This window comes from Anguilla rostrata, chromosome 18, assembly GCF_018555375.3.
Source record: "Anguilla rostrata isolate EN2019 chromosome 18, ASM1855537v3, whole genome shotgun sequence".
Taxonomy (NCBI): domain Eukaryota; kingdom Metazoa; phylum Chordata; class Actinopteri; order Anguilliformes; family Anguillidae; genus Anguilla; species Anguilla rostrata.
In genome coordinates, this window is record NC_057950.1 from 25409905 (window position 1) to 25533121 (window position 123217).

At 46.0% G+C, this 123217-nt stretch overlaps 2 protein-coding genes across 10 annotated transcripts; both read right to left on the reverse strand.

Annotated features, from left to right (window-relative positions):
* Nucleotides 1–10619: 10619 nt before the first annotated feature.
* pdlim1 (PDZ and LIM domain 1 (elfin)) lies at nucleotides 10620–28984 on the reverse strand. Of its 2 annotated transcripts, none has more exons than XM_064317546.1 (7): nucleotides 28850–28984; nucleotides 24053–24204; nucleotides 19608–19692; nucleotides 15957–16150; nucleotides 13215–13354; nucleotides 12222–12339; nucleotides 10620–11636 (listed from the first exon to the last, which is right to left on the reverse strand). In XM_064317546.1, exons 1-7 carry the CDS (start codon nucleotides 28850–28852, stop codon nucleotides 11450–11452), a joined length of 879 nt encoding a protein of 292 aa, XP_064173616.1. In that variant the 5' UTR covers nucleotides 28853–28984; the 3' UTR covers nucleotides 10620–11449. The 2 variants fall into 2 exon arrangements, with proteins under 2 accessions (XP_064173616.1, XP_064173615.1); XM_064317545.1 differs by lacking the exon at nucleotides 28850–28984 and adding an exon at nucleotides 28475–28773.
* Nucleotides 28985–30857: 1873 nt separating this feature from the next.
* On the reverse strand, nucleotides 30858–118213 carry LOC135244882 (sorbin and SH3 domain-containing protein 1). 8 transcript variants are annotated; one of them, XM_064317536.1, is made up of 28 exons: nucleotides 118097–118213; nucleotides 87352–87394; nucleotides 85635–85721; nucleotides 84003–84128; nucleotides 82595–82627; nucleotides 82373–82470; nucleotides 80378–80522; nucleotides 75151–75326; nucleotides 73457–73517; nucleotides 72871–72945; nucleotides 71409–71447; nucleotides 70712–70832; nucleotides 68814–68928; nucleotides 66174–66257; nucleotides 58599–58648; nucleotides 52630–52805; nucleotides 48092–49519; nucleotides 44799–44881; nucleotides 44143–44310; nucleotides 43275–43321; nucleotides 42410–42524; nucleotides 41918–42043; nucleotides 41349–41543; nucleotides 40524–41060; nucleotides 39518–39616; nucleotides 38336–38520; nucleotides 37243–37349; nucleotides 30858–36338 (listed from the first exon to the last, which is right to left on the reverse strand). In XM_064317536.1, the coding sequence occupies exons 3-28, from the start codon at nucleotides 85666–85668 to the stop codon at nucleotides 36271–36273; spliced, it is 4491 nt and encodes a 1496-aa protein (XP_064173606.1). In that variant the 5' UTR covers nucleotides 85669–85721; nucleotides 87352–87394; nucleotides 118097–118213; the 3' UTR covers nucleotides 30858–36270. The 8 variants fall into 8 exon arrangements, with proteins under 8 accessions (XP_064173606.1, XP_064173610.1, XP_064173607.1 ...); XM_064317540.1 differs by having other exon boundaries at nucleotides 38336–38388; nucleotides 118097–118212; XM_064317537.1 differs by lacking the exon at nucleotides 118097–118213 and adding an exon at nucleotides 116922–117104.
* Nucleotides 118214–123217: the final 5004 nt, after the last annotated feature.

Here is a 123217-nt window from a genome sequence, read left to right on the forward strand (position 1 = left end):
TGTGTGTGTGTGTGCATGTGCATGTGTGTGTGTGCGTATGCATGTGTGTGTGTGTGTGTGTGTGTGTGTGTTTGCATGTATGTGTGTGTGTGTGTGTTTTGTACCATTTGGTCTGTGGAATGTGAAACAGCAGGAGAGAGATGCAGCAGCTTGGCTGTGAGGAGACGGAGCTTTAGTGACCATAGGGGAACCTGCGCTATCGGACACTGATCTGCCTTGTTTCTCAGGGCATCTCCTTTGAGGAGCACCCTCTCAGTGGAAGGTTCCAGACCACAGCTATCCTCCACAGTCATTCTTCTAGATTAATTTGTATGGGTTCAGTGCAGCAGTCTGCCAAATGACTTATGTTAATAGATCCCTTAAAACTTCTGGTTGGTACACCCTGGGTACCTTGAGCATATTCCTACACATGTGGGAATTCCCTGTTGTAATGTGCTCTGGAACATTTGTGGCTTTCCATCCCACTGACCATGTGTGCCTGTATCTATGTGTCTGGGGCTGATCTTTCACAGGAATACCCAAATTCAATTAATTGTACACAAGTGATATCTTTAAACTGCTTATTGGCCGGTCTGACAAATTACTACCATAATAAAATCTAGGCTTAGTTTGGTATTCATTTAAAATAAACTTTGTTCAATTATTTTTAGGCTAATTTAGATTCTGAGAAGTTAATAGTAGAGTTGCACCAGGACCCGTCCATCTAGAGGGTTTGGTTACACTTCATCATTGATCTAAAATGCAGTCTAGTATAGCAGCAATTATTTTATTTTTCTTTTCTTTTTTATATTGACCCTCAATGGTTGTAATTTTCTGTGCTCGAAATACTTGATAATAATAAATATTCACATTACATAACGTTAAAAACTAATGAATTCACAAATCTAATTACTTATACGAAATATAGGACTATACTGTTCTATGTCTGAGGAAAATGCCGCTACTCCAGAACATATGGCTGCATAACCTCAGGTGCTCTATGTGTATGCAAATTTATACCACGGACATAGGATTAAATAAGATTGGTCACAACATATTTAATAATCTTATTGTATGGTCAGGAAATAAATATTGCAATTTCAGTTTTAATAATCTATTTCTTATTCCTTCTCAGTTTTATATTCATAAATATTAGGTAAGCTATATTTTAACAGTATAAATGTGAAAATAAAGTCTGACCATGAAACAACATTTAAGTGAAAGGATTCTGTCACAGGAAACTCGAAACCATGCGTCGCATTGAGGAGAGATACTGTAATAACTTCCACCAGCAGCTGCCTACTGATTTCTGACGAAATGCAACAGGTTTAGTTTGGATTTATGGCTTCATTTGCGATTATAAACGAAGCAAACATTTTAGCACTGTTTCAGAAATAATTACATTTTATATTTTGCACCCGTCTCTGTAACATAGTGGCACTGAAGAAACAGCAAAACGAGACAATTGTGCTTTCTAGAGCACCGGGAAAAGATGGCGCTTGTTTTAAGATTCATGTCGTGCTGTTTTTTAAATATAAAATGTGTGCAAGAAAAAAAATAGCTCGCTATTATTGATAATTATTTTAAAAGTGAACCTCGTAGCCTACGCCTGTGTAAACATCGCCAAAAGAGCGCACGCTGGGAAGGTGAAATGCGTGGATGAAACGTTGTCAATGGGTAACGAAGTAGAGTTTTTTTTGGTAGGTCTATATATGATTGTGTCCTATTTTTGACGTTGAGCATCTGCTTGAGACAGCAATAAAATACCAAACACGACATATGCTAGAGAGGCTGGTTTGTTTTTAAGGTCTGGAGTGGTGTGCGCTACTGCCGCGCGTCTTGGTATACAGATATTTTATGATTGGATAGGTATATTGGGACGAGCAGCTGTTCCTTGTGGGGAGCATACAACATTTCGCTGAGCATATGTCATGAGAAATCACTGTTTCTTTTCAATAGAACACATACGTTCGCTTTGAAGGGAAATGGATAGCTCTTTACTAAGGCCCAATGAGAAAAACAGGTGCTATGTGGTGATGCGCAAGGTAGCTTTTGACGCAGGGAGCCATCACCTAGTATGTGAGGGAAATGCACCGTTTGTGTTGCTCAAACAAAAGATCCTTTTTTCCCCTCGTTCAATAAAAAGCCTTGTGTATGTACCGATTGTCCAAATTCCCCGTGCGCCCTAAAATCTCCAAACAGACGACATTAGGCGACATAATGTTGCCAAAAGCCTGACGCGCGTGTTATTTTAATTATGAATAGAGCCAGACACATCATTTTGCAATCATCATAGTCGGGTTTTACCTACCTTATCTTTGATTAAAGAAAGTCACGCTAAAACATCACTAAAGGACCATGTCCGTGATTACAAAACCTATCGTCTGCACTCAAACTAAATATGTATTCTGGGAACCACCTGATAACCATATGCTTTCAATAAAATGGACAAATATACCAGTGAGATAGGACATGTTGCCTTGCTGTTATAAAAGGCACAAAATAATCCAAAGTAAACTGAATATTGCGGCTTTACAAATACCCAGTTGATACTAAATCCATATTCGGGAACCCAGGGCAGGTGTGTGTTTGAACCGGTCAGTGTTGCTCCTTGATTTTTATCAGTGTCATGTGTAATATCCTGCTTGTTATGCAAAGTATGGGCAAACATAGGAGACCAGTTGCTGTGGTAGTCGTAGATATCGGAAAAGAGTTCGTCTGAAAGTGATTTAACAATATTTAACAATAAACGTGTCCAGCTCAAGAGCAGGTGATACCTGCCCCAGGGCTCGTGATTAATACTTCCTCTACTACTTCACTTTACAATCTGTTGTAATTATTTATTAAACGAAATCTATTTATTATTATTTTAGCAAACAGAAGTACCAGGTGGGGCTTTATTTTTGTCTTCAGCTTTTGTTTGAAGGACGTTTGAAGTGGCCAATCTAAGTCTGAAAACTCGCTGACCAGATTGTTACCATCCATTTGTTCCAAACTGGCAAGCAATCTATTGAGTTTGTCCTCTTGTTCAGACCCGTAAAAAGGCTGCACCCAAGGAAGAAAGGGGAAACTTCACACAGAAAGAAAAAAGCAACTTTAAAAACATTTAATTGCAACCCAGATGCCATATGTACACCACTTGTAAAACCTTAAACAATGTGTTCTTTCTGAAGAAACAGAATGTGCGCTCTTGGAGACGTGTGCGCTTTTGGAGAGGTGTGCGCATAGTGACCAGGATGACCCTAGACACACTTCAAGGAAGAAGTAATTCCATTTTAATGTGCTATAGAGCTTCTTTTTATTGACCAGGCATTGTGCCCCTGTACATTTGCTTTTCACGGCAGTGTACACCAATTACAGCTGAATAACGGAACAGACTCGAGCCAAAAGTGTGTTTTCATTGTGCACGCTGGGTCACGCATATTAATAATGTTATTGCTGTTGGTCACGTAAATTAATTAAGGTATTGATGTTGCGTTTCACCATTCAACCCGGTTGTAGTTTGAAGCGCTGGCCTTTCGCAGGAACTCAGTCAGAAAAGAAAACAAATACAATGGATATTATGTAGCAAGTTACTTATTTTGAATGCATTCGGTCCAATATTCATGCGTTCATATTTTGCTCAGGTGTATGCGATTTTCTCAAGCCAAAGACGGACTCTTTTGTCATCTAATGATCAGAAGTGAACAAAACTGAGAGTCAAAATGTATTTATAAAACCTAATAATGATTGAGATTGAATGTTGGTTTGTTGCAGTTATCAACCCATGTATACAAGGCAGTAATAATCTACATTATTTTGATGTAGATGTGGTATTTTTGTATTGTATTATTTATTTATTTATTTATTTATTTTTACAACATGCGCCTCGTGTTGCATGTAAATCGCTGAAAATCACAAAATGTTAACTACTGGAAAATTAAAAATAAATAAATAAATAAATAAACCCCACAAGTTAATAATCAATTGCAATAATATTATATACGTTACTCGATTTTAAATTGACCTGAAGGGAAGTATTATAGAATTGCAGTGCTTGATTTACTGTTATAATGTATTATATTTCATTTCAATCGCATACTCATGTTACAGCTAAAAACAAAAATGAAAAAGCCGTGGAGTATTTCACACTTCATTAAATGCATAATTTAGAATTCAATCCATCACATAAATGCAGGAACGTTTGAACTTTTACAGACTGTCTAAAGAAATAATCTGCAAATGTTTTAATTGTATGAGAAAATACTTTTCTTTCCCAACATATTTTTATAAATTCCAAGGAAATTGTATTGATTTTATTCAGGCTCGGCATCTTCCCACTGCCCCTTTGGAAGCGGCCCAATCCCACCGTTGCAATTAGATGTGCCTACGTATGTCACGTTATCCAAAAAATCGTTCATATTGCTAATGTTCAGCAGCTATCAACATGGTGAACTTACCAGTTGCATCTTGATTTAATTGGCAACTTCACTTAATTCTCTCACGAGCAAATTTCTGAACTTCCTTGTTACTCTTCGTATAACCCGGCGTTTTGTAACATCATTGCATCCGTCTTCATCAATTAAAGTTGTTAGAAAAAGGGTGTTTCAGTTCTACTATAATATTTTCTTAATTTTACAGATTTCTCATTTGGCTTGTCGCTTCGTATGTTTCTGAATTCTTTTGTTCCCCCACAACTGGCTCATTTTTTGGCAAGGTGTCCACACCAGCAATTAAGACCAAACTGACTTCACTTGGCGGTCTTTAATTGATTCATTTAAAAATTTAACTTCTTTCTACATTAATAATTTCTCATATCGCACATTGCAATAATGATTAACTGTCTTGGGCCGTGTATACTTCATAGTGCGCATAGCGATTTCTAAAATAACATGGCTTTAATATTATTTAGTGTCTAATTAAGAACAAGTAGTTGTTGCAATTCAGAGGTTGCAATAATTGTTGGAAAGAAAACTAGTGTACACAGTGTACTCCAGTGTCAGACGTTCCCAAACTCCAGGTATCCGATCAAGACCCGTATCTATCCAATACATGTATACATTTATATTAAACAAATCATCATGTTATTGCATTCGAAGGTAAACAATGTATGTACTGCATAAGACGATTGTGCATTTCCTAAAATAAATACATGAATCTATAATTAGGAATTTACTTTCTCTAATATTTAATTGTCTTTTCTGGTCAGGATATTACTATTTTTATTTCTATATTATTAAAAAGTTAATGTAAGTAAGAAAATCTTACTTATATTAAATTTAGCGAAGTGAAGAGAACTGGATAATAAAGGCATCAGTCAGGACTAAATGCATTCCAGTGCATCATTACACATTTAATGAACAAACCAACTGCACTGTAAAATGTCCACATACAGATTTGACAGATATTGTTTTTGCACCATACTTGAGAGATATCATATGTACATAATTATGTTTTTATTTTACAGTCCTTTCATTAAAGTTTTCACATTTTACACCAAATATATATCATAAGTACTCCAAAAATAACAATTAATATCTTTATGCCAGGTCGTATGTACATGTCCTCTTAACAGGAATCTACATTTTACTGGTCTGATGTTCACTATTCCTTTATGATGATAACCTCACAGTGCATCCAATCAAGAGGGCAGAGCTTCAAAAACCTGAGCAGGAAAGACATCGGCCACACCAGTTCTGCCGATTCTGTCAAATGTGAATAATTCATTTCCTTTTCTTTTGGTTGGTTTCGTTTTGGTGGGGGCCAAATGGGGGAGTCTTAGACCAAACATGAGGAAGTTGGGTTTTTGGGATCCCCTCAACAGTCATGAGATCCTAAAAGACCCATTAACCCCCTGTCCTCAAACCCACGTGTAATGCTAGCAATCACATAAGCCCCCAGACAACCCACTTACATACGGAATGGTTCCGTCTTACTGCGTTTCTCAACAGTCTTCTGGGTGCTCTTGCACATTGAGTCATGTGAGTAATTTTGGTCAGCAACTGTTGCTTCGTGACAAGAAGGTCCTGGGTTGAAATCCTGACTGTGGAGTTTTTATGTTCTCACAATGTCCACATAGTTTTCCTCCCAAAGTCTAGGCTAAGTGGAGACTTTAAATTGCCTGTGAGTATGAGCGTGTGAGTGAATGGTGCATATGCCCTGTGATGGACTGGTGACCTGTCCTGACCAGTCCAGGGTGTATTTTTGCCAGTTTTCCCAGCAACCCTGACTAGGAATAAACGGGTTAGAAAATGGATGGATGGATATTCCAAACTGATTGATCAAAGGGAGCACCTTTTGAGGTGTGTGCGTGTGTGTGTGTGTGTGTGTGTGTGTGTGTGTGTGCGCGCGTGCGTGTGTGCATGTGTGCGGGCAAGTTCCAAACTGACCAATCAGTTACAAACACCAGTTTCATTTCTGGAACTCCTATATGCACTGCTGTTAAACTTATAAATCTATTTGACTGGAGGGTTCAGTTCTCTGAAGATTTATCAGATCCCTCTACAGCCATCAATACTCCTGAACCTCCATCTTGGGAAACAGTGCAAACTGCTTTATAAAGCCCACAGGTAAACTGAGTGTGCAGGGTGCCTATACAAGGCAACAGAGGCCATGCAAACTCCCCTTCCATCTCTATGCCTCTCACTATTGAGAGAGAATACTTTGTCCTCTGGTTTGTCCTTCCATCCTACCATCGGGAGTTAATTAGCTTAATTAATTATGACAATGGTGGTGTCACCATGTTCAGAAACAGTGCAATATGGCACAGGGAAGCTTGTGTTATCTGTGCAAGACAGGACATATGTCGGCAGCGTATTTGACTAAGTTTAAGTTGCAACTCTCAACCCCATTTTAGATAAATGTGTGAAGTGGAGAATGACAGAAGCTGCTTCAAATGATGGGATGGACCATTTAAAAGTAATAGAAGAAGGACAGACACAGACAGGGTAGGAACTTGTTAGAAACCAGACATTTTCAGACTAACCTTTCCCACTTTGTGACATCGAGGCACTTAACAGAGCCTTTGACTCTTTGTAATTGAGTTTCTAATGAGGATGGTTCTGTGCCCCGCGGACAGGTTCTCTTTAGTGTTTCGCCAGATAGGATTTTGGTGTAAAAAAATTCATGTGTCAGCAATGTTTGAAAGCCAGTTAAATCTGTTACACAGACTGGAGTCCATTTGTGGGAGGCGCAGCCAAACTGAGTGCCTTTTTAACCATGATGTGTGTCATGTTAAATAGTTGTTAAACATTTTTTTATTTATTCATCGATTTATTTATTTATTTATCATAGCCTACCTAGACTAGATTAACGCTTAATGTTGTGCTATATTTATGAAATGTTTACCTTAATTATCAAACATCAGATACGAGAGAATAGGCTGTGTTTGTTGTATTACTAATGTCCCCGTGTAAGTCCTTCAATGCATCTCTTCAGCGTGTATGGAGTATCTCAATAAAGCTGAGCGTCCCTGTCATGCTACGTTGTCAGTGTTCTTATAAAGTACAAACCTACTTGCAGTACTGCATTGAGGGTTTTCTTAAGACCTTTTCTTGTGTTTCCCAGGCCTTGGGGTTCCTCGCAGTTGTTGAACCGTCGCTCTTTTGTTGAACTTGGGCGAACAGGGTAATTAGCGCTAGAGGAAATCTCCTCCGTGCCCAAAACTAAGTTTCTGATTGGTCACTTCTCAGGCGCAGATGATCTCGGCAAGCTCCGAGCAGGCAGATAAGATAAAAAAAAGGAAATAAATAGAAAGTGTGCACATCAATTCCGCATTGTCTATTTCTCCTATAAACTGGACACGGAGAGTCGCGTGCCAGACGCGCGGTCTGTTACTGCAGCGTAGTCCATAAATTGCGGTAATAAACCAAAGGAGACACTTTTTATATTCAGTCAAGTTTTACAAGCACATCAATCAGAGGTAAGTCTTGATATGCTCCATTGTTAACAAGAAGAATACTTATCTGTACAGAAAGGTGGCTGACATGGAAAAAATAGGAAAGTTTTTTGTTATACATTTTTTTAAATTAATTGGTTTATATAACATTTGAATTCGTCAATATTGAGATGGTTCATGTAAACTGGAATTATGGTTTTTGTAGGCATACGATTACTACAAAAAGTAAAAACTAACGGCGCGTAATGTCTGTGAAATTGCCTATGTGTGCGCCAAAATAAATCTTGTTAATTCCATGCAGCCTATTTCATGAATGAATGTAGGCTATACCCATGTTTGAGTAAAATAAACATGAATTCCCGCACACTGTGACTTCACTGTTGATTAAATTTCTTTCATGTTGCAGGATGTCACCCACGAGTAATTACTGCTCTGGCTCGAAGCGGATGGCACGTGCGTCCAAAGAGAGAACATCGTGCTTGAACTCTTCAATCCATCCTTCTACTGCCAACGCAATTACCTCTTTGCAAAGCGACCAAAAAAGGTCAGGAGCTGAACTTGAAAAGGGAGGCACGGCTTTGACACGCAGTTTGGCGTCCCACGGCAAAAGGCGCAAACAAAAGCGGAAACTATCCAAAGCCAAATTGGGGTTTTTGTTAACTAAACAAAAGGTAAACCGCAGAACGAAGGCCAACGACAGGGAGAGGAACCGCATGCACAACCTTAACTCCGCCATGGATGCCCTAAGAAGTGTGCTCCCGTCATTCCCCGACGACGCAAAACTGACAAAAATTGAAACGTTAAGATTTGCTCATAATTACATCTGGGCTTTGACCGAAACATTGAGGATGGCTGACCATTTGAGTCACATTCAGACGCATCAGGAAACTAAGACATATTTTCAAGCGCCTGGATCCTGCATGTTGGAACGTGGAAGTCCAGCAAGTATGTATTCTTCCGAATGGGATCCAGGCGCATATTCGCCGTTCTCGCAAGATGCGGGCGGACACTCAACGGACAGTTCTGGGGAAGAATTTCCGTGCCGCTCAAATTATGGTTGGAGCCCTGGGGCGGGATTGGGTCTATCGCACTTTCCTCTGGATGAATCCAGAGTTTTCACTATCCCCTCGTGTTTTTAATATTTTCACAATCTATGACACAATAGCCTCCATAAACCGTTATTTTAGATCACCACTTGGAACACGAAGCAATATGTCTAGTAATGTCTAGTATTATTTTGTATAATAAATTGCTGAAACTTGAGATTCAATTGTTTTTAATAAGTATTCTTTATAAATACATTTTTTTATATTGTGTGTGAAATTTATTTTATATTTTTTCCATTTTGTTTTGCGAGTGAAATGTGAGTATAGCCTATAATGATTGCTCAATTTTAGGTTAAGATGTCGCGTTAGACTTGACTACTTTGCATGGTAGTCATGGTGTCAGGTGGTTAATGCTGCAGTGAAATAACGTATGTTGTGTCCATCGTCTTCTTACGAAATAAAAAATGCTTTGTATTAAAACCGTTGTATTTGATGCTTCAAATCAGTATGCGCCGATATACTGTTCATGAAGCGGATCTCGTTTCAAACTGCTGAGTTTCTGAATTTTTAGCATCTGCGAACAGTATTGATTATTCTACAAATGAGCTATAAAGTGTTCTGAATAATACATGTTTTGTTGCATACAGGATACACAATGACACCTGATCCAAATACTATAAATTGTAGCTACTAGACTGCAGCACCGCATTCGGGTTGATTGAAAGATGGACAGTGGAAACCCCAGTTAACCTATGTTAACTAAAAAGGATAACTCGACTTGTAGCCCAGGGATGGCTGTGGTAGCTGCCTCTGGGTTAATGCAAGCGATATTAGCTCGTTGGGTTGATACAGCACTAGAATCGGGGGACAGCTAGCTAATTAAATAACAAGTTCTTTATTTGAGTTATTTCGTTTTTTAGTTTAGATTTAGTTTTCTGAGAACATATTATTTTCACCATAGCTAGGCTAGCCAAGCTAACATAATCCTTTTAGTTGCGATAGTTGCTAGACAAACCATTGCTAGACAACTAGCCAGGTAGCTAGTGGAACACTGGGGTGCACTGAAAGTAGAGGGGTGAGACCGGCGGTAGGTGAAATTTAAAAAAAGGGGGGGGGCAGATGGGGCAGTAGAACAGAGGGGCAGTATAGACAGAGCAGGAGAGAGGCGATAGTAGTTGGGAAAGAGGGGCAGTTCTTGTGGATATGGTGGTTGAGGTTGGTTCATGATGATGCTGCTATCTGACGAAAATTCATTATAGATACAGGAACAGGAAGAAACTGAAATCACACGCGAGCTACAAAGGCACACACACTACAGAGCACACAACAGATTCATTTTAAATGACCGTCCCCTCACCGACAGTAACTCATAAGAACATCCCATCACTCATCCAACTGGCAGCGAAGCGCATCACACTTCCAGTAAGCCTGGCTGTTCTGTCACAGAGAAAGAGTTACATCCTTTCACAGGGGCACACCAGACACATTTTCCAAACCAGAGGGGAAAAAGTCAACCTCAAATCAAAGCACAACACAACAGCAGTGATTTTAAGTGCCATAAGGAATAAGTGGGTATAGATAATGGATGGATGGATGAATTGATGGATGGATGGATAAAAAGCATAATCCAAGGCCATACTGTTGGCGATCCACACGCAGTTCCTGGATTTTCACCGACTGAAGGAACCAGTTGGTATACCAATAAAAGAAAGCAAATGTTTTGGTTTAAAAAAAGATTTATTTGATTGTATGTTTGCAATATGGACAGCACTTTGAAAGAAGGCAGTATTGTTCTGTATAGAAGATAACTGTGCCAAAGCAGATATCTGACCTCGCAGGCTGAATCGCTCTCAGATATTTCACAAGACCCGGGCTTCCTGCTCTCAAAAGTCAGAATCACCGTCAGTTTTTTAACTAAAGGCAAAACTTCACTTAAGCTACTAATGGCAGACAGACTGTTCCATGTGCTACAGTAGAGAAATGTATGTAAGCAGAGATAAACAAACCTGCCCACACTCGCCGGCTGTCCCTGAAACAGTCACCGGACCGGAGCAGTCAGGTTTACTCGCGAAATCCAAAAAAAAAAAAACATTCTGGGCGTCAGAAAACCTACAGCGTCCATTTTGTGTCTTTGTATCGCCACTCGTTGAAAGTTTTGCTCCATTTACTGGAATGTAACTCATAACTCAAATAATACAAAACTCGTAACTAACCGGACAGGTTCGAAACCCCAATGAGACTAAAACCACATTGCTGTTTTACTAAATGGAGTGGGGGGGCGGGGGGGGGGGGGGCTGTGGCTCCTGAAAATGGCACATTGAGGGGACAGGTTTTTGGCAGTAAACCCAGCGGTGTTCAGGGGGGTGAAACGGTCGGGCGGGCCGACGCGATCCGACGCCGCTCTAAAGCTTGCGGGGCAGACGGGTCGGCGGGCCGACGCGCGGCCGGCCGGTTAGCGAGCGCGTTTCCGCTTGTTTTTTTCGGGGGGGGGGGGGGGAGCGGCGTGTGCGTGCGCGGGCGCGGGCGAGCGAGGGAGCGAGGGAGCGGTCTATTTGGGGAACACGGTGACCACGTCGTAGCCCTCGGGCGGCGTCACCCGCTCCCTGGCGTGCTTCTCGCAGTAGATCTGATCCTCCACGAAAAAGTGTCCCTTCTGTTTGAGGTTGACGTCGCAGTCCGCGCACACGTAGCAGTCCGGGTGCCGGAACTTGTCCCTCAGTTTGACCAGCATGCCCCTGGGCAGAGGAGAGGAGGAAAAGGCGCCTTTCATTCCAGAGTTTTTGTTCGGGCTAGCCGAGACATGCTAACGAGAGGCTAACGAGAACTAGCCACGATGTATCCTTACGAACGCTTTTAGAGATCTCAGTTTGGCTTCTTTTGTGTGTGTGTGTGTGCGTGTGTGCATGCATGTGTGGGTGTCTGTGTAAGTGTGTGTGTGTGTGTGTGAGACAGACCTGGGTCAACTACATATTTGTTTTGGATTCAAATACTTTTCTGTGCTCTATTGATCTTGCCTGGTTTAATTGAGCCTGCCAATATGACCAGGGTTTGCACTTTTTGAGAGTATTTCATTGGTTCCAATACACCAGGCAAGATCAGTAAAGTGTAGAAAAGTATTTGAATCCAAAACAAATATGTATTTGACCCAGGTCTGGTGTGAGAGTGTGTGTGTGTGTACCTGTGCGTGCGCGTGTGTTCGTATTTGTATGCACGTGTTTTGTATTGTACTGAGCTATATCGCTCATGTGGAGAAACATCTTTGTGGCTGTCTAACATATTAACAAGCGGGTTTTTTTTAGAAAATGAGACAGGCCACTCACACGATGCCAGAGCCGCACTTGTCGCAGACAGGCAGTTTGTCCGCGTTCCCCACGGACGCTCCCATCTTGTTGGTGGGCGCCTTGACGCTGCGGAAGCCCGAGGGCTTGTCTGCGTCTCCTGCGGGAGGGAAGAGGGGCTCATTTCACGAACAAACCCACCCCAGCGCTCAGGACGTCCCGCGGACAGCTCTGCGTTTGGCTCACAGCACCTGCTCACAGCGTTCGCAAAGGGAGTTCATCCATGACAGTTGTGCATACTGTTCTGCAAAACCTTTTTTATTTTATTACTGGCATTATATTAGAATTCATAACTGTATTCATAATAATTAAAATAAAATAAATTTGTGTATATATTTTTTTAAACACGATTAAGTAACACTACATTACATTAACATAAAAATATGGATTAGAAGCCTAATCAGATGGCTGGGGGAAAAAAAACAAACACAGATCATGAAAACCCCAACATGAACAAACTAAATTTATACAGCTGCTATTTAGTCTGCTAATTAGTCTGAGGGTCGAGGGCCCATACAAGAACCCCAGAGAGGGTCAGGGGCCCGTACAGGAACCCCAGAGAGGGTCAGGGGCCCGTACAGGAACCCCAGAGAGGGTCAGGGGCCCGTACAGGAACCCCAGAGAGGGTCAGGGGCCCGTACAGGAACCCCAGAGAGGGTCAGGGGCCCGTACAGGAACCCCAGATAGGGTCAGGGGCCGTACAGGAACCCCAGAGAGGGTCAGGGGCCCGTACAGGAACCCAGAGGGTCAGGGCCCGTAAGAACCCCAGAGAGGGTCAGGGGCCCGTACAGGAACCCCAGAGAGGGTCAGGGGCCCGTACAGGAACCCCAGAGAGGGTCAGGGGCCCGTACAGGAACCCCAGAGAGGGTCAGGGTGTGGTACAGGAACCCCAGAGAGGGTCAGGGGCCCATACAGGAACCCCAGAGAGGGTCAGGGGCCCGTACAGGAACCCCAGAGAGGGTCAGGGTGCAGTACCTGACTCCAGGATCTCCTGCAGCACTTTAAAGGAAGCAGACTGTCGCGGTGGCTCATCGGACTCCTGATTCTCCTGCAGCATCTTATAGACCTCAGAGTCAGCGACTACCACAGGCATGGCAGGGGCAGCGTCCGCACCACTAAATAAATACAAAAAAATCCAAATATAAATACAATATAATGACAAAATAATAATAATAGACAGAGATAACAATAGTTTCTTTTTTAGTAATATACAGACACGTTTTGAGCTCCACTCATAAAACCAAGCTCGCTCTCACCTCAAACCTGATTCATAAAAAGCTATGAGCACTGTCTACTCCAGGGCTGCTGCAAGGTTAATAACAATTACACAAAATGTCCAGTAGATGGCAGCAGACTACAGCCAACGTCCTGTCAGACTCACCCATGTTTCTGTTCACATGAAGTTCAAAAAACCATTCTTCTGATCACATTGCTTTTATTTCTCACATTTAGAGCACATGGAGTGTTTCGGTTGAACTTTTCAAAGGTTGGCACTGAACGCAACTGAACACACCACCACTGCAGTGAGAACACTGAAATGGAATGTGATTCACCACTGATCTCATCCCTCCGGATTTTACCACTTTTTCCCCTTACCAGCAATAAATAAGAGCTGAATGTGTGTGTGTGTGTGTGTGTGTGTGTGCCTGCATGTGTGTGTGTGTGTGTGTGTCTGTTGGGGGGGAGGGGGGTGGAATCCTTGATGTCTCCTAACCGTACCCAGTGATGATCGTATCGTATTCTGTGTTTTATTAATGCTGTATGAACTAGTCTAGACGTGTATGTATGCATGTCTAGACTAGGCCGGTCTACATCTGCCATCATTTTTCAAGTGGAGACTGAAACCTCTAAGTTTAACAGTGAAGGCTTAAGCGTACAGTAAAAAGGAACGAACATCAGTACACAGAAAACATTCAAATCAACATTTATGAGCACAGCTTTTTAAAACTGAATTAGAGTTTTACAAATATACAGCGCTGCTTACATACAAAAACATGTAAAGCATGGAAAAAAAATGGAGCAACCAGGGGGGAAAAAACACCGCATATTTTATCTAAAAGGGTGGTGTTATGCATTGTGGATTCGTGTCGAATGGAGGAGACGCCAGAAATCACCAAAAAAAAAGGGGAAAAAAAACTGCAAAGAAAGACCCAGAACACAACCAGGCTGAAACACACAGCCCAAACTGGCTATGAACCCCAAAAACCTTCTGGAGTGAAATCACCATGGCTACCCTCTCCATGAGTCAGGCAGACTGGAGCGTTACAATTTGTCTGACAAAGGCAACCAGGAACACCTGGTCTGATTATGAATCAGCCACAGCGGGACGAGCCTGCAGGCTAAGCAGCTAGCGCTCATGCTGTCGAACCTCCCGAATATTTCCTGGGCCCAGGGAGGGCACGTTTATCCATGCAGCGCTCTAGTCTTCAGCCTGGGCCCTTGCCTGTGCTGTGTGGTCAGAGCCTAGTCTCTCGCCTGTGCTGTGTGAGACAGCCTTGTCTCTCGCCTGTGCGTTGAGATATCAGCGGTCTGTGTGCCTCACACTGCTGTCACCAGGAAATTACTCAACCGCGCTAAAGAAAACAAACTTGTTTTTCACATAATTCACACGAACCCTGGACTCAGATGAGAGAACGAGAACTCGCGACAGAGCAGATGTTGCGCTGAAATAAAACAGCTGGTTCACGAAAAAATAAAAATAAAAATAAAAAAAAACAGCCGCTTCATGACTCAACATCACACACCTGGGAAAGAGAGTTTAATGCACAAACGTGCGATGCTGAAAGGACACATGTGACCCACCTCTGCGAACAGAGAACTCAGTCACACCCACAGGGTGACATACGCAGTGTCTGCACACGCTCACAGACACTCTCTGACTGCACACGCTCACGGACACTCTGACTGCACACGCTCACGGCCGCTAACCGGTCAAAATTCACGCAGGTGAATGGGGTCAGACAGTGGCTGCACTATGCTTAGGCAGGCTAGGAGGTTGCAGGTTTGATTCCTAGCTGAGGCATTGCCAGACTGCTTTAGAGTAAGCCTCTTAACCTGGACTGAAGAAAGCCAGACAAATGGACAGATAAATATCAAATCTGGAAGAAGTGCACGTTCCTCCAAATGAGGGCATTTTCAAAGATGACAAAAAATCCAACAAATTCCATTTCACTTAATAGGTTATTTTTGTAGGTGGAAAACGAGTTGAGAAAGTAACAAACGGAGCTTGCGGACTGGGATTGCGTGTCAGAAAATGTTGTGCTGACATCAACGTGTACAGTCAGGTTTGTCCTCAAACACTAGTCACTCTTACCAAATAAATGACGCCCTCATGAGTAGGCAGTTCAATTCAGGAAGTTGGGAAACGCTATGGAAACACTCCCCCTTGAAGAGCTTCTTTCAGAATGACACATTTTAAAACTCCGCCCCTTCTGGAAGGCTGGGGTCACCATGAATGGGTGGGGTGGGGTAGGGGGCAGGGCTTACTTTTTGCTGGGTTCTGAGGGGGTAGGGGTGGGGCTTACTCTTTGCTGGGCTCTGAGAGAGTAGGGGGGGGCTTACTCTTTGCTGGGCTCTGAGGGGGTAGGGGGGGGGCTTACTCTTTGCTGGGCTCTGAGGGGGTAGGGGGGCGGGGCTTACTCTTTGCTGGGCTCTGAGGGGGTAGGGGGTGGGGCTTACTCTTTGCTGGGCTCTGAGGGGGTAGGGGGCGGGGCTTACTTTTTGCTGGGCTCCGGGGGGTTGGCGGCACTGGCCTTGGCGTCGTCCACGGCGCTGTGGAAGGTCTGGATGTTCTCGGAGGAGTACAGGCCGCTGGGGCTGTTGTAGCGGTTGGTGACCACTTTGGGGGAGGAGCCGGCGGTGGCGAAGGGCAGGGCGCTGCGGTTGTGCGCCGCGCCAATGGGCTTCACCTCCTGCAGGCGGCAGAGAGAGGAGATGAGGCGCCACGCGTGTAGGCTACACGCACACTACACACACACTAAACACACATGAACGCTACACACACACTAAACACACATGCCACGCATGTACGGCACACGTACACTCTATATACATACGCCACATACACACACACACGCCACGCATGTACACAACGCACACACACTACACACACATGCCACGCATGTACGCCACTCATTACATTCATTTTTTCTTTTTTTTTTTGACAGACGCTTTTTTTTGGCACTCCATGCATGTACATGAGACACACACTACACACACACAAGCAGGCCACACACATGCCACACACATACACACACACACACACACCCTGCAGGTGACACACGCAGGCAAGGTGCCATGCATAAACGCAGGCCTGACCACACAGTGACACACGGTGCAAGATGGTGGGGCGTAAAACACTGGTGAGAAGGTGCTCTCGTGTGCATTCTGGGACAGGGGTGCACGGTCACGGCCACGGGGGTACGCACCAGCGCGGGGCGCGTCCGGGGGCAGAGTTCAGAGCTCGAACGCTCTAAATTTCGAAGGCCCTTTTTACCTCAGCGCCTGAGCTCAGCTGCTCAGGGACAGAACAGCAGAAGAGACCAGCACCGGGTCAGCGATGGGCTCAAATCAAGCGCGTTTGAACCGCTGGCCTGAAGGGGGAGCTCTTACAGCAGCGAACCCTGCTGAGACAGTGCACGTCCCCGTCCCACACACACACACACACACACACACACAGCGGAGTCACCCGCATTCCTCTACGTGTACGAAAGGGAGGAGGGACGGGACGTCCCCTTCGCACCCTCCCCTTCGCACCCACGCATGCCACCACCCGCTGCTTTCTCCGTGCGAGAAAGGGCGGGCGAGCGTCAGATCAAAAAGAGAGGGACTTGCATCGGAGACCGTTTTCTCCAGAAACACCAGCTTTCTCGCTGTTTGGATCCGAGCTGACAACGGTCTACTTTCTCCGTTTTCTGCGGAGAAGGGTTGGAGAGTTGGGTGGAGTACAAACATTTGAGCCTCGAGGGCCCGTTTCCTTGTGGTGGACCACATTTCCAAACGAGCCGAAGACAGAGCTGTCGAGGGAAACTGTAATTGTTTAACTGACATGAATGTACAATGCTCAGAAACTGTAAACCACTGCTTGAACGAATGAAAGAATGCATCTCGTCTACAGCAAAATAATTCTCCGATTTATCTTGCTCATTTCATACTTCTGTCTTAAAATGACACCGACGCAAACCAATCCTCTTATGGCGTGCTGCAGCAGCACATGGGCACACAGGCTTGTTTCCTGTACACGTAGGGTACCTGTAGGAACTCCCCCCCTCCCCACCAGCACACACCAGCATTCAAACCCCCAGCTACAGAGTCGGGAAGAACAGACATTACCAAGCGCTCGGCTTTCAGAGCTACAGAGTCAGGAAGAACAGACATTACCAAGCGCTTGGCTTTCAGAGCTACAGAGTCAGGACGAACAGACATTACCAAGCGCTCGGCTTTCAGAGCTACAGAGTCAGGATGAACAGACATTACCAAGCGCTCGGCTTTCAGAGCTACAGAGTCAGGACGAACAGACATTACCAAGCGCTCGGCTTTCAGAGCTACAGAGTCAGGACGAACAGACATTACCAAGCGCTCCACTTACAGAGTTATGGAGTCAGGGAGAACAGACATTACCAAGCGCTCGGCTTTCAGAGCTACAGAGTCGGGAAGAACAGACATTACCAAGCGCTCGGCTTTCAGAGCTACAGAGTCAGAAAGAATAGACATTACCAAGCGCTTGGTTTATAGGAAGAACAGGAGCAGTCAGTAGTAACAGATGTCTCAGCACTGGCCTACATCAAGTCAAACTACATTTTTTCAGTCTTACCCAAGACGTAACCTTCCGTCAGAGAGCACAGTTCACAAGAGGTTTTTGTTATCATGTTTGTTGAACATTGTAGGTACACAGAAAAGAAGTCGTGTTTTAACCTATTTAAACACTTGAGAGAGAACGTGCCACCCGATATTTACACAGAGCTTGAATGGAACAGGTCAGGGGGTCAAGAGGGGGTGGGAACCACGGGGGCTTTACCTCAAAGACAAGCCCAGACTGGACTGGAACTACACTGCTCTACTGCACAGCCCACCCTACAGACCACAGCCAGGCAGCTCTAGAGTACGTCTGTGCTACACAGCCCACCCTACAGACCACAGCCAGGCTGCTCTAGAGTACGTCTGTGCTACACAGCCCACCCTACAGACCACAGCCAGGCTGCTCTAGAGTACGTCTGTGCTACACAGCCCACCCTACAGACCACCGCCAGGCTGCTCTAGGGTACGACCGTACTGCACAGCTCACTCTACAGACCTCCGCCAGGCTGCTCTAGGGTACGACTGTACTGCACAGCTCACTCTACAGACCACCGCCAGGCTGCTCTAGGGTACGACTGTACTACACAGCCCACCCTACAGACCACCGCCATTAGCTCACATTCAAATATAACCACCTGAAATAGCTCACATTCTAACAAAAGGACCTTAAATAGTTCACATTCTAATTAAAGGGTCGGAAATTGCTCACATTCCAATACAAGGCACATTCTGCTATTCTTTTTCCAAGAACAGCAGCATTACAGAAACACTGGGAAACTTAAAAGCATGACCTCATTGCCTAGGTATGCACGCACACACACACTTACAAAACAGTTTGGGTTTTTGTCATGAGCTGCAAATGCTGAGAGGCAAAGAACATCGTTATTCACAAAAGAACACTGTTCTTCAATATAGGACACTGTACAAATAAAAATCATCTGTGCAGGCGTATTATCATTTTTAATGCTGCAGATTCTCCTGAATGTTTTTTAATTCTCCTGAATGTTGCTTTTTCTAAAAAAACAAGGCCTAATGAATGATTGCGATGATGAAGACGACTGCCAGTCTTGTTTTTTAACCACTGGCCAAATCTTACCACGCCTCAACCACACGCCCTCACTGAACTGCGGTATGTTCCTAAGGTATGCATTCGTTAAATGATTTCTAAGAATTACAATTACCTCGAGCAATTTACGAACGCACGGAGTCACTTTCGAATGGAACCATACAGCACTATGGGACATTCCCGTCACAAATTTGGCTAATATGTAATTGCTGGGAGGAGCTTGCCTCAGAGCTCAGGTGATAAATCTTGGTCTCCTAGGATATCTGCTGCTATGGTATAAACAATGACTTCACCTCTGGCAGTCTGACAGCCTTTGTTTGCACAACGGCGAGGCGGAAACGTTCAGGTGTGACAGCTAGAGAGCTAGACGTTCCGATAGGACTCTTAAAGACGCGGAGAGAGCGGGGTCTAAAGTCCGCGCGATGACCGTTCCGCGGAACCGGCCGCGCCCTCGGCCCCGCCCAGGTTTCGGTGATGATGCGGCGATGAGGAAGCAGGAAGCTCACCTGAGGTTGGGACGCCAGGTTCATCTTATATGGATTCGTTTTTCCCCCTTCTGACGACAGCGGGGACCACATCTTGGACTCGGACCTGGAAAACAAAACAAAAAAAAAACTAATAATCAGAAAGGTAAAGACCTTCAGATTCGGTCAGTCCACTGCACAAACCTCAGGAGCTGAGGTGATCTTTGCATATCCACCTCTATATGATACAGTGCCATTTAAGACCATGCTTTCACATTGTACTTCAACAAGGAACATTTTCCTGACAAAATTCAAACAAACCAACCACCCCACCCCACCCCATCCCAGAAAAAAAAATAAAAAGAAAATGAAATAAAGAAAACATTTAAAGCCTCTTTGGAAACCCTGGTAAAATGTTTTATGAACCCACTCAAACTTCACTCCTGGAATACAGTGGGATGCACACATTGAGCCAATAAATACAGATAGGGAATTTCAGCAATGTTTATGAAGGCTATTAAAATTACACATAAATATACTGCAATAAAACTACTGGGTAGAGTGACAGATTACACAGTGCTACATACCCATCCAAAAGGAGTTAAGGGAATATAAATAGTTATACATAAAAAGGAGTTAAGATAATCTAAAATAGTCACTAGAACACCTAAGGTGACCGATCGCAAACATCATAACCATAATGAGGTGCGTGGCAGCCATCATTTGCCAGAGTGCTCACCACACATTGGCTGAGGTAAAAGAGGGAGGGACCGGGATGCAAGGTTTAACCAATGAAATTGAGGGTTTATTTGACAGCCAAATTTAGACAGTCAGGTTTGGAACCTATCGAAGGGAATAACAGCAGTTGTGTTATAGCTGGAATTTCAAACCTCTCCAACAGGACACTGCTGCCAAGAGTCTGAGCTGCGAGGTGCTTTTAGCACTGTAGGGGGCGACGCGGAGAACACGTGAAAGTACTTTGATTAACTGCTGCAAAAACATACAGAGGAGAAGACTGAGGAAAATCTGTCTTCCCGTAAACGAACCTGAAAAATGGCAGTCCCGGTATAATTTATCTTGCCATGCCCAATGACTAAACTGAGAGTGAGTCTGTTCTTTGTCTCGCGGTGACATTTGATTAATTGGCACGCTAAATGCAACCTGTTCTCCAACCTATGATCCATTCCTGGAGTTTAGGAGTGTATTAAAGGGGTGGTGCACCCAAAAATGAAAAAAAAAAGCTAGGCCCATGTTTCCACTAGCCCAGATCTATCCATCCAGATAGTTTCACTGAGATTTGGCAAGTTTTCTAATTCTAGATGTCCAGTGCACCTCATCCTGATACAACAAACCTCAACTGACCCATATTTTTGTGCTGCTTAATGCACCACGAATTTACATAAGAAAAAAACTCAATTTAACAGCAGTCTCTTTCCAAATATAATGCCATGGTTACTCACAAACATCCACGGAGCTTAATTTTCGCACGGTTTCATCGAGAACTGTTTCTTCTACTGAAGTACGCCAGCTGGGTATGGGTCACAAAGTAAGGGCCTGTTGAGGTCCATTCTATTAGGGTTAGCCGCAGCGGATATCTAGAAAACTCGTCAAATCTCAGCGAAACTATCTGGGTGGATAGATGGTACTCTGTGCAAGTGGAAACACTCCTTAATGTCATTCCTGGGTGAGCCGCCCCCTTAAATCTGCAGCTGCTGCGGCACGTCGCCGATCGGCTGGAATAAAACACGCTTTTAATGCGCGACTATAAATCCCGTCTCACAGTTCATGTGATCGCATTTTAACAGAAGCCCCCCACATCCGCGGAAAAAGGGCACGCCTAAAATTAGCTGCTCTCTGCATGTGGAACATTGCATTGTGCCAAGGACGGTGTTATCGAAATGTTATCAAAACACAGGGGGAAAGCGGCCTTGCGGGAAAACATTAACGGTCACTAATGCATCAAAATGAAACGCTCGAGACAAGCATTGTTATAACATTACAGTTCGACTATTACAATAACGCCAATGGCCGCACTTAAAGGTTCTATTGTGCAAAAGCACTAGTTTTGTCTGAAGTAAAACTAGTTCTGTCAAAAGTATACAATACACCACACCCACGTAGATTTCCGAACTTGAAACCACAGACCATTTCCGTTTATGTCTCTGCCACACAATTTACACACTTTGTGACCACGACTACAACGGCAACTTAAAAAGTAGCTGAAAGCACCATTGTTCATGACGGCCAGCGCGGCTTGGTGAACATGTGACCGAAACCTCTGAATGGGCAGTTATCCAGTCGTCATCACAGATCATTGTCACTTGCACCAAACGGGAGATGAAGACCGCTAGGTCTAAAAGGCCTCATTAGTAAATGCTAATGACTTCTCTTCAGTTATGAGGACAGGATTCAACCAGCATGCGTGCTTAACGTCGACTCGCACTTCAATTTGAGAAGATGAAGGATTTGTTAGTCACATAACCCCCCCCCGCCTGACAATCCAAAGACCTTCTGGTACTGCCTCACTGGTCGAATGAGAAGCCACAAAACAGCTGCACATTCCCTTAGGGGAAACCTTTTTGTTAGATGACTACCAGCTATGTTCCTGGTTTTCTAATACATGCATCATAAATTAAGACAATGGTCTCGTTACTTTACATGATTTAATTTTTCCCTCCACAGCTGCCAAATACTCCACAGGATAAACCCACGGACACACGCTGGACATTGTGCCTGGAATGTTGCTACGGTAACCGGCTCGTTTTGCACAGAAACAGGGGATGGTCCACATCCGGATGCACAAAGTTTGACTGGGAATAGCAAACACAATGTAGAGTACTAGCACTGACACAAAACCATCAGAACATCCACCATTCACACAGCATCACCGTCAAATGCATAACATTTTCCATATTCATAAAATGGGTATGCTGAAGTATACAACAAAAAGTATAGTGGAATTGTTGGTTGCTAATAGAGTCTGACTCAAAGATAGAGATCTAAGCTCTGCTTAGCATGCACCATGGACTTTCAACCAAATTTAGCTCCGGAAAAGGCGGTCTGGAATTAAATAAGGCATAATGAGACATACCGTACAGTAAGACATAACAAGGATATCAAAACAGGAATATGAAACCGCGGTGTTTAGTCTATGCCAGGAGTGTCGAACTCAAGTTTTTGTGGTTTCCTTTCAATTAGATGCCAATTAAGACCATGAAAGCAACATGTGTGGATTCTTCAGCCAATCAATGACTTAAATGAATCATTGGTCCAGAAACGCATTGAAAACTAACAGAATCCCAGGACTGCCAAAAGAAATGAAGAGAAAGAAAGAGGTCATTTCTGGCTAAGGTACTCTGCAGATTGATTTATTTGCAGTGCCTGCATTACCACTCGCCTGAAAGATTCTCTGAGTGTTTCTATGTGCTTTTGTGTTCCTGTTGAGAATCACATGTACAGTTTATGAGCACCTGGTCTCCAAATAATCAGTGCTTACGCTGTATTTCAATAGAAGAAATTACACTTAGTGTGTGTGTTATTGAGTCCACTGGATTCCCTGGCTCAGTATCCAGTCAGGTGTGCCCCTCTGGCCCAGAGGCATTGTGGGTAGAGTATCGGGATTACATCTCGACACCGCAGGTGGGAATGGTTTCCGATTCCAAAACCACTCCACCCATCTGTATAAACTGCCCTGTCTGGGTGGAGCCACAGCCCCGATCGAGCTTGCTGGTATCCCTGGTAACAGCGGGGCATTGGCACAGGATGGGCTTAATGGATGCTATGCCTGAGCCTGCCCGTGGCACCATCGCTGCATGGGTCTGATTGGGCGGGAGAAAAAGCGCAGACTGTGTCATGGCGTCTGATTGGGCGGGATAGAAAGCACAGGCTGTATCATGGCGTCTGATTGGGCGGGATAGAAAGCACAGGCTGTGCCGCAGTGTAGGACTGGGAGGGAGAGATAGCGCAGGCTGTGCACAGGTTCCTTTCCTGAAGGGCAGAGTTCCTTCCTGAAAGACCGATCTGCTGGCAAAGATCAGGAGCCTCCCTCCTATAATGCTTCCTATTAGCAACCTGTCAGTCTTCCTAGTTACCAGTGGTTACCCTCCCACCCTGTCATGTCTGAACTCCTCCCTCCTTCTCTAAGAAGGTATCCTGCAGGATTAAGGCCTGCAAGATCTTCACTGACGGTTTTGAATTTTTCTCATTTTATTTTTTGGATATAAGAATACAGAAGCACTTTGCCTCTTGTAACCCCGATGAAGGCTTCATGATCAATAAAATCCTCATTTTTATTCTTCACCTAAATGCACAAGAAAGCCTCTCTTTCATATTTTCACCTGTATGAGCAGCTTGGAGTGTTGCAGTGAGGAACAGCAAAGTCACATTATTTGCTCTGGAGGGCCATGTTGAAATGCTCACGCGTGAAGGGGCGGGAAAGGGGAGGGGACACTCTCCTCGGACGGCCACGCCCCCCCGGCTGCTCTCACCTGTCGACGGACAGGACCATTTCGTCCGTGCAGCTCTTGATCTTGTTCTGAGCCTCCAGGTGAGTCATGCCCTCCGTGGGCTCCCCGTCGATGGCCAGGATCATGTCCCCCGTGCACAGATTGGCCTGGGCTGCTTTGCTGCCGAGCGTGACCTGGGGACACAGCAGCCAATCAGCAAACGCGGCGACATCCTCACTCCTAGACGACACCGCCCGTGACATCATCACACCTGGATCACGCAAGACGTCGTCACCCCAGGGCCACATCAGCAAATGTGACCTCATCGTACCCGGATGATGTGCGCACCCCTGACATCATCTGGATCACATAAGCACCTCTGACATCGCCACACCGGGTTTGCATAATTGGCATCATCGTACCTGGATCGCCGTAACAAGCACCTGGGTCACGACACTACCGCACCTGGTTCACGACACTACCGCACCTGGGTCACGACACTACCGCACCTGGGTCACGACACTACCGCACCTGGGTCACGACACTACCGCACCTGGGTCACATCGAGACCTTCGACATAATTATACCTGAGCCAAAGCAGCGCGTGTGACATCACGATATCTGGATGACATCAGCATTACTGATGTCACCGCACCGAGACAACGCCAGCCACAGGGTTCCCCGAGAGATCTGGGCGAGCGCCACAACGCGCTACTGTTTGTGCTAACGTTGCTGCTAGCACTTAACCACCGACATCATGCACGAGCATTCAGCTAAATCACTACTGAAGATGTCTGAGGCTAAGTGGGAAGCCACTGTGACATCCATGGTTTCCAGGCTTTTTTTGAGCACAAGCCTCGCAATTATGGGAAACTCTGATGTCGGCTACTGTATAATGACAGCGCATTTAAGCTACTTTTAGAGCTCAAGACTTTCCCCCACATCGCTAAATGCCCACTGTTCACACAAATTTTATACCGACAGGGTTTAAAAAGACAGTTGTACTGGCAGGGTGAAAAAATATTTTTTCACTATAAACTGAGCAGCTGAGGTTTATATTTAATTTTTCCTAAATCATTTATACACTTCACGGGCTGAAGTAAAAGAATTGTCATGCTGCAGGGCTGTGGTGTAAATGTGGACCCAGCACCTTAATAAAGAGCCTCACTTCTGTATTTGAAGCGGAACTATGATTACAGCCCAATGACTTCTGTTAAACTGCTCCAACGCTAACACTTCATCGCAGACGGGATTTGCCTGTGTAAACTGCAGTCGGTCTCTGCACAAAGAGCTCCACGTGGCACTCCGAGCCTGCAGTGATACATTAAAACAGGGTCTGGTTGTGAGCGCAACATTTAAAACTAGCACTGGAAGATTGCATGCGAATGAATGGCAACATTTCAATGGGGGCTATCAGAGTGCATGTTTAAAGACGGCAGCAGCGGAGATTAGCCAATGAGAAGAGACGGACCATGAGCTTTGAGGTGGGAGGGGTAGGGGTAGGGGTGGGGGGGGGGGGGGGGTGGGGAGAGTTCGCTCTACCACAGTCCCAAACTGCTCCTCGGACTTCCAGAGGGGGGAGGGGGAGGAATGAGAGATGGAGATAAGAGGAGGAGTGTAAACAGGAGGAGGGAAAAGGGAGGTGCTGCAGGTCTTGCCAAGGGGGCCCAGTCAGAGGCAAGGTGGACGACAATGGCTGGGGAGGGAGGAGCCGTTAAAGGGACAAAGCCGTGTTGAGAGAGCACAGTACTACATGGGTAGAGAAGTGGGCTCGTAACGCAGTGGCTGCGGGTTCAAATCCCAGCTGGGGTACCAATGCTGTACCCTTCAGTGATGTATGTACTTAACTTTAATTTCTTCTGTAAAATATGCAGTACAATATCTGAATATCTGGTCGTCCCAGCTTGTTAAAAGGTGTGTGGGGTACCTTAACCCCCAGCACTGCAATGGGGGGGGGAGGGGGACTGAAAAATAAATTCCTTCATGCTTGAGCAGGGGAGAACAGTGTGCAGGGCAGCATTAAGAGTACCAAACTCAGGACATGAAGCATCGCAGGTTCTCTCCCCTGAAGAAGGGGTGCTGTAGCGACAAGTTGCACAAGGTGGTTTGTGCCTAACACATCTAAGGGAAAACATACCCAACTGCATTTAGGGCCGCAACACTACGGAGTCAAGCCAAACGAGGCTTAACACACTGCTGTGTGCCTTGGGAAATTCGTACAAACTGCAGTTTCCAAAGGAGGTAAGACTGCTGGGTTAGCACTGCCACCAGGAGAAAAAGAATGCTGATTTACGGAACTTTAAGGACAGCCTTTTTTATTGCTTTTCGACAATTATCAGAATTGCCACACCGATAATAACTCATAATAACATCTGTGGAAAAACGCAGCCTCTCCCTTTTGAAAGCAAGCCTCAAAGGTATCCAGGTATGCAAGATATACGAGGGAGACGGACAACACCAAACTACAGCTATAGCTCGGAGAGGAAGAGAACGGACTTTGAACTCAATAAGAACTGAAGTAAAACTCAAGCTTAATTTAATTTAAATCAGGGGGGCACAACCTCCTGCACAGGTAGTTAACCTAGAAATCCTTCCCTTAAGTGGAGTCAGATAGTTTACGGGCTCGCCAGAGTTCTAGCCCAGACAGGACGGCAAAATATTGGCTGAACTCCAAGATAAGCATTTTATTGCCGGTGTCATCTGTGAAAGCGGGCGTGTGCGTTTAATTTGTGGGTCACACCGCCCTGCTTTTAAAAAGCAGAAGTGAAACCCAAGTTGCAGATGTGATCAGCGGACGGTCGAGGAAGCGTGAGAGGGTGGGCGTGGCCAGGGAGGAGACCGATGGTGGGTGGCGTCACGAAGAGGTGAGAATGTGGAGGTGGACAAGAACAACAGAGGTCAGCATAATAAATTGCGCTTCAAATGTTTAAAGGGGAGGGAGCGGCCTTGGTTGTTGTGCAGTTTTGACAAAATCCAGAACTACTTTTCTTGTCAGCTCAGCCATATCTGAAATTCCATACTACAGGGAGGGCGGTATATCTGCCTTCGGGGGTACAAGATTGCGGTTCTGAGAAATCAGCTGGAGCGCCTGAAAGCTCCGATACTGAGCTAGGCTACTCATTTCCTTCCGGATCGGAAGTGCTCACGTAGAGCCCGATCTTCCGCCAGGAATGCCACTACACAAGCTAGCATAGCAGCCTGGATAAGTTTAGCAGTCGCTAAACAGGATTAATGCCCGTAGTAATAACCAAGGGTTCAATGAAAACTGCTGCATCTGGGTTTCACGTGAAAGGCCGCCAGTGACCCAAACGAGACTAACACCTGCTGCTGTTAGCACTGTGTGCGACATTTATTCTCAACGGATTGGGCAGGGTTTCTGTTCGGGTGCTGATATGGGGGAGCTGGGAGTGTTTGTGCCAAGTGGACCATACTGACAGGGTAGCTACTAGTTTGGGTACTCAGAGGTGGAGCTATTAGCCTTTAGCCTACAACGTCCAAAACCTGACTTTCCTAACTGAGCACATGCACTACAATGATCAGCGGCAGATAAGTTTATCGATTTATTATATTGTTATAAAATATAACATTAAACACAACGTAAAACACTGGACTGTAATTAGACGAAAAACTTAAACGCATGAAACAAACTAATAAATTAAGAAAATGTTTAGCGTATAGCAAACGGGAACTGCTCACGTTGAAAATTATACTAGTAATAAGATGCAGCCTTTCCCAGTCATTTTCCCAGCGTTATCAACTAATAAAACTGACCGACAAAATGGATCAATCTTAATTCACACTTTGCTGACGTTTACATGAAAATGCAGGCTACTGTTCAGCATTAATATTAATTAGAGACGCCGCATTAATTTGTGTATTTTTAAAATAGGAGTAACCAGCTGTTAGGTTAAAACTGAGGTCTTGCCCACAACACTAACAGACAGTAAAACTGGTTCCAAGAAACAGCTGCCAAAAGACGTCACCACAATTTTTATCAGCTACACTCAATGAAACAAAGATAGGCTACTACACTAATAGTAGCCTAGTAGGCTGGTCTGTCTTCAAACAGAAAATTAACATGTTTGAGGTAAATATGCAAATTTGCCATGTCCGATGATTCATGTATTTTAGTTTGAAGCAATCCGGCGAAACAATCGCACGGCATTAAATTTTAATAAGTTACATCCTCACAGCAGGCCAGACAAACCTCCGATATGACGGCTAGTCAGGCTATCATGGTATACACTAGGCTAACCATTCCAACCCTAAGTTTTATTTCACTTAAAACACGCAACAACTTTCTTGCTACAGAGTAGCCTAGCTATCAACTAGCCTAAGTCAGCTGCAGCTTCGAGCGCTGCCAAAAATAGGGCTAAATCCTATCGCCCGGAGAAAAATGCCGAAACTGTGACATCTGTATTTGAGTGCGTTCTGTTCTGGGTGAGGATGTAAACGAGCACCTACCCGTGATATGGTCAAAGGTTGTTCAAAGTCCTTCCCACCAACCAGCCGGAACCCCCATGGCCCGGGACCTTCCATTACAACTCGCAGAGTCATTTTATCCCAAATGACCGATAATTTTAGTTTGAAGACGAATCAGGGCTGAAAGGGCTCTGCAGAAAGTTAGGTGTACTTCAGATCGGAAAGTGCTCCGCAGAGTCGGCTAAAGAAAGTGGTTGGCGGGGAGGTGCCTTTTCGAGGACTAATAGGCTACAGGGGCGGTCCCCTTCCTTTAGCGTTTCGACCGTCTCTCGCCTGAAATTTCCAGGCTGATAGCGCTTATTTCCCATGTTTGTTTAGGGATGTACCATTGCGTCATCGTATTACATGCAATCTTACCATTTATGGTAGAGCCGATTCCAAGGATGTGGAATGCGCCGCTCCCAGAGGCCGGATTCCTGGCGGTCTTCCGGAGAGTCGCCGCGGACAAACCGAAACATGTTCCCGGGGTTGGTATGAGTGTGAAGAGGAATATGCAACAAGTTGCCCTGGGCTACACAAAGACACGACCTTTCCTGTTATCTTCTCAATATAAAACACGTTTAAAGTTGTTTTAGAAACAAATGTAGCATATAATAGCCAGTCTTTAAAAACATAACATAAGCACCGCAACATAGCCTTTGATTTAACTAAACAGAACTTAAAACAATATTCGGCCATCCTAAAGCAGCAGCTAATGAAACGATATTAAAAATTGAACTTTTTTTTTCAAATAGCTTAACTTTGAATGAGCTTCAGTTTAAAAAGCAAAGTGGCATTTCTGATTAAATGTTTCTAGTTATTTATACATGCTACTTTTTATTTTTACTATGGTTTAGGATCTTTATTTATTTGTAAAGCAACTTTCGAATTCGATTGTACAGTTTTTTTTACTTAACATACAGAAAGCACTAGGCTACAGCTATTATTTCATTTGGCTACCCTGACGTTTTGTGCTCAAGACAAGTGTAGGCTAGAATATCCATTCTATCCTAATGTGAAATTGCTTAATCGTTGCCCAACTCAGTCTTCTATACTGTGCGGGTACGCAGCCAACTTTTAGACACTGTTAAACTGGTTAAGTAGCCAAGGCAGAAAAATGGAGTAAAAATTCGAGAACTTTAACATTGCAGGTGCCCTCTAGCGGTCACTACACTACGTGTTAACTGAATAATCACCGGATGTGTGAAATATGTTTTAAAAAATAAACAAATGAAATGTACTATTAAAAAAGTTAGCGAAACACAAAGGGAAGGGGAACATAGCCTATTAGGAAAATATGTGAATGACTCACTAGTTCAGTTTAATGAAGTTCTCAGAACAGGCATTAGGCTATTAAGTTCAGGATTCAATTGCACTGCACAGTCTTGTCTAAAGTTTCATAGATGCAAAACAGCCTACAAAGCATATATAAAATTCAAATTTAATGAAAAGCTTTTCATAGAAAAGTCCCAACTGTCTTTCATTGTCTGTCTGGTTTCCATGTGATGCTGGATCAGCTGACAAGTTCTTTCTATGTTCTAAAGGTACAACCTAACAAAGTTATTGCCGCTTGTACCACCATTCATAGTGGCATGACCTCCACTTAGCTTCAGAGAGCTTACTGCATATTTGCCATCCAAATGAGGTTGTGTTATGCACTGCTAATGCACTGGTGTCAGAATTATAATTCAGAATTATGTAACTGAATGATATATTTATGATAATAGGAGGTGGAAATCATCCAAATAATTCAGCTACAGGTGGTGACAACACTCTATGACCTGAGTCTGTGGGGAAACCCATGCTTTTAAATGCACCATATGCACGAAGGGAGTGTTATAAGGTATTTTGAATGGTTGAGATCTGTATTTTTCAAAAAACACCCATCTGTTGCATCCAGATCCCCATCCAGATCCTTAGGACACCTGAAATCTTTAGAACACGCATATGAGATCTGTAAGAATAACAGGGATCTATGGGAAAAAAACTTGAGATATTTTGAACACCTAAAGTTGGAAAAATAACAGCAGTGAGATCTTAAGAACACCCAAGACCTCTGGAGCACTTGTGTAGCATTTCTTCAGCAACACTTGAAACCTACAGTGCACATATATTTCATTTAGATTTATTGGAAACCGGTGTATTAGCGTACACTGATAACACAGGAATGTTTAGCCCCATTGCCAACCCCTTTCACAACAAAATATATTCAAGACCTGCGGCATTGACCTTCACCGTCAGCTATGATAGCAAAAGCAGCCCAGCTGCTTAATTAGTTAATATTTAGATTGGATGAATATTTCTCCACATTTACACAGGACACGATTCTTCCAGCTTTGCTCAAGGACATTATCTGTTTATTTTTTAAATAAAGACATCACCCCAGTTATATGCTTTAATACAGTTTATTAAATATTGCATAATACTGAAATCACAGCAGTAAATAGTGTTCTTTTTAATTTAGTATTGTCATAGCAACAGCACTGCAAATAGAAGCAAACCAACAAAACGGAGTCAGGTGTGCATTTGGGCAAACTGCAGTATACATACAGTAACATAATCAATAATAATGTTACGCTATGCTTTTCTCACTGCTAATTGCGTTTTCTCCCATCACATACGCTATAACTTGCAATACAACGATAAGAGTAATACTCTCAAATATGACACGGATATACTTTTCCCGACAGACAAAGAAAGGATTTTTAAAAAACGGAAAATGAAAACGATGCGTGATTCAGTAAATCAAATGTGACACGAGGCGCGATTACACTTGGGGTGTGGCGCGAATCGCGCCACGTTGTGTCGCTTCTAGTCTGTGCTTTAAAATAAACGCAGAAAATCCAGAGAGCCGGATGACTTCATTTCTCCTTCTCTTGTTTTCCTCTATATAATATACATATTTACAATCCTACATTTGCCAGACTTGTCAAAATGTGCATTCATGCTTAAAAGTATTGAGAGAGTTCATACAAATATGCATAATGCTGCGTAAAAGCTTGTGTATTTCCTTGTTTTACAGACACATTCACACATATCGGGGGAGTTGCAATGGCTAATCTCTAATTATCCTGATGTCTTCCAAAGACTGAGACTAAAGGAGGTCTAACGGTTCTGCTGTCCTGTCCTTTTATTCTCTGTTAGCATTACAAGCCTCGGTGAGGTTGAGTGAACAGTCCTTTGTGTTGGCCTGGTTCTTCACTAGATAAAATTCTCACTTTGGAATATTCTTCAATACCAATGAACTTGCAAGTGATTTATTCTAGTTTGTCCAGTATATCAAACGCACAATCGAACAGAATACAGTAAGCGTCCATTGAAACCAACATCATATAACAATCAACCAATGGCAACAACAGTATTAGGCAACCGACCAATGGCAGCCAAGTGCTGTGAGACACCAACACTCTCATTCGGGAACACAATCAAGAGTCATGGCATTAAAAAAAAGAATAAAAAAAAAAAAACATTATACCTGAATTGGGTACGAATAACCTTTATGTAATGTGCACACGACGGTTACATAACTGGTTCATAACGCTTGACATAAGAATGAATTAACGTTCATATCTGCTTATTACTGCCTACATTGTGACGCTTCCCGTACTGAATTGATGTGGCGCTTCTCTCATTAGTAGCTAACATGATCATGATGTACATATTGAGCATAATGCCATGTTAATGGAGAAGCTAGACCACTATATCTATACGCACACTGGTAGTATAGCTGAATACAAACATATACTGGCGTGGTGGTGGTAATACAACCGGGCTGTCCAATGAGGATAGTCCTCAGACACACCCCATTAAGGAGTCACCACTTTAGTAATGGGCCTGCAGTCATATTTCTGAAACAGACAGCCAGAATTATGGTTAACCAAAGACCCCTGTCCAAAAATGCATTATATGTATTGATATCACTTGCTGAACTGTTGTGATCAAAGTCAAGAAAACAAATCTTCCCTGTCCTGTAGTAATGCTCACAGACAGACACAACCTCACAGAATAGAAAACCCTTCAGCTAGTGTCCAGGCCATAGACCACCAACCAGTCTTACCCAGCAGAGTTACCACCAAAACACACAGGCCATAGACCATCACTCAGTCTTACCCTGCAGTTACCACCCAAACACACAGGCCATAGACTATCAGCCAGTCTTACCCTTACCACACCACACACAGCTGTTACCTCAGTGTTGGGTGGAACTCTACTCGCCTCCACATTCAATACACTCACACAGGGCATGACACCGCTGTTTTTTTAGAGGAAATAACTAATTTGCATTGGGCAACCTCATAGCGAAGAAAAATAATGTACTACGTTATGTTATTGACACTTGAGTTCTGCGTTTAAACCCCATGGAATACTGTGCTACATGTACTGCATAACTGGCATTACACAAACACACGCGCTGAAATGAGGCCACGGTTGTATTTAAACAGAAACAAAACACATTCTTCCGTTTTGATCATGTGTTACCCACATTACAGGTAAGAGCTTCTGACAGACGGCATCTCCGTTTGTTCTGCACTAGCATTCAGCTGCACAGCAGGTTATAGATACGTGGCAGGTCTTACTGCTACAACTGCTAAACTGCACCAACTGCTCTATGGATCAAACAGCCTTCTTTCCTTTACAGAGACATTTGTAAGGACAAGTCTGATCCAGAGCTCAAAGTTTTTCTCTGGGAAAAATCCACAATGATCTTTCTGTACATGCACTGTCTGAGTTTAACTAGGGTCCAGTAGGAAGAAGGTTGGAAATAACACCTTTATACACAAACATGACAGCTGCTACAAATCCTGCTTCGTATTGTTCTGTTTACGTGTTTTAGATTTAAATACTTGTAAGTCACACGTGGGGGTATTTTATAGTAATTTCACAAACAACTCTAGCATTAATCTCTGAATTTTGTGATGATTTTCTATCATCTTAAAACTATATATTTTTACCCCAAACACTGCCTTATCGTCAAAACACTTTGTTAGCTACGTTTTATCTTATGATTAAAAAAAAATCAATAAAAGATGTTCAATTGCTAATCTTGCGTCTTTCCGATACGATGCTAGGCAGGAAGAGCAGTCAAACCCACTCAGGTTAGTGTTTTTAGTCTTCGCTGGATTACAGGCACTAAGAAATTCCCAAAACAAGCATTTTATAAAAAGCCGTAACAGGCTGGGAACCTGAAAAACAGGTGAGTACCAGCTACGCACGATGGAAATAAAGTTACATCCACCTTAAGAGGAAGTATTTCCATGCCTGTCTACTTTAAATATGTATTTTACAAAACACCGCCTGCAATTGACAACAGCTATTTTGGCATATTATCACCTGATCCCTTGACATATCCTTTAGAGTTACAATAAATGTGATGCGTACATCATTCTATTGATAAAAAAAAGTCTTCTTTTACATAAGCTTACCGGTTTGGATTTTAGAAATAAGGAGACAGCTGTGTTCCTAAAGTTACAAAAGGATGGCAGACGTCTGAATCGAAAGTAGGCAAACTTGTGGTATTTAGTACACTTTCTATTTTCAGACTATTTTTTCAGGCTTTTTCACACAGAAAACCAGACTTTTTTTTCTGTGCTACCATAGAATTCAGCTTTGGAGTGATCTGGTCAATCTCACTAAGGTTCCTTATAGCAGACGGCTGACACCTTGACCAGGAACAAACTATACAACACTGTCACTTGTCATAAGGGGAAGGACTGCATTTTAACTCGTATGAAAGGTTAAAATCTATAGCCACAAATATGGTGAAACGAGACACCGTTTCCTTTTCTGTTAGTCTGGGAATGTAATTAAATCTCATGCTTGATGGTTTGTTCTCAACTTTCCATAAACACTGAAGGTGGTGTTAATTAAAATAAAATGTACACATTTCCCATTATGTTTAATAAGAAACTAATACGTGTTCATAAAGCAACAGGAGTAAATGTGAGTGTGTGAGTGAGTTAAAACCAAACCAAAAAGCAAGTGATTCCAATTGCTTGCTGTACATCTCAGCCCATGCATGAAGTGCATGAAGATATGAAGCTTCAATTCAATCAGCAAAAAAAAAAAGAAAGAAAATTATTATGGCACATCATTGTCTGTTTATGTATTTGTAGCACATCGAATTACCAGTCAAGCGAACATCAAATTAATCAATGGATTATTTGATATTCAATTAATCGAACCCATTAATTAACCAATAAAGCACGAGCAGTTTCTTATACAATACATTCCGAGTCTGTAACAGTCTAAATAGTGCCAGTGTTATGGCCAAAAAATTGAACTGAAATGGGGTGATTCTCCACACAGGAGTGACATGCTACGCTAACACGGCGCTAACCTGCTACACTGTACAGCCCTGCCACACTGCCTGTGCCTTCCAAACAGAAGGGAACATTTCCAAATACTTCCCGTTGCTACCATAAAACATACTTCCATACATCTATGCCGGTTACAAATATATCTTGAAAATACTTTTCATTTAAAAATAGATGATGAATATGTAAATAACGTATTTAAAAATAATGTATAAATGATACATTCATATGTGTGTCCTGATCCCACTACAATTATTTTACACCCCGCCTCCCCCTCCAAAAAAACAAAAACAATAAAATCTTACTGATGGATGGAGATAACACTGGTGATGATAACTATACAAATTATTACTATTATTATATAATAAATTGCACATTAAGAAACCACCCCGCTTATTGATTCTGTACTTTTCTAGTTGAGGGTATGTTATGAAAATAGAAAGCATAAGAACCACGATATACTGTAAATAAATGACATGCAACAGACAAATAAAAATAAATAAATACTTCTGAAAGACATGTTACAGATGGTTGCAAATGCACACATACGCTTACACTGAAGTCTGAAACTACAGGCATTGGGACACAGTGGCTGCATAGGATAGTTATTAACGCATATAGTTACAGGTTAGAGAGCCTTTCTCACACACACACACACACCCGCGCGCACGTACACACACACACACACACACACACACACTACTCTGTCGCTCTGGCAGGGTCAGTGATGGTAACGTCCCCCACAGCGTGTGTGAGGTAGCCGTAGGAAAGGCCACTGTGAAAGCCCCACGCGTGTAAATTCACACTTCAGCTTTTCGCCCGGACCTACGCGGTGTGGTGAAAATGTCGTGCTTTCTCGATGCGCTCTCCGTGAGCTGTGCTCCGCTCGCTCCGACGCTCTACCTCTAAACTGTGCTTCAAAGAAAACCCTCGTTTATTATTTACAATGTAAACCACACAGCAAGACCTAATCCTTTCCGGCCGGCTACACATTAAAAGGGAAGGGCTTGTGACGGACGGCTGGGCGTGCGCGAGCGGGGCGGCCGGCGCTCCCAGCTGAACGCTCCGGAGACACTCTGGCAACGTTCTCGCGACACTCCGACAACGCTCCCGCGCCGCTGCGTTGCCAGACTGTCCCGTGCTTCCGCCGGGATGGGAGAGTGGGACGGGTGCGCTCACCGCGCTCCGCGGAGATTGGGCAGTGAATCTGTGGTTTCTCCGTCCTTCCTCCCTCTTTTTCTTCCTCCTCTTCCTCCCTCTCTCACAACATTTGACCCCACCCTCCCCCCCACCCCACCCCCTCACAGAAAAGAACCTCGTCCCATGATTAGTCACGAACCCCGAACCTTTGCTTTCGCCCAGCCGAGACGCAAACCTCGCCGAAAATAAACCTCTAGCGCAATAGTACTGATTTTCAAACTCAACAGGCAGCCAAGGGATGTGAGTAGTAGAACGCACTGGGAGTAGCCGCTCGGTCCGCGGTGGTTACTGGTCGACGGGCTTGACGTAGTTCCCCGGGAAAGTGCCAAACTCTTTTGTTCTCCGGGAGGTTCCTGAACACAACGAGAGACAAAAAAAATAATTAATGTAAGTCAACACCCAGGCAGAGACATTTGTAATGCTTACTGTCTTTCTAATGGCGGCAAAAGCAGACATCACTTGCATCAGAAGGAAAATGCTAAATCTGCGCAATATCAAAAGCTCGACCAATCTGTCCTTGTCATTCACTTGCTGTGCATTAGCGGATAACTGGAAAGGTCCGCTATTTTTAAGACCCAAATCGATAGACCAGCACAAGCTATAGAGCTGTAGAGCGCTTGATGTCTGTTCTTACAGCACAAATAGGCTGATGATACTATTTTGCTGAAATAAATGAATGGCTGAGGACGCAAGTATGTGATTACTCGCAATATTGCAAAAACACAGAAAGCCTGACACGAGCAGCTGGAGTTTGATTGGATAAATAGCTGTGTAGTAATGCTAACGCCAGCTTCCACTGGGGGATCCGCTGGGCAGAAGTTCTGTCGCTGTCACATGATCACTCCCGCAGTTTACACATCAAGCTGCCAAGCGTTCTGCTCAGCTTGTGTTGCAACTTTTTTTTTTTTTTTTTACGATCAAAGCATCCTCCAGCTTAGATGCAAAATGAAAGTAGCATAAATCCATGTATCCATTATCTATACCCGCTTATTCCTGGTCAGGGTCGAGAGAAGTGCTGGAGCCTATCCCAGCATGCATTGGGTGAGATCCAGAAATACACCCTGGACAGTTTGCCAATGCATTGCAGAAGTAGCACAAAAAAAGATATATAATTATATTTATATGTTATATTTGGAACAACCACCACCTATCCAATAAGGATGCTGCTAGAATATGGACAATATTTCAGCCAATAGATGGCGCCAGTCTGGTTGTTTTACATCACTGAGCAAACGGCAAGGGGAGCGTCGGACGTACCGACAAACCAGCCGTCGTCGCACTTCTCCATGACGTTGACCAGATCCCCTTCCCGTAGCTCCAGCTCGTCCTCGTTCTGGGGCACGTAGCTGTAGAGAGCCTGGAAACTGCGCAGAACAACGTGAGGTCAGACGCAAAGCACCCCAAAACCACAGGAACATCACCACAAACACCGCTCACTGCCAAGGCGCAGAACAAATAATCAATGTTAAGTACTTGCGAGCAACTTGATAACAACACTAAAATCATTTACATTTACATTACAGGCATTTAGCAGATGCACTTATCCAGAGCGACTCAAATCACCAACAGGAATGGGTTGTTTCTTTAAGTAAAAGGGTGGAATTGAAAAATGCATTTTGAACGCATGTAACATAAATTGCACATGCACAAATGTTAAATTCTCCGATGCCCCAGATACTCTCTGCGTGTTCTTAACAACCCTACCAATTTAAAAAAAATTCTAGCGCCCTCTAAAGACAATATACCATACTACCTTCCAGTGTGAATATTGATCCAGTCATTAGATATACTTTCATGCCACAGGCCTGATAGTTTCATAAGCACATACCCTAGTTAATTAAATATATGCTTAAATATCTGCTCTATGCAAAACATCATCACTATGACAGGAGTTCAGGGTCACAAATGGAGAGATGTATGGTTGAGTGACTTCACACATTCAGTTTTTATGCATTGGGAGTCATTCTGAGAACCAAATGAAGCACAGACATAGTCTACATGTAGGTATACATCTGACAGAACTAGCCAGCAGAAACAGAGACATCTGTGGCCTTCAATGACCTGCGAGTGACCCCAATATAATACTGGCACTAATCAAATAAAACATCATAGAGATCATGCACTGTCACTTGCAGAACCTCAGCTTCTGCTGTGGGTTTCCTGTCATGTGACGTTAGCAAATGAGCTCCGGCCAAGGGCAACGTGTCAACTGGAGAGTGTTGCTCAAACAACACAGTGCAGTACCTCAACTTTAACACTAGATAGAGCAAAAGGTACTGATTGAGTCACTAATGATCCCCATGTGCAGTGCTAGAAGCATTCTCAGGGCATTGCAGGTCGGGGTACTCACATTCCGCAGCTGGGACGTGCGGGTTCTGGGCTGGGGGTGTGCGGCTGCGGTTGCTGGGAAACGATGAGAGACTGTTTACTGGGGTGCGCTCGCAGACCCCGCGCAGACGCGGGGGCCCGGGAGAGGGTGCTGCAGTACCGCACCGACGTCTCGGCGATGCTCAGGATCTCCTTGCACACCGCCTCCTGGTGGTGGGAGGCCAGAGTCCGACGGCCCGCCCCCCCTCCCCAAGCCCCACCCCCATCAGAGGGGACAGCCAGTCAGAGGGAAGGAGAGATGGATGTTGTTGTTGGTGGTGATGGTGGTGGTGTGGGGGGGGGGAGGGGTTAGAAGACAGTCAGAGAAAAGGTTCAGGAGGAGGCAGCAGGTCCGGTAAGTACCGAGGTGGAAAGGGGGATCCGTTAGAACCAGGGAGACCAGGAAAGATGGGAGGTAGGGGTCCAGAGGTAAGCATGAAAAAGCAAGACGTCAAAGTAAGTGCATGTGCAGTGAGCAGTCACAACGCCACCCATTAAAACTGCGTGGAGCAAGACGTGCAAAGAACATGAATAGAAGACAGTGAAGACAGGGTCTGCTTAGAAATGGTTTCAGAGGGAGAGCAATGCCAAGCACTCATATTAAAAATGAACTACCGGTTAGTTTCACTTTTAAGGAAAGTACACCCGAGAAGAAAGTAGTAGGAATGGAAGTGTTAGAGGAAAGGTTAATCTAACAGTGAGGCTGGGGTGATGACCAGGGAGAGATGGGCCGTCTTCTCTGTCCTCAGCACCCTCTCCCTCCGCCCCATCCTCTTCCTCTTCGACAAATTCACTAACGCTTTGGAGTATGTTTTTTCAGAATGATTTTCTTCAAAATTCTAAGTCAGTGTTCTAGAACTCTATTGCTTTCAGTTACCAGTAGTGATTGTGACATCAGCATTAGAATGTTCAGTTAAGAACATTCCATCACATATTTGTGACCTCACACCTTAAAGCGTTAAATGGCGTTATAATTCAACACATTGTAAACAAATGTGATGTTACATTTTTCTTTTTGCCCTCCCTACATTTTCTTTGTTGCACCTAACTGCCTTTTCATTCTGTGATAGAAAAGGAACAAAGCAATGCTGCAATTATGTACCTCGGCTTAAAAGAAATATAATTTTACTGCAAAGCAGCAGCTTAGCGCTAAGCAACCACTTACCGCAAACGAGTTGGCATTCATCACGTTGTCCTGGATGTCGAAGAGCAGCACAGGACTCCTGGAGGACCTGCCCTGATAATCGCTGTCACTCTTCACCAGCTGGTGAGGAAAGAAACTGCGATTAGCTTCCGTGGGTTACACAGCCTGGCCTGCAGAGGGCGCTGTTAGTCTCACAGAGGCGAGGGGAAGCACAGTCCATCAGTAAGGGAGGCAAAGGTCACCCAGGTGCATCACACTGAGAACTCTGTGCATATTTCACACCAGAACTTATCAGCCTGGCGCACAATTCACACAGACGCACGCAAGTGGCTATCTGCCAAAACAACACATAATCCTGCTTTCATAGAAAACATGCAAGTGAGCATTTAAATAGCAGAATAGCTTTGGTTGTTCCTCGAATGAATAAAACCAGAATCTTCAAGCAAAATGCTTAAATATGACAGAACAATTTAAGTAAACGTACCAGCTCAGAGCTAATATAAAATTAACCCGTAATATTTAATGTGGCACGTTTTTGGAAATGATTTTCACTAAAAATAATCCCCATCGCTTGCTTTCTCCAGGAGAAAAGGCTGAAGAAGTAGCAGGCAGTAAGGGTTAGTGGTGAAGAGTTAAAACCCTGCGTTGTGATCCCGGCCCCAGCGTTTGGAGTGTCTTTCTGTGAAAACTCAGGATTTAACTGCAGGTACGTGGATTTAACTGCAGGTACGTGACTTCACCAGTGAAAGAAAGTCACTGATAAGATAGGCTTCAGACAGGCACCAGTACCATACAGACATCTGAATACACAATGATATGAAAACCCACTCAAGAAGAGCCAAGGCACACAGCAAAAACCACACAGCGACATTCTGTTAAAAAACATTTCAGCCTGGCATTCGCCTTCTCATTGGGCGGTAGCAGTGGTTGCTGGGTAACGATGCTGGGGGCTAAGAACGCGATTGGCCGGTGGCGGAAGTGATTTGCGAGGCCCTGAGATGCAGCACTGCACACCATGCAGGTATACCTCTCCGGGGCTGCTGAGCCACTCCCCCAGAGCCTCCCGTTCGCTGGCCCTGTCAAGCTCCGCCCCCTCCCCCAGCAGGCTGCTGAGGGGGCTCCGCCCTCCCAGCCAGCCCTCCAGCTCCGCCCCCCCGCAGGGGCTGAGGCTGCGCGAGAGCCGGGGGGAGGGCGGGGACAGCAGAAACTCCTCCCCCTGGGGAGGGGTGAAGGTCAGGTAGGGCGTGGCCGAGCTGGGGCGAGGCGGGGGCAGCGGGGGGAGAGGGGACGGGGAGGGGGAGGCAGAGGGGGACACCAGCCCGGGGCTGTTGCTAACTGGGGGGACGGGGCTGGCGGAGAGGGACGGGGGGAGGTACTCCCCCCAGCAGTAGGAGGAGGAGGGTCGGGGGGGCAGGGGCGGGGTGGGGGCCGTGGGGGGGCTGCAGCCCGTCCCCATGGTGAGGGAGATCCACTCGGAGGAGATGGCGTGGACCTCGGGGGACACCGAGCGACGGCTGGAGCGGGGCAGGGGGAGGGGGGAGGTGCTCAGACGGTTTCGGGAAATCTTTGGGTCGAGGAGGAGAAAAGAGAGGTAGAAATGGAGGAAAGATGGAAGATTAAAAGCAGACAAGAAAAAACCAGACACAAAATAACAAGAGGAAAAACTTGAAAGGTTAAAACAATCTCGAAAGGTTAAAAAAGGGGAGACAAACACATCTCTCTCTGTCGCAGAGCACAAATGGAAAGACCTGATGAGAAACGGATGACTCTTCTGTGACTTTTCATTTCCTCGGCGAAAATACACGGTTATTTCGAAAGAGGTCGAGCGCTCGCCGATTGGCTGCCTGCTCACCTGCGGTGAGGCGTTGCTGCTGCGGTTGGGCGACGGCGTGATGGGCGGGTCGGGGTAATCCACGCCGTTCTTGACGCGCGGCCGCTTGTGCACGTCGATGTAGGTGACCGGGAAGATGCCCTGGCGGTTGGTGCCGGGGATTTTGCCCTCGTACCAGTTCTCGTCCACGCGGCGAATCAGCGTGATCCTCTCGCCCTGTGGGGAACCAGAGCAGCGCTCAAACTAACGCACCCAAAGTCACACTAGCGCGTATGCTAACGCTAACGCAGATTCCGCACTACAACCGAAACACAAAAACACACACATGCACAAACCAGCCAACCAAACCAGGCACTCAGATACAAATACAAACACAGACACGCACACACACACCACACACCCCAAGCGCTCACAGGCACACACAGACGAACACATATTGATTGCCCCCTTTGAACAATACACACAAACACAAGCAAACAGATTTGCGGACAGCAACGAAGAGCAATCACACAGCAGATACACGAAGGAGGATGAAAACTGAAATCCATTTTTAGCAGCCGAGCAGGAGAGCTGAAGAGGATCTCTCCCACCTTTCTGAAGGACATCTCCACGGCGGTGTCTCCGGTGAAGTTGAAGCGGGCCAGGGCTTCGCCGTACTCCAGGACCTGGACCGGGGTGGGCTTCTTGGGCTGGGCCTTTTCTGTGGGCGGCAGGAGCTGCAGACCACACAGACACTAGCTTCAGCATCCTCGTGCATCAGCTTCACCAGCTTCACAGACATACCAGCTTCACATGAACACCAGTGTGACACAGGCACTGGTACCATACAGATGCTATGTTCACCCAGAAACCAGCTTCATATGGACAGCAGCTATAGACAGGCACCAGTACCATAGAGAGAAAACTTTATACTGTACAGATGTTTGATTCATGCCCTTTGCTTGTATAGTACACCTTTACCAAAGATGTTACAAAAAACCCATGACACAGGGTACAAAACTGTATGTTGTTTACAGAGGAAGTTTTTAATATATTTTAACTGACATCTCCAGGAACTAATGAAAAAAAAGCACGTAAATTACCTCCACATAACTCCGAGGGAAGATACCCATTCTCCCATGGTGCTCTCCTTCGAACCAGTTCTGATCAATCTGTCGACAAATGTACACGATGTCCCCCTTGTGAAAAGGCAGCTCCCTGCAAGAGAAGAGCACAGGGCGAGAGCCAAGCAAAGCCCCAAATACATTAATAAACCACCCGCATTACCACTTACTGCAGAATGGCAGCCCGTGTGATTCTTAGTTAAGGCAGCGTACTGTCTTTCATTACGGAAGAGACCGGGGACAAACTCAAATGACGCATCAATTCAAGGCCTAATTCAAGAGTTGTGCTTTTCCTGCGAACAAGTAATTTTCACATAATGAACAACAGTCACCGGGGAAAGCAAAAATAGCGCTAAGCTAAACAGCGAAATGAGGCCGGTGGCACAGCACAGCACCCGACCAACTGTTCGGAGTGGCACAGCTGGCACCGTGCCCCCCTGCCGTAGACCTCTCCAACGGATTTTTATTTTGGGGAATAAAAATCGCTCCGAATATATTTATCTATTTAGGCTAGAGGAGTGACACTTATAACAGTCTATCATAAGGTATTTTACGACACTTATTTGAAAAACACCGTTAACAAAAGCTTCTCCACAATGTCGTATCACGATTACGTGTGGTGGTCACGGTGGATGTGCAAGTCTCTTTACAGAATCTGAAGATAACATCCAGGACTACATGCCCACCTTGCCAAGACTTCATACAAGACCTGATCCACCCAAACACTACTCCCAGGTTAAAGCATTCTTACAAGTGAGACTACATTAATTACAATCCCACACTGGATATGACCACTGAAGAGCTGACCAGCGAGGAGTCTGCAATTTGTGCGCTTTTTACTCACTTGAGTGTCTCGGCTTTGAAGTCAAATTTCGCCAGAGCCGGAGTCCTCTGTGAACACACAAAGCTTAAATTAGGGAAAGGGAACAAACAGGCCCCTTTCCTGCGGCTGTCCTGTGCTGAAGGTCCCGCAGTGGTCACATGAGCACCTGTGACCTGCTTTACACACATTTTTTTTTAAACTCTTGTGAGGACGCAAAAAGGTCCCCACTAGTGCAAATGCAAACGCTGTAAGGCAAGACTTACGATGAAAACACACGGCGCTATGGCACTTCAGCACATTTATGGGGTCTGAAAATTCTACCAGTAAGCTATCCACGCACTGAGAAACTAAAGACTGAGGCATATGTACTATATGTTGGGCCAACCACAAATAGCCTAGATGCTACTACAGACAGTACAGTAAAATAATAGGTTTCATATCTGTTTCATGCAATGTTTGCAAAGAAAAGGTATGAGATGTATGGCAGTGGAGAGAGCAGTATTTATGTCATGCATGTGTGTTCACACAAGAGCCTGTTATAATTAAGTGAGGTCATCAACTTGCGTAAGTCCTAATCCTCTGGCATCTCAATTGCTCTCTCTCAGCACTGCAACACGTGTATGTGTTTCCTTTGAGGGAGGGGGGCAGGGAGAGCTCATCTGTTTGGGGGGCTGCTCTCTCTCAGCACAGCAGAGCATGTATGTATTCTCACTGAGGGAGGGGGGCAGGGAGAGCTCATCTGTTTGGGGGGCTGGTCTCTCTCAGCACAGCAGCGCGTGTATGTATTCTCACTGAGGGAGGGGGGCAGAGAGGGCTCATCTGTCTGGGGGGGCTGGTCTCTCTCAGCACTGCAGCGCGTGTATGTATTTTTCTCTGAGGGAGGACGCACCTCGGAGCCGGACTTCCTCTTCTCGGTGTTGTCCATGTTGAGCAGGTCGCCGAAGCGCTCGTTGGTGATGAACTGGTGGTGGGTGAGGAAGTGGCTGGTGTGCCGCCGGGCCGCGGCGTCCGCCTCCTCCTGCTCGCGCTTCAGACGCCTCTGCTCCTCCAGCATTTTCTGCGCGGAACGCACGCACGCACACAAAAATATCATCACATTATTCCTCTTATAAAACACAGCTTCAAACATTTTATTCAGGTGCTTTATTATCGTTTAAATAAAACTTTTCTTATGTCAAGAAATTCTCTGTAGAAAAAATCCTGAAGGGAAAAAAAAAAGTGTTGATAAACACTAAACCTACAGGCTTAACATATTTACCTTGCATTTATCAATTTACCTGAAGATTCTCAATTCATTAAATATATCAATATCACCAAAATGAGGACAGGGGCACACAATACTGCAATATCACACATGATAAAAACACAGAATATATTATATATTTTTCAACAAACATGAAATATCCCATTTTAGAAATCTAACGACTTTTAATAACAACTTCATCCTATTTAACTTTATTAAATAACTTTATTGACAGCAGCACAGAACACACACAAACGAGCGAGCGCACAGCTTGCGGGTTTGCGGGCGCCGAGAGACGTTACCTCCTTGTCCCCGTACCGCCTCCTGAGGGCCTCCTCGGCGTTCTCCGCGTGCTCCCCGTGGGCGTGGCGCGGGGAGTCGGACTCTACTCGGGAGACAGCGGGAGTCAGCACTTTGCCCCCGTGACAAACGCACCAAACACGAGCCAGACATTCCCCATCAGCACGTTCACGTGTTCACACCAGGGCATTCACTTGCTGGGACACGAATGCCGGTTGCGTTACGTTTTTTTTTTATTTTCTAAAAAAAGGATTTTGTTTATTTTACGTTCCAATGAGCGAAGAAAGCCTCCGTCGGTTATTAAAATTTCAAGGAGGAAGCTCGTTTTGGAAAAGTTTTGTAAATATCCGATTAGCTTTGATAAAAGGGCGTGTATATGGAGAGGTTAAATTGCACGAATTTGCTCAAACACTGCAAATCAAACAAACAGAAACAATATGACGTACAGCCTTAGACCGTACATGCCAGTGTGGAAACAGAACACACATGTACACATACACACGCATATATGTATGATAACATACATATATAGCCGTATAGATACATAAAGGTTCGTGGATGGAGCGATGTGTCAAACAACACACCCAAATGCTTCACTTTCAACCACCAGGACAGAGAAAGTGCTTGAAAGGCAAATAAAAATGTGGAAGAACCCGTGGCATGCTGTTGGACTCCTCAGCGGCTAACACGCTACTTTAAAAAGCCACCGTACACCTGCACCTCCCCCTCACCCTCTATACATGCAGAGCCCTCGTTAGCATCTGATTACAGCATACAGACAAGACACGCCGCACGCTAACCTCGGTTAGAAATGTGCAGGTGTATTCTCACAGGTAGGATTGTTCTGAGTTTCATATTCACACAGTGTACTGGCTAATTATGGCTATTCAGGACTCCAGAAAGACACATAGAGATGGATTGCCTGATAATAAGCTTGAAGACCTTGAATCTGCATTGGAATGTAGATTTTATTTATTTGTTTATTTATTTATTTATTAGATTTTTATTTTTGTGCTTTTTTGGTTGGTTGACTTTTGCTCTAAACATTTCCTCAATCTTAAAATGGCAAAATCCTGTATTTTACCCCGATAGCAACACAGGCAGCAAGTACTAATGGATTCATATACATAATTTTCTTTAAAAAAAAAACCATTAAATATAATTTTTCAATATTACCATTTAATGGTGCATACTGTGTACCGGACAATGTATCATAATCATTCCATTAATTCTATCAAAGTTTTTAAATGGTCTTTTTGTAATTTATAAATGCAAGATTACTTTCTGATGACTAAGTTCATTGTGAACTATATAACATATCTGCTTTGATACTATTTGACTTTTGGATAAAGCGAAACTTGCAAACAACTGAAACGACTGGATTACAATGAAATCTTTTCTGTAGCGAGAGACTGAAAGGCTGATTAAATGAAAGGCCTAGCCACACACAATCTACGCAATATCAGTCAGAACACGAGCAGGCTACGCTAACGTGTCCTTGCAGCACAGTCAAATGCCACATTTGTTTGCTTGCCTGATAGGTCTGGTCACGCATTAGTGCAGTGGGTTTACTGTATCTGGGTTTTCCCAGGGACAAATGCTACAGATATGAATAATTACGGCAGCGGCAAACTAAAAACACCGTACTCAACTACATACTGTAAACGGACTGCAGTGGGAAGCTTCTGTTTATTGATGTAGGGAGGTGACGGGTCTTTATATATTTGCCAAATAAATATAAACATTCACTTGGGAACTGATGTTAAGTTTCATAGAAGTGGTATAAACACAGTTCACTGAGTGCATAAGAGGAAATAAATAATGTGCTGTCTCATCTTTACTGTCTATACTTTAGAGATGGGTAGCAGTTCTTACTGCAAGTAAGCAAAAATAATAAATGTTGTTTATCTCAATCTAAGTGTTTTTTCTTGTTTGCTTGAGCCAAGTAAACCAATTCCTTCATTCTGGATATAAGTGAGTGGATCTGGATCGGATTTTGGACACATTTATTTTTTCTTCGGCGACTGTAAATAAAACGACAGGTTTTTGGGTTTCCGAGAGCTTCTCTGATCAGCGCCACACACTTCAGCCGCTGTGTGGCAGAAGCTCTGAAAGGAGACAGCGATCAGTCACCGTGGCGACGCTACGCTCGTCTTAGCTATTTCAATCACGCTTTAACGACATCACGTTGCCAAGCCTCTGCACTCAAACGCCAAACACTTCATCCGTCAAAACAGATCCGCCTCAACGTGACGCAAATGTATTTGTAGCTTAATTTAAAATGATTTATAAATATTTAGCGACCTCTGGGATTGATTTGCTCTGTTATGAAACGCGCACCGATATTTATTTATCTGTCAGCAGTTTGTATTGTGCGGAAAGAACCGGAAATCTTTGCCATATGTAATGAAGGAGACGGTAGCGTGGACAGCGAAGGACAGTTAGAACGCACCTCCAACCTCCACTGTTCAACAGCGTAAGATAAGCATGACCTATTATGCAACTCTTTACACGAACGCAATGCTCCAACTCAGCCCAACGTTGCTTTGACAACACTGCTTAGATACAACAGCTTAAGTACAACTATTTAGCACCTCAAACGGATCCCTGTAAAATTGTCACTTCTCTGGTTACAGCAACTAACACCCACTGTCCACCAAAGACGCTATCAAGCCCACAAAGCAAAGGAATACATCAAATCATATTCACAGTCTGCCTCTTCATCAACCTTTCAGAGACAGATGCTCACAGCACACAGATGCATGGATAGAAAATAAAAGATGAAAAGAAGGAAATATAGATACACATGCACATTATGTACACACATAACCATACACACACACACACACACACCCACACACCCATTCACACACACACTCACACACACACAACCACACACGCACACACACGCACACACACACACGCACACACACTAAAACATGATCAAAGCTTGCAGGTACCCCTCCTTACATCACACCCTCTTAGAGGGCCACAGTCCCTTTTGGTAAAGTTAGTAAAGGGCTTGACTGACGGACGTGTCCACGGCCAGACGAAATGCCACTGAGATCCTGAGAGATGCGACACCACCACCACCACCAAAACAGCACCACACGGACAGAGAATGGAGGCCGGCGTCACTCGCTTTCCGCCGGCGAAGGAGGGAGATGCGGAGGGAAAGAGGGGCCGGGGGGGGGGGGGGGTGGAGAGATGGGAGGCCGCAGAGATGAGCGAGTGATCGGCGGAGGGGGCGGGGGGATTGGGGGGGTCGGGGTGGGGGGGGGATGGAGATAGCCACCTCGGTCGTGCGCCGCGGTCGGGCACACGGGGTTTCTGTTGCAGTCCAAGACGGTCGGGCCCGAGCCAAAATGGCCGCCGTTAAGGAGGCGTCGCCCGCCGCCGCCGCCTCCTCCCCCGGGGGAGGAGCAGGAGGAGGGGGAGGTGACCTCCCCGTTGCTCAGCCTCTCCAGCACCTCCAGGGAGGACATGCGCGCGGGGACGAGCGGCCGGGGTTCCGCCGAGTGCCCGCAGGGGGCGCCGTTCTCCGAGGGCTTCATGGCCGAGAAGGCGGCCGTCTTGCGGGCCTGGTGGCTCTGGAGCGTCTTCCTCAGCCGGAAGGGGGCGGGGCCCATGAGGAAGAGGCTGCTGGGAAAGGGCTTCTTCCTGTCGGCGCCGGGCTGCCGGTCGCGCTGCGCCAGCTGCTTCTCGTGCCGGCGGATGGTGGTGAAGCGGGTGTAGGAGGCGGGGCACGTCCCTTTGCACTTGCTGGGCTTGTGCTGGTGGTGGGCGTGCGCGTGGGCGTGGTGCGGGCCGGGCGGGGCCTCGACGGAGGGGGCGGAGCTGTCGGCGGAGGCGACGGAGCAGCGGTCGGACTCGGGTTCGACGTCGGCGTCGGGCTTCGAGGGAGAATCCGGACTCGCCGCGTCCACGAGCTCCGAGGAGACGGGCTCGTCCTCCAACGGGCTCCCCGAAACGGGGGCCTCCTCCTCCTCCTCCGCCGGGGACGCCGCCTCCCTCCTGGGGCCGCCCGGGAGGAGCAGGGACTCGGCGGAGACGGCCGCCGTCATGTACGACGGGGCGGGGCCGGGGGCGGGGTCGGCGTGGAGCGCGGGCATGGAGCAGGAGCGCTGGATGATCTGCTCGAACTCCGTCACCCGGGACGAGACGGCGTCGCGAGGGGGGGCGCCGCCGCCCCCCGGCTCCTCCCCCCCCCCCCCCCCCCTCCCCGGGGCCCCGCCCGCCTCCCGCTCGAACAGCGAGGCCAGGCTGCGCACGCTCCCGCGGGGGCTGTGGCCCTCGGCCCCGGGCCGGCGGATCTGGTGCATGGTCCGGTACATGGCGCTGAACTCCGCCGTGGCCCTCCAGGCCGGGCCGGGGGGCGGCACGCCGCACTCCGCCAGCCCGCCGGCGCTCCCCGCCCTCCTCTCCGCCCCGGGCTCCGCCCCCCCGCCGCCCCCACCCCCGCCCCCGCCGTCCCGCAGGTCCTCGCAGCTGTGGGCTTTGGGGCGTCTGGCGGGCGGGGCCCGGGCCTCCCGCCCCTCTCCGCCGGCCGGGGCCAGCTTGGGTTTGAACTTGGAGGGCAGGATTTCGGGGAGGCCCGCCTTGGCCGCCGATAGCGGCTTCTTACTCTTACACTGGCTAGCGAGCGCGCCGCCGGCCAGAACCGACGGGCTAGTTACAGAGGGAGAAGGTGAAATTATGTAGCCATTCCCACCTTTACGGTCCACTGGCAAGCATGCAGGACAACAGAACAGACAGCATGTTAGGAGACATAGAGCACAGGGTTAACACGCACCAACGTATGCAGCGCCCTACCGGTCGCCCACACAACCGCTAAACACGCCTCTGAGCAAAGGGAAAACAGTAGTGGGGTGGGGGGGGGGGGTCCGGAGGGGGGAGGGGCGGTCGAGCAGGGGGTTAGGACGAGGCCGACTCGACACCGCTCGCGCCCATCTCTCCACCGGACCCGAGAAACAAAATGGACGTTCGAAAGATGCGCTGCTTCCTACCGCTACGCCGCGTTCTGATCAGAGAACACAAAAACGACGCGCAAGATGAGCGGAGAGAGGCATTCCCTGGATGATGGGAGGCGAGCGTGGTCCTGCAGTGACCGCGTGACACGAGGACAGGCACAGAGCGTGACTCGCTGAAGCCCATTTCGCAGTTTTAATGGAGCAATCTTGAATGACGGAGTACATGCTTCGCAAAAAAGCATTCCAGACCATGCATAATTCAATATAAAGTGGAACGCATGTGCATTTGATGATGAAACACATTCAAAAAAAAAAAAAACGTTTCTATTTACAAAAAAATATGGATACAGGAAATGCGCATGACAGCATTCAGTGCAACTAAAAAATATACAGCCAGCTACAGCACAACCAAACAAAAAGGAACAGGAAGGAAACAAAATAACAAAAAGAAACAACATGATAAGATGGCAACAGATAATGTAGACATCTATGTCTGATAGATTCGTATCAGCCTAATTCTTAAGATTCAAGTCCAGTTCAGACCAAAGATTTGCAATGCGGCAAAACTACTGCACATAGAAGAGAAGAAGTATTCGTCTTAGAACTCCTAATTCCAGAGCTCGCCCTTGCAGTCTGATTCAACTTGTGTAATCGCAAGTGACAAGCTGTAGAACACTGCAAAGAGTCTCCTGTTGCAGTGCGTCGCATCGCAAAACTTTGGCTAGAAGTGGGCTTCAACCTCATCACCCCCTTCCCCTCCCCTACAGGGGACAAACAATTAATCTCAGGTTTCTATTTAAAGTGTAGTCAACTGGGAAAATGTATTATTCAACATTAAAGATTGATGTTTGTTCCATATTTCCACAACCTACGGTTGACAAAAAAGTCACTAATTTCAAGGCAGCCTACATCTCCTTTAACGAATTAAGTGATCGACACAACATCATGAACAACATCATTTGGGACATCAAATCAGGGAAAAGCAACACTGTAAGTTTCATTCTGTTTCACAAATTTTTACTGGATTTATACGTATCAAAGTCTTGATTTAACTCCATGATTAGTTAATGAATGAATCGGGTGTCATAGTGCTGGGCTAAAACAAAAACCTGCACCCACACCGGCCCTTTTCGGATAATATTTATCACCCCCGGAATAGAGAAAGATTGCAGTTTCAGTAAGCTGAATTGCAAGTGCAGAGAAAAATGTTCTGTTCTTATCTTAATCACATTTACAAATGCGAACAATCTGTATGTGCCATTGTATTTGTACAACAACAGGACAATGGACAACATATATATATTTTTAATTTTCATTAATAGAAAGGAAGACAACATCATCGATGAATGCTTTTCAAAAACGGTAAGCAAGCTGCTGATAATTTCAGCGTTCTGGAGGATCCCAACTGCCCTGACCTGTCTCTTTACATCGCTAAGCAACACTGTGTACTACCAACCGATCTTCCATCATCAGGAGCGCTGGCACTGTCCCCTCTACCAAACATTAATAGCTCATCCTAAGCCTTCCGCCGTGACATACTCACACAGAGCAATCAAATCAATCATTTAAACAGGTACGAAATGGTATCGGTAAGAACGAGTTCCAGCGAATCATCACCCTCGATGAAGGTCTCAGTGGACACGGTACTTCACGAAACATCAGTCACTCAGACTACGTACCAATCAACAAGAGGCATAAAGTAGCGCCCTGGATACAGCAGGGAAAGGGGAAAGGAGAGGTAATGCCCTCCTAGAGTTGCACCAGCTGACTGGCGGGTTGGCGCGATGCGTGTAGCGGGTACGCGGGTGGAATCTTCGGCACGTCGGCCACGGGGGCTCCGATACCGCCCCCGCTCCCCCCCACCCCCCTCCCCCGCCCCACTCGATCGGCGTCCGCTCGCATTCCGTCCCCTGACCCCGGGTCAGCTGACTTCCTCCCGCCCCCCCCCACCCCCCCCACCCGCTCGTCTGTTTATCTCCCTCCCTCCCTTTCCATCCCTGGCACGCCGCGCGGTGACCTTCGACCCCTTCTCCTTTTATAAATACATCGCTGAGCTGTGACCTCACTCTTTAAAACCGCGGCACGGACCTTCCAGGTGATAAATAAAGAGACCCCGGAAAAAACTGGGTTTGAGCCCCCCGCACGGGTCCGGGCTAGCGCCATTAGCACGACCGACGGTGTAGGGGGCCACCAAAAATAACCCCTCTGGGCGTTGTCAGGTTCGGAAGCGAGAGCCAAAAACCAGCAGAGGACCGACAAAGATACACAAGACAAGTTAAATATTTGGCTTCTTTTGTTGGTTTTTTTGGGGAGTAACGGATGAGCGTCTTTGTTGAACGATTTCGTTCCACTGTCTGAAGAGATAAACAAAGCCTTCCTGTCTGTAATCTACGCAAAACGGGCTCTTAAAGTGTGAAAATGTTTCAGCCCAGAAAACGCGTAACACTATTCGCGCATCGACAATCTGGGAACGTTATTCAACAAATGCCACTCTGACAATTACGATGAAATTTTTATTTGTTTCGAGCGCTAACGTTTCACGCGCGATAAACTCGCGCCTGCACGTGTCACACGGGTGCATTTTCCTGCATCTGTACATATCCGTGAGTAAAAATGTCAACACTGAAAAACTGAAAAGTTAAAAGAAAAAGACAAATGACTGTTTGGAATAACAGAAAACTGAGAATGAGTCCGAAACAAGATGTTAAAAGGAAAAGATGTGGACCTCAGCTCGCTTGCCAACCCCACTGATTAAAACCCACATTCAGAGCACCCAATAGGTGATATACTGTATGTGAGTGACTCTTTCAGGGAGGGGTTTGGGGTGGGGGGTGGGGGGTGTCTGAGGCCTCTGAACCCTCACCTTTAGAGGAGGAGGAGCTGGGGTGGCGCTTGTTCAGGGCTCTGAGCCCCTGCAGGGGGATGTCGCCGCCCTCCAGGACGCTCTTGTAAATGTGGCGGTCGCTGTCCGCGGCCCCCGTCTCGCCGGGGGCCGGCTCCCCTTCCTTGGCATCGCCGTGGTCCGGCTCGCTTTTGGAACTGGAGGGAAACAAAAAGCCGGAGAAAGCGGTTCTTAGCCTGCGGAGTGCCGACTCCCCTGCCAGAGTCCCCCCCCCCCCCCCTCTCCTGCTCAGCACATGTGCCGGGTGTGCGTTTCGGTACTCAGAAGATTTTGGGCGCTACGCTGCGGTTGTGCTCAAGGTGTGTGTCCCCTCTTTTGCTTAACCAAAAGCAAAAGCACAAAACTATTGCCCATATAGACAAGAACAAGACTTGCAAACTTACACAGGACACACAAAAACAAAAACAACATTGATTATTTTGGTGTCTTGAAAAATATATGCAGTTTTAATTCAACTGTAATAGATTACATATGAGTCCAATAGGAACCGTGTACTTTGTAAGATTTGATTCAACACTGAACATTTTACTGTGTTATGTTCCATGCTCAGTTAAGACACAAACAGAACAAGCAGTAGCTTTTACAGACACAAACAAACAACAAATTGATGCAGACAAAAACATAAAGGCTGAAAACTCATACAGGTAACACATGGTTTGTTATCTAGACAAAAACAGACACATTAAACTGTTGCTTATTTTGACACAAAATCCTCAGTTTACACCCTGCTTCATTTTACATCTAGAAAAGTGAGGCGAAAGGGTTCTGAATGTCCACATTTCAAGAACTGTTTCCTCTTTGTGCCATTTCATCACTTGAGTAGTGCAGCGATTCATACTAGCTTCTGAATGGACTCATTAGCTTTAATGAGATTAGCAGTTCATACATGTTCCTGAATGGACTCCTCATCAGACACAGTTCACAAACAGCACACTACACATAGCTATTCATTTTAATTTACTGCTTTCTTGACCACACACCCTCAATGATATACATTAAAACATAATTTTCATATTTTCATAGAAATTCCACATATTTGCATTCCATCATTTTCATAAGGGTAACACAATAGAATCACTTTCTGAACTAGTATCACCAAACAATTACTAAATTGTCTGCAATGGGCTATTTTACATAATGTATTGTCTGATGGTAATAGTGCTGACTCTATCAATGGGAGCCCACAGGGATAAGACGACAGGCCTGTAAAATTCTCCTGTAGGGAGGGAGGGCTCCGGTGGGTCATTCCCCGCTATCTGCCCACACGAGCTGGCGGGAGCCACACACCAAATAAACCAGCATCCCCAATGTTTCCGGGGACACTGGTACCAGGCTGGCCACTTCTGAGCTCACTGAAGACGCGACAGCGACGGGACGGGCCCGGGGATAAGGACGGACATTCCAAATTTGGAAGAAAATTCAATTAGGCAGCAAGCACATGCTGAGTAAATATCACAGGAAACTGTTATCTTCAAAGCGTTTCGCACGGTCATGATTCCTCTTGTTACTGACTGTTAGCCCGATGCTAATATACAGACAAAAATCTGTAAGTGCTGCTTGAACGGACAAAAAAAGGAAAAGGCTAGCTTCTACAGACCAGAACAAATATGATACAGATTCCAGTTGCACGACAGACATTTTCATGTATGGAAAAAAAACACACAAAACTACTGCTTGAGAAACTTCCACTCAAACTAAACTAATTCAAAGACATAAAACAGCCCCTGTTATATTATCCTGAGAAAATAAGTTTTAGTACTTCCATTTCACATAATACTAGTGTCTTGGATGACCCGAAAAAAAAAAAAAAAACCTGTTGCAGTGAAAATGTTTCCAAAAATATTGATTTCATTTTTAATGAATGTTCCTGGTAGCATATGTTTCAACATAGAAGAACATATGGTTCTTAAAATGAAGACCAGATACTCATGTCCCCTACAGGGGACAAATTACTGGGTCTTAGGAGGATGAACGAAAACAGACATGACAAAAGCTGGCGTAGTTAAAAACAGGCACAGCGCGCAGACCACCGGGCACAGACTGAAATCAGCCCGAAATCGAAATACAGACAGAAACAAAAACAGGTCAATCTTTGTCAGTTAGGCCCAGCAGTCTGAGAGACCAATTATCGGGATTAGGCTGACAGAAACCGAAGCGTGCTGCCAGCCCCTGCGTGACATCTGTCCCCGGTGTTGTGTTACGCCGCGCTTTTTCAATAAAGGGAGCGACCGGTGCATTAATACACTTTTTGCAAATATCCTGTGGATTTAAATGTCACTTCACACGCGTCACAGACTGCTGCAAGCTGAACAGGGTGGGGGTGGAGTAGGGGTGGGGGTCGCTATCCGAGCGATTATTAGCTGAGTGAGACTGTCACCGAACACCCCCAGCCGCTCTTTAACGCCGTAGAAAAGCAGACCGCTGGTGTTGACACGCGATCTGGCGGATCTGGTGACGTCGTTGGCATAAGTGTTTTTTTTTTTCCCTCTCGAACTCAGAAAGCATCCGGGCCACTCGCGGAACCGGGCAAGGCACAAAATATTAGACCCAAAAACAAGAGGCCCCCCGTCGCCGTGACTCTTATCTCTAGATTCCGCAGAGGACAACATGCCACCGCTCTAAAAATACTGCTGAACATTCCCGTGTGCCACTGGCAACATTATGTACCTGCAATTACATTTGTGCACTGCAGGTACATAAATATACACTTTCGTTTCCTATACATTTACAAAGCCAAAGATTTCCTAGACCACATACTGCAGTGTATTACAGGTCAACTGCTATTTGCAGATGTGGACATAGGATAGATACACAAATAGGTTTAAACAGCACAGGTTTCTCAAACAAGAATGCTGAAGAACAACTGAGCTCTATACTGGAACACCCGTTTTTCATCATAAATGAATAATATAAAAAACACTGAGCAGAGCAGAACATTAAAACTGATGTTTAAATAAAAAAAGCAGACCCTAAGACCCGTTAGATGGGGGTCCCCTGAGAGGGCCCTAAGGCATAGAGGAGCCTCTGTTTCTCAGGGCGTCGCCTATCCCGAATTAACACTGGAATCCCGGAAAGCGGGACTGGTGACGCAGACGTGACCCGTGCGCGGCACGCACATGACACGGACGCGACCCTCCTTAACCCCCCTCGGACGCAGACATCTCCGACTCGCACGCCAACTACGGGCACGGTCCGCTCCCCGCTTCACGCCCGGATCGGAGCCGAAACCAGCCCCGGGCCACACGTGACATTAACCATGGACAGAGAGGAGCTTTCAGCTTCAGGGGCAGGGGCAGGGCCAATGGAACCTCTGATGAGCTCAACTCCTGCTGTCACACAGCACGGGCCGGCGTGCGAAACATCTGCTTCAGTGCGAAGATGATCGTGTGCATTCAATTTTATTTATTAGTTTTTTTTTTTTTGAAGTTTTTTTTTTTGGGGGTGGGTGGGGTGGGGGTAGGAGAGGGTAGAATCTTGTTCCTGTTTATGAGTCACGCCCTAGCAGAAGCAGAGGAATGGGACTCTGACGGGAAAGAACCTCTCTGTCAGACGCTCATCCGTTTCAATCACGACAGACGGAATGCCGTCGCGGCTCGAACCCGCAACCTTCCCGGGTCGTCGCGGCGACAGCCCCGTCCAGTGAAAGTGGACTTTGGGCTGTGAGAGAAAGCATTCACAGTTTTTTCCCCCTGTTTCACAGGGAGGAATGCGCAAGGCGAGATCCAGGAGGCCGGGGGGACACTTCCGCCAGCACCTTTAAAAGCGCTCTGTGGGGAAGGCTCCGCTCTTCAGGGAAGGCTCCGATCTCCGGGGAAACGCGTTTACCGTGTAAACAAGCGCGGGGCTCAACCGCAACGGCGAGAAAACTGCACGCATTCGAGCAAATAAACAGCCCCCCCCCCCCGGCATTTCAGCCGGGTGTGGCTGGGGAACCCCCTGTTTAAACGACATTAAAACGCATCGCGCGGCCTGGGACGCTGCCAGCGTTTCACACGATAATGAGCTTCATCACAGCCCGAGATCGTATTACTCTAAAACTGCACGCGTACTATACCATTATACACTATAAATACTACCGCATGTCCACTGCTACTTTTTATACATAATCATTACTGAAGCCAAGAATGGGAAGATAATGAATGCAACACTGAGTATCTGGATAAGTAATTTGGCTTTAATGGACCCCCCCGTGCCCTTGGTGACCTACGGAGAAACAGAGTCCTCCTATGGGATTTAAACTACAGGGAATTTCAAGTATCCCTGTTTCAACCACGGCTGCTCTGTCTGAAGCTCACCGTTATATACACAATATTTCCCACACATTTACATAATAATAATAATAATAATAATAATAATAATAATAATAATCATCACCATCATCATCATCATCATCATCATCATCATCGTTTTTAGTGTCACAGTGTTTATTACAGCACAGAGAGGAAACCTGATGCGTTTAGTGCACCAGTAACCGCCTGCTTGTGTAGTCTTCAGCTACAACGGAGTGAGCCCAAACCGCCTCCACCATTATGGAGAAAACAGATGGGCGAAAAATGCATTAACCCACTTTTCCTGCGTTTTTCTCAAAAAGACTGGCGGCTACGGCTCGGCCCCCGGGGGGACTGAGAAAGCACGTAAAGCGCCGCGCCAGCGTTCCCCGAAAACGGGAGAGCGGCCTCTTTTTTTACGCAGAACTACCCGCGGGCCCGCCCGCCGCTCAGAGACACGCTTTCGAAAAATCGCGAGGAGCGTCATCGACTCGGCTATGCCCTGCGTCTGAGGACCGCCGCTAACAGAGCCGCGAGTCTCCCCCTGCGCTCGCGCCGATTTCACCGAGCCGCCGGCCCGGCCGCAGACCGGGAGGGGAGAACATTTTAAGTGAGGCTCGGCAACGAGGTGCCGCATTCCCCCCCCCAACCCCCCCCCGAGTCGAAGCTGCGACCTCCTCGCGCCCGTCGGCCCGAGGGAGCGGGGCAATTACCCGTGAAGATAATCTGCGTGTTTACACAGCGCCGCGAGCCCACGTGGGCCGGACTCCGGAGCCTCAGCGCTCCCCTTCAAGTTCCCGGCAGCGCGCCGCGCGGCGGTTGTCTCGCTAGGCTAGCTAGCTCCTAACGAGCGCTATTGTTTCAAACGGCGCCCCGTAAGACCGCTAACCGATAAACCGTTTCGAGGGAACGCGCAGCTGACGGCCAGGAAGCGGGCGAAGGGACGCTGGGAGGGAGGGAACGGTCGGCCCTTAACCCCCACAGATGTGCGAGGACGCCGGGAGACATTTTTAACCTTCCAGCCCCGAGCCGGGTCCAAGAATTCCTGACATTCCTTTTTTTTCGGGAAGAAACGAAAATAGATCAAATAAATCGAGCGTGACGTAAACAAAGCCCGCCATCCGTCACTCCTGTCGCGAGTTCCGAACAAAGATCCACCTATCACCATTAAAGGCTGCCAAACTGACAGAGGACAGAAAAGGAAAAGAAAAAAAAAAGAGCAGGAGTTTCCGTTATCACCTCCACATGGGAGATAACGGTACCCCCCCCCTTACCCCCCAAAAGAGACAGAACAGCCAGGGTGGGAAAAGCAAGTCTCTTATCTCCTCAAAGAAACATTTCCAGCTTTTATTTTCAGTTGTTAATTTCCTGCTTTTAAAATAAATCAGGGTAGAGGTTAACCCCCCCCCCTCCTGCCCCCGCCTCCCCCCTTAGCCACGCAGTGAGCACGCTCTGTACGAGCAGCCCGCCGGACAGCACAGCACCCCAGGCAGGAAGCTGGGGCGCCTCATCGGGGTGTTCCCGCTAACGCACAAACCCAGCGGCAGAACTGAAAAAGCAGGGGGGACCGGGACATGAAAACACACCGGCGCGGAGAGGACACGCAGCGCTACACAACAACGGGGGAAAAAAAGGGACGGTAAAATGAGAGGAGGCACTTACAATTGCGGCAGGTCGGCGGCTGTTTCCAGAGGAGTGAAAGAGGGAGCGCTCTGCAACAAACCAAACAAAGAAGTCATTGATAGATCCGGGCGAGGGTCTTTCCCAGGCAGAAGAGAAACAGGGGCATCGGTCAGGGTCGTTCCGTTCCCTCTCGTCCGTCCTGCGTCCGTCCGTCCGTCCCGCGCTCCGTCTGTCCTCTCTGAGAGCCCCCGGGCGCTGTGCTGGGCAGGAGCGGGCTCTCTACACGGAGGAGTAAACGTGTGTTTTGGCTCACATGCGAGAGGGAGAAAACAAGCGGTAGTGTGGGAGGGGAGGGGAGGGGAGGAGGAGGGGTGGGAGGGAGCTGGGGCCAGGGGGCTGAGAGGGGCACTTGGGAGGGGAGGGGCTGATTACGACGCAGCCAATAGGCTCGCGGCTTCCACAGAGGTCCATTCTTTTGTCTGGAAGTGAGCCAGTCTCATTACCACTGGACCAGACCGTAGATCAGCCAGCCAGCTGGTGAGAAGAGCAGGCCTCTCTCTCTCTCTCTGACTCTGTCTCTCTCTCTCAGCCTTACTGTCTATCTCAGTCTGTTTCTGCGTCTGTCTCTGTCTCTCTCTCTCAGTCTCTCTCTTTTGTCTGTCTTCTCTGTCACCTCTCTCTCATTTCCGTGTCTGACTGCTAGTCTCTCTCAGTCTGTTTCTGTGTCTGTCTCTGTCTCTGTGTGTGACTCTGTCTCTCTCTCTCAGTCTCTCTCTGTGTCTGACTCTGTCTCTCTGTGTGTCTGACTCTATCTCTCTCAGTCTCTGTTTCTCTCAGTCTCTCTCTGTCTCTGTCTCTCTCTCACACACACACACACACACACACACATACCACTACACACAAAAACACAGATAAGCTACCTGTATGTCAGACTCAGACAGCACATACTAATACATTCTCTCTCTCTCATACACACACACACACACACACACACACACCAGGTTTCCATGAAGAATGTAAGAACTTAGTTTGTATTATTTCTGGTGATGCTGCGTGTAGCTTCAGAGTGAAAGCAGGCGTTATTCTGAAGCAGAAGCTGAAGCCCATAGCGCCGAACACAGAGCAGCTTCCTCCCTCAGCCCAGCCCCTGTTTCTATGGCTTTACTTCACGCGGACGTCACAGAGAGCAAAAATAACAGCGATGACCAGAGCAGTAGCCTATGAGTATTTGGAAATAATATTGCGCAATCCCTCCCCGACGGTCATACAGAGCCTCACCCCCACCAACACCACGCCCCTCGTCCTCCGCCCAACCCCAGCCCCACCCCCCCTCCCCTCCCTGAAAACAGAAGCCCAAAAAACCGCACCGCATATCTCAGAAGAGCTATTGCAAGGGGTTGCTAGGGGAAAGAATATCATGAGTAACCTTTTGAGAATGAATGCCGTCCTTTATAAGACAGGAATTAGCCTGGCAGGCCCGCAGATAATCTATTTATACAGCTCGATGTTCCAGTCCCCGGACCCCTCATGGAACAACACACACCACATGAATGCGCATGCCATAGTTTAAAAGCCTTTTTCCTGTACGACTGACACACTGCTCTCAGTAATAAAATTTAAAAAAGGACTTTTAAATGACATAACCTACCGACGCCCGTTTGCCGAGAGAGCTTTGCACTGACAGCGAAGCAGGGGGAAATAAAACAGGAAAGGGTCGTAAGCATCCAGAAGCAAAGCCTCTGTTGGCGGAGATAAGAACGTTTTGACGCTTGTTTCCTGTCGCAAGATGACCAGCGGTCAACACCGCAGTAAAGACCCCTTAAAAATATCCCGGCGGCCATCTGCGCAAAGCGGGTCACACGTGTAATAAACTATGTCACAAGTAAAGAACGCCAATGAGCAATCGAGTGTACAGTAACGCGAAAAGGTGAACCGCTTAACCTCACCCGCATACCATTGTCAAAATGTGGAATTTAAGATGAAGTTTAATGACGCAAGAGCCGACAGTTCACGAAGCGCTGTTTTTCGTAACTTAAGGAGTTTTTGCGATGGGAGAAGACGGTGATGAACGCTGTCAGTGCAGACGGACGTGTCGTGACTCACCACCCATCTCGGCGGCCGCTATGACCTTAAAAGCTAACGGCCGCGCAGACCACGGTCACCCGGAGAGGCGTGAAGGCGTCCGCTCTATTCGTTACCGCCATCGACGGACGCCCTCCTTTAAGTTCGCGGGACGTGCCTTAATTCGGCCGCCGCGTCCGTCCACGGTACGGCGTTAAACCTGGCGGGCCCGCTGCTTTGTTTCCAGAGCAACGGCCCGTCCTCAGGGCACGGTCCTAACAAGCGCGGTCGCACGTCCACGCTGGTCTCTGCAGGTGAGTTCACGCTAAATACCCGAAGAATAACTGACATCGGCTGGCAGCGACAGCGCTGCAGTGAGCTACAGCCGCCCCAGACCCACAGACCGAGAACGCCAGCGCTCGCGCAATGAACAAATGCACTTTGGGAATCGTAACAACTATAACATAAGCTTTGAACAAAGCCTTCTAAATGTAAAAACTGCAATTATGTGGTTTGGGCTGTTTCAGTAGCTGGATTCGGCTCTGGGAAACAATCTGCGTAAACGTTTAAAATACATTTAGATGAACGGTTAAATGGAACGCAATGCGGGAGACCTGATGGCGGGTTTCTTTAAATGGTAAATGGTAAATGGACTGCATTTATATAGCGCTTTTATCCAAAGCGCTTTACAATTGATGCCTCTCATTCGCCAGAGCAGTTAGGGGTTAGGGGTTAGGTGTCTTGCTCAAGGACACTTCGACACGCCCAGGGCGGGGTTTGAACCGGCAACCCTCCGACTGCCAGACAATCGGTCTTACTTCCTGAGCTATGTCGCCCCAGCGGAGCTATTTAGACAGCGGACCTCCCTCACGTGATTGTTAGGAATTTAAAAACACCAGAAAACGGGGCTTTGAAGAGGATTAAATCTGTTTTCACGAATTGAAAAAAAGTGGTATATTTTATACCCCCTCTAGAATACGAATATCATAGACACAAAATAGAGACTCAATAAAGACATTACACAAATGCGATATGCACAAATTCATGGGTAGTGGAGGGAGTTGTTAGTTGGCTAGTTTTATAGCAGAAGGAATTTCCTCCAATAAAATAGTGCATAAAGTTTCACAGAGACTGCAAAGATGTTTTGAAGGCAGATACTGAACAGGTAAAAACAATACCCAGAATATGATACAAGAGCACAGGAAGCAATATCTACATGGCATAGACATACATCCTTTAGCACACACAAATACAAACACACAAACAACACACAAACCCACGCACAAATAGACAACACACAGAGAACCAAACACCACCCACACAGTACATACCCCACTCACACCATCACCACCGCACACTACCGTACACATACACACGCATGCCTCTCACACACGCAAACTCCATAACACACACACACACACACACATACAGTACGCCTCACACACACCACACAAAAATCTGCGGGTGGCTCCATATATCTAAAAATGACAGGGAAGCGGTGTGAAATGTGATAATGACAGACTGACCCTGAGCCGCGTTGGGCGAGGGGCCAGTGGGCTAGGGGGGTTGTGAATTCGGGGGGTGGGGTGGGGGGGGGGTGGTGGGGGGTTCCTGCGGATACGCACTGGGATCCAGGGCGTGTCATTGGACAGTGAGTCTGATGTCCTCTGGTTTGAGTGCTGTTTGTTCAGTCTGCCTTTACAGTCACATGGTATCAGGTGTGTGAGGATGCCAGGTGTCATGTTGTAGTGCGTATAAATATGCCTGTGTGTTTGTGCGTGTGTGTGTGTGTGTGTGTGTGTGTGTGTGTGTGTGTGTGTGTGTGTGTGTTTGTGTGGGTGTGTGTGTGTGTGTTTTTTATGTGTGTGTTGTGTGTATGTGGTGTATGTGTGTGCTGTGTTATGTTGTGGTTGGGTGTGTTGTATGTGTGTGTGTTTTGCATGTGTGTGTTGTGTGTGTGTTGTATGTGTGTGTGTGGTGTGTGTTGTGTGTATGTTGGTGTGTGTGTGTGTGTGTGTGTGTGTTTGTGTGTGTGTTTGTGTGTGTTTGTGTGTGTGTGTATGTTGGTGCATCATGTGTGTGTGTGTGTGTGGATGTTGGTGTGTGTGTGTATGTTGGTGCATTGTGTGTGTGTGTGTGTGTGTATGTTGGTGCATCGTGTGTGTGTGTGTTGGTGCGTGGTGTGTGTGTGTGCACGCGGAAATGTTTTCTCATTTTCCAATTCCTAAGCAGTGAGTGGAATGATGACTGTACAGCTATAACGGGGGACTTTCATAAGCTGTCAGCAGTGACCTCGTTCCTGGCTGGGGGTCAAACGAAAAAACAAAAAGCAATGACACGGCCGTGCTTTCCTGTTGCCTCGGTGACAGCCTTTCCTCTGCGCTGTGTGTTTATTTACAACTGTGACTTTACAGAAGCAGGACACCAGCAGACAACAACTGCATTAATCCAAATGGGGGGGGGACACCACTTCTCTAAGCCACTCTAGATAAGCCCGTCTGCTAAGTGACGGCAATGTAACGTGATCTAACGGACATCACATAACGCTAATTGTCACAGGGGACTGTTTGCCGATGCCTAAAGAGAACTGGGCTCCAGCCCCTCAGCTCTGAAACAGAGACCCCTACTTTCAGCATGCATCAGAGAGAACCGCTCAAAGATGGCCGCCCTGTCTACCCTTCCCAGCGTCCATCACCTTCACAGCCACTAATTGCTCCACACATTTTAGACTTCCTTTCCATCTGCGATGCCCAACCCAGGTCCTGGATTCAGTGGGTCTGCTGCTTGTTTGCATTTTATACAATCACCCAGTTCCAACCCACGAGACCAGGTGAGTTAAGGAAAGTCAATTGTAATCAACTGCTTTATTTTATCAAATAAAAACAGAGGACCAATAAGACCCAGCAGGTCCTATGGCTCTCCAGGACCAGAGTTAGGAACTTTAGCTTTAGATACACTGCAGGTGGCTAACAGATGCTTAGTAACTGTCCCAGAGCCATACGTGTAGGTTCGGGGGGGAGACAGAGAGACACGTCACCCCCAGTATTATCATACGAATGAACTGCAAGACTAAGCTGGTATGCTTGCGAGACTTAACATCTGACTACGTGAGACTAGGCGGTCCAGCAGTGTGTCTCCCCCAAAAATCGAAACGAAGCCTGTGCCTCTGCTCAGAGCCCGTGCGGTCCCCCCTCCTTTCTCTGCACAGAAACACGCGACGCTAAGCGGGACGCTCGGTCCTGAGCGCATACTGAACGCGCTCAGCGCTCGCGTGCCGCTCCGCCCGGTGACAGAGACGGTGACTCTCAACGCCGACGTTAACAGCAGGAGCGTCTCCCTGAGTCGGCCCCTTCCTTTCCCAAATCCGGTCACTTTAGCTTTTTCACCGCCGAGCAGCCTCAGATAATTCCATTCTAGTCAACAGTACAGTGGAACCCGCTTGTAAGCATGTAAAATGAGAAGAAAATCCAAAGGGTGGAATCACTCCTGTCTAACTGCTGTTTAAATACTTTGCACTGAGTAATAAGTATGTTTCTAAGAATGATTTTCAGTTCTGTGAACACATGAAATATGAATGGCATGCACTCCCATCTATTAATGCTGCAGAAGTATTTACTGTACAGTCCTTTCATGTCAGCCTGATAAATGAGATAAATACTAATGGAACGCAGACAACAGTAATGTACAGGGCAATGACAGACTGTCCATCACGCGAGCCACACGCAAGGCCTGCTTCAGGAAGAAGCTCAGACCAGCTCTAGTGGTGCATTCTTAAAGATGTGCTCGAATACGAATGTGCTCATAGTGCTCATGTCTAGTATTTTTAATGTTGTGACTGTCATATCTTGACTTAATTCTGTGTTGTTTTATGCTTATTTTAATATTTGCTATATCTTGAATTTTTTTTTGTTTTTTTTTGTTTTTTCGCTTTTAAATTATTTTGTCTTGCACATTTATAGAAATGTTTTTGAGTTATTTGTGGACCCCAGGAAGAATAGCTGATGCCTTGGCTTCAGCTAATGGGGATCCTAATCAAATCAAATCAAATCAAATAATAAAAGAAGCTCTGATCTGAAATCTGTATTTTCTCCTGCCTTCTGTTCAGCTTCACAGCCTCACATAAAACGTTTAGATAAAAAAGATCTCATGAATCAGGCGCTCTTCAACATGGCTGCCGAACGGTAAAACACAGCCACTGCCAGAAAACAGAACGATGTGACTGAAATGGTTCATTTGCGTTTCTTAGGCTCCGCTGGCAGAAGCAGCTTTTCCAGCCTTATGTACAATGAGCCGGTAATCTCATTTAATTCACACAAAAAACACGCAAGATTGAAATTACGAGCATTAATTCTGTGTTTCAGTTGGCTGGACTGTAGCACTATGCGACTGATACCAGTTCAGATGTAGCATCAGACTGCGAGGTGTGCACTGTGAGATAGCTTCAGTAAACATTACTATAACTACTATCACATTCTTCTGTGTGCTCACCATGTCAAACAAAGCAAAGAGGAAAGGAAATCAATATTTCTGATGCCTGCTCATAGAAGCCAAATGTTACCCATTCACATAGGGAACATAAGGATCAGAACACACACACACACACAAGCACAGACACCCTATCTCTCTCTCTCTCTCTCACACACACACACACACACACACACACACATAAAACAAAGCATTTAAGAGAATAAATGTTCCTTCACATATGAATGAAGAGTTCAGGTAATGAGGCCTTGTCAGTGAATTTTTAAAAGGTTGCAGATAAAAAGGGTACGGAAGAGAAAAACAATGCCCATGATTCATTGTAAACACATTTAGAAGCAGATATTGGTGGATGTGCTACCAGACTCTTCATAAATATGAAACAGCAAGAGAAGCTTAGCGACAAACAGACATGATTATGGATGTGGGTCCAGGACCTGACATCCTGTTATGGATGTGAGTTTAGGACCTAATATGATGTTATGAATGTGAGTTTGGGTCATAATATTATGTCATGGATGTGATTCTGGGACCTGACATCATGTTATGGATGTGAGTCTGGGTTCTAATAATTATGTTATGGGTCCTGTTCTGAGGTTATATATGTGAGTTTGGGTCCTGTTCTGAGGTTATGGATGTGAGTTTGGGTCCTGTTCTGAGGTTATAGATGTGAGTTTGGGTCTTGTTCTGAGGTTATGGATGTGAGTTTGGGTCATGTTCTGAGGTTATAGATGTGAGGTTGGGTCCTGTTCTGAGGTTATGGATGTGAGTTTGGATTCTGTTCTGAGGTTATGGATGTGAGTTTGGGTCCTGTTCTGAGGTTATAGATGTGAGCTTGAGTCCTGTTCTGAGGTTATGGATGTGAGTTTGGATCCTGTTCTGAGGTTAATAGATGTGAGTTGGATCCTGTTCTGAGGTTATGGATGTGAGTCTGGGCCCTCTCCTCAAAGAATGGATCTGGTACAGAGAGGGAGGGGTTCAGGGCTCTGAATAAAATATTTACGACATGCAGGGTTTTAATACATCGTCATGTCAGAGCGTTAAATTAAAGAGTTCAACTGTGGGACTTACCCGTTTTCCAAACTCCATCTCTGAAAAGAATTTATACCAAGGCTCATTCTCTAAATCTACGTCCTCGGGACTTAAACCGTGAGTCTACAGGGGGTGCGGCAACAAGGAACGGGGCGACAAAGAGAGAGAGAAGACAGTTGAGCACAGAGCATAAAGACAAAGCACTCATTCATAGACATGCTCTGAAGCAAAATGACAGCGGGGAAACTGGGCACATTTTCAGAGTCCTCCGTTAAATATCTGCAACACAACGGAGGCATAAATAATAGCAGTGGCTATCGTTCTTTTAAGGAAGATGACACTCTCCAGGAAATCTCAGCTGCTGAACCTGAGCAGTGAACATTGCTACTTTGTTATTCCTGTGACATGCACTGTTCATGCACATGTGGTTTCTGCAATTTCAATGATACACGGTCTCTGCTGCAAACACCGTACGTCTTCACTTTAATATCCAAGAGGGGAGGAGAAACCATTTTCAGTGTCAAAAATAATGAACCAAGCTACGGCCACAACCAATCAGAACGATGGAGAGGCCTGCGATCCGCCCACTGAAGTCCACAAGGTTAATATTCATGAGGAAAATCAACAGTCTGACACATGCATCTCTCTGACGCTTTCTGAATTTTGTATTTCAAAGCTACAGCTATGTAAAGCAACAGTGGTATGCTTTGATGAATACCCCTGCAAGACTGACTTCCTGATATTCCACATGAATGGCACATGTGATCAGGGTCATGTGACCACCACCGACACGTTCTCATTTCCTCTGCAAGCTGAGGACAATGCGTTCTACTGTGCAGCAAGACCTGCTCTGGATTCAGACAAACGCTAAGGCCTCGCTCCCCTAGATCTGTTTCGTATTTGTATAGCTCCACCAATCTTCATCTGTACCGGATAGGCTTTGTGAATGGGAAGACCGATCCAGATGATTTCAAGATAAGTATATCTGTGCAGTCTGAGATCAAACCGAGAAACCACTTAGAAAATTTGGTCTCAAGGAATTGGCAGAATGATTCCAATGCATTCCAGGGAATTAGCCAAAAGGAGAAGGGAAAGGAAAAAGCGGTCTTTGAGCACTGGAAGGAATCCTGACCAAGTGCACTGCAGCTGATTTAGGCCAATGCTCGGTCATATGTCTGGAAGAATACTCCCCCACCCCCCGAACATCAGCTTGTGAACACTGAAACAAACCGCAAACAGCTGTAGGAAAAACGGAGGGAGAGACAAAAAAGGAGAGGAAATGAAATCAGGAAAGCCTAGACAAGGGGAAACAGTGTAGACTAATGCCTTTCTTCTGCTTGACTTAAAACTTTTTTTTTTTTTTGGGGGACAAAACAGACAATGTATTTTTAACACAAGCCCTGTTGGTTCACGCTATTTCATGAAGAGGAGACATTCTGCGTGCTTATCTTTCTCTATTAGCAGACTCAAGGTTTTCAGTTAATTATCTTGAATCAGAAAGAGGTCAGCCTCCCAAGCCACCAACAAGCTATCGCGCATATTTCAGGGCCTTTGTATCAAAGAAAGTGATACTGTCAGAGGAATAACATTCAGCTCAACGCACGGCTGTCTGTGACAAAGGCAATCTTTCATGAGCAGCTGATAAAGGTCTGCTTTTATACCAACGGGAATAATTTGAAAAAAGACAGCCTACGTGTGGGGCGATTATGAAAGACCTTCCAGACAGACCAGGCCGACGACTGAAGTGTAAATTTCATTATAATAAATTTGCGCCGAAGCAGAACAACGGGCGAGAAACAACTGGTCTACCGCCAAAACACACAGAGCGCGATTCACCCCCTACTGTAAAAACAGCGAGTGACATCCACTCCCGTCTCTAATGAAATACAGCGTTATGCAAGGGCTTACGCAAAACCCTTTATTCATAAGGGCGCTACCCGCCTGTCGCGGAGGACATTAGCGTGAGCTATTTAAATATCGAAGAGATTTTTTTTAAACGTACCGTCAAAAATTTCATTTACAAGAATTTTTTGCCGATGAGATGGTTAGGACAGGGACCCTGTTTTGTGTACGTTTCCATGTAATTTGCTTTATCGAGAACATAAATAATAAGACCAAATGTGTTCTGTACACAAACTGAGGCTGAACAAAGCTAATGGAGTCATTTTCGGGATCAGCTCTCCTCTCCCGGATTCCTCCGCCCACACGGAACGCAAAGCCACACTAAAGAGTCTCCAGCGACTTGCAGGCGGCGTGGCGTACGAACGGTTCCCAGCCCCAGCCCGAGGGCATCAGCCGTACCGCCGGCAGGGGGGATGTCAAACTGAAGTTCCTTTTTTCTCTGACAGAGCACCATTGTAATGAGACAACATTATAAGCGCATATTAAACAGGAGCCAGCCTCCGCTCCGTTCAGGGAAGCAGACACACTGCTTGTGTCGGAACATTATGAAACATTGGGTGAGAGAGCCTTTTCCATCGGCTGTGGGTGACAGAAGACGCCGGATAAAAAACTCAGCCCCAGAACACGACAGCCTGGGAACCGGCTGGCACCAATCGGCGGGAGGACTCCCCGGAACTCAGCCAATCGGAGGGGAGGAGCAGCGAGTGGGGGGGTGTGTGTGGCGCATGCAGCGACAGAGCGGTGTGTGGTAAAGCAGAGCAGAACAGCGTGCAGTACCGTTCTCTCCACCCTCAGCACCGAGGACTTCCCCGGCTCGTACTGGAAGATGCTCCTGGGCTGGGCTCGGTACCGCCTGGTGTCCACCTTCCTGTCGGGGGGCTCCCAGTCCTTCCTGGAGGGGGAGAGACGAGGGGGGGGGGGGGAAGGAAGGAGGAGGAGTGGGGGGGTGGTGTAACAAACTGCTATTGAATTGAGGACAGTCTCCATGACAACCTTCACCACAGGATTTTTGGTTGATGTCTCAGCCAACCATGATACTTGTTCCCCTCCCACACCCACCCGACCCCGCTGCCCTCACAGTCAGTGTGTGGCGTTTCATGTCTGTTTAACCTGAGGATCTCTCTGCGGGCGGGCAGTTATTTTTATTATCGCTAACGCCGTTACTGTTGTCGCAGCTGTCAGGTGTTATCTGTTCTCTCGTAAAGCAGGACGCCGTGTCCGTGTGTCCGTGCGTCCGTGCGCGGGCGCCGCTTCGCGCTCCTCTTATCGTCCGCCTCACGCTGTGCGCCGGAACATTCCGTCTGTGCCGTCCTGCGGCACGAGCGGCCCGTCCCGAGGCCCGTGTGCGGAATGCGCTCGCCGCAGCCTTTTCGCGGCGCTACGCTAACGCGCGCGTTCCTGCGCGGCGGTGCCCGTCCGCGACGCTCACGGCCTCCTGTCAGGTCAGAGGGAGCGCAGACCCGAACGCCAGCACAAACAGCGACCCTGCTACCAGCCCAGCCGCTCTTATATAAACTGTGCAAACACAACACGCTGGAGGTTATTCGCCAGGGCTGCGGGTCACCGCTGATTTACTAGCGCCATTGTAACTTCGGTCGCCTCTATAAATCTGTCCGAGCCCTCCGTCCGTCTTCCTTTGTTAACCACACACTGCAGAGGGGCCACTTTCCAAACAGGACTTGAATTTTTTCGAGCCCCACCCCTCCCCCCTTTGGCTGTTCTGGCAGCACTGCTGGCCAACTGTGACATCACCGCCCTTCCCTCCAATCGCGCTCGCGTTATCATGCAGGAAGCAAACTTCCCTTCTCCCAGATAGTATTAATAATGGAACTGCTCTTCTGTATGTGCAGGAGACTGAGAAAGGGCATTAATACCTGAGCTGAACAGATGAAGGTTCTGGAGAGAGCGGGGGTCACCTACATATGCTTATGTACACGAGAGCACAGAATGTTCTTCGTCAAAAAAGGAAAATGTGTGAGCGGGGCGGGGGGGTTGAGGGGGGGGGGACGGGTGCACGCTGCCCCTTCTATTTGAAATATTGAGTTCAGCATATGTTACTGTAAATCTGTCCCAACTATTTTGTTTTATACTGTTTACTTTTCATTATTCCATTCCCCCGGTATGCTCTTCTTGCTCTTTGTATTGAGTTTATTTTGTTGCGTATGTTGTTTGATGTTAAAAAAAAAAGAAAAAATAACATAAAAATTGTATTCGCATCATTGATTTGTGCAGTTTTTTTAACCGTTGACCCCAAATAATACTTCTGTCCTTATAACATATGACTGAATAGGTCATCCTCAGTAAAAAAAATAAAACAAATACATAAATAAATAAAAACCGAGAATTTGAATGTGGGGTGCACTTTTAGTGAAGTTAAGTGCGTAAGGCACACTTTGACAAACTCTTTGGCATGAGCAAACTCTGAATTTGCTTACAACTTCAGTGCATCCATAGCACAACAAGCCTGCAGCGGTTCCACACAGACGCTAAGGGCTAAAGCACTGTACTTGACTTCAAGGCAGCTGCTTTAGCTGTCTCAGGCTTTCTGTGGCTGTTCCTGAAGGAAGGGGAAGTGGGGATACTGGATGGACCAGCGGGGCACTGTCTCACTGAAAGGGGGGCGTGACCCCGACCGGCCACTGAATGACTGGCGGCCCGCGCGGCCAATCGCTGACCTTTCGGCGGACGGCCTGAGCGAGGAGGTGCGGGCCGGGACGGGCATCCTGGACGGGGCGTTCCCGCGGGAGTCGCTCAGCCCGACGTCCGCGGCGCTCTTCGATCGCGGGACCCCTTTCGCTGGGAAATTAAACGCAGGATTCAGCAGCGAAACAACCTCCCTTTTTCACACAAAAAAAAAACATGCAACTTCTGCACATGAATTAGTCATCGTGAAGAGGTGAGCTTGAAAGAGCCATCGCCTTTGCTGCCATTTGTTTTTAGAAAAGAAACAGAAAGAATTCTGGGATTGGTGACACATTCGCAGGGGGCACAGGATGAAAAGGGGGAACATAAACAAGAAAAATGTCAATTATTATGCAAGCAAAAGCAACAATGGCTGCATTCTGAATCTCTGCAGCCACTCGGTGTTTGGCATTTCGGGAACACAAAACAATCATTTTCTGCATTAATAAAAGATAAAAGGCAACCCCCCTACAGTTCAGGGTGGGCGTTAATGGCAGCTGCTATTACAATTCTTAGCACCCGTATCTCCTCATTGTGGTTTAAAGAGCACAGCTGTGCCGAATCTTCCAACAGACACTGGCAGAAATAAAACTATGAAGCACCTGAGGACAGCGTGAATTCTAGTGTACTGGTTGCCGTTTGGAACGGCTCTGTAATACTATACATCGTTAAACAATGGAAGGAACTCACCACTGTCGTCCGAGTAGATGCGACTGTATGGAGCATCATCTAAGAGAGAAAAACTCAGGATATTGTTACGGGTTAAAATACTATCACGGTAGTGACAGAAAGGTGGAGAATATTTGCCTTTCACAAAATAATGAACAATTTTCTACATGTCTATAAAACCCAGAATCTTCTTAAGATTTGTTCAGTTGAACTAGCCAAAGAACACTGCCCGTCTGTTGAATATGGTGGGATGATCCATATTTCAAATAATTCTGATGTTTCACAAGTTTCTCTCCAAATTCCAATCCTGATTCTGGAGTGTTGGTCTGTCGCTCAGTGTAACAAGCGTCACTCAGTATACTGGACTTCACCTCAACACCGTGACAGACAATTTAAGAAATTCATGAGCAGAAAACTTTCAGGGCAAAGGAATTCTCCTCCAACCACCCTCACATGATGTTTGACAGCTTAGAGAATTCCCAAAGAGCCTCTGCCCATTATAAATGCTCTTTTCTTTGCGTATGAAATCTTAAGCGGACGAAGCGATAAGCCGTTCTCACAGAACTCTTTCTGTAAACACGCATGACAGCCAGAGCCGTGCTAGCCGCTGATAGCGAGCGTGCGGCGTGGTCCAAGACACCTGGAGCGTCCTGACGGACCGCTCTGAACATAACAAGAACAACGCCCCCCCCCTCCCCCCCACACTTCCCGCTCAAACTGAGAGATATCGGGGGTTCGGCTGCACTGACGCTCTAACAATGGCACGAGGTAAACAAATGCAACCGTGCAGTTTGGGCTAAAAACACAGGAGAGAAAAACATGCTTAAATACATAAACTCATTTTGAAATATAAGGAAAATGGTTTGAAACGTGTTGGTCCAAGAGAACTGCCAGTGAAATAGATCTGGCAACACTTATCAGATGAGTAAAATCAGATGAGCTTCAGCCAACTGTAGGACAGACTGAGCGAACACACACAGGATAACCACCACTCGGGTGCAAACACGGCAACATGGACAGGTAACGGGACTGTGGCAGAACAGACAGGAGGGGGCGGGGAGAGACGGACGTGACTACGCATGCACTAAGGAGAGTTAAATGTGCGTAAGCTGTTAAAAGCCACTGCGGTGAGTTCATTCTGCGTGATGAACAACCAAGCATGCCCAGGGGAGACGCTCAGTGAGAAAAACACAGAACTAATGCAGTTAAGGTACTGAATGGAAACGACGCGTTCTCTTTCCATTAATGCTAGTGTTACTAGATCCTGCGTAACAATGCTTAGTATGTTGTTTTATGTCATTCTGTTCTACTGAATTTGTGCACCACCTAGTGTTTTGGATAATTATTGCAACGAAAGAATAGCTTTTCTAAAAATTAAAAAGTCAAACTCAAGCAGCATGATTAGCGTAGTTAATCATCGGAAGTTACGCTTGCAAAAGCCGAAAGGATGAAATAAATAAAATCCTCCGCTGTCGTTCGGTACCTCGCACTTTTAGTGGCTTGTCATTGGTTTCTGGAAAAATGTAGGTGGGGCGGTACGGATTTTCCTCAGGAACCTCTGAGCCAGACGACGAAGAGACAGAAGACGGGAAACACAACATGTGACAAACACGCATGCCACAGAGATTCAGCACTGCGGGCACACAACGCACTGCCATGTGACACACACTAATGGGCACACAACGCACTGCCACGTGACACACACTAACGGGCACACAACACACTGCCATGTGACACACACTAACGGGCACACAACACACTGCCATGTGACACACACAAACGGGCACACAACACACTGGCACACGGCGCTGCTGACCACACTAATGGCACACAATTGCCATGTGCCAACGCACACACACTGCAATGTGACACACAAAGGGCACACAATGCGGAGGGGCTGGCGGCGCCATGTGACACACAAACGGGCACACAACACACTGGCACACGGGCACACAATGCACTGCCATGTGACACACACTAATGGGCACACAATGCACTGCCATGTGACCACACACTCACATGCACACTCTAATGTAACACACTTTCAGATAGACTGCGGGTTACAGTACCTGGGACTTTGTGGATCTGTTTAAACATGTTCTTGTACCAGTCTTTAGACCTTTCTGTGTTCTGGAAAAAAAAAACACACAAAAAATAAAGTAAAGCATTAGCCAGGTATTTAGGTATAGATTCACTCTTAAATAATACGGCAATACAGAATACGGAAAAGTCAAGAATAATGGACTTCCAACCGTCCAAACGTCCAACCGTCAAACTCGGAAGGAAATCACAGACTTCGTAACGCTCGGGCGGAGCTGGAGACTGCGGCCCGAAGACGGACACCCTGTCTGACATCTGAAATTCAAGGCTCTCAGCTCGCCTACCCCCTTTTTAATGATACCCCCTTTTTAATGACGGGTGAACACGAGACATGGAGAGAGTAATCCGTGACTGGACGTTCTGGTGCTGTATGCATGTGGAGTAATTTTTAAAGAGCACAACATGTACCACTCACCCACAGTAAAGTAAACTGTGACATTATAACCTTCAATTGAACTCGGAACGGAACATTAATTATGATTAACAGTGGTAATATTAATACTGTCATTACTGTGAACAGTTCAGGATTGAGATTTCAAAAATATTCAGTAGTTCGTATGATGTGTGTAGGCTCATACATAAATTCCTGAAATCATAATTATCATTAAGCAAACTTAACATATGCTGTAAACAAAAAAATCTGATGCTGTTTTTTACACATATTTTACACAAATTGAACATATTGAAAGTTCTCATACTGTTCAATGCAACATAAACATCCTATAGTGATTAAGAAATAAAACTGGTTCAAAAATCTATTTGACTAACCATGATTTGTGTTTGTAACAGATTTTGTTGCTTGTGAGAATTCCACTTTTTAGAGATTTGAGGTTGTAGTGTGATAAAAGGTCTATTCTCCTGAGATCTAGCAATTCATTTCTGTCCACTGACAAGAACCATATATTCTACCATGCTGAAACCTACACTACAAGGGACATTCAATAAAAATTGAGACGGAAAGTCCAGGGGTCATAAATAAAAGTCCTGCTATGTGTTTCTTCCACCCATGAACTCACCCACCGATTTCACTAATTAGTTCAACCTCCTGGCTGATGAATTGTGCTAATTGGCAAAGCCAGGTGATTGGATTTGAACATGGATTTTTCAACTCTGATAAAAAATAAAACAAATAATATTCTTCACTGCAACATTTTTTTCATCCAAGACACTTGCATTATGTCAAAAAAATAAAACTACTGAAACATTCTTTCTTCCAGGTCCCAGTGTGGAGGATATGGTACGCTCACACACACTCACACTCACAGTGTACGCTCACGCGCTCACACTCACAGTGTACGCTCACACTCACAGCATACACGCTCGCACACGCTCACACACACTCACAGCGTTCAGCCTCCCTTTCCCGAAACAGAGCGGGTGTGAGCGTTTGAGTCAGTGTGTGAAACGCACCAGATGTGTGTGAAAAGGCAGAGTGGGGGGGGGGGGGGTTTAACAGGAAAGCAGGTAAACACAGCTGACAGCTACAGCTAGTGCTAATCTTCTCTGCAGCCCCCGCCCTGGATTTACAACCGCTCGGCAACGAGCTCAAACAGACCCCCGGAGCGTGTCGGAGGTGAAAGGCGAAAGGCGGAGCGTGCGTGGAGGACGGCGCGATGCGGTGGGGCGGCCGTCGGGGCTCTCTCCGGGCGCGTCGCATCCTTACCCGCACGGCAACGGCGGCGTCCTCCAGGGGGCGGGTGGCGGGGGCGTGCAGGGAGAGCCTCATCCGCTTACCGTCCATCTCCCCCTGGCAGCTCTCCGGAACCCCGCCCGGATCTCCCGCCGGCACCGCCTTGGTGCTCCCCGTCTGCTCCCCGGCGCCCCCTTCTGGAGCGGAGTCTTAAAAAACGAATGCGCACCGTCAGTGAGGTGCTGCATCCTACGTGGGACGGGTAAAGAGGCACTGCATTGGCCACAAACAGCTGTTCGTACGTTTGTAAAGACCAGTCGAGCGTCATTGTCAGGTTTCTGTACAGGGCACATGCATATCAAAATGAACATTTAAAAATCGTTACAAAACACTGCACTACTGGAGTATGATTATTTGCCCAGATAATTAAAAAATCATAGTAAATTAACAAACCAAAACCAGTGGTGAAACCCTCATAATCATGTTCCATTATGTAGACCAGCATGCATCTCTTATGTTAAAACATAACAGGCTGATATTCAGGTTAAAATCCTTTCAATTTTTAACAGAAATAAACAAATAAAAATAGCATAGCTGTAGGACAGAGGACACTAGAAACAGAAACCACAGTTTTAAAAGCAGAGACAATAAAAGTGAGAAGTTGCGCCATCTCTCTTCCGAGTCAGTTAGGCAGACAATACAAACCAGCGTGAGAATCCACAGCACAAGTAACCCGCTGGCTTTTCTTTCTGAGGCCAAACACTCGGCCCTTGACATGAGCTCACTAAGACAAGACTCACCAAGACAAGACTGTCAAGCGACAAGAAAGAGAGGACACAATCACACGACAATTAAGGACACAGTCATGTGACAGGAAAGGGAAGAGAGGACACCAATGCTGTGAGAGGGAAGAGAGGACACCAATCATGTGACCTAGACATCTCAACAGTAACACTAGTTATCTGTATTAATGGGAAATGGGGGAGCTCGCTTTTACTCGATAACTACCAGCAACCAGTTTGTAACAGGCTTGGTATCAGTATAAAGGGAAGCTCTCTGCTGACCCGCCATCTGAAAAACACCTCCACAGATGCTAAATCAGAAAAACAGTGGCATCACTACTGTGAGGCTCTGTCTACCTCATCAGCAAATGCTTCACAAGAGATTCTGGCAACATTTGCAAGACATCAGCAGCGCCCAAAATACATTTTATTGGGAAACAACATACTTCACAGGGAGTCCTGGATTCCACAGTGCGTTGGGTGGAGTCTTAAACATGATCTGCAGATACAGCCCTGATCTGTCACTGTGTGTGTGTGTGTGTGTTTGTCTGTCTGTAGGGGGGTATTATGGCATAGAAACTAAGTAAAATCTTACTGAGAGTTGTAGAAGTCGTGAACTGGAAAAGTCTGATGAATTTGAACTTAAAAGGTTCAGCTAATTTGTTTTTATTTCAATTCAGCGTCCTGGAAAAAAGAGTAACAGTATAAACACTACGTGTTCTTGTTAAACAGCAGCTTATATACCACAGGTTCATGAAACGTCTGTTATCCGTACACTAACATTCGATCCAACTCAACCGTATCACAAAATATTCAACGGGGAAGGAGTAAATGGCAGCATGCCTACACACAGTTAGAAAGCCATACAGTCAAAAACAGGCGTGGAAATTAATTTCCCTATAGCTGCTGGCATCACACTATATTCTTGTATAACTTTCTGGGGAAATCTCATAACAGTCAGAGAGAGAGAACGCATGACTCCCCTATGGTTATTTTCTGTAAAATCAGACTTCACTTTGAAAAGTCATTTATCAGATTACGTGCAAGTAAAATTCTAAAATGGAGTCACTTTCATGATTCGTAATTTCTGTATGTGCTAATATAAATCTCCAGGTAATAGTATGACTAAGTCTAAAAAAATCTACAGGGTATCCTGCATGGAAACTAATACTGCGTTCTAAGTGTAGTTTTAGCACTTTGTTTCACAGCTAAGGTCCAATGAAGGTCATGCAAAAAAAAAAAAAAAAAACACAGACATGCCACATCCACCACAGAGAAAAAAAGAAGTATTTTGACAAACAGGGCCAAGAGCAAACACATCCTTAATTTTTTTTTTTTTTAATGATTATGGGGGGGGGGGCACTCATGTTATTTCGCCCCTTTAACAGAACTTTGACAGAAAGCGGAGGAATAAGGAGACTAATGGTTCTGTACCATCAGTGGCTCCATTGCTCTAAAAAGGGCCATTGTTTGCTTTCCTCAATGGAAGCTTTTTACAGACTTGATATATGTCTTTTTTTGTTTGTTTTTTTGCTGTCGGGATGGTCTCTCAGTTATTTATTCACTGTTGATGACTTCCTCTTGCGATATTATCTTGCCTTGTCTCACACAGAGATAAACTGTCTGGTGTGATAGGTCAGCTAGAAATTTCATAAAACACACGCTCATGACAAGAATACAGAATACAGAACGGGAACAAGACTACAGTCAGATGAATTCAGACAGTGTACCGGCGCATATCAATATGAATAGAAGTATGATTGACATTTTGGGAGTGATCACATTTTCACTTTCATTTTCATCTTTCTTTACCCGACTGTGTAATATTAAAATGGGCAGCGACACTGCTGTGGAATGTAGTCCTTTTCTCAGTCCACACACGCTGAAATGTTAAATGACTCAAGACTTCCTTAATGGGAAAGACTGCTCGCAGCAAGAATCGAAGCTCTGTGTCAAAGCTCCGACCGAGCTCACAATCACGAGCATTGTTTCCTTACGCGTTAATTCTCTGTTTCAAAACGGCAACATTATCATTCATGCTGTCATTCTGATCATTTTCCTCATCGTAAATCTGACAGCCCTGAGGCTAATCGGCTAATATCACAGGAAGTTCACTCGAAGACCTATTAAGACAGAGTGTCAGGGAAAGAGATGGCTGTGTATCAGAAACTTCAGCCCTGTGATAGATGGGCGGCCTGTCCAGGGTGTACTCCTGCCTCTCGCCCCAATGCATGCTGGGATAGGCACCAGCACCCCCATCGACCCTGCTCAGGATAAGCGGGTATAGGTAATGGATGGATGTGTATCAGAAATGGTTTCTGATCGTGTTTTCTCAGCCTCCGTGGCGAAGCCGAATGTGTTTGCTGATGGACCCCCCCCCCCCCGTTCAGCCGGACCCTTCTCCCCGACCTTCACTGCCTACCTTCCCAACAGTTCAGGCGCTTTTGTTGTTCTGCCAGCGGAGAAGAACAAAAGTGAGAGACAGAGAAGAGACGATCAGCTGACTTTACGGGTGCGGCGTGGGGCGGGGCGGCGGAGCGAGCGCGAGCTCGAGGCTCGTCCGACACCTTCGCTTCTCAATGTCTTCAGAACAAACAGTGTGAAGGCATTACAACATGGAGGGCATGCAAGGCGGAAGCTATCGTTTGAGTCGCGTTATTGATCCAATATTATAGTATTATGAGGTCAGGGGCTCATAAGTCAGTTAAAGTATTAGTACAGCAAATGTCTGTGGTCAAATGTGCAACAAACAGTACAGGAGGTAAATCTTCAAACTAAACTTAAATGTCTGTGGGGAAGGTGTAACTACTGTTAAACTTCCATTTATTTTCCAGTTTTCTTACTGCCTGTATGACTGATAAAGCTTGTGTGTACAGCACAGGCCCCCAAGCTGGGTTCCACAAATTATTTTTCTTCTTTTATGAGTATTTATATATTTCAACATTTCGTAACGGTCCGACATATATTAGACTTCCTGAAACAAAAGCTTGTTTGATCATAATTATTATTTAATGTTTAAATTATACTGACTTGACCTTTTATAGATCCACAGTATAACATGCGTCCATGTGCTAGTGTGTTATTCATACCAAGTGCTGCATGCAGACTGTGGTGGGTTTGGATAAAGGACTCAAAATAAATGTTCTCATTCACAGAGTGATCATTTCAGGGGCGTTGAATTTGGCCGTCTGGGAGAACAGGGCTAACAAAACTTCCTTGTGGTCTGATATGTACTGTACTACGCAAAAGGACAACAAAACAAAAAAAGTTTCAGACTTCCCTAAACGTTTAGTCATTTCTCACCTCCAGGAAACAAAATACCTTCAGAAGGATAGAGAAGGAGGAACAGACATAAAGAAACAGCAATGCTAAAAAACAGAGACACTGACACTAAAGTTACAGACAGGGGAACCCTGAATCTGGTCTGAGTGAAGACAGGAAATGGGGGACAGGAAACAGGATGTAGACACGCTGGACAGGGACACTGCGAACACACCATCACTGCATCACAGATTAAAACTTCATTCCCTCAATACAAGTAACGGCAGCTACAGGGAACACCTACTCAGGTTTGAGTAACCATTTTGCAGTTTATTGTGCACTAATTATCACCAGCGGAAATACAGTATATTGTTCTTACAGTAGCTTTCGATCTCCAATGTGTTGTCCTCCGTACAAATCTGTCTTATTTTGTATAATGTTAAAATAAAATGGTACATCTTTAAATTTAACACCGCATTAAATAAAAACATCCCTGTGAAAAATAGTATACTTAATAAACTATAATTATACTTATTGAAGTATAAAACAGTATTCTTCAAGCAGAATATATTTTTCACGTGGGAATTCTGTTGGGACTGTGGTGAAGAGCTAAAATGCAAGAACTACATTTAATTTGGGTAAAAATAATGTAGGGGGAGAATCAGTTCACAATTTACAGCTTAAACCCTAGTACTTCATTTTTAAGGCCAAGAATGCAGATAAAGCAGGTCAAAAAAGGGTGGCACCATTTCATATCCCTTCATCAGCATGTATCCTTTGTGAAACAGCCAATGCTGTGCTTCAGTAGTGAAGAGAGATTACAGTTTTAAAATTCTTTGCCAACACAGACCTGCTTATTGGCATGCCAGTGAAGCTTCTTGGACGTGAACTGAGTATCTGATTGGGTCAGACTGGTCAGGTGAACGCTGGACAGAGTATCCGATTGGGTCGGACTGGTCAGGTGAACGCTGGACAGAGTATCTGATTGGGTCGGACTGGTCAGGTGAACGCTGGACAGAGTATTTGATTGGGTCGGACTGGTCAGGTGAACGCTGGACAGAGTATTTGATTGGGTCGGACTGGTCAGGTGAACGCTGGACGGAGTCTCTGATTGGGTCAGACTTGTCAGGTGGACAGTGGGTGGAGTCTCTGATTGGGTCAGACTTGTCAGCTGAACACTGGGCGGTTTCTGATTGGACCTTGCAGTGAACGCTCACCTCTGTTGTGCTGTAGAAGGACGATGGTGGGGTTGACGAAGGTGGTCGAGGGGTAGGCGGAGGCGGAGCTTCTCGAGGGCGTGAGAAAGCTGGGCGTGTCTGAGGAGGATGTGAGCAGCGGATCCTCAGTGCTCACGACTCCCACCTGCAGATGTGAGAGGATGTGAGGTTCAAAGGTCACGGTCCGAGAGCTCAGACATGCTACACTTTAGTTAGCTTGGTCCCAGCCCACCTTGTCCTTCAAACTAATCACTTGGATTTCACTACAAAGTCAGTTAAGCTCTGTTTGGGAATGACATCACAGCACATTTGAGCATTTATTATGTGCTAGAGTGGTGTCATGTTGGATACCACAAGAATATTGATCTGCAGTGTTAGTGGGTAGGCTTTATAACCTACAATTCAGCAAAAATGGCTTACACATTTATCTTTTAACCATTAATAAGAACACAAATAAATATGTTACAGATTTTTCTGTGTAAATTAGGGGAGTTGACCCCGTTTGTACGGTGAAGCAAGGTAAATTACAGGAAGTCCACATATGCTCGTAACATGGTGACAAGTAATGGCTGTACCTAAATCAACTTTGCAAATGCATAAACAAGGGATCATTTTTCTTTCAAAACAGCCAACAACGGGAGATCTTAAGCCCTGTCGAAAGCCGTGTCGTATGCCAACAATTCCATTAAAAGGTTGAAAAACCTTAAAAACCACGCTCCCCTGCACCAAATCTCACATCTATCTGGAGATTAATGTGGAGCTTGTCGGGACAATAGGAGCCAAACTCCTAATGTTTGCCCACAGAAAGCCTTTTCTCTGGGAAACACAGTGTGCCAAGTGTTTTAAGAACACCCAGCAAAGCACCCGGGGTGATTTATTCAGTAGAGAGGGTTTCTGTTTCCAGAAGGTACCGCCAGGGATTGTTCTATCTTTTCTTTCCTTTTATTTTCTTTTTCCTCTCATCTCTATACAACAGACACTCGAGCGTGGGGTGCAAAGACCTTCAGCCCCGGAGAGCTGCAGGGTCCAAATGAGTTTCAGCACTTAAGTGATAAATTTAAGTAACTGATAAGGCTAAGCAGACAAAACAGACCACACACACCTTGTTTCAAATGTCTACATTGGCTGCTAATAAAAACACACACACACACACACACACACACAGTCCTGCAAGTCTTTCAGCTCTCTATGGTATGAGTTCGACACCGCAATCCTAAACACCGCATATCAGTCCGCATTAAAAGCTCTATATGCAGTGGAAGTGAGATCATACACACTGTCAGTGGGCCCATGTCCCAGAGATACAGCACACGCATGTGTTCACATGAAGAAAGGCACAGCACACGCATGTGTTCACATGAAGAAAGGCACAGCACACGCATGTGTTCACATGAAGAAAGGCACAGCACACGCATGTTGCCAGGTGGACAGAGACGCAGTGCAGGTACATCTTAAATTCCGCCACAGTCACGTTTGAATTCACAGCATACTTTTATTCGCAATAAAGTTTGGAAACATTAGTCTTGCTTTCGTGCTCCAGTTTAATTGCTAGGTTGACTTTGTGAATTAATCTTCAACAGCAGAGTGTGATAAGCACCAACAACTAGATAATAGACTGCGGCTAATTCTGAATACTTGACTGCACTGCTAAATGAGATACACACACGTGTGTGCGTGTGTGTGCGTGTGTGTGTGTGTGAGAGAGAGAGACTGAAATGTGTCTAAATACAGGGAATATTAAACATTGAGGAAGCAAATAAATGGGAATAAACTCATTTGGAACCCTACATCATATACTACAATAGAACACATATTATAAAATACAATGCTATACAATAAACATAAAACACCATTTAACAATGAACATGATAGAAAATCTGCCTAAATGCAGAATGCATGGGCACCAGAGAAAGGCCAGCCCCCTGCTTTTTAATAGCGTGATAAATACGTGTTCTTAACAGATTAGGGATTCAAATTCAAGTTGCCGTAACTCACCTGCGAGGGCAGCTTACTGTCTGTGGGAAGACTCTCTCCACCCTTCACCTCCACAGAGGCTCCCGAGCAGTCTCCATTAGTGTCGGCCACGCAGACATCTGTAACCCAGCGGAGAAAAACAGCCGCTCGCATCAGACACACACACACACACACACACAGAGAAAAGGCCACCGTGACTCGGGTAGAGAGACGGGATTAAGAGCCTGGAATGGAGAGGGATACCTTGGTCCAAGGCCCCTGGCGACAGGCCGGCTTCTGTTCCCAGTCAGGTGGAGGACGGACGCGGGGAACGGGAGGGAAACAGACAGCGTTAATTACCGGAGCAGCTTATTGCCTTCGCTTCGGTTGACAAGAGAAAAAAAAAAACCCCTGCTGGCTAGGAAGGTCTGTATGAACAGAGCTGCTAACTGCCCGGAGAGCAGGACTCTCTCTCTCTCTTGCGATCGGTGAACTTCTGCGACGGGAAACAAGGCCTCTATTCAGACGCCTGTGAGGGCCCTTTTTGTTCTCGAAGGCTTTTATTCGGGCACAACAACAACAACTCAGGGCCGGGCGAGGCCGCAGCCCCCTGCTCCCGTGCTTCGGATGCCGCGAATACGCCCCCCAGGGGGGTCCGGGGCAAACGTCGTGGGCAGCGCAGAACAAGGGCCCGCTTTGAACGCCCCCCCCCCCCTTCCCCCCACAAATATGGAGCCGTCGCCGCGGAACGTTCCGCAGAACGTTCGACGGACACGCGAACGTCCGCTCCACGCGGGCCTGTTCTCGGGAGCGGACGGACGGCGCTTCGCGTGTGCGCGGAGTCGCCGGTTCGCTCCGGAGAACGCTGACCGTAGCGGAGACGCAGCGGCAGAGCGCGGTTTTCATTGCTTCGGTGCGCTGGATCGCCATGGCGACAGCGCCCGCCCACTCCCCCCCCGGCGCACACAATGAGAGGCAGTGTACACACAAGGCCCTGTCCTTTCTCACTGTTTCCAACGTGAAGTCACCGCCAACATGTAAGATTTTTATAGCGACATGTCATTCCCTTCTGTGTGACCCTTCTGTAGTTTTCTCAGACTGTTTACTTCCATTAAATTTGAATGCTGAAGATCTCCTGAATCAATTACTTCAATATTTCAGTAGTCTCCCCTACACATTAAGGACTTTAAAATGCTTCCGTTTCAGGTCATGCAAAGCACCTGATATCTAAGATCAACATGTCTATCAATAAGAATGACATATTTAGTTCAATTTCTTACATACGCACGCTGAATGTGTGCGCTTCCAATTATATATGTCATTCAGGAGGTCCAATTTAGCTCTGTTTACTCCTTATTTCACAAATTGTCAGCGAGAAATATTGTAAACTTAATGCTGTCACTTGCTTTTATCACCCTTAGCTTGTACATAAACTGTGTGACAGGCAAAAAAAACAATGAAATACTTAATTGAAAAATAAAAAGAGCAGACTGCTTTATCTTTTATAAAAGAAAAGAAAACAATAGCCATACACAGAGAAACTATTTTGGCGTTCCTCCTGATGGCTGTTGGCCAGACATTTTAAAACATAGTTACTTTTTACTGTGCGTAACAGTAAATTTCCCTGGCACTGTAACCTCCACTCTCAGTGTACGTATTTAAACAGACTCACTCTGCGCTGTCTGCTGTGTGTCCACACTGGGCGGGGGGGCACCGATGTCATCGTCGTCGATGTGGACCAGAGTCGCCCTCAATGTCACGACCCCCCTCCCCTTACACACTCTGGAGGGGTCCATATCTGAAAGGGGGTGGGGGGGGGTGGGGGGGGGTAGACAGGAGACATCAGGCACATTAATGTAATGAGACACCGCACACACTATATTTGGGATTTAATAGTATGTATTCTTAGTACAGCAGAAGCCCTGGTTAGACAGGACTGATCCTGGGCAGGTTGCATAATCGCCCCCAAGCCACGTTACACTGCGCCTCAAACGCACGTCCATCAGACGGATGGGCGGAGTTTTTGTTTACCGTAGCCTCGACCCTGTCTGTCTATCGGTTTATGGGCCTTGCGGTTTCTGGTCTGTAGTCAGGCGGTTATAGATCCGATCCCCCGGTGAGCAGTGTGGAAACCTGCCACCCTCGGCCTCGCGGGCTAGCCTCGGCATTAAGGACGGGCGGAGGTGGAGGTGAGCTCCGAATCGAATTCCCAGGCCCGTGCCACCAGCACAAGGCCTCCAGCGTTTCGGGTCGGCCCGGCCGACGGGCTCCGGGCCCCGGCCGGTCCCGTGCGGTCATTAATCTGGAGCAGACTGCAGACGGGTTCTCCATATCCACCAGAGGGGGGGGGGTCTGCCTGCCCACGGCAACCTTCCCTCTCTGAGCAACGCCACGGTCAGCACTCACACGGTCTAAAACACTGAAGCAGCAATTTAGGATTTGTGTATGTGTATGTTTGCGTGTGTGTGGGGGTGTGCACGTGCGTGGGTGTGTGTGTGTGCACGTGCGTGTTTGTGAGTGTGTGTGTGTGTATGTGCGTGTGCATGCATGTGTGAGTGTGTGGTGTGTGCGTGTTTGTGAGTGTGTGTGTGTGTGTGTGTGCGTGTATGCGAGTGTGTGTGTGTGCACGTGTGCGTGTATGTGAAAGTGTGTGTGTGCATGTTTGTGAGTGCGCAAATATGTGTATGTGCGTGAGCGCCTGCGTGTATATGAATGTGTGAGTGTGTGGGTGTGCATTCCCATGATGCTCCACTCACCAAATGACACACAGTATGTTCACATCGAAAGCTTTCAGACTTGATTAGGGGACTAAAAGCTATCAGCACTGTGAAAGCTTCTCTGTGACAGAGTGCAGGTGCAATGTTTACACATGTCAAGGACTTCAGCAAATAAATCCACACTACTGTCAAACTGTGGCATGAAGGATCTTCCCTTTGGAGAAGTCAAAACATTTTTCACTCTGTTACAAAAGTCCAATACAATCCAATCGACAAAACTGCAAAGGGCCAATCAATTTTAGCAATTGTAATAATTTACTGTATTTCATAATGTCTATAAATGTTTTTGCTAGTAATTTTGATAGAGTTAGGGTATTTACAAGCACACAAGGGTTTTCTTTCCAGCACCTGCAGATTAATTTTTTGCTTCTGTGCATGTATATTTCTGTCCTGTTTTATTCCTGTCCAGTCAATAAGCTAACCTAATCAACACACATTTTTAGCAACCGTCCAATAGGCTAAATAAAGTCAGCTAGACATGAAAGTATAGTGCTCCAGTCGTCCAGAAACTAGAGGTAGATATTCACCTGTAGCTGGCATGAGGTCAGGAGAGCTCTTCATGGTCTTCACAGGAGTTATTCTGACAGCAGAGACGTTTCGCCGACCTGAGGGAACTACAAACACAAAAGGACTCCAGAGATGAGACAAGCACAGGAATGAAATAAGCCATTTAACGTTTTTACAGTACAAATTCAAGTCGGTTCTGTATGATCAACATGCAAGGCTGCTAACATAGAATATAATGTTGCATACCTGCTCTTTGAATATGTCACACTCAATTGCTTCTATTACAACAATAGCTTAAGCATCCCTGATTTGTGCTATGATTAGAAAATAATAACCATATCTCCATATATTACAGTAAATTATGTAATCTGAAATGCCACAGTTGCTGCTCTTTAGGAAACAGGAATCATAAGCAGATTGTTTAGGCTGAATAATGCGGAAAAACAAATTCAGGACTGTTATCAGGTTACAGGTACAGATGTACTTCTGTCTTTTGTGTCACAGCCCAAGAAACCAGCACAGGTCTGGAGTGATTGACAGTGGCTCGGGCCAACTCAGAGCCCAAACTCTCCAAGGTGTGGTCAATGAGAACTGATGTGTTCAGCACAGGAGAGCTCCTTAACGCCAGCCTCGTAGCAGACAGTTCAGCTGCGACCTCACAGCGCGTGAACAGGGCTTTTAGCATCAGCTGCTGAGAATAGTCAGCATGTCTTACACACGGTGCAAATCGGGGGCTGGCCGGGGGGGGCAGGATTGCGTACGAGTGACAGGGAAGGATGAATGCGGGTGGAGTGGGGAGGTGGAGGGGAGGGAGAAAGAGCGGAGGATGACAGGGGGAGGATAGACAGACGCTCAGAGCAGGAGGAGGTCAAAGGCATCCTGTCTGTTTGCAGCAGGGTATCACACTGTGTATGCATTACACTGTAAATTCTGCAGTAAATAAATAAAGCCGGGTAACTTTGCTGGAAATTGGACAAAGTGTATTTATATTGGAAGCTCTTGTACATTCCTGTCTTTTAAACAGGAGCTTGAACAGTGTGTGAGTGTGGGGGGGGGGGGGGGGGGGGGGGTGGTAGGGTTAGGCATGGAAACCAAGTTAAAACTTGTGAATTGAGAGTTGTAGATGTCATGCACGGGAAAGGTTTGCTAATTTTATTTTTATTTCAATTTAGTTTCCTGGTAAAAAATGGGATAAATAAAACTTTAAAAAAAGAAACAAATAAAATAAAACCGTTTTCCCATATTATGAGTCATGTTACCAATCAAAACGTAAAAGACCAATCAAAACATTTTGCTTCACCACAAATCACTGTGTTTTTTTTCATTGGGGGGTGGGGCAAACAGGAGTTGAAACTACAGTATGAGCTCCATGGAGCCTGTGACTATGCTTAGATACACGTTAGCATTTACCTGTGAATATGATTGGATACAGGTTAGCATATCCCGGTGAATAGGATTAGATGCAGGTTAGCATGCTAATAAAGGTTAGCATATACCTGTAGATATGATTAGATGCAGGTTAGCATGCTAATGCAGGTTAGCATATGCCTGTGAATATGATTAGATGCAGGTTAGCATGCTAATAAAGGTTAGCATATACCTGTAGATATGATTAGATGCAGGTTAGCATGCTAATGCAGGTCAGCATATACCTGTAAATATGATTAGATGCAGGTTAGCATGCTAATGCAGGTTAGCATATACCTGACTGCGGGGCTGAGAAAGGTGTGGACTTACCAGCCGATCTGTCAGGTCTCCCAGAACTCTCTGCTGCAAAGCCCTGTGACACAAAGACAGTTTACACTGCAATGCATGCTTACATTACATACATTACTGTAATACATGCTTTTTAGCATTTTTCAATATCTGAGTACCTATGCTATTCCCTCAGAGACAGTACTTGTGACAGGGGACCCATGTGATCTCTTTTATCAGGCCCTGTGGCCCCTGTTCACAGTAAAATTAAATGAACTAAAAGATGCCACCCTAACGTTAGATTTTGGTATGCAGTAACAAATTGCAAATAATGCTAAATCACACAGTAACACATACAAACTGCAGGCGTGCGCACACAAACACACTATTTGTTTTTCCCTCCACTCTCCCCCACTGCTCTCTGAGAGAGACAATTCTCTGGAGTCATTTGCAGATTCACTGAAGTAGATGGAATGCTGGAGTTTTATTACTATTTACTGTCTCGTTTTACGAAGATTCTCGGACCACCTTCCATGTAAAACGTAAAACGGCATGGAGAGGAGAGAGAGGAGGAGTGTGTGAGACAGACAGAGAGAGCACACAGGGAGAGGAGTGTGTGAGACAGACAAAGAGAGCACACAGGGAGAGGAGGAGTGTGTGAGACAGACAGAGAGAGCACACAGAGAGAGGAGGAGTGTGTGAGACAGAAAGAGAGAGCACACAGGGAGAGGAGGAGTGTGTGAGACAGACAGAGAGAGCACACAGGGAGAGGAGGAGTGTGTGAGACAGACAGAGAGAGAGGAGGAGTGTGTGAGACAGACAGAGAGAGCACACAGGGAGAGGAGTGTGTGAGACAGACAGAGAGAGCACACAGGGAGAGGAGGAGTGTGTGAGACAGACAGAGAGAGCACACAGGGAGAGGAGGAGTGTGTGAGACAGACAGAGAGAGCACACAGGGAGAGGAGGAGTGTGTGAGACAGACAGAGAGAGCACACAGGGAGAGGAGGAGTGTGTGAGACAGACAGAGAGAGCACAGAGAGAGAGGAGTGTGTGAGACAGACAGAGAGAGCACACAGGGAGAGGGATTACAGGCCTACACTGTGTAATCCTAGCTGCATCAGCGGAGCACGGTAATTTACAGTATGGGGACTAACAGCACCGTAAAGGGAGTAGTCTGGACATCCCTCACACACTGCTACACACAACATTAAACCTTCCTTTACAAAGCCTGACACACAGAACAGCACTAACCCCCATAACACTAACCTTCCACAAACTCCTACACACACTAACCCCCATAAACCCACAACATTAACCTTTCACATACTCCTACACACAACACTAACATCTTGCCTAGGTAACAGCACTAATCCCTCTCCCAACAAAGACCACTAGTCCTTCACCTCGAAAAATCTCAACAAGCAGTACTAACCAATCACAAACCTCAAAACTCTGCGAACACTTTGGAAGAGTTCTGTACAAGGCCTGAGCTGGTCAGAATAATCTATGTCAACACTATCATAATGGCATAGGTTCAGGTTGTGTGGAGAGCAAAGAATTCTGGGATTCGGGAGGTCTACTGAAAAATGGTAAGATGTGCCAAAGATCCTCCTTACTGACCTCTGAGGCCAAGGGTCATGTTGACTATGACAACAAACTAAACAGTTCAAAAGTCCATGAACATGATAGATGGGCAAACTATTTACATACTCCATCACTGACCCCAGGTCAGTATACATTGTTTTAACAAAATAGTTACAGATAGGATTAGGGGCCTTTGCTCTGACCCTGAGCCTTTGTTTTTGGTGGGGCTGAAAATGCTCAGAGCTTGGACAGGCAGCTTGTCCCTCCTCCTTTTTCTCCTGCTTCATTCCTCTTCTGCTGATCGACACCAGCAGCACTGCTATACTGCCTCCTGGTGGACACACTGTGGTCCGACCACTAAAATGTATGTGTTGAATTAATCAGTAAAAATAATTACATGTGGCATAGCAAGCATACCAAATCAAACTTTGTAAAGAAGATAGAGCTTGTTCAGCTGCTGGGGCTTTCCTGACCTTGTGACTGGACAGAGAACTCAATTAAATGTTACTGACCGGCCATAAGTAGAGTCCTGTAAATTGAAATGTAAAACTTATGACCCTTGATATTTCATATGGAGGAACACAGCGGCGGGACACAGTACATGCTGTACGGTCGCCTGACGTCTCCCTCGTTGATCTCAGCTCTTTCTTCTGTCCCGGGGACAGAAAATAAGCTTCGACCGTTTATGAGCCAGCCCAAAATGCTACGCACGAGCGCTCCTCGTTCACAACCCCATTAGCACCAGAGCGTGCTGCGGGCGTGGATCATGCAGTTAGTGACAGTGGCTGAAACGTCATCGTAAGTGCACATCCTAAAATATAAAAATGTAGGCCGATAAACTTTGCCTGTGTGCCCTACATATTTTGTTATGGTTTAACTACAGTAGATACAGTATTCCGAAAATGGAATCAACAGAGAAATAGTAGAAGAAGAAGAACAATATAATCCAAATTTAGAGGTTTTTTGTCTGTGTGATGTTGAATTTTGTTTTGACATGTCTGAGGGTATAAATGTTCATGATAGTGAGGAGCAAGAACATGCAGTTATTATAATTATTTCTGTGGAAAACCCAGAACAAATATCTCCCAGTGCTGAACAGGTATGGGGTATACCTTCTAACCTACAGCTTGCTAGATGCCATACGTGCCAACCCAATCAGAAGCATGGTAACACTGTTGAAAATCCTGCCAAAGTTTGCCAACTTAAATTCTACTCTCAAATTATTTATTGGAAAAATACTCACTGACACTATCTCAAGAACAAAGTACAGGACTGGAAACACTTTAACTCACTTTAATTACAAGCATGCAATCAAGAAAATCCCCTGGATTGGATAGACTATTCCCAAAATTATTTGCAGAAGTCTGAGCTGTACTTGGCCTTTCAAGTTATGAGTCCTTTAACTGTTCCAGAAAAGCAGTAACCTTTCATAAAGATCAAAAGTCTCATTAATCGTTGTTGAAAGGGTAAGGGCCCACAGAACTGTCCCCAGTTACTGGCCACAATATTAATTAATCTGGGTATAAAATTTTATGACAAAGACCTTGCTAACGGTCCTGAACCCCGTACTGGCACTTGCATTCGTTCAGATTAGGCCGGGTTTCGCGATAGGCCGCTACATGCCAGCCAATCGGCAGTGTTCGCTGACGCGGTGGAATGTGCTGGCTCTCAGTTTGGAACCAGGTGCGACACTTTCTTTGGATGCCAGAGAGGCAAGACCACCTGGAGCGTGTAGCTTCATTTGTTCTCGAGAGACCTGGCTTCACAATTTAGTGAGATGATCGGTATGCAGCGCCCCCTTCAGGACAAAAACATTTTGTCAGGTTCTCCCCCCTTCGTACTAGACAGAGATAGGAGGAAAGGTTGTTGCTTGTCCACCTGCAGCCCAAGCTAACAAGGCACTGCTCAGAGAAAAGGCCATTTGCATTAATGGCATAAGGCAGAGTATCTCATTATATGTGGATGACAGAGGATTTGTATTTGTCTGATGCCTCTATTTTTGTGCTGCAAGCCACCAAGTTTTTTAAAATGGTATTGGGAGCTTTCTGTATGTGAAATAAATTGGAGCAAATCTATTTTTATGCCTCTTGATGAGTGTTCACAGGTAATTACGCCCCCCACCCTATCCAATCACAATGAATCCAAAATAGTTTACCTATTTGGGGACTAAAATTCAGCCTGCTGTCATTGGTACTTGTAATAAGAATTTCTATAGGTATCTGTAAAACAGCTGAATCTCAATTGGAAAGAAAGGAAAGGTAACTGTACCCCAGCACTGCACTCCATTATGAAACAGAACATATTTTTGAGCATTAACTTCACCAACAAATCACTCAAGTGTGACAGAGACCCAAAGAACAAGGAGGGATTGTGGTGCCTCAATTTTGGTTATATGCCGTTATATTTACGCTCTCTAAGGGTTTGGCTGGACCCAGATAAATAAGTATCATAGAGGAGAATTAAGTCTTCGCTGATCAATCCTACTTGCCTCAAAGACATTTCCCTTCCCAATTTCACAAAACAGGACCCTTATCTGTGAAAACAAGGGCTCTTGGAGAGTGTCTTCTCTCCAATTTGGAACAATATTTTTCTGCTCACTTGAGGACAGACATTTAGCCATTTTAAGTAACCTAGAGGGATACGTGGTCTCTTTGATGTGGGCTATTCAATGACCCAGGGCTCTGGAGCTTCTGGGACTTACAGATGACAGCCCTCCCCAACTCTTTCCATTTCTTGTATTTACAACTTTGCTCATCCATTGTGGCTGGTAGTGAATCAGCAGATAAAGCTGGAAATATCATGCTGTACTACTTTCAACTTGCAATAGACATATACAATGTATGTATTCAGATTACATTCAACATTAATTAATTATTTGCTCATTTCTGTCATCTGGAAAAGATAAATACACCAGACAGAGCCAGATGGGATCAAGTTTGTCTAAAACATTTTTCATAGCACACCAACGTATACATAGCTGTTACAGAGAGCTTACAACACCTCTAAAAACCTACATGAACCTATATTTTACCCCTCTAGTTTAATTTACAATAAATAAAAAACAAAATGCAAAAACTCATCATGCGTGGGCAATTATTTCAGATTGTTACAAGCTAGTGGCAGATAGTAACCAAGGTGACTGCTAGTCTAGAAAACATACTTCACTGACAGTATATCTATGGAATACCCCAGTCTCAATCTGTTGGTGCTACTGCATATGGCATTACTTACTGCTGTTACATTACTGTAAATTACTGTAATGGTGGGCCCAAGATGATCACTGCTGATAAGAACATCACTTTCACACCTTCAAGCCATACAATATAATAAGATCTACTGATAAATTGCATGGTGCTAACGTATCAACAATTACACTTATGATAGACGGCCAGATATGATGGGCTAAGTGACATATTATGATTTGTGTTTGTATTTTTGTTTTTCTAGTTCTGAAATTTGAGGATTGACATATAACTGACATGAGACTGAGATGTTCAGCTCAGCCAAAGATGTGCCATCACTGAACTGATCCCCACACATTTTATTTTTCTATTTGGTGATACTACATTTCCTGTTTCCTGTTGGTTGCTGATACGATCAGCTGGAGTGAGTGGGCTGCTTCGCTCTCACCCTCCTCCACGTTTGAAGGTAAACCCGAAGCCTCCTTTCGTGCTTCGACAAAAAAATCACCCGAAATAATGAAGCGCTGTTTCAAATGCAGATATTTAGCATTCACAGGGAAGCTTTCCCTCCGCTGTGTTCCTAACACTTTTGGCCGGCGGTTTTGCGAGGGGGACTGCGCTCTCGGATTCCTAATGAGCAGCCCGCTGTCAGTCATTTGCTTATTAGGCCGCCGGATGGCTGCCTGGCAACGGAGCTTCCTGCCAGGGCCTTCGGCAGTGTGTCTGCCTATTCAGTAAACAGACACTGAGGCGGGCAAACAGCTGTAACTCACTGACGGATGAATGGGCAATGAGTGTCAGGAGCATGTTGGCCTCCTCACAGAACAACACTGTCACTGCCACCTCCTTACAGAACAACACTGTCACTGCCACCTCCTCACAGAACAACACTGTCACTGCCACCTCCTTACAGAACAAAACTGCCACTGCCACCTCCTCACAGAACAACACTGTCACTGCCACCTCCTCACAGAACAAAACTGTCACTGCCACCTCCTTATAGAATAGCACTGTCACTGCCACCTCCTTATAGAACAGCCTTGTCACTGCCACCTCCTCACAGAACAACACTGTCACCGCCACCTCCTTATAGAAGAGCCCTGTCACTGCCACCTCCTTATAGAACAGCACTGTCACTGCCACCTCCTCACAGAACAGCACTGTCACTGCCACCTCCTTATAGAGCAGCACTGTCACTGTCACCTCCTTATAGAACAGCACCATCACTGCCACCTCCTTATAGAACAGCACTGTCACTGCCACCTCCTTATAGAACAGCAATATCACTGCCACCTCCTTTTAGAACATTACTGTCACTTTCACCTCCTTATAGAACAGCACTGTCACTGCCACCTCCTTATAGAACAGCACTGTCACTGCCACCTCCTCACAGAACTTTACTGTCACTGCCACCTCCTTATAGAACAGCACTGTCACTGCCACCTCCTTATAGAACAGCGCTGTCACTGCCACCTCCTTATAGAACAGCACTGTCACTGCCACCTCCTTATAGAACACCACTGTCACCTCCTTATAGAACAGCACTGTCACTGCCACCTCCTTACAGAACAGCACTGTCACTGCCACCTCCTTACAGAACAGCACTGTCACTGCCACCTCCTTATAGAACAGCACTGTCACTGCCACCTCCTTATAGAACAGCACTGTCACTGCCACCTCCTTATAGAACAGCACTGTCACTGTCACCTCCTTATAGAACAGCACTGTCACTGCCACCTCCTTATAGAACAGCCCTGTCACTGCCACCTCCTCATAGAACAGCACTGTCACTGCCACCTCCTTATAGAACAACACTGTCACTGCCACCTCCTTACAGAACAAAACTGCCACTGCCACCTCCTCACAGAACAACACTGTCACTGCCACCTCCTTATAGAACAGCACTGTCACTGCCACCTCCTCACAGAACTTTACTGTCACTGCCACCTCCTTATAGAACAGCACTGTCACTGCCACCTCCTTATAGAACAGTATTCGTATTCACTGGGGAGAGCCTACAATTCCAGCCCATTCTTCCCAGGCATCAGTAGCACACAATAGCCTTGTCTTTGAAACGGGCCAGTTGTGCCAGGGGAGGATCTGGCCTATTCTCTTAACTCATTCCTGTCGGGAACAAAACGGACCCGGACGTTATTTACAGCCTTTTTCCACCGTCCAACTGGCAGCGAAACCGTACGTGTGACCTTTCAGATGCAAAACCCGGTGAAATAAGACTGGCACCGGGAGAATGGGCCTTGCCTGCGGGACTGCTTACAGCACAGTGGTGCACTCAGACCCTCAATCCCACAGTTAATATCTCTATCTCCTAATATAACTGCAACTATAAGCCATGTGCTCTCACAAGCCCAGACCCAGACTCAGAATGCAATGCTAGGAATGCCACTTTCTTATGCTTTCTGTCATTTGACTCCTACAATGTCACTGTTAAGCCCAAGTCGGCAGTGTAGTATAATGGGCAAGAAACCGGTCTTGTAACCTGAAGGTCGTAGATTCGATTCCCGGGTAGGACACTGCAGTTGTACCATTGAGCAAGGCACTTAACCTGCATTGCTTCAGTATATATCCAGCTCTATAAATGGATACAATATAAAAGTTGCGTAAGTCGTGCTGGATAAGAGCGTCTGCGAAATGCCTGTAATGAAAAGACAGAGACTGAGAGGGAAGAGATTACGCTCCTCAAGAGCAGCTTTGATCTGATGCGTTTCTGACAAGCTCCGCCTCATTCTAGCACTCTCCGCGCTCCCACGAACCCCCCGTCTCGAACCCGATCCTCCCCTCGCGCACGTGCCCTTCTCCCCATTCGTGATCCGCTCGTTCGCACCCCTCCCCCGCCAGAGCGGGCTCGCTCTCTCACGCACCAGGCCCCGTCGTCACGGCGCCGTCATTACAGGAATTAAAGCCGCCGCTCCCCGCGTCGGTCCCCGGGGGGGGGCCGCGGCGTGCCGGCGGAGCTCGACGGTAATGAGGCTCGCGGCGATAACCGAACGCTGATCTGAATTTGATGGCGCCTGACAGGTGTCCGTCGTAACTCAACGTGCGCTACGGGGCGCGAGCGAAAAGCTACGCGCAGCTGTTAAGCGACTGTTCAATTAGCGGGGAAGGCCGACTCTTACTCGTCGGCGGGCCAAATACCAACCGAAACCACAAAAACTTTAATAGAAAATATTGAGGGAACAAAGGCCCAACCACCAGTGAAGAACCAGCAATCCCTGTTATTTATCAAGTTCATTTAAGCAGCCAGTTAAATATTTTGGCCAATCAACATCAGAAACTGTGCTCCAATTACCTTCCAGGTTTGTTGGCTATTTTATTCGTGAACGTAACACCCTGCCGAGCTGCGTAGCTGCTTGATGTTGGAGGTCTGATTGCAGGGTAAAATATTTACGTTAAATGGAGGCTCGGTTTGGGGGCTTCAGGTGGCTTATCCACTGAAAGCTCAGAATCTTCTAGTGAGATGCCTCGTGACCTAATATGGCATCCTGACAGCTGAAGGATTAATGGATTCGTGGGATAGCGGATCAAGGCTGCTGGAGGTAGCGCACAAAAGGTTCTGGTGTCCAAGGACATTTTCACACCTTGGCAACCCATCTCTAAGAATAGCGCAAAAAGACAACTAGCTCGAAATCACAGGTCATAAGGCACAATGTCTTGGAGGAGGTTGTGAAAACTATAAACAACTTCCACTGCAAACATGATGATACTTTGGCTATATCTGATACACAAACTTTGCTGGTCAGTACGGTCAGATTGGTAAGTGATGATAGCGTTTAGTTTTGGACCTCAGAAGAGAGGTGAGATCTATTTGCACTGTGGTCAGATGAGCAACCACTGGAGAGAAAGGAGAGAAGACCTATCACAGGAAAATGTCCTGAACTCTTTTCGGTTTATATCAGTGCGAGGACTGGTTGCCCTGCAGACTGTCACTGTCACTGTCTGCAGAACACTTGGCACTGCAGTGCACTCCACGAAACACTTGGCACTGCATTGCACTCCACAGAACACTTGGCACTGCAGTGCACTCCACACGCTAAGGCACTTCTGAATGCTACGGCTCGTCTCTTCTCTATAGCACGCTCACGCTAACACATTAACATGCTAACACGCTCGCTCTTTATTTAACATCTCCCTCCTCTTTTTATCACATTCGTTGATACATTGTTTTTTTGTCTTATTTATCTACACAAGGACACAACAGCAGCAACATACTGATTGTGCGGGGGAGAAAAAACCCAAAAGGGTTTATAGCACTCTCACCTAGTACTGGTGAATCAATTGAAATAATAAAAAATAACAACAACAAAAGAACAAGAAGACAAATTTTCAAAGGAAGTGCCTTCAAGGAGGCATGCAAGATGAAAGGGGAAGAACGTGTAAACAAAAATCCTGTTAACAAACTATCAAACAGAATGTGTGAATATGAGTGAGGGTGTGTGTGTGTGTGTGTGCGTGTGTAAGTTTAAGCTGAAGTTAAAGCTCTTCCCCTAACTAAAACACGCTCTTACGCTAACACAGTCCCCACGGCGCTGTCCAAAGCAGCTGCAGCGCTGGCCGTGGGCCTTTCTCACCATTGTGACGGCGGTCCATCACATGATAAACCATTCAGAACACCACAAGTGTGCATTCATAGCACCAAGAAGAATCTGGTAAAACGTATGGTTCATTATAAAGAGTATTACATTAAAGGCATGCAGCGATTCCTAGTGACGTTTTTTTAAAGGTACATTTTACAAAAGTCAGGCAAGACAACTGCCAAGCAATTATAATAATACTATAATATAATATTCACTATATTGCCTTAGACATATCAGGAAAGTCGATATGAGTTTTTATCAGCAAGGAGTTTTTGTTCAGTTTCGCTGGAACTTCACAGATACTCACTGGCAGACCCATGCAGCACAGTTAAACCCCCCAAACTGCTCCTAAAATCCCAGTATTGCCCATTCCAGACCTCCCTGTATCAACTCATCCAAAGCCACCCTTCCCCCTACCTCGAGCCGACAGTGTCTCCAATCCCAGAATCCCCTGTTTGAGGGAACAGAGAGTCTCAGAGCTCCGTGTGTCCGTGGGACGGACACTGTGGGCCACAGGGGATGTGACTTCCTCTCTAAACCCCACACCCCCCGGGCCCACCCAATAAAGGCGTCCTGTTTCGACCTTGATCAGACCGTCTGCTTTTCAGCGCAAGGCGTCCCCAAATGGGACTGTCAGCACCTGCCACTTGAGAATGTGGCACCTACTCTACGGCTCCCAGACACAACAGCAGCTAGTACCAACCCCCCTAAACACACACACGCACACACACCCACACCCACAGACACACATACACACCCACACACACAGTACACACACCACCACACACACACACAGACACACAGACAACACACACACACACACACACACAAACACACACAGCACACACGCACACCCGCAATTCACACAATTCAACATACTTGGTGACCACATGCAGTTCACACCGAAACATTTAACACAACACTGAGTCAGCCACAACAAATACAACACTACACAACGAGCATTTACACCTGGACACCGTTAAAACCACACCAGGTCCACACACATTTAACACTTAAACATACAAGATTGAACAGCACACACAAAGGCAAACATCACATACAACACGAATACACACAGCAAATCCAAACCCAGCACAGCTCACAACACACATACCATGCACAACACTGAATCATACAGCTAAACCACACCACACCTACACAATGAACGCACAGTCAAACAACCATCTTTCTAGTCAGAATCATAACACATACTGAAACATGCACTACAGAATTCTACGGTAAACCGAATCCTTCCCTACATTGAAATAATACAGCAAAAAGAAAGCCATGCAACACTACACTGAATCCAAAACAGGCTCAAACTGAACCATGCACCTACACTGAATCATACAGCTAAACTGAACCATGCACCTACACTGAATCATACAGCAAAAATAAATTAAATGAACAAGGCTGCTAAACAGCTGTGCTGAAACCTCGCAACTGAACTGAACCAGACAGCTGGGCTAGGCCACACAGCTAAACTGCAGCACAGGCTGAACCGCACAGCTAAACTGCAGCACAGGCTGAACCGCACAGCTAAACTGCAGCACAGGCTGAACCGCACAGCTAAACTGCAGCACAGGCGGAACCGCACAGCTAAGAGTCGCGTGGCTCTCTGGGAAACGTCCACACTCCACGCGAGGCGCGCGGTGATTCTGTCCAGGAGGCCAATGACTCCTCACACATATCAGGCATAGCGGGTAAATTCCATTACCCTCGGGACCGGATGCCAAAAATAAGGGCTCTAGACCGCACCGCCAAGCATCCCGTTATAAAACAGTGACACGTGACGAAAAAAAAACCAAAGCACCTTGATGTCCGCGGCGCGAGAACAGCTCACCTCGCTTCTTCAAAGCCAAGGTGCGCGCTAACGCACAGACTCGAACCGAGAGCACTCAGCAGTTACGTAACTGTCCGTAGCGGTAATTATATCCACGGCGATACCCCTGAAGCTCACCGTCTCCTCTCAGGAAGGGGAGCGCTGCTTCGACAGGCTGCTTTCCCCTCCACAGATTAATGATCGATTTCTAAAAGGGACCCAATGAAAAAAAAAAGGGGAGGGGGGGGGGGAAATACCCAAGATTCCATTATGAGTGAAATGTAAATAAGGGCGTGCGTCACGCTCGCGACGGAACGAGCTCTTCCGCCCCCCCTCCTCGGAGGAGCGCGCCGGCCAGGCCTTTCTGGGGAAGAGCACGCTGGCCGTGTTAATTGAAGATGCCTTCATACATAAATAAACAAGGCCGAGCGACGGCGGGGGGGGGGGGGGGGGTCGGCGTGCGCTCATCGGCTCGGCATCTCAGCTAGCGGCCGAGGGAAGAGGCCGAAACGTCTCCCCGCGTGCGGGGGTGGGGTGGGGTCGAACGAGGGGGGGAGGGGGGGACGGGGGTTCTGAAAAACAGAGCTCCATACATGGTTGGAGAGAAAGTTCCGGACTGCCGCGGGTCAGAGCGGGGGAGCGCACGGCGCTTTTTGGACGGGGATGGGGGGAGGGGGGGGGGGTTGGGGGTGACGCTCTCCTTCCATAAACACCGTCCCACAGCCGGCTGGACGCAGGCCTACGGGCCCCGGCGTTCTCCAGGATTTATTCCACCCGCGCGGCGGTTCGTTTAGACACTTGGTACATAAAAGGAAATGTATGCGACGTCCTGCGTCCGCGCGGCGCGTTCCAGGCTGTTCCGCGTGCCTCCGGAACGCTGGGCTCACGGCACGGACGCTCCGCCCCCCCCGAAAACACCGCCGCAGATAACCGCTCACCATACCGCTGCGCAGGTCTCCATCACTAAATCTCTCAGATTCGCTTTGGCTTCCCAGCTATGTGAGCTACGGGTTAGAGCCAGAAGGTGAACACTGCAGTGCTGATCACATCATGGACGTATAAAATGTATATTAATCTCGTGACATAATCTTCTAAACCCTCCTGATCACGTGGTTCTTCTTGAAGCCAAGCAGTTTCTTGCCATCTTAATCAGCACTGCAGAAAATGTTTGGAGATTTGGGACACCAACTACAGACACTGTTTTCTTTCAATCTTTGTCCCTATAGGGCATTTTATAAATGGAAATGTCTGCAGCCTGCATTAAAAAATGTACCCAACAGGACAGGGTAAATTTATAGAAACTTATAGAAACTTCAGGCCCATCTCATGACTTCAATGTCCCTTGTCAATTTTGGAAGACACACAACAGGCTATCCACCCATCTATTATCTAACCTGCTTATCCTTGGTCATACAGTAGTTGTGGGGGGGGGGGGTGTGGGCCTATCCCATATCCCAGCATGCACTTGGCGAGAGGCAGCAACACATCCTGGACAGATCGCCGATCCATCACAGGACAACAGTTAATGTCTTCTGAAAAACCAGCAGCCAGCCACCACTTTTCATTTCACAACCCACTAGCTGGGCTATGAGGTTCACACACTGCAGGGTGGCAGGTGAAGCCAGCACAGCCAGGAGCACGACCAGCAGGAGGTGGTGGGGAATCCCTGCTAACCAAAGTCCTGCCCTTTCAGAGCAAGGCTACGTACAGCCAGCGTACTGCACCCCGTGGGACTGCCAGACACCCACGGCACTCACAGTCTGACCACAGCAGAGACGGCTCCTCCAGATTCAATGGGCGGGAAAGAAAGCATGACCAAAAACAGTAAAACGCTTCCCCTTGGTCGTGTTGACACTGCGGAGTAAAAAAATGCCATGTTAGGAGAGAGAAATCTTGGGAGAGAGCGCATTCCTGAATCTCTCAAGGAGACACAGCTGGAAACATCAGCTTCTGTTTGGACTGAAGGAAAAGCACACCGGCGGGGAGGCGGGTTGCTGCACGTTCAGGCTCGATAGTACCCTCAGCGAGGAAGCCTCCGGGGGGGACTGTGTCCGGGAGGGCAGGGGCGTCCTCATTTGCACCGACCGTGCGGTACGTGTCATCTGGGTGACGGCGCGAGCTTCGTTTCTAAAGTGCGATGATAAAGTATTAATGCATATAGCTTCCGGGTGATGTGAGACTCTTAGTCTCTCCTTCACGGCCTACGGGCCTTTTCACAAAAGCTGTCAGACACAACTAGTTTTTAGGCTAGTGCCTCTCCCTGCTGCTAATGTTTAATCCTGAGGAAGACGAGATGATATTTGCTGCTCGGTTCATGAAGCAAGTGAGCCTCTGCAGCTGGTGTTAACAGCAGGTAGAGCAGAGGAAAGATGGGAAGACTTGTGTGTAATAATTCCTCTAGCAGGAGTCGGTAAAATCCAGAGAGCCGTGCGTGAGAAGCACTGTCACCCACAGGAGGGAGATATTTTTAGTCACCTGCAGGGCTGAGGATCCAGGACATCTTTAATCATCTGAGGACTTGAGTCAGAGAGGGCCATGATGATAGACAGAGAGAGAGAGAGAGAGAGAGAGAGAGAGAGAGAGAGTCGGGGAGAGAGAGATTGACTGAGAGAGAAAGAGCGCTAAGGCCATATCCATTTAATGAAAGATACAGCAAAAGAATGACGTATTTGAAATAAACGAAAATTGCGCTTAAAACCAAGGGGTGCACTATATGGGAAATCTGGCTAATATCAATCTCCAGTACTTATTGGAAGGACGAGGAAGCAGATGGAGTCTGAACAAAACAAATGGTGGTGGGGTAAGGTGCAGGTCCATAAATAGAGCAGGAGCTGAGGCGTCAGCTGATGCCTGAGGGGGTGGCGTCAGGACTGGCCGCCAGAGACCCCGCCGGCCTGACAGATACACAGAGCCACAGCGAGCAGGGCTGGAAACAGAGCATAGAGCAGGCTTAGGAACAGAGCAGGGCTGGAAACAGAGCATAGAGCAGGCTTAGGAACAGAGCAGGGCTGAAAACAGAGCATGAGCAGCTTAGAACAACAGCAGAGAGCTGCAGTGAACAGCAGGCGAGTGACAAACGGAAGGCTAATAGGACAGCATTTATAGAGGCTCTGAGTTAAGATTTCTGCTAATCCACACAGCCTCCACTTACTATGGCAGAGAGCGAATATTTCTCCAGTGATCCACAGCTTCCATTTATATACACAGTCAGTGGATATTTATCCAATGGTCCAAACAGCATCCATTTGTAACCACTGGCAATAAATATTTGACCAAGAATCAACATAATAGGGCTAATTATAAGCACAGAATATTTCACCGTGTGGGTGTTCGTGTGTGCGTGATCTCACAAGTAGGATCTCACTGACGTTCAGGTTATCCGCATTGCACATTTTACAAAGCGAATCATCACAAAGCAGCTTTGCAGAGATCCGGGCCTGAACCCCCCCCAGGCAAGCCTGGGGCGACAGTGGCAGGGAAAATATCCCTGACTGGGAACGGGAAGAAACCTCCAGCGCAGCCGGACTCAGTGGGGGAGCCCAGCTCTCGCTGGCTGCAGGCTGGCACCGGTTACATGTGAAAGCACATAATATGCAGCACTGAGAAAATGACAGTACATAAGTGTCAATGGAGCCCGGCGTGGATGACTGTGGTCACATGGGGAGACGGGCCAGTGGGACGACGGCTGGGGCTGTCAGGCAGGGGACAGGAGCAGAGCTGGAGCTGAACCAACAGAACCAGGAGGGGAGAACCAGGAGGGGAGCGAGGGGGCCAAGGGAGGCGGAGGAGGCCAGGAGGGAGGGGGGGGTGCCAATAGGGGGGGTTCCAGTCAGCACTGAGGGTACAGCTCCAGGCAAGTGCCCAAAGTAGGAGAAAAGACGAGAGCAGAACACTCCGTTCATCAGATCTAACGAGCAGAACACTGAAAGCAGGTTAGCCCTAGTGAAGCAGGCCTTGGCCAACAGCATCCAGTTAGTCAGGGAATATTTCACCAGTGAGCCACACAGAATCCATGTATAACCAATGACAACGAAGATTACTGAGCACTACTGAGCTCAGCCAGTAAAACCTGTGCATGAAACGGGACTCCGCCCCCCCCCCCCCCCTCCCCCCCAGGGCCCTGGGCTACTGAGCAGCCAATCAGCCACGCCTTTTCTTTCCTTGGGCCCTGGATGGGAGGGGCTGGGTCCAAATTATTTCACACTGAAGGGACTTTAATAGGTGCTTTCATAGCTGCCGATTAATTACGTGACAGAGAGGACGTGGAGTGGCATAGCGGGCGTGTGTGAGCGCGTACTCTGCCCGCCTTTCTCTGCCCTCATGGGCATCCCTGTCTGAGCTTGACTGACAGGCCGAGTGGGCGGGGCTGAAACAGACCCATCTGCAGCTCTGTGTCAGTCATCGAAAAAATAAGCAGCCAAATATAACAAATTATTCAGGGACTTGACTGGTCACACAGGGGTGGCACCAAATGGCTCGGTTTGCACAGGGTTCGACACGTCTTGGTGGAGAATGTGCCACACCCATACAGCACAGAGGGCTTGGCACCTCTCAGGGCATCACACAGAAATAAGGTCATTTCATGATTGCTGTACAATGACCACAGACTTGTTACAAACACTAAGCTATGTGCCCTGTGATCTCACGTAAACACACAAAATTCAGTTAAAACTTCTCAACACTGCATAATAACACTCCCAACTTGAGTTATTTTTTTCTTCTTCTGAATCTTTTTTTTTCTGTCTCCAGTACAGACTTACATTCCCCCACAGACCTATAATATCTGTGGCTATGCACACACTTCTATAATGCATTTCTTATTACTTAACATGTAAACTCCAATTAATGCTGCTTAGACAGCTAGTGTCTAGGCAAAATTAAAACACACTAAATCTGTTGAAATATATTTGTGTAAAACACTGGACAGCCAATCCTAAACTGGCCAGCCACCTGGCTTGCTGGGTCATCACCTACACATACCTGTCAACTCACATAATGTGCCTAAATAACGCATTGGTTTCAAGCCAATACAAATACACCCAAAACTGGCAATAAAACTAGCGCCTCAAATGACCCAGCACGTACATTAGATACAGCCAGAACAGCTGTGTAGATTTCTGCATTTCTAAAACATATTATTTATTTATTTAACATGTAAACACTCAGACAGGAAGTGTAAAACTCCAAAGTAAATTTGGGCTCTGGAATCTGAGAGATGTTGGGCTGAGCCGTTATGAACCGTATGACTAAGGCTGTCATTACGGATGATGAAGTACATAGTCGGTGAAACACACCGTCAGTGAGGTATTTCATATTTCAGGACTTATCATCATGATGTGAAGAAGAAAATAAACACCGTGCGCTGAATCACTATGCGCTTTACGCAATCTGTTATTTTTCAAGCATGCTGAGGACACACGGCGTTCCCTGCTCATCTTTCCCATGGGTGTGATCATAGCGTCATCACTCACGAGGAAAACTGACAGGCCCCAAACATGGTGAATCTTCACTGTATGGGGCTGATCGGTGAGAGATAGCAGAGGCTACGCGGAGCAGACACGCCGGTCTCTCAATGAGCGCTTTAGTTCACTACGCCTGTGCACGTGCACTCTCGCACGCACATGACCTGTGGTGAACACAGCACACTGACCCCGACACCCTGACACGAAACAGAGCTCTCTTTATTAGCTCCGTTCACCTCTCTCTAGCTGGGGTCGCTTTTGTCTGGAGTAAACCTGCCCCCTGGGAAGCACCATACAAGGGCAAGTACCAAATAAGATTCTAAGAAAAAAAAATATTTCAATTCTTTTTTTTTTTTTTTCCATCCAGGAATGCCTTCCATGTATTCATGCTATTCATATTAGTTCCACTACAACCATAAAATATTTTAATATTTATTTTTTCACTGAACTTTCCACAAATTCAACCAATCCTTCCAGTGAATAAAATGCATATAACTTGCAATACTCATTTTACTTTTTTGTGGAATTTATTAAGTAACCATTTTTGAATGTTTCTAAACTACAAATTCTCACAGGGAGAATAAAACTGTAAAGAAACACAAAAATACGGCATTTAAACAATATTTAATTATTAATTTTAACAAAACTGAGTCTAACTTCATATTTCATATTTGAAATGCACAATAATTACTTAGTTTTCATTCAAGGATGGAAAAAGTTCACCTGTCTCACTGACCATAGTCTAGTACTACTAATAATAAATTTCATAAGACCTCCCCCACAGGCAACCAGTGGTCCGTAGGTGACTACAGTTTGTAGGCCACCGTACTACAACAGTAACAAGGGTGATGTAGCAATATCACATTTGACATGAAACGCATACAAAGACTCAACAAAACAGTGCAGTATTTCCTAAAGAAATACGGTTAAGAGATTTACCTTGAGAAGTTTGCTCAAGCATACCGAAGAGACGCTCCATCTGAATCTCACAGCCTTTTGGCCTTCAGTTCAGTTCTCTAAGACCCCAAGCACCCTCTGTATCAGGAATCTGAAACATCTCCCTTAGGCCACTGATATCGATCATCCCGGAAAAAATAGCACAAAGCGGCATGTTGTGTGCCGTGCAACATCGCATTAATATTACATAGGGAAACACTCTCTTGTTATGTTCCCACATTTTACCACATTGGCAGGACCAGTTGGCAAGTCTACATCTGTATCAGTAATACAGAAGAGGGTGTACCTGTACTGTCCAATGCCTTTGTGCTTGCACTGACTCTTTTGCATATGTGTGTAATTTTATATGCTTTGTTATGCCTGTTGCATGGTTATGCCACAACACAATGTCCCTAAAGAGAGAATAAAGCAGCTAAGTTCTGTTACGGGATACAGAGCTGCCATCCTACATGTTTGAGGATCCCCACACAGCCAATAAGGCATGGCAATGAAGCAGAGGTTAGCTGGCTTATAAAACCCAGGTTGGCTGGTGATGGGGTCTGTTTGCTCATGGGAGCTGGATGGGTCTCCACAGCTGGGAAGGCAGTGTGATCACGGCACTGCCAGTCTGCGCAGCGCAATAACAACGAGTGCTCCACACGTCTGCGCAGGGCAATAACAACAAGCGCTCCACACGTCTGCGCAGGGCAATAACAACAAGCGCTCCACACGTCTGCGCAGCGCAATAACAACGAGCGCTCCACACGTCTGCGCAGGGCAATAACAACAAGCGCTCCACACGTCTGCGCAGGGCAATAACAGCAAGCGCTCCACACGTCTGCGCAGGGCAATAACAACGAGCGCTCCACACGTCTGCGCAGCGCAATAACAACGAGCGCTCCACACGTCTGCGCAGCGCAATAACAACAAGCGCTCCACACGTCTGCGCAGCGCAATAACAACGAGCGCTCCACACGTCTGCGCAGCGCAATAACAGCAAGCGCTCCACACGTCTGCGCAGCGCAATAACAGCAAGCGCTCCACACGTCTGCGCAGCGCAATAACAGCAAGCGCTCCACACGTCTGCGCAGGGCAATAACAGCAAGCGCTCCACACGTCTGCGCAGGGCAATAACAACAAGCGCTCCACACGTCTGCGCAGCGCAATAACAGCAAGCGCTCCACACGTTGCGCAGGCAATAACAGCAAGCGCTCCACACGTCTGCGCAGGGCAATAACAACAAGCGCTCCACACGTCTGCGCAGCGCAATAACAACGAGCGCTCCACACGTCTGCGCAGCGCAATAACAACAAGCGCTCCACACGTCTGCGCAGGGCAATAACAACGAGTGCTCCACATGTCTGCGCAGCGCAATAACAACAAGCGCTCCACACGTCTGCGCAGCGCAATAACAGCAAGCGCTCCACACGTCTGCGCAGGGCAATAACAACGAGCGCTCCACACGTCTGCGCAGCGCAATAACAGCAAGCGCTCCACACGTCTGCGCAGCGCAATAACAACAAGTGCTCCACATGTCTGCGCAGCGCAATAACAACGAGCGCTCCACACGTCTGCGCAGCGCAATAACAACAAGCGCTCCACACGTCTGCGCAGGGCAATAACAGCAAGCGCTCCACACGTCTGCGCAGCGCAATAACAGCAAGCGCTCCACACGTCTGCGCAGCGCAATAACAACAAGCGCTCCACACGTCTGCGCAGGGCAATAACAGCAAGCGCTCCACACGTCTGCGCAGCGCAATAACAGCAAGCGCTCCACACGTCTGCGCAGGGCAATAACAACGAGTGCTCCACATGTCTGCGCAGGGCAATAACAACAAGCGCTCCACACGTCTGCGCAGCGCAATAACAGCAAGCGCTCCACACGTCTGCGCAGGGCAATAACAACGAGCGCTCCACACGTCTGCGCAGCGCAATAACAGCAAGCGCTCCACACGTCTGCGCAGCGCAATAACAACAAGCGCTCCACACGTCTGCGCAGGGCAATAACAACGAGTGCTCCACATGTCTGCGCAGGGCAATAACAACAAGCGCTCCACACGTCTGCGCAGCGCAATAACAGCAAGCGCTCCACACGTCTGCGCAGGGCAATAACAACGAGCGCTCCACACGTCTGCGCAGCGCAATAACAACGAGCGCTCCACACGTCTGCGCACGCAGCGCCAATAACAACGAGCGCTCCACACGTCTGCGCAGCGCAATAACAGCAAGCGCTCCACACGTCTGCGCAGCGCAATAACAGCAAGCGCTCCACACGTCTGCGCAGCGCAATAACAGCAAGCGCTCCACACGTCTGCGCAGCGCAATAACAGCAAGCGCTCCACACGTCTGCGCAGCGCAATAACAACAAGCGCTCCACACGTCTGCGCAGGGCAATAACAGCAAGCGCTCCACACGTCTGCGCAGGGCAATAACAGCAAGCGCTCCACACGTCTGCGCAGCGCAATAACAGCAAGCGCTCCACACGTCTGCGCAGCGCAATAACAACAAGCGCTCCACACGTCTGCGCAGGGCAATAACAACAAGCGCTCCACACGTCTGCGCAGCGCAATAACAACAAGCGCTCCACACGTCTGCGCAGCGCAATAACAACAAGCGCTCCACACGTCTGCGCAGGCAATAACACAACGCCACACGAGCGCAATAACAACAACGCTCACGTCTGCGCAGCGCAATAACAACAAGCGCTCCACACGTCTGCGCAGGGCAATAACAACGAGTGCTCCACATGTCTGCGCAGCGCAATAACAACAAGCGCTCCACACGTCTGTGCTGCGTGACCTCACTCCCACGCCTATTTCAACAATCTACACAAACATCAACCCCCCACCCTGCAAACACACACACACACAAACAGGCACACACACACACACGTCCACACACACACACAAACAGGCACACACACACACACACACGTTCACAAACACACACACACAAACCCACACACACGTACACACACATACACATACACGCACGCACGCAAGCATAAACACACACAAACACACATACACATTCACACACACAAACACACACACATTTGCAATATTAGTGTGCAATACACACATTATTTATCACGGTAACAGGACAGCCCTCACCCACTCACTACAAGGGCAACATCAGTAAACAGTGACTCATACATTCATTACCATAATAGCATTACTGTATAACACAAGCACATGCTTTGCCATGTAAAAGTACGGAAGAGCGCTCTCTCACGAAAACGCAGCCCGGATTTGGCCGCTTGGTCTGCTTGGACACAAAAGAACCTGCACACTGTGGCCTGTGGTGTAGCTGTGCTGTGTGTATATACACACACTTACATGGATATATGACAGCTCACTGTGGCCTGTGAACAGATGTGGAGAGTTCTTAAGCACCCGTAACCTCTGGATGGTGAAGTAATTTCTCTAACCTACGAAGCGTCACATCATCCAATGGCAGACACGCAGCTCTCCACAAACAGGAAGCAAATGCAATGTCCTAACTCAGAGCTACTCAACCCTACAGGGCCACAACTTCTACAGACTTCTACAGAGCCCCAGTGCCTTTCAACAGCTCCCTTGCAACACCTTATTCCACTATTACTGATATTAACTTAGGCCTGGCCAGAGGAGTAAGGCCCACGATGAGCACACTAAATCTACTGCCCCCTTGTAACCAGAAGGTATGGCTGCAGCATACCGTACCCTCCTGCTGGACTGCTATAGAGGCGCCTGCTTCAACCAATTAGCCATGTAATAAATCAGCCAATCAGAATGCAGTTATTATAGCACCATTAATAATGGGACTGTTTCAGGGGCAAAGATATTTTGGTTAATAGTTTTTTTGTTAGTTTTGTGCATGTATACATTTTGTGTCACTGAAATTTTGTGTTTCATCAATCTAACAAAAATCTAAAAACATGGAGTTTGCACATCCCTATAAAGAACACAATCCCTGTGTGTGCTTTTTGTGAGAAGTTAAACTGCACAACAAGGAGGTCATTTTGAGCCATTTTATTAATTTTGTCATGTGTTGCCTGATGAAAAGGCACGTGCACGTTGCGTTGATGGGTTGCAGATACAAAGTTGAGTAAGCGGAGAATCGGTATTGCTTAAACAGCAGCATATTCACATTCATCAAAGGGTAAGTTTCTTATTGACAAGTATGTCCTGAAGGAGGACAGTGACTGCAAAGCTGAAGCTTAAGAGTCCCCAAAAATATGCCTGCTAAAAGTCACTGGATCTGTGAAGGAAACGACACATATACACCAGGGTTATTCTTCTAAACCTGCACTTCCACATATATGCTAACGCTATAAAAGGTACCCGTTCTTTGGAAAGGGGGGTGGGGGGTGTGTTAGTACTGCAGTCCCATAGGTGCACAGGACGCTTACAGATTTAAATATTTAATGACTGCAGCCTCCTGTGTGAGTGATATTTCTGTAAGACAGAAGAGCAGCAGTAATCATCTCGCCTCCTCGGCCCCTCGTGTGAAAACGGGCCGGGTGCTGCTGCTGTGGCACTGCTGCCCATAGTGCTGCGGCATCATCGATCTGCTCAGACTCACTGCTACAGAGCCACTGCTACAGCACGCTAACGTCACTAAGCCTGCTCACAGTCACTGCTACACAGTCACTGCTACAGCACGCTAACGTCACTAAGCCTGCTCACAGTCACTGCTACAGAGCCACTGCTACAGCACGCTAACGTCACTAAGCCTGCTCACAGTCACTGCTACAGAGCCACTGCTACAGCACGCTAACATCACTAAGCCTGCTCACAGTCACTGCTACAGAGTCACTGCTACAGCACGCTAACGTCACTAAGCCTGCTCACAGTCACTGCTACAGAGTCACTGCTACAGAGCCACTGCTACAGCACGCTAACGTCACTAAGCCTGCTCAGACTCACTGCTACAGAGCCACTGCTACAGCACGCTAACGTCACTAAGCCTGCTCACAGTCACTGCTACAGAGTCACTGCTACAGAGCCACTGCTACAGCACGCTAACGTCACTAAGCCTGCTCAGACTCACTGCTACAGAGCCACTGCTACAGCACGCTAACGTCACTAAGCCTGCTCAGATTCACTGCTACAGAGCCACTGCTACAGCACGCTAACGTCACTAAGCCTGCTCAGACTCACTGCTACAGAGCCACTGCTACAGCACGCTAACGTCACTAAGCCTGCTCAGACTCACTGCTACAGAGCCACTGCTACAGCACGCTAACGTCACTAAGCCTGCTCAGACTCACTGCTACAGAGCCACTGCTACACAGTCACTGCTACAGCACGCTAACGTCACTAAACCTGCTCAGACTCACTGCTACAGAGTCGCTGCTACACAGTCACTGCTACAGTGTCACTGCTACAGCACGCTAACGTCACTAAGCCTGCTCAGACTCACTGCTACAGAGCCACTGCTACACAGTCACTGCTACAGCACGCTAACGTCACTAAACCTGCTCAGACTCACTGCTACAGAGTCACTGCTACAGTACGCTAACGTCGCTAATCCTGCTCACAGCGCACAGCGTTTCTCACTCCCTGCTCAGTCACATGTGTACGACACTAAATGAAAATGTCTAGAAGACAGTCAGAGTCTGTCCTGAGTGTGGAACTGTCCAGAGTCCGTCCTGCCAGAATTGTACCGGAGACGTGCCAGAGAAGGGCCGGCCCCGGACAGCACTGAGCATGCTCCAGTGCCACGACCGTGACACGGGCGATGCAGGACAGACAATAAGCACTTAGTGCCTGGAGCACAGCAGCACGCAATTCTGCAACACTCCACCGCCACAAATCTTCAGAGGACAAAAAAACGGTGGACAATTAAACAACTGCATGTTGAAGCAGACCAGTGCTGCACCTGGGTTGTGTTACTAGGTTTCTGATTTATTCAATTGGGGAAGCTCATCTCAAACCCTCCTCAGTTAAATTCGGACCGGTGTCGTCTGAACTTCAGCTGCCACATTACCGCACTGTGGAGCACGAGGGAGGTTAACCCCTGTGTTTCCGGAGTATTCCGGAGGTCAGCGGTACTTTTGTAAGAAGACAAAAGCAGTGCAAACAGTAGGTCCCTGACAGGGCAGGGTTCAACCCCACAAGAGGCCAGAGTGACAGAAACACCACATTCAGCAGAGTCTGATGCTGAATCTGAACAGCTTTATTATAAAACTACTGAAGTATATAGTATGATTACACAACAGTACATATACAACTGAACACACCAACAATGCCTCACAGTAAAATGGGTGGCATTCCGCAGAATCTCAGCGCAGTATAGGCCTTTCATAGAAAACATACGTTTTCTTTGAAATTTGATTCAGGTGCAAAACCAGACTTTCCAGGTTTTAGCTCCACACAGACTGACAGCATATCTTTATTCACAGAAGCCTTCTGCTAATATTTGCAGAGCCCAACCTGTATACATTATGTGTCTTATGGTGAGGTTCTCTGCTGTCTGTGCAGTTGATGAATACCTATTACAAATTTAAGGGAGCTCTAATTCCAGTTTTAGAAAAATGTATCTGTAATTACATTGAAAGAGACTCGCCGGAAATCAGTTTTTGAGTTCCGAAACATTTGTTCTCACGATGCCTCTCCGGCACCTCCGAAGGGACAGGTAACATGACGCTACAGGAAAGCTGTAAAATATTTACCAGCCGACACAAATTATTCATCAGCAGCCACGACGGGTCCCCTCCGAACACCGAGCCATGTGCTGGCGCAATGCTACAGGTCTTCACCATAGAAGCACTACATTTCCCAAGTGCATTTAGCATATTTTTCAACTCCATATGCTACATGTTTTCACCATAGAAGCACTACAGTTCCCATCTGCACTTAGCGTACTTTTCAATTCCATATGCTACATGTTTTCACCATAGAAGCACTACAGTTCCCATCTGCACTGAGCGTACTTTCAACTCTATATTATGTTTGCACCACAGATGCACTACATTTCCCATGTGCACTTAGTGTACTTTTCAACTCTATATTATGTTTGCACTATAGACGCACTACATTTCCCATGTGCACTTAGCGTACTGTTCAAGTCCATATTCTGCACATGCACTGTGCTCCATGTTTACTGTTTACTTCTTCACTGTTTCTTCCATACAAAATTCAGTTTAAGGCCATAACCACTCTTCATACTTCAGCCTGGGAGTTGACTGGAAGTGACATTGGAACAAGCCGCATTCCACAACTGAGAGTACAGCAGCTCCAGAGCCAGGAGTTACTGCACTCATTCCAAGGTACTGATAACCGTGTAGTGTTGACTGTTAGCTATTCGCTTAGCTTTTCTAATTTAAGAACGGAAATGAAACCCCTGAAGTCTCCTTTCTAATTAATGACCAAATGTGGGCATGAAATGATAAATATTTAATGAAAAAAACTTCTTTTTTTTGCTGTTTCGAAAGATAAAACACTCAAGTTCAAGCCACAGAATAAAAGTGCAAATGAGTATACACCATTCTGTGTTTGGAGAGCAGAATCGCTCCACTTGTGTATCACTGACATTATTCCATATGCAAATACATGTATGATGGGACACAAAGTGTTTTCATAGCATTTTAATTTAATACTGAAGGAGGCTGTGGAATATTCTAGGCCTGTATCACTAAAGCAGAAACACAATTTGCCTTTTAGTCTTTCTGCGGATCTGTGATTTAGCTCCATTTTCACATTTTTTAATTGCAAAAAAGCAACCTAGGCAGCAAATTAATATTAGAGTTGCCATTCACTGCACAGCCTTCTCCAAATGGAAATGGTACATGCCAATCATACAAAAGTGGAAAAACCCTATAAAAAGTGATGACTTGTGTAATTAATCCAATAGTAAATCACTTCTTTCACAAATACAGAACATAACTTTGTTGTGTATAGTTGAGGAATTTATTTTTAGCATGTCATGAATGTGATCTAGACTTTTTTGTTACTGCGGAAGCTTTGTGTTGACAAATTAAAGGTAAATATTGAGAAATACAGCACCTGCAGCACGAAGCTGGCTGCTGGACACAGAAAAGGGGATTCGTTGATTTAAATATATATATATATATTTCAGGCAGCATATATTTCTGTTTACCTGTTCCACTATTTTTAATTCACACAGGGGTCTTTGGATTCTTTAAGATGTTGCACTTGTTGTATTATTAAACTTCACTTCTTTTTTTTTGCATCTCCAGTTGAATGTTTGAAAAACTGACTTTCATAGTGTCTCCACTTCAGCTATCAGCATCGTTACAGAAATATATATGTAAAAATGATTTTTCAGCGTTGCAGATAATATTCAATCCAAGGGCACGGTTTTTAATGCTCTCAAGTGTAAGACAACGGTACAACGGCACACATCGGCCTTTTTGAAAGGGTGAAGCTGGCAGCGGCCTTCGAAAAACACAGCTGAGACTTTGAACAGGCTCGGGTTCTGTTTTGTGTCACTAGCGCACGGCGCAGTAAACACTCTGCGCCCTCCATAAATGTGCAGCCTGTGCGCGTAACTCCAAAGAGTCGCAGTCAAGTAGCCTCTCCGGCGTTTGCGCGCAGTTGCTTCAGCAATGACAGATGAGACGGATAGAGCTGGCTTTTATGTACTGTGCGATAATGTGCGGTTCAGGCTTTTAGATTCTCATGCCTCTCTTATTAAATTACCCCCACGTTACTATGATTGATGAAGAGAAAGCTCTCAAAGCCCGATACTGAATGTCACAACATACACACACACACACACACACACACATACACACATGCAAACACACACATACACGCATGCACAAACACACACATAAACACACACACACACACACACACACACACACATACACACATGCACAAACACTCACATACACGCATGCACAAACACACACATGCACACACACACACGCACCACTAGTATAAATAAAGTTGACAAAACTTCGTTGTCAGCAGCACCTTGATATTGTTGCAAATCTTTCGTCACGCGAAAGGGCCATAGCGATGATTTAGCCAATCAGAGCTGAGCCAACAAAATCCTGGATAAAAACCTGAAATGATTGGCCCTTCAGTGCTTTCATCGTTAACGAACTCCAGAGCACCGCAGGGAGGTTGGCTCAGATATGAAACACAAGTGTCTCTGCAACTGACAGCCAAACTAACCACATGGAAAGAGCAATCTGTCACTTACACCATGAAAGTGATAAAAGCACACACACACTCATATATATATATATATATATATATATATATATATATATATAAATATATATTCAGTGAGTTCCATAATGTTATGGCATAATGTTAAGACATATTTTAAGACATATTTTTCTTGGTTTGGTCTGTACTCCACAATTTTTGATTTGGTTTGGTTAAACTGTCAATTCTCAGCTTTTATTAGAGAGTATTTTAATACATTTTTATACATAGCAGTCATTGCATACAAAGGATATGCCACAAAGCACTAAACATGACTATTTTCCTTTGCATAACATGAAAATGGCCCAAACATTATGATGCCCTGAAATGGGGGGGGGGGGGGCTATGTATAAAAAGTGCTGTAATTTCTGTATAATGGAACAAAAATGTGTAGAAATACCCATTAATAGAAGCTGAGCATCTGCATTTTAACCTGTGTATATACGTAAAATATAAAAAGAAAGAAAGAAAAATTTAACAGTCTGAAAACATCGCGTGAAAATACTTTGTGGGTCCCCTGTAAACAAATGCAGCCAGATAAGGGTCCATGCAAATCACCGTTAAACACAGATCGATGCAGGATGTCGATGGCTGCAGCATTATCAAACCACCATCGCAGTACCGCAACTCAGGGGTGAACACAATTTAAACACAGCCTGGGACAGGGAGCGCGCAGGACTGCAGGGTCTGCTTGTTAGCTCGGCAGGCCCCTCTAAATGCAATGTGTTCGGCTGATCTAGTGCTTAAAGAATATGAGGAGACAGGAAACAGAGAGAGAGAGAGAGAGAGAGAGAGAGAGCAGGTGAAGGGAGGGTGTGAGAGAGGGAGAGAGAGAGAGAGTGTGTGAAAGGAGGGTGTGAGAGAGAGAGAAAGAAAGAGAGAGAGAGTAGGTAGAGGGAGGGAGGGAGAGGGAGGGTAGGGAGAGAAAGAGAAAAATAGAGAGAGAGAGAGAGGGTAGAGGGAGGGTGTGAGAGGGAGAAAGAAAGAAAGAGAGAGAGAAGGTAGAGGGAGGGGGAGAGAGAGAGAAAAAGAGAGAGGGAGGGTGGAGATAGAAAGATAGAAAGAGAGAGAGAGAGAGAGAGAGAGAGAGAGAGGGTAGAGGGAGGATCTGAGAGGGAGAAAGAAAGAGAGGGAGGGTAGAGGGAGGGTGTGAGATAGGGAGAGCACACGGTATTAGGGTTGTGCAATCTGTGTAATGGAGGGTGCGCGGCTGGTCTGTCCCTTCCCTGGACTGCTGCTGAATGTCACATGTCGCTCCACCATGTAAATTACGTTTGGGTGGCCAGGAAAAGGCCTGTTCAGAAGGGAGGGCTTGTCTCGCTGCACCAGTAAATGAACAGGTACAGAGACGCAGGCAGTCCTCTAATTCCCCACTGCGCTCGTCCGACGATTAGCCCCGTTCAAAGCCTGTCTCTGAAAGCCATTTCTGCCGATCGCAAATTTTCTTTTTAACCGCCACTCTGAATTAATGAGTTGTTAGCGGCCCTCCGGGGGGTTCCAATCTGAGCAGGGTTTGAAGGCTTTTATCGGTATCACACCCCAAAGATAACGGGGAGTTGCCAAACACATACAGCGAATTCACAAACTGATCAGAACAGTACGGGTGGCCAGCCCTGGTCCTGGATAGGCACAGGAGTGTCTGTTATTTGTTTGACCCAAAATTCAGCAGACACTTCAGATCCAGATGAAACCAGATGAGGTCTGTGTGGACAACTGTTTCAATTGATCAACCAATCAAACGCAGAGCAACGGTGAAGTTCAGAAGACCCCCAGGGTGTGCTTTTTTGATGTGTAGAATGGGACTGGTGTGATGTGAACAGGGACAGGGATGGAAGGTTATTTGTACGTCAATGAATCTTCACAGGATGCATTCATGGTTTTGGCTGTTTCCCTAAAAATGACCCAATATACGCAACGTTAAAACCCTGCCAACTGTAGTTATCCAAGCTTCGCTAAGACATCTCAGCTCCAACTGCCTGCAGGTTGTTGCATCCTACTGCTCGAGCAGCTCTTAAAGTATCAAACTGAAAGAGGTACTTTCCTTGTCATGCTACAGGAATAATATAAAAGCCACAGTAACATTTCAAAACCACTGTAAATGCACCTTGGTACAGTGATCTAGGATATATCCACATGGGATATGAATACTACGGGCAAAATAGTGCACTACAGTTGTGGTGCAGCTGCCAAGCTCTTCACTAGATAACCTGCTTTGTACTGAGAATCACTCACTCATCACATGTTTTGTATTAGCTCCCCCCCCAACACCCCCCACCCCCCCCCAACAAAAAAAATATACTGTCCTCACCGCATTCAACAAGGATTATGCAATCCTTCTTTGACAGACTGCTTTATGTACTGTCCTGTTTTTTTTTTTTTAAGCATTAATATTATGATGCCATTTGCGTAACATTAGTTTGTATATAAACATTAAGTGCAGAAGTTCCTCAGCTGTACTGTGGGGATTTTGTTCACCTCCTTCTCCTCGATGTTTGGTTCTCCTACACCTCCTGAGCTCCTCCAGACCAACTCACGTGCTCCTCTATCTGAGCTGAGCTGACAGATCTACGGCAAGTTCACATTCATGAATATAAATCACGAGAATACCGTGTAAACAGGCTACTTTACGCATGCAGCATATTGCATAAAACTGCTGCACAGGAAGGGGTTTGTAAAGTTATTATAGAGTACTCGGAAGACTCGCTATCACACATAACAGCAGTTGCTTTATTTACTGACAATAATATATTTCAGAGGTTCAATAAATGCATTGGTACGAAGAAAGCAATAACAATGGATCGACTTTCTGATGGAGTAAACACTAAATCATATATTCACGTGAAACATAATCTTATTGCACGACATACCTCATTTAAAAAAAATACAGGTCACAAGAGACCATCTTCAGAGGAGGCAGGAGGGAGTGGACCAGCTACAGCAACAACCACATCAAATACCAGAGCTACAGTAGTGCTCGCTTAGTAGCCCCAGCTAGGACGTGAACAAGAACATAATGTGGCCTTATCCCAGATGTTGGAACAAGTCCACAATGTTGCAATATGTTTAAACTGCGCCCAATCGCTGTGTTTGTACCTTAAGCTCATAGAAGCTGTTGGCCAACGAGTCATGTATGACCTTGTACAGGTACGAGGAGTGACTACAAAAAAAGTCCAAACAGAAACAGCCAACGTGTCCCTGTCAGTGTCCAACACATGGCATGTGTTTCATTCCTACAATACACTTTCATTATTAAACAATATAGAACAATCAAATACAATTTACAATTTAATATATAAGTATAGAAATACTTCATAATTGATAAGTGAAACTTAAATATCTTAAATATACCCCAACAATGACATAGTAGTATTAGTAATAATAATAATAATAATACATTATTATGGTTATTGTTATTATTATTATTATTATTATTATTATTATTATTATTATTATTATCATTATTATTATTATTAGTATTATTATTGAGGATATATCACCTATTTCACTCTACTTACAAATACATTTAATTTCGCCACACTTCTAAACTTGCTGTCTGCACAGTCGCTATCATTAATCTGATGGATACAACATGTTCACCTTTTCTTCCATATAAGGGTGTACAGTGCAGCATCGCTCGTTTGGCTCCTGACTTTCAAACGGCATTTTCTGCAGCAATTGCACGCTCCTGGGTCTTCCCAGTCTTTTAAAAAAGATTTTTATAGTCCTCCATCAAACACGAATTAGCTGAAACGCGGTTCAAATAATGTAGGCACATGCCTGGACACTAACACAAACATAAATGTTTAAATGGTCAACACGATCATTTAAAACATTAATTATCCGCAATATTCAAGCTGCACCACGAGATACTGGGCAACAGTAATGTAACCATTGCGAGCTGAAGCATATTGTTATATCGGTGGCGTACGATGTCAAAGCCCACACAAACAGCTTATATATGTATGCAAGGTGACACATGCGAACAACATGAAAGACAAAAGCCGCACTTCATTACGAAACAGGGTAGCGCAGGGGTTCCTACCTTTGGGGAAAAACACTCCAGTGTTCCTTCTAGATGACGCCACTGCACGCTGCAGTCGGGATTCTGTTTGTGCTGCTGTGACAACGCGGGCACGCGGACTATCCACCAACCGCCCACCAATCCGGGCGACCTGCTTCCAGCTAATTAGAATATATCTCGAATCGTCGGCGCTGTTAAAGGGGGCAGTGGTGGACGCACGCAGTATCTCTCAACCAATGGAGAAACAATGGATGAATTTTAAAGACCACCTCCAAAAGAGGGGAAGCATTCTGGACTCCGTACTGTCGCACTGGCGCGCAGACCTGATGCAAGCAGTCTTCTGTATTTTGTGCTCCCGTCACGCAATAATGCGTGTCTTTATAATTTATACTCATGTGCCTGTACAGCGCGTGCCAAGTGCTGCCAGAATGGGATGCGACCTGTTAAGAAAACTGCTTCAGGCTGAGTTGCGAGCAACTGATGGAGTCTAGGCTACCTAAGCGCGAGAATGCCATACAAATCTAGTGAATCGAGACAAAAAAAGATTGTACAGTGTACGGACTTAATAATCTGCGTGAAGGAGATGGCTGTCGTGTGGCCCTGTTGTCGCATTGGATCTGTGGCAACAAAATTGCAGGTTCAGGTGCCCAGATAGGCCAATGCCCGATGTTGCTATTTCACGAAAGGGACTTGAATTTCTCCATGTTCACAGCCAGCCCCCAAAACTGTGAGCATATAATAAGACATTTGTCATGCAATTAAGGTAGACAAGAAATAACTAGGTCAGTGGCATTTAGCAATTCAGAAATTAAATAATAATTTGGAATTTATAAGGCCAAAACTGACATTAATGGAAGTGTGGTGCAATTATACTGTATGTAAATCTCTTTCTCTGTACGTACATTTAAACTAAATAAGCGCATTTATAATCACGTGAGAATGGGGATGGCCTGTGGGTGAAAGCTCGAGAAGGCCAGATAGATATTTGTTCCAGTTCATTCTGTTAAATCTGGGAAGATGGACTAGCTGCTGATAAAAGAGCCCAATTTGCACACCGTGAAAAAGTGTTTCTATCAAACCCATTGTGCTGCTGTTTCTAAGGGCATAATTATAGTGTTTTTAGTGAAAGGGTGTGCATCATGCACGTGTGCTGTTAATTTATATCTCCACATACAAAAATGAGTTTCTCTCTCATACTAACTAAGCATTGTTGTATGTTGAAAAGAAACAGGTGTGTAATCAGTCAGTTTTCCTTTACCATGAATTACAAATAAATGAAAGTATTTGTCATATTTTTAAAATGGATTAGGGTAATTGTATTAAATGGGTAATTGTGTACACAGACATAGTAATTGTTTTTCTGCCTGTAGATGATCTATAGGCCTACGTGCCATTTGCAAGGTAGCGACAGTAGCCTAGTTAAAAAGTAGTTAATGCTAGAAATGCCACAGTGGTCAATTTGACCATTGCTACTTTATGAAAATCAATTAATCTGCTGTCATGAAATCCATATGGCTCCCCCTTTGTGACTTGTCCTAAACATATGTATTGAACATTATGATATAATTTGAATATCAACATTGCATTAGGAAATTAAGTTGTAAATGTGTACATAAATGGCTGACAGTCAAATTGTCTGTCATGTATCTTGCCTGTATGCTTGATCATTTTGATATTGTTGTGAAAAGGAGTCCAGTAATACCCAGCTGCAGCCCTGCAGAACAAGCCCCTGACTGGGAGAAGCCTGAAAAAGTACTCCAAGGTTATAGCCTTGTAGTCATGTAGCTGTCCGAGTTATGAATAGGGTTGGGTACTGAAACCTGGTAAGCAATAACACCAGATTCCATATGACAGGTACCTACCAGACCAAATCGGAATGCAGATTTTCGTGCTTCATTTTGGTGCCGTTTTCGCTAACGTTACACTTGCTCGGTCCTCTATATCAGTGGCAGCAGGTATTGTTAACAAAAGCCAAAAGCGAAACTGTATAGTGTATATTATGGTATTTTACCCAAAATGATTCAAACAACGGGACTTGTCATTGCAATAAAAAAAGATGCTCTTTAATGTTGTTGCTTGCTGTTTATTTGAAAGAAGGTAGACTACCGGTTCAGGGCAAGCACCGTTTGTCCATTTTGCCTGAGCATCCAAATATCCTGTGATTGGCTACTTTGATCAGACTACTTTGATCAGATGCTGTTATTGGCAGAAGATGTAGCTAAATGTCCAGTTGGGAGAATTATTGATTGTGGAACGGGAACATTCGTGATGACAAAATTGGCAGGAAAAGGAAGAAGAAGTAATACTTGCAAAATAACCCAAGTTTAGGGCTTTATTGCACAGACGTGTAAAGTACTATTGCTGCTACTGCTACTACTTCTACTGCTGCCACTGCTACTACCACTGATGCTACTGCTGCTACTGCAAGTGTGTTCTCCCATTTGTAGTTTGTCAGTTCAGATCAAGATGAAAGAATAATATAATCATTCGCTAGGTGTTGTGTCCTGTTGTAAAAGCGCTTACCCAGCAACAAATGGTCGGCCAGTTTAGTGTGTTTGATGGTGGAAGCAGGGCCATAAATATGTACATCCAAAACTGTGGAGGAGTGGAAAAGAGAGGATAGCAAAGGGATTCAGGCTGAGAAAGAACTTCAAAATAACGAGACACATAATGGAGGTGCCTTAAGATCCCAGAAACCCTACAGGAGTGTAACAAACTCCACAATGAGGCAAAGTAGGAAGTGAAGTGATTTCGCATAACATAAAAAAATACATTTAGGCATCTGTACAGTCAGTCTGATCAAACAGATTCTGACACAGCGTAAGTATTCACATTAAAAGTTGGTGTTTTAAAAAGGACATACTGCCCTCTAATGGACAATTTCAGCTAATAAGTTTTTTTGATAAATGTTCTGCAACCCTGGTTCAAGAGAGCTTCAGGAGGTCTACATGTCACCATAGTCCAGGTCAGACCTGGGTCAAATACGTATTTGTTTTGGATTCAAATACTTTTCTACACTTTTCTGACCTTGTCTGGTGTATTGGAACCAATGGAATACTCTCAAAAAGTGCAAACCCCACCTTCTGGTCATATTGGCAGGCTCAATTACACCAGGAAAAATCAATAGAGCACAGAAAAGTATTTGAATCCAAAACAAATACGTATTTGACCCAGGTCTGGTCCAGGTTTTCTGACACACGTGACAAAAGTAGTAGGAGAGAAGTTAGGTCTCCAGAACTGCTAAAAGAAGTTTGAGCTTCAAGCATTAGCTGTGTTGATGGCCAGGGCGGCCACCAAAGACAAGCTGTGTTGAGTTTTAGATGCAGTGTATCATGTGAAGTTCTCAGAAGATGTATTATTATAAAAATTATGTAAGGCTCACAAGTTGCTGAGTCAGTTATGGTGTTCATCGCCTGTACAGATTGGGCCCTATAATCTGGATATTCCATATTAAAGTGCGGGCTGTGTCAGTGTGCTCAACGGCCTACAGTTCCCAGAAATGTGCTTTACCTGCCCAGGGCAGAAAGGTTGGCATGGATTCCACAGGTTACCTCCCAGTGGTGTACCAGGTACCCACCAAATCTAGATGTAGCAACTAAGTAATGTTGTCCTGTGCTCTCCAGTACTGTGTGACAGTATTGTGGTGTGAGGAAGTCCCTAGCTTGCACGAGAGTGTGTCAGAGGGGAGCTAGCCTGTTTTCTATCGCCGTTCGTTTTTTTGGAACATGACAATATACATCTTAAAAGTAATACAGGAGTTCATTGTGCAACGATGTCAGACTTTCTTACAATGTGAAGGCGAGGCAATGCAGCAGAGAACGATTACTTCCTCTCGCGGCCCTGTCCCACTTCCTTATTTATAACCATTCTGAAGTCAATGAACCCCTGGCCCAGGAAGTGAAAGTGGACAGCTATTATCACTGGCCAGCCGAGCATGCACCATCATTTAAATAATGCAGTTAAGAATAGCCATGTGTGTGCAGTATGTTGATCTGATGCGATGTTGGCGCAACAAGGGTAACTGTTCATTCAAGAGAGTACATTTTGGTTGGAATGTAGTACTTTGTGGTTGGAATTTAGTACATTGTGGTTGGAATTGAGTAGCTTGCAGTTGAAATTTAGTACATTGTGGTTGGAATTTATCTTGATAATAAGAAGTCACAGTGGATAAGACCATCTGCTGAATACCAGTACAATAACAGATCTAAAAGGTGTTTCAGAATATTTTTCTGCAATGTAAAATACAAACATGACATTATACCAGTGTTCTCTCGGGGAAAAAAAGTTTCATAAAAATGTTGATTCTGCTCTATGGACATGATAAACTTTTATTAAAGTTCATTTCAATTTCAGAAAACAAATTAAATATAACGAAAAAAACATAAAATCATGTGAATATTCTGAAAATTATGCTAAATAAAAAGCATCCCACTAAACATAAATAGAAAACTACAGACTACACAGCTGCTGTTTATAAAATCTATTAGGGGTGATTCAAAGTTAGAAACACCATTACATGATGTAGCCTTACAAGTTGTTACATGATGTAGTCTTACAGGATTACAAGTTGTTACATGGATGTAGCCTTACAAGATTACAAGTTGTTACACGATGTAGCCTTACAAGATTACACGTACAAGTGTTTGCCCAGTATGCAGTCAGCAGAATGAGGGGGAGTACATTTGTGGAAGTTACATTTCACACTTTAACCAAGATGTTGATTTATTTACTTACTTATTTGGCCAGAGTTGTGCGAAACAACTTGCTGTGACCTATACTAGAAGCAGAAGCCCTTGGTGTGCTCAGGTCTAGGCTAGACATAGCCTAAAACAATTCTTATTCTGAAAAAAAACACGTGACACAATTATTCTCATCCCCACATTTAGGATTTAGTAACTGCGCTCTCTATTTGCCAAGATAGCAGCATTGAGTCTTCTCCTGTACATTACATTACCTTACAGGCATTTAGCAGACGCTCTTATCCAGAGCAACTTACACAACATTTGACATGGGATTTTACATTGCATCCATTTATACAGCTGGACATATACTGAAGCAATGCAGGTTAAGTACCTTGCTCAAGGGTACAACAACAGTGTTCTACCGGGGAATCGAACCAACCATTTTTAGGTTACAAGACCA

What these genes read in the sequence shown, in the direction of transcription:
- pdlim1 (XM_064317545.1), bottom strand. Translation starts at nt 28,567, where the DNA reads ATGACTCTGCGAGTTGTAATGGAAGGTCCCGGGCCATGGGGGTTCCGG. An exon ending in GCAGGAGATCCTGGAGTCAG is followed by an intron (nt 12,340 to 13,214) that starts GTACTGCACCCT and finishes TCCCTCCCGCAG; the next exon opens with GAGACGCAGACAAGCCCTCG. An exon ending in AAGTGCGGCTCTGGCATCGT is followed by an intron (nt 11,637 to 12,221) that starts GTGAGTGGCCTG and finishes TCCTCTGCCCAG; the next exon opens with GGGCATGCTGGTCAAACTGA.
- LOC135244882 (XM_064317536.1), bottom strand. Translation starts at nt 85,668, where the DNA reads ATGAAGAGCTCTCCTGACCTCATGCCAGCTACAG. An exon ending in TGACCTCATGCCAGCTACAG is followed by an intron (nt 84,129 to 85,634) that starts GTGAATATCTAC and finishes ACCCCCTTTCAG; the next exon opens with ATATGGACCCCTCCAGAGTG. An exon ending in TGGAGATGTCCTTCAGAAAG is followed by an intron (nt 41,544 to 41,917) that starts GTGGGAGAGATC and finishes GGTTCCCCACAG; the next exon opens with GGCGAGAGGATCACGCTGAT.